This window comes from Hyperoodon ampullatus (assembly GCF_949752795.1).
Source record: "Hyperoodon ampullatus genome assembly, chromosome: 15".
Lineage (NCBI taxonomy): Eukaryota > Metazoa > Chordata > Mammalia > Artiodactyla > Ziphiidae > Hyperoodon > Hyperoodon ampullatus.
In genome coordinates, this window is record NC_136928.1 from 75,784,230 (window position 1) to 75,906,280 (window position 122,051).

The 122,051-nt window shown below is 37.5% G+C and overlaps 2 protein-coding genes across 2 annotated transcripts; one reads left to right on the forward strand and one right to left on the reverse strand.

The window, feature by feature from the left end:
- Window positions 1-18,925: 18,925 nt before the first annotated feature.
- Window positions 18,926-39,259, reverse strand: GEN1 (GEN1 Holliday junction 5' flap endonuclease; the record flags this gene model as incomplete). Its single annotated transcript, XM_079721253.1, has 13 exons — window positions 18,926-20,300; window positions 20,857-20,997; window positions 22,908-22,969; window positions 24,718-24,848; window positions 25,812-25,892; window positions 25,983-26,019; window positions 26,444-26,594; window positions 27,914-28,005; window positions 29,348-29,421; window positions 31,728-31,838; window positions 32,948-33,124; window positions 38,227-38,413; window positions 39,099-39,259. The coding sequence occupies 13 exons, from the start codon at window positions 39,257-39,259 to the stop codon at window positions 18,979-18,981; spliced, it is 2,727 nt and encodes a 908-aa protein (XP_079577379.1). The 3' UTR covers window positions 18,926-18,978.
- A 17,497-nt stretch (window positions 39,260-56,756) lies between these two features.
- On the forward strand, window positions 56,757-117,231 carry SMC6 (structural maintenance of chromosomes 6). Its single transcript, XM_079721521.1, has 26 exons — window positions 56,757-56,897; window positions 59,533-59,650; window positions 61,683-61,788; window positions 67,266-67,402; window positions 68,051-68,112; window positions 71,215-71,295; window positions 72,475-72,576; window positions 76,203-76,322; window positions 76,425-76,523; window positions 79,731-79,877; window positions 80,136-80,224; window positions 80,403-80,567; window positions 80,975-81,153; window positions 82,266-82,470; window positions 85,996-86,110; window positions 89,619-89,779; window positions 93,395-93,530; window positions 94,767-94,847; window positions 95,959-96,129; window positions 100,878-101,015; window positions 101,979-102,124; window positions 105,715-105,840; window positions 108,748-108,853; window positions 112,465-112,617; window positions 115,796-115,893; window positions 116,739-117,231. Exons 1-26 carry the CDS (start codon window positions 56,760-56,762, stop codon window positions 116,851-116,853), a joined length of 3,294 nt encoding a protein of 1,097 aa, XP_079577647.1. The 5' UTR covers window positions 56,757-56,759; the 3' UTR covers window positions 116,854-117,231.
- Window positions 117,232-122,051: the final 4,820 nt, after the last annotated feature.

Genomic DNA, 122,051 nt, shown 5'->3' on the forward strand with positions numbered 1-122,051 from the left:
AGTCCTCTTAAATGAAACCTGCTCTGGATTGCTTCCCCCTTTCCGGATGTACCCATTATCCACTCTCATCTACAGAGATACTGTGCCTTAAAACAAACAAACAAACACAAAGCCAAAGGATCTGGTCCAGGAGGAATTTGTATTTGAATGGACTCAGACCCTTTCTAAGCTCCTATACTGGGTCTGGGGAAAGGCTCTGCTTCTGAAGACCCAGAGGCAAAAGTCACAGACTTGCCCTCAAGGAACCAGGACTGTGCTACCCAGTGTGGTCTCCACTTGCCACATGTGGCCACATGTAGCACTTGAGATGTAAGCAAAGCTGAAATGAAATCTAAGTGTCATATACACACCAGATTTCAAATACTCAGTGTGATTTAAAAAATCCCGTTGATGATTTTTATATTACTACTTGTTGAAATGACATTTTGGATATATTGAGTTAAATCAAACATGTTATTAAAATTAATTTTACCTATTTATCTCCATTAAACAAAATATGGCTACTAGAAAATTAAAGATTATATATGTGACTGGCATTATATTTTCATTGCACAGCACTGGTGGACAAATGTCATATGAGGAGTAGGTCACGCTATAAAGTGTCATGAAAGACACTGGAAATGTGCCATGGAGGAGAGAGAAGGGGGAAATAATAAATTTCATCTGGACGTTCCAGGAAGGCTTCCTGAAAAAAGTGACATCAGAACTGGGTCTTAAAATGAGATTATAGGGGAAAGGCCTGGAGGCATCCACACCAGATCTAGGATGTGAATTTTTTATCCCAGCTGGCTGGAGGACTGAAACAGATTTTGTGGTGCTATAGTCCTCCTAAAGTTTCCAAATCTGGTTGCCCATCCAAAATACCTGGTGGTTTTAAAAGAGCGCAGGTTCCTGGGGTCACCACAAACCTTCTGAGCCAGAGTTCAAGGGTGTGAGGCCCAGACATCCATATTTCACAAAGCTCCATGGGTGCTCCCCCCGCAGCTTAAAGATTCCAGTCCGGGAAGCTGCATTTGGAAATGCCAGGTGCAAATGATCAACTTTGGGCCTCTGGGAGGCCAACTGTGGTGGGCCTCCCATAATCCATGGCTAGAGGCAGCCTTGGCATCTTCTGTTCTTGTTATATGTCATTCGGAGAGAAGCACCTGAAAAACAGAGCTCAAAAAAACAGCTCATGTCCCGGGTGGGTCTGCTGGTTTCCCCTCGTGGGAGCCAAAGTGGAGGTCTCTGTAGGCTTGTTCTCCTTCCTGTTACCACGTGAGGAACTTGTTGAGAGGCTCCTGCCTGCGCAGTGACCAGCCTCTGTCAGAGCAGTGATTTCAGAAAAAAAAACAACAACTCTGCAGGCTAATATTTGATCACTCTGGGCAATGTGTCATAAACTTTCAAAAGCTCTTTATAGCTGCAGCAGATCAAAAGAAGGAGATAGAATGAGAGTAAAGGAGAGAGAGACAGACAGACAGAAAGAGAGGAGAGAGAGAGAGAGAGAAATTCATTATCCTTATCGTGCTATGGTGAATGGATCTGTGCCCCAAACAACATTATTTTCCTTCTTTTCTTTCTTCAGCCTCTACATCTTTCTCTGATCTACAGCAGTGCTTCTCTAAGTGTGATCCAAAGACCACCTGGCTTGGAATCTATGGTGGTGGGGTCCAACAGCTTGTTCGTATAACAGACTCTTCAGACAAGTCCTAAGAAGGCTGAATTTGAGAACTGTTGGTCTGGAGGTTTGCAATCCCCAGGGTACTCACCTGGCACCTCTTCCAGTCTGTGCCATCCCAAGGTGTTTCCCTTGTCAATGCTGTCAGCCTTGTTTGTCCTGCCCTCTCTCATTTCCACCCAAGTGCAGCCTTGGGGACTACCTTTGAGCTATGCACAGTGTCACTTACTGTCACTCTTACTGGGCCAATAGAGCAATGGCCTCCTTCATGGGGTTTATCACCAAGCCAGCGTTGCTCTCACAAACTCACTTCCAGATCAGTTAATTCATGCAACTTGCAACACACATTTCCCAAGTACTGTATCTATTATGCACCAGAAACCCCACTACACTCTGGAGACACACAAGGAACCAGACGAGGTCCCCGGACCAGGGTGCTCTCTCTCTAGAACAGAGGTTCGCAGTGTGATAGACGTCAGAGATGGGCTTCAGGGTGTCAAATATAGCACACAATAATAATCATGTATGTTCCCATGTAAAGTTTACTGGTAGGTAAAAGTTTTCAAAAAGTTTTCAAGGTTTGGCGTAACTGAAAAAGGGCTAAAAGCTACTGGATGGATTGATAACAATGTTGAGTGCTTTCTAAAAAGAGAAGATGTCATCACTGCAACCTAGCAAAATGATGCCAAATCAGGATCATCAGTAACACGGTCATTAGCAGGTCATCTCTTTCCTCCAGAATGGGTGATACCAAGATGCAGAAAAGTTTCCTTAAGTACTGAGGTCAAAAGTGTCCCTGGGGTCTTCCCTGGTGGCGCAGTGGTTGAGAGGCCGCCTGCCGATGCAGGGGACACGGGTTCGTGCCCCAGTCTGGGAAGATCCCACATGCCGCGGAGCGGCTGACCCCATGAGCCATGGCCGCTGAGCCTGCGCGTCCGGAGCCTGTGCTCCGCAACGGGAGAGGCCACAACAGTGAGAGGCCTGCGTACCGCAAAAAAAAAAAAAAAAGTGTCCCTGGTCAAAAAAAAAAAAAAAAAAAGTCCCTGGTCGCACAACTAAATGCCACCGATGACAGTCTATTTTCCTGATAGTTAACGTGTGGGTGTATCTCATTTCTGAGGAGAATAGAGATTAGCCTGGATGGATGGCCAAGAAAAACGTTTTGGGAGAAATCGGTTGTGAATTGTACCTTAAGAGCAGCTGGGGCTGAGCCAGGGCTTTGCTGGGTAAGATTTGAAGCCACTGCACCAGCGTCATCTCCTACCCATGTTGTTCTGGGACCCACAGCTGCAGAGTCAGTGCGAGTATTCAGAAAAGAGCTCTCTTAGGAGCAGCCCAATCCACACCAGAACCTACCCTGGTGCTCAGGAATGGAGATCTCTGCTTCTGTAGCCATCCTTCCTGGAGAGGAACTGTCCCAAGAGCCTCTGCCATGGTATCTATCTGGAGAGAGCCGAGAGCATGCCTCAGACCCCACCCCACCCCCAGTCTGACCGGCAGCTCAGCACAATCCAGAGGCCTTTACAGGAACTGCAGCGGGGGAAGGGAAGGAGCATCCCCTCTCAGGATGGGAGACAGGATGGGGAGAGAAGGTGGGGAAGCTGCGGCTTGAGCTTTGAACCTGATCTCTCAACCTCAACAGGAAGACTCGGCATTAGCAACAACTGTCTTATGGCTCCCAATTTGGCACTTCTAAGGCCTCCTCTTTGAGGGTGGGGGATGGATTTTCCAAGGAGGAAGGGGACTTGCAGAACCTTCTGATTTGTAGCAGACAGTCTCAGAAAGGCTGGGGAGAGGCTGCAAGTAGGCGAGTGGTCCTTGTTTCCAGGGGAGGCCTTATTGGTCAAAAGACCACCCAGGTGGTGGTGGGTGAACACCAGGTAACCTTAGTCTAGACTTGACGTCCCAAGAAATCCACCAAATGATAGCATTCATCTCTTTGTCCTGTTGCTGTTTGCTCTGAATTCAGCACAGCAGCACATTTCACAGGCCAGTCACCCCACCAGGATACTGTCCGGGCTCCTCGGCACATCCCACCGCCTGCCATGGAAAGGAAGGCTCTGTACAGTCCTACCATCGCCTGGGTTCAGATCCCAATTCCAATAGTTACTCGTTGTGGAACCTTGAGTCAGTTATTTCTCTGAGCCAGGGCTCCCCTGTAACATGAGGATAATAATTAATTGTACCTCACTGGGTTGTAGTGGAGATTAAATAAGACAAAGCACCCAGCACGTGGAGGTGTCCATGTGATTTGTCTCTTTTATCTTTCACTTTTAACATAGCAAATACATAGCAGGTATTCTCATAAATCTGACACCAGCTACCTTGCATGAGTTGTTCTCGGAACCTCTGTTTCCTAGATGTTTTCTAGGATCCTTTCCAGCTGCAGAAAAAGTAAGGGTCTGAGATTCTGAGCTTGTTTCCAACAGGCTTTCTTTGAGGCAGAAGGCAGCTCTGTTCAGCAAATCCTAGGGGCCTGCAGAGGACGGCTCCAAACCAAGTTGTGCAGCTGTCGGGCTGCAGAGGCCTGCGTGAAAGACGAGTAGAAGAAGGAAAGGAAAAAGCTCAAGAGCCCAAGAAGAGCTGCAAAGGAAGACAGCTGCAAGTTTGTCCCGAGTAAATCAAATTGTGACGTTTATTGGGCTCTTCCCAGAATAACACCAGCAAGAAAACTGGAACGCAGAATACTCTTTTCCAAGAAGGATCTCAGCTAAGTAGCCTACCATAACCAGGCTTTGTGACTGGAGTCGGGCTGGCTTCATGAAAAGGTCATAGGTTTGGAGATACACAGACCTGAGTTTTAACTCTGTCGCCATTACTTCTTATCCGTGATTTGGGGCAGGTTATTTAACCTCTCTGAGCCTCGTTTTCCTTTTCCCTTCACAACAACAAAAAAGGTAAATAATAAAACTTGCAGGGAGGTTGTGGGGATTAGAAATTAAGAAAAGTACTCAATATATAGCTGGTATTCATAAATAGGAGCTTTATTTATAATATGAGTATGAGCGTAGCACCCAGGGCACATATCCTAGAAACCGCTGGGCCTGGAGCCATCATTTCTCAAGTTTGTACCTGGGACAGTGTAGAGAACTGAGGGTGGGGAAGGCAGGCAAGGCTGGGGGTGGGTGGGTAGAGGGGAGAAAGGAGATCAAAAGGCCTATAAATATCTGTCAAACTTTAAAATGCAAATCCCTTGTCTGTGGCCCTGTTGGGACCAAATCTTCCATTATCACCTTTCTGGGAAGAGCCTGAGAGAAAAAAATGTGAAGTATAGTTTTTCCCTTCATGAAGTGCTTTGGTTTGGTTTGGTGTGATTTTGTCACCAAGCCTGGATTTCATTTAACTCTGACCTGAGTAGACACTTAAGACACTAACTGCATATGGTTTTCTTTGTGGATAGACCATGAGTTCCTCAAGGGAACTGTCTAACCCTTACTATAGCCTCTGTAATTTGCATGGTACTTGGCATAGAGTACCTGCTTGTTGAATGAATAAGTGGATGGATGGATGGATGGATGGATGGATGTTAATTCTGGGCATAGTAAGTTATCTTCACCAGCTGCTGACCTAGTCCTCAGGGATCTCCCTATCTACACTTCACTGGGAGCCATGGTTGGAGGTGGAGGGGCATCCCCTCTGAGGGGGAATCTTCATGAGGGACAGCTGTGGCACTCTGAGAAATGCTTGGATGGTGTCTGCCAGTGGCCAGGGCTCTGTGCAGCCCCTACCTGGGCACACACAATGCTGCAGAGCAGCTTTTCCCTCCCATTTGTCCCCAAAATGTGGCTTCCTTATGTGAGTCCCTGTTGGTGATTTATTTCTGGAGAAAGTATGGAATTCCAGGTAAATCTTACAGAGGAGAACTTCAGGGGTAAGAGAGCCAATAATTATGTGACGCCGGGTGCCAGGTCCTGGTCCCCCACCACCATCCTAAGTCAGGAACATGGTACCTCACTCCCTTTCTTCCTTTCCTCTTCCCTTGCTGGCCTTGTTTTTCTCATGAAATAGTACTTGTACGTAATGGGTGACTGGGTTCTTTTTAAGATAAAAGAATCTAACAAATGTGTCCAGGCTAGAATGCCCTAAAACACATGTCATTTACGAGACTCTTCCTGGACCAACTCACCTGACTTCGTCTTATCCAAGAACCTGACAGCCTTCCTTCCCCAGCTCTAAACTTCATCTGCCATTCAAGCCTCCTATCAAGTCACTCACCACTAGGGAGCCTCTGAGGATCACCTAGGTCCTTGCTGACCACTCACTTCTGCATTCTGGTGCCTCTCCTATCACCTGGCACTTATCTGTAGAATCTGTTATTTCAAGAACAGAGAGTCTGGTATCACAACTAGGTTATAAACATCTTGAAGAGAAGGACCGAGTATTATTCCTGTGGGCTCTGCACCATGCCTCGCCAGGACTGAATCCATCTCAAGTTCAATCACAAATTGCAGCATTTGCATTTTCAGGTAAATATAAGCAGCACATCACTTATTTCACATGTAACCTTCCAGCTAAAAATGGCGGGTGGAGTGTGTCGATTGGATGAGGACCATTAGGGGAAAATTATAAGAAGATAAACTCTTGAAATAAAATGATGATATGATAAAAAAAAATTGCAGCATGTTGGTGGTCAAAGCTTGAGCTTTGGCTTCAGGAAGATTTGGGTTCAAAGGTTAACTTCATCCACTCATTCATTCAACAAGGATGTATTAAATGCGTGCTACATGTTAGACGCTGCTGCAAGCTCGGGGGATATAACAAAGAACAAGACAAAGTTTCTTCTCTTGTGTTGTTACTCTAATGACATGAGACAGACAAGATCTAATTATTTGTGAAGAAAATAGTGGGGTTGGAGTGGGGAGGTGAGGCCGCTACTCAGCTGGCGCGGTCACAGAAGTTCTAGCTGAATGGCGTGGAGGCGCTTACCATCCAGAGCTCTGCCAGAAGTTCAGGCAGAGGGAACAGCAGGTTCAGGACCTGGAATGTAGGATGAGCTTCATGGGTTTAAGAAGCTGGGATGAAGTGAGAGAGAGGCATGGACATATATACACTACCAAATGTAAACTAGATAGCTAGTGGGAAGCAGTCGCATAGCACAGGGAGATCAGCTCAGTGCTCTGTGACCACCTAGAGGGGTGGGATAGGGAGGGTGGGAGGGAGACGCAAGAGGGAAGAGATATGGGGATATATGCATATGTATAGCTGATTCACTTTGTTAAACAGCAGAAACTAACACACCATTGTAAAGCAATTATACTCCAATGAAGATGTTAAAATTAAAAAAAAAAGAAAGAAAGAAAACAAAAGAAAGCCAGTGCCTCTGGAGCCAGGTGAGCTAGGGGAGAGAGGCAGGAGATGAGGCTATAGGGGGCCAAGCAGGGGTCACCCACAGAGGACTTTACAGGCTCTGTAGAGGACTTTGGAATTTAGACTGAGAGGGATGGGAAGCTTTTGCAGGAGGGCTGTTAGAAAGTGATTTGCATTTTATTTATCTGGCTGATGTGTGCACCACGAAGGAAGGGAGTGAGTGCTTTGAAGCAAAGAGATCAATCAGAAGACGCTTTTAGGAGTTCCTGCAAGAGACGATGGTACCTGCCCTTTGGAGGCAGCAATACAGCTGGGAGGAGATGTTTGGACTAACAGTGTGACCACAGGCGAGTTGCTTTACTCCCTTAGATTGCTTTCAAGATTAATGACAAATGTGCTTAACTGATTTGATTCTTATGGGGCCTCTGGCCTATTTTAGGCACTGTGCAAAGATGATTCAAGTCAGAGATGAATGCTAAGAAGGAGATACTCTTAATTAATGCTCTACTGAGAACTTGCAGACAACCTCGTCTTGAGGATATCTGGCCCTAGTGGTTAGAGCTTTGAAGGAAGGGGACAAAAATTCTGGGATATTTGGTGTCCTGCCTGTCCCTCACATGATATTCTTTCCTCACACACAAAAATCCCCAACCTCCCCAAGTGTTAACTGTGATAATTATTTTTTAATTCTGAAAATTAAAGTAACTTTTGTGATCATGTCTTGAATGTTCACAATACAGCTTTTCTGGGATTCTGAACTACTCTTAGTGGCCAGTTGCCTATAAATAAGATTAGTAGAAGCCCTTGCACCTCTCTGATGGGCAGTTTCTTTAAAAGTGACACAGACTTGGGCTTCCCTGGTGGCGCAGTGGTTGAGAGTCCGCCTGCTGATGCAGGGGGCACGGGTTCGTGCCCCAGTCCGGGAAGATCCCACATGCCACGGAGCGGCTGGGCCCATGAGCCATGGCCGCTGAGCCTGTGCATCCGGAGCCTGTGCTCCGCAACGGGAGAGGCTACAACAGTGAGAGGCCCGCGTACCGCAAAACAAACAAACAAACAAAAAAAGTGACACAGACTTAGATAAATGTGGAGTATACAGAAGCCTTAATTTTTGCCAAAGAAACTTTGGAGTTAGACTAGCTCTGGATTCAAATCCTGGTCCTGCTGTTTAATAGATTTTGACCTCGGATAAATTCCTTAGCTTCTCTTAGCCTCATATATAAACAGGGGATAAAAGTGCCTGCCTTTCAGAGTTTCTGAGGGGCATATAGGAGGAATTTGAAGAATCAGTAAAGTGGGCGGGCATAATAGTAAACAAGCAATATATGTCATTTCTCTTTTTCCAAGATTCACTAATACTTTGCATCACTGTGTGAACCTCCTCACACTCTTTACTGCCCAGTATGTTTTGCCTCTCTTTTCTTCATATGTAAACTAGAGACAATTGCCTTCTCAAAAAAAATTATACAGGTTATAGTGGAACACATTTTAATGACCTCATTTGTGGACCATCAATGGATTTAGCATATCAAAATCAGTAATGCTAAATGTATACATTAATATATGTCTCTCAAAAGCCATCTGTCCTCAGTGTATAAATGAGGGCAAAGAGAGGCAGAAACATCATTCTCACTTACAAGAAGAGAAGCAAGCTGAAGGCTGGGGAGGTTTGCCCAAGGCAGCTAGTCTCCTTCAGAACTAGGACAATTACTCAGACCACTGCCTCCCAGGTTAAAGAGAGTGTCCTTTGGTCTGTTTCACAGGATGTCAACCTGGTTGTACTGAGTCCTTTGACACCTCCCGTAGAACTATCCCAGCTGTGAAGTCGTGGGGCCTTCACAGGGCCTGGATGAGAGACGTCTGCCTTTGGACACAACCCTGTAAAATAAGCCTTCTGGCATCTGGCATCCACAGAATCAGCATTCTCAGTTTAATAAAAATGTAAATGATTTAAGCCATAATAATGACTTTGGAGCAGTTACTGCAACCAGTATTGGTTTAAAACAAAACAAGACAAAAAGGCAAAGGATTTGTAGTCTATCTTCACGTGGATGGTGAATAAACCACTCATTCTCATTTGCAGAGTCAAAGGACAGCCCTTTTAGACGTTATTCACAGCTGAAAGGCAGGTATCTATTGAGTGGTAAATGAAGAGATTTAAGTTATGATGATGCAAACACTATAGAATTCATTCATTAGGTCTTTGATCAGAGAATTCTAAACATACGGGCACCTTTTGCCATTTGGGAGGTCAATATCTTCCTCTTCAGGTCTTGGCACAGAATAATGCTGAGGAAGCCCAGACACTTAATCCTCACCAAAGAAGTTCTGCTTTAGTGCTTACAAAAAGAATTCTTCCAAATATTAGCAAAATATTCAGTCATTCTGCCCACAGAAGGGTCAGCCTGCCTTGCTGATGACCCTCCCCTCCATTGCCAAACAGACAATTTATTGAATTTATCTGGTCTGGGGCCAAATAAGCTATTTATTCTGGCAATCATCTGCCAAGGTTCCACATTTTGGAGTATTTGGGCTGACTCTGCAGCATCTCAGGTTAAAGGCAATGTGGCAAGTCCTTGCAAGAGGCTAATGCGAGCTGTTAGCTGAGCCTGATAAAAGCTTTTCCTGGCTAAGAAGGTGATAAATGTTGCCACGTTAATCTGCAGATGAAAGGAGGCTGACTTCAGTAATATTATTTAAGCAGTTTTACCCTAAGTGCTACCAGCACAACAGGAACAGTCAGCAGGTGATTTAGCCCCCCACCTTCAGAAAACAAGGCATCTCACCATGGCATCTTAAAATGACTAAATGGGACCAGTGATCAAGGAACCATCCAAATGGATTTGATCTTTCTCCACAGTCAGTGGAAGAACTAAGACCCTGAATTCATTACCAGGCAATCAGCACCCATTCACTGAATGCCTTCTATGCCAGCCCCTCTGCTAAGTGCTACAGATTCAGAAATACAAGATGTTCACAGCCTGGTGCCCGAGACAAAAATGCAAATCAATCAACACAAAACTACTTATAGCTAATATCTTAGATATGTATAGGAACTAGTATAGATCCAGAAGAAGCTATATAAACCCTTCTTAGAGAAGACCATGTTTACACTGAGTCTTGATCAGTAAATAAGAATTAGTGAAGTAAAGAATCAAACTCTGTGCAACATTCTGGGGGCACAAAATATTGCAATATAGTCCTTACAGAGTTGTTGAGAGGATAAAAAATCTTGTAAGGAACCTTACTTTGCACATTCATAGCAGGTACTCAAGAAATGTTAGCTTTCCCCCTGCCCAGTGATGTATTTATTTATTTTTATAAATTTTATTTATTTATTTACTTATGTTTTGGCTGCGTTGGGTCTTTGTTGCTCCACGTAGGCCTTCTCTGCTCCACGCGGGCTTTCTCTAGTTGCAGTGAGCAGGGGCTACTCTTCTTGCGGAGCACAGGCTCTAGGCGCATGGGCTTCAGTAATTGTGGCACACGGGCTCAGTAGTTGTGGCTTGCGGGCTCTAGAGTGCAGGCTCAGTAGTTGTGGCACACGGGCTTAGCTGCCCCACGGCATGTGGGATCTTCCCGGACCAGGCATCGATCCTGTGTCCCCTGCATTGGCAGGCAGATTCTTAACCACTGCACCACCAGGGAAGTCCCTTGCCCAGTGATTTAAAATTCCTTGTCCTTGTTTTCCTTCCCTTCTATGCAGGTTGGGTGCACCTTTGGTACTTAATGTGTGTGAATTGATGAACTCACACATAAACTTTTTTTTTCTTTGTGAATAAAAGTGTTAGTTTCTGCTTTATAACAAAGTGAATCAGCTATGCATATACATATATCCCCATATCTCCTCCCTCTTGTGTCTCTCTCCCACCTTCCCTATCCCACCCCTCTAGGGGGTCATAAAGCACCGAGTTGATCTCCCTGTGCTATGTGGCTGCTTCCCACTAGCTATCTATTTTACATTTGGTAGTAATATAAGTCCATGCCACTCTCTCACTTTGTCCCAGCTTACCCTTCCCCCTCCCCGTGTCCTGAAGTCCATTCTCTATGTCTGCGTCTTTATTCCTATCCTGCCTCTAGGCTCTTCATAACCATTTATTTTTTAGATTCCATATATATGTGTTAGCATACGGTATTTATTTTTCTCTTTCTGACTTACATCACTCTGTATGACAGACTCTAGGTCCATCCACCTCACTACAAATAACTCAATTTTGTTTCTTTTTATGGTTGAGTAATATTCCATTGTATATATGTGCCACATCTTCTTTATCCATTCATCCGATGATGGACACTTAGGTTGCTTCCATATTTTGGCTATTGTAAATAGAGCTGCAATGAACATTGTGGTACATGACTCTTTTTGAATTATGGTTTTCTCAGGGTATATGCCCAGTAGTGGGATTCTGGGTCATATGGTAGTTCTATTTTTAGTTTTTTGAGGAATCTCCATATTGTTCTCCATAGTGGCTGTATCAATTTGCATTCCCACCAACAGTGCAAGAGGGTTCCATTTTCTCCACACCCTCTCCAGCGTTTATTGTTTGTAGATTTTTTGATGGTGGCCATTCTGACTGGTGTGAGGTGATATCTCATTGTAGTTTTGATTTGCATTTCTCTAATGATTAGTGATGTTGAGCATCCTTTCATGTGTTTGTTGGCAACGTGTATATCTTCTTTGGAGAAATGTCTATTTAGGTCTTCTGCCTATTTTTGGATTGGGTTGTTTGTTTTTTTGATATTGAGCTGCATGAGCTGCTTGTAAAATTTGGAGATTAATCCTTTGTCAGTTGCTTCATTTGCAAATATGTTCTCCCATTCTGAGGGTTGTCTTTTTGTCTTGTTTATGGTTTCCTTTGCTGTGCAAAAGCTTTTAAGTTTCATTAGGTCCCATTTGTTTAGTTTTGTTTTTATTTCCATTTCTCTAGGAGGTGGGTCAAAAAGGACACACATAAACTTTTATATGTGGTTTATACACTCAGAATACTTTAGCATCCTGGTCAGGTTCTTTGCTATATTTCTTTTTTCTCTTTGCCCTAAGATAGCCTAGCTTGCTTTCTGCTCCAGATCCCTCATTACTTCTCCTCAGTTCCTGGTGATTCCTTTGCCTGCATAGCAATTTGTTCTCTAGAGACTGGAGTTCCAAATAACTCCACAATTAAAAGGGATTTTTTCACCATTCCCTGAACATGCCAACTCTCATTCTTTAATCTTTGTCAAGGTTACTTCAAGTTATTCACTCATTCATTGAAATATCTTCTGCTGGTAATGCTGCTCCAATTCTGCCAATCATACTGCTGCCTATACGTCAAAGCCCAAATGCTTTTAGTTTGCTAAAAGAATCTTCCCTCCTCTGAAAGATTCCTGTAATATTGATTGCCTACTGCATTCATTTAACAATTCTGTGCTAGCCAATATAGTTTTTTCTTGGATGCAAATATGCCACACTGCCCTACCTTGCTCTAGCTTGTCAATTCCTTGAAAGTAAAAATTGGGCTTTACTCCACTTTGTCTTTCCTGGCAGCCCTTGGCATTTGATGTGTGTAATACTTATTCATTTGACTCTGAATAAATGTTTCTGGGTTGAATGAATGTACACTACCAAAATGACTTCACTTGCAACTAGGAACCAGTTACAGCAAGGCTTGGATCTACATCCCGGGTTAGGGGTGTCAAGCACCTCAGAGACTCTGTCATCTCTATTACCATACTCATCCCCGGTGATGTCAGAAATTGGTAAAATGGGCAGATCTATAGAGTAGGAGAGAAGCTTTGGCCAAAGATCTATATCAGAGTCATAAGCACATAAGCAGTTGAAGTCATGAGTATAGAAAACATCTAGAGAGAATAGAGCAGAGAGAGAACTGAAGGAACACAAGTATTTAATGAGCATGGATATTTAAGCCTATGAGGAGTTTAAAACAATAGCCAAGAATGTGGGAGATAAACCAAGAGGCAGTGTTGACATGGAAAACAAGAGAACATAAATTTTCAAGAAAGAGGGAAGCTCAATAGTCCCAAATTCTGCAGAAAGTTAAATTTAAGACTGTAAATTGTTTATTAGCTTTAGTAACATGAAGGTCAGTTGGTGATCTTGACAGGAAAATACAAGCAATGAACAAAAATACAGTACTTGATTTCAAGACTTACTGTAAAGCTACAGTAATCAAAACAGTGTGGTATTGGAGTGATGAAAGGCATACAGATCGATGGAAAGAATAGGTCAGCAATAGACCCACTCTTACATGGTCCATTGAATTTCAACAAAGGAGCCAAGGTAATTCAATGAGGGAAATGATGTCTTTTCAACAAATCATGGTGGCAGAACTGGATATCTGTATGGGAAAAAAATTTTCCTCAATGCTTACCTCACATTGTACACAAGAATTAACTTGAAATGAACCACAGACCCAAATATAAAAGGTAAACACCATTCAACTTGTAGGAGAAAACAAAAAAAATCTGGGACACTAGGTTAGATAAAGATCTCTTAAATAGGCCACTGGAAACAAAAATTAATAAAGTAGACATTAAAATTTTAAATATTTTGCTCTTTGAAAGACACAGTTAAAATGACAGACGCAGGGATACAATTTTTGCAAAACACATCTGTATCTAGAAAAAAATAGGGAACACTTATAATTGAATAACAAGAAGACAAACTACCCAATTTAAAAATTGGCAAAAAGAATTGAATTTCACAAAAGAAGATATATGAATGACCAATATGCACATGTTAATTAATCCACCAGTTATCAGGAAAAGACAAATATAGCCACAATGAGATGCCACTATACACTAATTAGAATGACTGAAGTGAAAATGATTGACAATATTAAGTTTTGGTGATAATGTAGCATAATTGAAACCCTTATGGTGGGAATGCAATGCTTCTTTGGAAGAGTTTGGTAGTATCTTAAAAAATTAAACATATGCTGATCATATGAACCTGCAATCTCACTCTTAGATATTTATCCAAAAGAAATGAAAATGTGTGTCCACCTAAAGACCTAATATCTGAATATTCATGGCTACACTATCCATAATAGCCAAAATGTGAAAACAACCTTATTTTTCCATCAACTGATGAAGGAATAAAAAATTATGGTATATTAATATTATGTCATACGGTTCTACAATGAAATGGAACAAGATATTAATATAGACAACATAGATAAGTCTTAAAAACATGCTAAGTAGAAAGTCAAATACAGACTATATACTATATGGTCCCATGTATATAAATTCTAGAAAAGGCAAACCATAGTGAGAAAAGAGTACCAGTTGTTGTCTGGGATCAAGGCTTGGGAGAGAGGCTTAATTGCAAAGGAACGTAAGGAAACTTAGGGGTGATGGAACTTTTCCATATCTTGATTGTGGTGGAAGTTACACAACTGTATACAATTACCAAAATTCATCAAACTTTACACTTAAAATGAGTGGATTTTACTGTATGTAAATTAAACTTCAAAAAAGAAAAAAAGTCAGTGAAAAAGGAATTGAGTCTTTAGGTTTATTTCTGAGAACATAAATTGACTGGGTGTGGGATCAGGTGAGCAGTTCAAAACAAAATTAATTACTCCAAAGTAAAATTTCATACTCATCCCCTTCAATGTAGAGTATTGGGTCTTTGTACAACTCTAACCTCAGAACTTAGAGCTGTACACACACCTACGAACTAATTAATGTCCAATTTATGTCAAAAGCATGATTCCTTGAAAAATTAAGAACTTACATTACATGGGCATTTAAAATTGAGATTACTAAAAATATGTGGTACTAGTTCAAAACTGGTCAAACTCTAAAATGTGATTTTACCATGGAAATAACACTCTTGGTAGCCATACTGTCAGCTTTTTCTAATGTCAGGTCTTCAAAGTACATTTATTATTTTCATATGTAAATTCATGTCATTTACAATTATGCTTAACTATTTAAGGGCAAATGGGAAAATTTTAAAAGAGGAAGCTTACAGCAAAGTCAAATATGAGTTTTAAAAGCATTCACGATTTAGTTCACATATCTGAATTTCAATAGTTTAGTTAGCTCTAGAGATTTAAAAATGTTTCAATTGTACATTTATCAACAGTTAAAATCAAACATGACATTCACATCTACTATATAGCTCTAGGCATCTGAGCAAAGATATACACATAGGGATATTGATGTCATTAAAGAGTGAGACATCATATTTACTGATATGGGAAATTTCTAAGATACATTAATATGTTGGTACAGAACACCTCTGGAAGGATCTACAAGAAATTAGAAACTGTGTTTGCCTCTAGATGCAAGAATTGGAGTCTGAGCATTAAAGATGGAAAGGAGATTGACTTTTTCACTCTCTGTATTTTTGTACTGTTTCACCTTTTTAATTAACCACACAGAAGTATTACCTTAAAAAGTAAATACAGTTGACCCTTGAACAACACAGGTTTGAACTGCGCAGATCCACTCTTAGGCGAAATTTTTTTCAATAAATAAATACTACAGTACTACATGATCTGTGGATGGTTGAGTCTGGGATGTGTAACTGCAATTACGGAGGACCGACTGTAAAGCTCTGTAAGGATTTTTGACTGTGCAGCGTGGGGGTAAGTGTTGGTGCCCCTAATCCTCCACATTGCTCAAAGGTATACACTTATATCAGTACAAATAATCACTATGTTTTAAAAAATGTATCAGTTCAATTAGAATAGGTGGGCTTCTTGAGAGCAGCGGACTGACTGCCTTTACTTAGTACTCTCCTTGCCCAGTAAGATTTTATATATATTAAGTTCTCTGCAGACAAGACACTTTTCTAAAACAATGTTACACTTGATTCAAAGTATTTTATATATTTTTAGAATTTTCAAAAAAACCCCAAGATCATAATTCAGAAAAGCACAAAACTTCAAATGTATTCCAAATTTGATCCTAATTTTACACCATGGCATAATGAAATAAATACTAGATAAATAAACACAATTCCATCTCCAGTCTTGGGAAAATAAATCTCTTCACTTTTCTGGACTTATTTTCAAATCTAGACAATAATGATGGCAGTGCATATATGACAGTGAGGTTAGACTATATACATTTTAGATATTAAAGAGTTTGGACAGGTAAAACTCTCCACAATTTCTTTTTGTTTTTAAAACCGCTTTATTGTGATATAATTCACATACCACAGAATTTATCAACTTAAATTGCAGAATCCAATGGTTTTAGTATATTCAAACTTTCACAATCATCACAATCAATTCTAGAACATCTTCATCATCACCCACTCCCCCCAAAACCCATCTTACAAGCAGTTATTTCCCTTCTCCTTCCTCAACCTCCCCTCCCTGCCAGCCTTTGGCAACCATGAGTCTACTTTGTGTTTCTATATATTATAGATTTGCCTGTTTGGAACACTTTATAAAACTGAATCATATAATATATGGTCTTTTGTGACTGGTCTCTTTCACATAGCATGTTTTCAAACTTCACATTGTAATATGTAACAGCACTTCATTTCTTTTTATTGCCAATATTTCGTTGTATTGAAATGCCACATTTTGTATATCCATTCATCAGTTGATGGGCATTTGAATTGTTTCCACTTTTAGACGATTGTGAATAATGCCACTATGGACATTTATTTACAAGTTTGTGTGGGTGTGTCTTCATTTCTCTTGGGTATACACCTGGGAGTGGATTTGCTGGATCATATGCTAACTATGTTTAACCATGTGAGAAACCAACAGTCTTTTTCCATAGTGGTTGACCCATTTTACATTCCTACCAACAGGTTATGAGGGTTCACATCCTCACCAAACACTTTGTCTTTTTGATTCTAGCCATTTTATTTGTTGTAAGGTGGCATTTCTTTGTGGTTTTGATTTGTATTTTTCTGATGACTAATTATGTTGAGAATGTTTTAATCCACTTGTTGGCCATTTGTATATCTTCTTTGAAGAAATATCTATTCAGATATTTTACCCACTTTTGTCTTTTTATTATTGAGTTGTAAGTGTTCTTTACATGAGTCCCTCTAGATATAAGCCCCTTTATTACATTTATGACTTGCAAATAGTTTCTCCCATTTTGTGGGCTGTCTCTTCATTTTCTTGATGATGTCCCCTGAAGCACAAATGTTTCTGGTTTTGATGAAGTTCAATTTATTTTTTCTTGTTGCCTGAGTTTTTGGTGTCATATCTAAGAAACTCTTGCCTAAGTCAAAGTCACAGATTTATGTCAATGTTTTCTTCTGAGTTTTATAGTTTTAGATCTGACATTTAGGTCTTTGACCCATTTTTGTATGTTTCTTTATATTGTATGAGGTGGAGATCAAACTTCATTCTTTTGCATGTGGATATCCAGTTGTACCAGTAGAATTTGCTCAAGGACTACTGTTTCCCGATTGAATTGTCCTGGAACTCTGGTTGAAAATCAACTGAACATAAACGTGAGGACATATTTCTGGACCTTCAGTTCTAATCCCACTGATCTGTATGTCTACCTTTATGCCATTCAACACATTCTTCATTACTGTAGCTTTGTGGTAAGTTTTGAAATCAGAATCAGAAAGGGCAAGTCCTGTCCTGCCATTTCTTTTTTTTTTAAGGATCGTTTTGCCTATTCTGTATCCCTTAATTTTCCGTATATATTTTAGAATCAGCTTATTGGTTTCTGCAAAGAAATTAGCCAGAATTGATGGGGATTGCATTGAATATGCAAATTAGTTTGGGGAGTATTGTCATCTTAATATTAAGTCTTCTGATCCACGAACATAGGATGTCTTTTCATTTATTTAGGTTTTCTTTCATTTCTTTCAATGATATGTTATAGTTTTCAGAGTAAAAATTTTGTACTTATATTGTTAAATTTATTCCAAAGTATTTTATTCTTTTTGTTGTTGTTGTAAAAAAAATTCCTTAATTTCATTTAGTATTATTCATTAGAAGGGTATAGAAATACAACTGATGTTTATATATTGATCCTGTATCCTGCAACCTTGCTGAACTCATTTATCAGTTCTAATAGCTTTTAGTGAATTCCTCAGAATTTCATAAACACAAGATCTTGTCATCTGCAAGTAGCAACGGTTTTACTTTTATCTTTCCAATCTGGTTCCCTCTAGACTTTTTGAATGCTAAATAAATAAATGAATAGCTTAATATTTGGAGGTACTGTAGTTGATATTGTATAGATGCATTGTTAAAACAAAAGGGGAAGAAAAAAGTGCTATCAAAGAAAAATTTTAACAGAAAAAGCGATGAATTGAGAGGCAAGAAATCTGGTTCCCATACCACTATTAATTACATGTATGATCCTGAGCAAGTTCCTAATCCTCTTCTGGTTATACATTCTATTTTCCAAATCTTTTTCCACTTGGCATACCTGTGGACTTCTGGGGATATGTAAGAAGTAGATTTCCTCAGTTTATTCAGCTACCACAACCATGATTTTCACTATATATATTGATCATCATCCTCCTTTTCCATTTTTTTTGTCCCTCACAAAAGAGAATAAGATTATTGAAACTGGAAGAGCAGCTGAAAGTATCTTCACATTGAAAGCAAATATAACTCTCAGAAAGGCACAACAGAAGATGTTGTGAGAATGCAGGCAATTATAAAGAGTTATCCCTTGGGAACAAGCTGGAATATCAAAAAATGCTTTAGGGGCTTGTGGAAGAAATGAGTTAAAATGAGCAAATGAATGGAGCATTTACTCTATCTAGTAGTATACAAATATTTTAAGGATATAACTTAAGAATAATCAATAAAGATTTTTTTAATGAAAAAAGTATGTTATAAAAATATACATTATCTGAAGTTTTCACTGCAGAGGATCGTCTTTTAAAACCAAAGTTTTAGGTAACATTTTTTATTACAGTTTTGATTAAAATGTCAAGTATCTCACAACATATAGAATCACATTAAATTTTTCTACTATACATTAACTAGATACCTTCCTTCTGCTTCTGCTAACGCCAACAGTACTAGAATACTAAGTTATACTTGAATATTTTAAATTTAATTTCAGGTGTTTTGGAACCTTAGTTTTAATCTCTGACTTAAAGGAAGAGGACTATCCAAACAGGTACCAGAGACGTCTTTTTCCTTACGACACTGTAGAAAACTCAGAGACCCTTTTGCTGCATCTTGGAAACAGGTTTCTTCATTTCCAGCTGTTTTATAAGGCTGGACACACTGTTCAGTTTCTTTAATATGTGCTTTAGGGTTACTCAATTTGTTGGCATCATTTTTTTTGAACTGGGCTGGGCTATGTTTCTGAGAGCTCTGCTTCATTTTTTGAGTTGTGGACTTAGCTTTCCCAGACTCTGGGATAATTTCTTCACCAGAGGAATGTTTGTCAAGGGAAACACTCTTCTTCATATCAGTTTTCCAAGTGGTTTGCACATCAACTTTCCTACTATAATCTAAAGCAGTATTTGGTGGTCCAATTCTAACATTGGAGGTCTTTACTATTGGGTTATTGACAGAATAAGGTATAGAAGTATTTGCTTTATAGTTTTCTTGAAACAGCTGGTTTCCTTTTAGGACTTTACAGTTTCTAGATTCATTTTGCAAATGAATTCCTAGAAGATCTTTTGAAAGATGTGGTAGACATTCAGAACTACTATTAGCAATACAGTGTTCTTGTACAGTAAGTAGGGACAATGTTTTCAGATCATTATCTGGTTGTACATTATTCTGAGGATATGATGATTTTATATGTATTCGTTCCTTTAAAGGTAAATCCTGAAGATGTAAATCAGTAATGCCAGAAAGTAGGTGCTCTTCAGGATCAGTCTTTTGAAGATCCCAATCGAACAGTTTATTAATGTTTGTAGTGCACCATTCTGATTCACATGACAATTGCTCTGTAATATTTTTAAAGCTATCAGGGATAGCCGTTTCAAGTTCTGATTTTACACCATGAGCAAAAGTGTTCCCTGGGATAGCTGAAGAATTACTAAAAGAAGTACCTTCCCAGTCAATGGTGCTCAAGTGCAGATCAGCAATTGCAGATATATTATGGGATGAGGTACTGGGTTGATTAGATTCTGCAATCAGAGACTTACTGATAGCTTTAATTTGCTGCACAGCCAAAGGTCTTAGAGAAGATATTAACTGTTCTTGTGTATTCAAACAGGGAGCATCTTCAGGTAAAAGCAAGGTATTCAATGACACAGAAGTAGATTCCTGGGGTAATGTAGAATCAGGGGAAATTTCCAAATTTAACTTGGAATTCTGCTTAGAAAAGATTTCACGTGTGGGTTTTAAAGTCATGTGTGATTGAAAAGTCATCATATCATCTGATTCTGGCAAATTGTTTCCTTTAGACTTAGTTTTCATGCCTGAAAGAAAAAAATATATATAATACAATTAAAATCTATTTTATTCTCCTAATATGGGTAAACAAATTAAAGAGCTCAGATCAAAAATCTTCTGTATGATCAATTTTTGCCTTTTTTGTCTCAGAGCATTCCTGAAAACTGTGTTATACATAATTATAACAAAATAATTATTAATAAAATATTATAAAATATTTTATTTTGGAAACAATGTTATAATTGAGTGGCATGTTATAAAATAATGTTGTAAGTTCCTCACTGAGTTCTGGGAAATAAAGAAAATGTATTTATAATCCAAAATATGTTATATATACTAGTTGCTCAGTAAGTGGTTAGTAATTACTAACAGTTAAGTTAGCAGACTCAGAGCAGAATGGTCTATTCTTGGCTTTTAGATTTTAAAACAAACTGTGTCGAGGCAAAGAAGAAAAAGTACAATCCTTACTCTTGATTTTACAGAAGTTTCAGCAAAATTTGGACAAGATAGATTGAAATAAGACGGGTCGCTCTTTTGTAATATTTATGTGCAGACTAAATAGTCATCAAATGTGACACTTACTTTTCTGTTTCTTGCCTTTAATTTGTGACTTTTGTTTTTGGTAAACAGCAACAATCTCAGGATAAGCTGCTTCAAACAATGATTCTTCTTCTATTGTTTGTAAAACCAATTCTCCAGGTTTATCTTCTATAGCGTAATGTTCTAAAGGATTAAAAATACAATAAAATGGCTTTAGTTACAGATTTGAAATATTACATTTTTCCAGGTAACTTCAGTTTACCAAGTCAACTAGGTCATTCACAAATGGATAATTCATGCAAATCTTGCTTTACAACAGCTCTATTCTAATAATCTGTTGATACTAGTACAGAAGTGATTTTATTCCACTTGGGAAGAGCTGAAAAGAGGTTCCTTTTAAATTAGAACTTTAAATTTCTCTTGCTTCAGAGATGGTAGGAGCAGCTTAGAGAATAGGAAACTTTATTTAGATAAGGCTAGTTTGTTTTAATTTCATATAATAAGTGTAAAATTTCAGATAAAGAATGGAAACAATTTCCTAAAACTTCCTAAAACACTGGCTTTCTTTAGTGGTAGCTTCTGAAAAGGACAGAATTGAAATGGTCATCAAAACTATCACTATTTTCCAGATTGTTGTTTCAAAGGTTATCAACCTCTTGAGGACACACCCGGGCTTACTGGACTCACAAGCACCTGATAAATGAAAATGAGAATGCTTATATGTAAACTTACAATAAGATATGTAAATAGTAGACTAGATTCTTGTATTTATCTTATATGAGGGCAAAACTCCATAAGAAGCCAAACTGTAATGAAATTATTAGTTGATGAGTTTAAAGCAGAAACAATGGAAACAAGTGAACTTAGAATATTTCTTAGTTAAAGCAGTGTGGGGTACATTTTTTCCCTTAAGGGATGACTCCTACAAGGATAAGTGAAAGTGGGCACCCAATCCTCAGTTCTTAACAAAGGAGATGCACTGCCAAACTGGGTTAATGCCATTGTCTTTCCTGAAAATCTACTACAGTTGGTGGAACTGTTCCTAAACAGTTTTCAAAATTCTTTAGCTATTTTCCTTTTATTGCTTAGAACGACTTATCTAATTCTTTATCATTTAATTCTTCAAAGTTACCTAAAACTTTCGTTTCATTTCATTTCATTTCAAATCTGTTCTCTCACTCATTCACATGTAATTATACAATCTAATTTCAAAGCCAAATAGAAATGAATTTGGTATTATTTTCCACTTTAAATGATCTGTGCTTTCCTTGCCTTCAGTTTTGGGGCTAATTCAGAGTTCACTGTATTTCTGCCTGTAGAAGAGAAGAGTAATTTGACCATTATAAATTCCCATGAAGGGCTTCCCTGGTGGCGCAGTGGTTAAGAATCCGCCTGCCAATGCAGGGGACACGGGTTCAATCCCTGGTCTGGGAAGGTTCCACATGCCGTGGAGCAACTAAGCCCGTGTGCCATGACTACTGAGGCTGCACTCTAGAGCCCGCGAGCCTCAACTACTGAAGCCCACACGCCTAGAGCCAGTGCTCCGCAACAAGAGAAGCCACCGCAATGAGAAGCCCGTGAACCACAACGAAGAGTAGCCCCTGCTCGACGCAACTAGAGAAAGCCTGCGCGCAGCAACAAAGACCCAACTCAGCCAAAAATAAAAAAATTAAAAATTCCCATGAAAACTAAACAGAGTAAAGAGAGGAGAGGAAGAGCACCCCAGGTGCTTTTCAGAAACCCTGATTTCTTTAGACCCAGCTATACAATGAAATCCAATGACTAGACCATTTGTAGCAGTATTTTCTTGAGAAATATAAATCAAAACTATTTCCATATTGTTTTCGTAAACATTAATTACAAAAGAAATATCAATTTAAGACATTGAAATAAAATTACTTAAGTTTTAAATATTTACTATTAGTCAACAGCTGTTTACATAGCACAGGTAAACTATGAAATTAATCCTTGGTGTATATGATATATTTTTGTCTTTACTTTTTATATACATACATATGTTTTACCTATGTATATGATATTTGCTAAACATACATGACCAGATGTTATAAATTTTGCTTAAAGTGTATACATACCAGGCTTTTCCCATTCTATTTCAAAGCAATGAACTCCATTTCTGATTCGGTTTTTAACAATTCTGAAAAAAAAAAAAACTCATATAATGAGGTTTAATTGCATGAGTTATTTGAAAACTTTCAATTTGTAGATTGAATAATTCAATTCCCATTAATTTTTATTGTTTTAATAATATTCTAAAAATGTTTTAAGAATTATTGTATGGTGATTCCTTTGATTTGTTTATTTAAAAGGTAGAGTTTATAATTGTTAGATCTTACCAGTAGATTTTTCCTCTCATTATTATTCAGTGTTCCTCTTTTCCATAATAATGATTTTTGTTTTAAAGTCCTTTTTGCTTCTGTTAATTTTGCTACATCACTTTGGTAAATATTTGCCTGGTTAAATCTTTTAAATCTCTTTATTTTCAAACTTAACATAGTCTTATTCTGCACATGCCCTATAAAGCAGAATATTGTTGAATTTTGTTTACTCATCTGATATAATGTCTTTTAATAATGAGTTTAATCCACTTACATTTATTATGATTACTGATATAGTTGGATTCATTCATACATCTTATTTTGTGTTTTTGATTACTAAAATTTTCTATGCTATTTCCACCTTTCACCTTCCTGTATTCTTTCGGTTTGATAGTTTTACTTTCTTATTTTATGTATTGGTTTTAAATATAGAGATTGTATTTCTAATGTTTTAGTGGTTACCCTTAACTGTTTACATGCATACTTTGGGAGTTTTAGTTTATTATCATCATCATATACTAACCATCAAGCATTATTAAGATATTTATATACAAATTTTTTCCATTCCGTTTATTAAATTAGCTAAACATGTTTTATCAGTTTCTATGCTGGCCACTGTTTGTTGTTACCCACATCTTCCCCCTGAGTTCATTTTTCTTTTGCTGAAGACATCCTTTAACAGTGCTTTTGATGAGGGTCTGTGAGTGGAAAACTCTTAGTCTTCATATGTCTGAAAATGCCTTGCCAACCAGTGAATAATTTTAATGATGTCTGGGTTGCCAATTATTTTTAGTCAAAGCTTAGAAATATTACTCCATCATCTTCTGGAATCTACTATTGCCATGAAAGATGTATGCTAGCAGACTGTCACTCCTTTGTAGCTTATCTTTTTTCTTTAATACTTTCCCCAAAACTTTTTTTTTTTTTTTTTTTTTTTTTTTGCGGTACGCGGGCCTCTCACTGTTGTGGCCTCTCCCGTTGCAGAGCACAGGCTCCGGACGCGCAGGCTCAGCGGCCATGGCTCACGGGCCCAGCCGCTCAGCGGCATGTGGGATCTTCCTGGACCGGGGCACGAACCCACGTCCCTTGCATCGGCAGGCGGACTCTCAACCACTGCGCCACCAGGGAAGCCCTCCCCAAAACTTTTTGTTTTGAAAATTTTCAAACCTTAAGAAAAGTTTCAAGAAGAGTACAATGAATAATCATATACCCTTCACTGAGAGCCACCAATTCTCAGTTTCAGTCCCTCCATTCACTTTACATTTCTCTCCCCTTTCTGGTTCACAGAAATAATTATCTAGTTAATCTATATCTTTTTATATTTATTTCTTTTAATAGTCTATTATTACTATATGTTTGAGGCAGAGAAGTGTGTCAAAGCATGAACTTACTATGTTATCTTGACTCTAAGTCCTGAATAAGCTTTTAATATTCCAGGTAGACCTTTTCTCCATTTTTATAAAACACAGAGATATATATCCCACTACTGAAGATATTAAGAAGAATATTTTAGATAAGATATTCCAATGAAAACACAGGGACTTATTCATACAATTCTTTATATTACCGAAGTGGCTGTAGTTGGTTAGGGTTCCTTCTACCGAGCTTTCTTTCTATCATGTCATAGTGGGTCAACAGTACCAACAATTTCTCACATGCATAGTGACTGGGCCACTCCATTTTTTCAAGAGTAAATCTCTGTAAATATAATAAAAATAAAACAAGATTTTGTTATCTCTTGGAGACAAACAGCACTCTCAGGGTGATATTATCTTTTCCTTAAGAGATAACATTAGTTAAAGTTGTATCAACAAGAATATTCCCAGAAAGAACAGTGAGCCTCCTAAGGAGGCAATATGGCACAATGATGTAAGCGTGAGGGTTCTGGGTTTGAAGGCCAGAATATTTCCTAGATTTGGCTAAATTACTTAACCTCTTTTAGCCTCAGGTTTTCCCTCTGTAAAATATAATCTGGCACACACATTATAAAGTTAGGGAAGATTACATGTTATGTGGTAAATATAACAGCAAATTTTAAATGTTCAATGAATGTTGGTTGCCATTATTACTACTGTTGTTGAGCTAAGCAACAAGTAGTTACAATTTATTGAGCCACTGTTTCTCTAGTTACTATACTAGGGGTTAATATAAATAATCTCATTTAATCTGCATAGTGACTTCACAAGATAAGTAATATTATTTCTATTTTGAGGAAAACACATATCCAGGGTCACATGGTAAGCAACGGACTGTCCAAATTTAAATTTAGGTCACTGGTTACAAATCCCAATGCATTTGTAAACTATACTGTCTTCCATAACAATATACTGTCTTCCATAACAATATACAACAACAATATATATCTTTACATTCTCTGGTTATTAGCATCTCTCCCCCAACATGTCCCTGAATACAGTACATCTGTACATGGTCTTTAAGGTGTCTTGTAAAGAACAGCATAATTGTGATTTGTCTTATGGGCTGCAAAGTATAGTTACTGTGTGGCAAAGGAATGAAGATTAGATATAAATGCTGAAAAACACATGCGCACTCAAGAGCCATCTATTTCAAACTCCTCTCAGATCAGTCAAAGTGATTACCCCTTCTTATCTTCCTAGTACCCAACTTCACACTGTAAAATAAGAGTTTATTTTCAGATACCTGAAACAATAATAAATCAGGTCTTTGGTACCTGATTGCCATCACCAGTTTATCCTTGTTCAAAAGGAATTCTTGAATAACCTAGCAAGAGAACAGAAAATAGCAATTGACATGTCAAACTTTTAAAAAAAGCTTCTGAGATAAACACATGGTTGAATTATTACTCATTACCTCATGGAATGGGAATCCCTCACAACTGCAAGCTTTTCTGAAAATAAGTTATATACATGTTATTAATACAATCAGGCAATTTTAGATATACTCTAAAATCATCCATTTAATCTCTTCTCAGTTAATGGAAAGTGTCCTTGTATAGTATCCTAGTCATCAAGCTTCTCAATGAAACATTATTAAATTACTATCTCCTAAGATAGCCTATTTTTTGAACAGAATCTAGAACAGGATTTTGTGAAATGTTATTAATCTACATGGGGGAAAGTTATGCGGAAATAATTAAACCACAGGTGTGTGATAGGCCACATCAGGAAACAATGAGCATAAAAAACTTCTTCTTTTTTTTTTTTTTTTAGTTTCTGCTTTATAACAAAGTGAATCAGTTATACATATACATCTGTTCCCATATCCCTTTCCTCTTGCGTCTCCCTCCCTCCCACCCTCCCTGAAAAACTTACTTCTTAATACTGTTTTCTACTGCATTTAGTTGTCTCTCATGTTCTGTTCGGTGCCACTCACAAGGACAACAGTATTCATAATCATGTGGCTCACAATATCGATCAGTTTTACATAATTTGCATCCATTACATTCATGATCCTTACGTGAACCTTCATGGAGACACAAAAAGTATGACTTTCACTGCTTTTCAGAATTACCTTCTATGTACATTTTTTTTTTTGCCCTTATCCAAATTTTCAAAAACAAATACTGCCTAGCACAATGCCTAGCCTATAGAAGGGTTTCAATACATTTAGGCCGAATAGAGTAATGAACACAATAATAATTCTTACGATAAAGTAGATCTTTAGCTATTACTATCACATGACACTATTTTTTTCTGTAAATTACCCTTCTGTCTGAAAGTGTTCATTTGTAATATGAAATTATACATTTATAATAATCTCAAATGGAAAACTGTGGTGTATGTGGTAGCTACATACAAGAAAAGAAGGACATTACTAGTAAAACATTATTTAGTTAATAGAATAATTCATGAAATGGTTTCTTTAATAAGAATATGAAAAGAATAGAGCAGTTAATTACCTCTGCTAGTGGCTAGCTCTCAGTTACTATATAGCTATTTTTAAACTATGCTTGGAACATAAATTCTGATTGTGGCCTGGGTGTGGGGTCCTAGTGCCCAGTAAAAGGAAAGCATGACTACCTTCAACACTTTTGAGAACACAAAGAACCTACATAACTGATATGACCTAAATCATCATTTATAAGGTACCAAAAAAACTACAGAATGGCATTTTATCTATAAAAACATTGATTTCTTCCATGGTTTCATCCATCATTTTAAAAGGCTAATGAAAACATATTAAGACAAATAGATAAAGCAGAATTTCTTTTAAAAGATGAGCTAACATGATCTCTTAATCTCTCCTGAGAGCAAAAGGTCTTTTTAACCCAGTACATGTCAGGGACATCATTTTTTTATCAAGACTAATGAACAGGGTCCAAGCTACTTAACAGTGAACATGTATTAGAAATTAGTTTTAAGTCACTATCTTCACACACAATAAAAATGCACTATAGGACAGTTAAGAATTCTTTAAATATATAAATATAAATCACTGATACATAAGCAAATGATTTTACTTCCATTTTTCCCTAAGATTTATCAGTACAATTTTTTTTCTTAAAATGGATTTCTATATTGAAAACATAATTTTAGGATCAAAGTAATCTGATAACATAGTTCGAAACTGCACATATCCTATATTTATCATTTACATCACGTTATTTCATTCAATAAGTATTTATTGAGTGCCTACTGTGTGTATGTGACACAACTCCTGACACTGAGGGTTCCCAATCTGGTAAGGAAGGTAGGTATGTAAAAAGTACTATAAGAACAGAGATGAAAACATAGGTATCAGACAATAATATTCTAGAGCTATCATTCCCTATGTCTGCTTACCTGGATGGGAACATACAGAGCAATGAGCCAGTTTGCTAACAACTGCTGGTTGTGAATTAGAGTAACAAATTTTTTCATTCCACTGATTAAACCTTTAAAAGAAAATGGTATTAAAAAGAAAAAATAAAGAATAAGGTCACCAAAATGCCATGTTCTCAAATATCAGGCTATTCTATTCCTTTCCACCTGCCTACTTATTTTTCCTTTGGTGGTGAAGTTGCTGTCCCAGTCTGGGGACATAAAAACATAAAAAAATTAAAAATAACTAGGGGGAAGTTTAGTCTAAATTAATAAAAATTGGAATGACAGATAATTATAACAAAGTGTAATCTCATTATTTTCAAGCGTGAAGGCAAACATTTTATAAAATGTTGCCAAAAGTACATATTTGCTGAAGCTGTCTCAATAAGAATGATTTGTAGTTAGCCAAGTGCCATATTTGCTTGCTTTTCTTTTTTTATTTTATTCTTCACAATTCCCAAATGATTCCTTAACTCACCCCCATGCCAAAGTATACCTTTGCTTTTCTGCTTTGGAAAACAGTAATCACTGATGTTAATAATGAGTTTATTAAAGTCTTAGATCTATCAGTAGCTTTACAGCTGAAAGAGAAGCACTAAAAGAAAGAGCATGGCTATTCGAAATCTTTCTCATGGTCACCCCTTCTTCATTTCTACCACTTAATGTTTCCTTTCATGTACTCACTATCTCATAACTACTGGAGGCAAGGACTATTTTAAGTCTCCCAGTGTCCTAGTTCCTTTCCTTTTTATTCATTTTATACTTTATCATCATAAATATTAATTTTTATAAAACATTGCCCTCATCAAGTAAATATAACTGACATGCTTTCAAAACCAAACAGCACAGTTTGTAAACTTTAATATACTCTGTATCCTAACTGTCTTGAATCCTCAGATTGTACAGTTAATTCATTAGAATTAACGTATTACTAAATTTGTGGCTATAGAACAAAGGGCAGTCAAGTAAAACTTTTGATCAAGTGTTATTAAATATTTGCAACATGTCAGGCATTTCATTTATAGAAAAATATAGTACCAAAGTATTTATATAAAAAGTAATTTAAAATATAAAATTAATTTAATGTTAATTTATCTTTGTTTGTTGATGAAATAGTCTAAAATAGCCTGTGGCAAATACCCATGGTTATAAATAAACGCATTTGACATCTTACTACTTGTGTTTGTAATGAGCTAATAATATTGAAAAAACCAAAATATGGCTTAGGACATATACTTTTCAGCTTCCTTTGGAAAACTTCTGAATAAATAAAATAACTGATTTTAAATAAAAATACAGATCATCTCAAAAATACAAAACCTTTTTTTGGAAAGCACAATACTTTTTGTATTCACTATTAAGTTCAACAAGAATAAAAGACTAATGTCACAAGAAAAAGTAATTTTTAGTTACCTCTGAAGTAAACTTTGCCCTTTCAAAATCTTTATAAGTTTTAATGCTTGCTCTTTTCCAACTCCAGGGACTCCCTTTCAGAAAGTGGGAAAAGAAGTTCAAACGTTAATCACTAGGGAATCGATAAATGAAGGGTGAGACGTCCATTCAATGTAAGATTGTGTAGCTCAAAGAATGAGGTAACTGTGTGCAAGACACATTGTTACGTGTAAAATGAAAATTGCAGAACAGCATACAGTATGATTTAGATTTGTAAGTTAAATAACAATTATATTGTTAACTTATGCAAACAAAAAAGTCAGAGTGTGATATACCAAACCACTGACTGTTTATTTTAGGAGAGGGAGGAACAGAATTTTAGAGGGCTTTCATTTTCTATGTTAATTATTTTGACAGTATTTTAATTTGACCTAACTTTATGTTATATTTGTAGTCAGGAAAAGGCATGTTCATTTGATTATATGAACATATAATATTTAAAGATCCAGACAACCAAAGAGAACAAAAGAGAATTCTAAGTTAACTCTTGAAATTAATAACTTAAAAAAATTAAAATAAGCATTAAGTTTCCTACACAAAAAATATATAAATAAATGTATATTCACATGACAATTTCTGGTTTAAATGGAGTCTTCCAGTTCCTATAAAGGTTTATTAATATGTCTTTGTAAGCAAGGCTGTTCTTTAGCCGATATGCATCAGGAGAGACACACCAGTGTTAAAATACTTCTAAACTGGTTAGTAAATAGCCAATGCCCATGTACCCTGAGTGCCTGCCAGCAAAGGGGTCTCCCCCTTAAAATGAATTCCCTTTCCAATCCACCTACACTCAGAATTCAGCTAAAAGGGTAACATATAGCACAATAGAGGGTATCCAGAAGCATTTTCCATCTCTACAACCTATGTCTTTAGTAAAACAGTTGCTGGATATTTTGTATGTCACCCTTCATGTGTTAGCGTTTAGTTATATATTAAATTTTTTAGGCAAATCATGATAGTAGAGACTTAAAGATCATTAAGTACAATGATATAAATAGATAGCAGTTTTGGCTGCAAGGAAACAAAAAATCAAAATAGGTAAGGCTAGTGTATAATACCATTGCAGATAAAATTGGTTTCTGTGAGTTCAAGTTTGCAAATTTTTTCTTATATTCAACACTGAGCTGTTTTTAGACTTTAATTATGATACAATTACATATGGGAAACAAATCTATTTCAGAATGAGAACTATAATAATTATTTTCTGTGTTGTTTAACAGTTCTTTTCCTCCTGTTTTCTTTTCTTACTAGTTAAAAAAAATTGTTGACTTCTCTATTTGGTCACTGGTGACACAGATTAGAAATTAGAGTTAATAATTTTACTATCCTACTATTTTTTCCTCTCCAAAGCTCTAGTGAAAAAAAATTATATGTCATCCTTCTTTAGACTTCTCTTGGGGATAGAGTCTATAGTATAATGAGGGGTTTAGTAAGGATACAAAGATGATCAGCAGGAACATAATAATGGGACTATATAAAAATAGTAGGAGCTACAGTACAAGTCATTTTATAGTTTTAAACATCATATTTATGAATGTGGTTATCATTGTAATTCTTTTTTTTTTTTTTTGTGGTACGCGGGCCTCTCACTGTTGTGGCCTCTCCCATTGCGGAGCACAGGCTCCAGACACGCAGGCTCAGTGGCCATGGCTCATGGGCCTAGCCGCTCCGCGGCATGTGGGATCTTCCCGGACCGGGGCACGAACCTGTGTCCCCTATATCGGCAGGTGGACTCTCAACCACTGTGCCACCAGGGAATCCCATCATTGTAATTCTTAATTCATCCCTCACCTATTATACCTGTTACAGAGAACTATATTGTGTATCTTAAGATATAAAATAAAAGGTTTTCATGAGCAAAACTCAATGCAATGCTAAGAGGCATGGAAGGGTGAATGGCTTAACCCAATAATCATGTTGCCTAGCAACAGTAACAATAACACTGAGCATGTGCACAAAAAGAAAGCTAAAATGGAGATGCAAAACTCAGACAACAGTGATAGAAACTAATATTGGCATGAGACAAGGAAAGAGTAATTCCTACATTTCTCTAAAAAGATAGTCAAACATGAATGTGAATCTCTCAGAGGTATGGTTTACTGAGATTTAAGCTGTGGTACTAGTTATGATTCTATTCTCATTTATAACATTAAGTATAATGATGAGCAAGCTGTTTAATGCCACTTGAGATGCTGATTATCTTAGTTACTGAATAGTTTATTACACCTATATTCCAAATTAGGTTCTTAATTATATGATATTGTATTCATATTTATGCATCATGTAAGGTATCAAAAAACCCCATTATGAAGAGTAAATAAATATGACAATTTCAGCAGACCTTTGGAAGATAATCACAGCCAAGTAGTATTGCTAGCCCAACCAGAGCATTTCTATCCAAACCTAGTTTACTCTCGATGGTTGACATTGTATAACAGTCAACATGTGGGTCCTAGAAGAAAGAACAGATTCAGTTTCATCTTCAAAAAAATAAACAAAAACAACATTATAAAAAATAATTTGTCAAAGCTGTCTCTAAATGTTTATTCCTAAAAGTTTAAAATTATCCTGATCACCAGAATCTTCATAAAATCTAACACTTCAATATCTGGAAATAAAGTCATAGTTTCAAAAATGGGTTTAAAAAATTAACTATAGTAGTCATTTTTTCCTCTTTATTGTTTTTTGGTGTCTACAAAAGTAGATTTTCATCTTGTACAATTAAGCACTGTAAAATGTATATTATAGAAATTGTATATTATTGTAATTACATCATCAGAAGTTAACTATCATTAACAGCATCAGGCATATTCTTCTAAGAAACATGTTCTTTGACACATGCATACAAATATTTATTACTCTATTTTTAAGTAAAAATAGGATTATATAAAAATACTATTTTGCAATATTTCTTGCCCACTAATATAACTGGATATCTTTAATATCAATAATACATACCTTTTTAATGATTGCTTACATTAGATGTACCCTAAGGCAGTGTTTCTCAATGGGGATACTGGGAGCATTTTCAGAAAGATAACAGAATTTTTTGGCAAGAGGTTTAGTCTCTCTGGCTCTAATCCACCAAAGGTCCATAGTCTCCCTTGCCCAACCTTGAATAATTACAACCAAAATGTCCCATGTATTACCTCCCTCCATGAGAACCGTGGCTGTATTTAGCCATTCTCTATCAATGGGCATTTGGGTGCTTGCCAAATTTTTGTAATTAGTGACAATGCTGCAGTTAACATCCTTGTATATCTCTCCTTGCATATTTGTAGGTGTTTTTGAGGCTTACTAAAAGTGCAAATTCTGGGTCAAGGCAATACATATTGTATGCAATTTTATAATATATAGTTGAAACTGATTTAGAATTAAACCTTGTGAAACAAGTCAAGCCCTTAGGAGACAAATCCACATTTCAAAGAGAATGAACTATGTGGCACTGATATTTTTAGTAACAGTAAACATTTTACTTAGCGACTGCTAAGTGCCAAGAATTAATCCCTTTAAAAAAAGTAGTGTGTAAAACAAATGCTGAAAAAGAGAAAGAAAAAATACCTTGGAATTCATAGTGAAATTTCTATAAACAGTTTGGGCCCCATAAAGGAAAGCATCTCCATCATTGGTGAGGCAGCCATCTACATAACCACTGGCATTGAGGTAAGCACACATGGCTTCAGCTTCCCCAGCAGCTTGGACCCAGGGAATTCCTAAGCATTCTAGCATATCAAGACACTGAAAAGAAAAAGTCGGTGCAACAAATCTAAGAACATTTTTTTTTTTTTTGTGGTACGCGGGCCTCTCACTGTTGTGGCCTCTCCCATTGCAGAGCTCCGGACGCGCAGGCTCAGCGGCCATGGCCCATGGGCCCAGCCGCTCCACGGCATGTGGGACCCTCCTGGACAGGCACGAACCCACGTCCCCTGCATCCGCAGGCGGACTCTCAACCATTGTGCCACCAGGGAAGCCCTAAGAACATTTTTATTGCTGCTTTTTTCAGTGTTTAACTTACTTCTATATCACAAATATTAATAGTAGTTATTTAGGTATTTTAAAAGTTATTACATTTAAGAAACAACTGGAAACTTGAGCACTGAATACTTAATGGCAAAGTATTAGTATTAAACTGTTAGATGCAATAATAAAAATTATATTGTGGTTACGTTTTTATTTTTTAAGAGCCCCTATCTTTTTAGAGAAAGGTATTGAAATACTAAAACAATATTATGTCTGGGATTTGCTTCAAAATAACGTGGGACCTCCTAGAGAAATGGAAATAAAAACAAAACTAAATAAATGGGACCTAATGAAACTTAAAAGCTTTTGCAGAGCAAAGGAAACCAAAAACAAGATGAAAAGACAACCCTCAGAATCGGAGAAAATATTTGCAAATGAAGCAACTGACAAAGGATTAATCTCCAAAATTTGCAAGCAGCTCATGAAAAAAACAAATAATCCAATCCAAAAATGGGCAGAAGACCTAAATAGACATTTCTCCAAAGAAGATATACACGTTGCCAACAAACACATGAAAGGATGCTTAACATCACTAATCATTAGAGAAATGCAAATCAAAACTATAATGAGGTATCACCTCACACCAGTCAGAATGGCCATCATCAAAAAATCTACAAACAATAAATGCTGGAGAGGGTGTGGAGAAAAGGGAACCCTCGTGCACTGTTGGTGGGAATGTAAACTGATACAGCCAATATGGAGAACAGTATGGAGGTTCCTTAAAGAACAGAACTACCATATGACCCAGCAATCCCGCTACTGGGCATATACCCTGAGAAAACCATAATTCAAAAAGAGTCATGTACCACAATGTTCATTGCAGCTCTATTTACAATAGCCAGGACATGGAAGCAACCTAAGTGTCCAATGACAGATGAATGGATAAAGATGTGGCACATATACACAATGGAATATTACTCAGCCATAAAAAGTAACAAAATTGAGTTATTTGTAGTGAGGTGGCTGGACCTAGAGTCTGTCATACAGAGTGAAGTAAGTCAGAAAGAGAAAAACAAACACTGTATGCTAACACATATATATGGAATCTAAAAAAAAGAAATGGTTCTGAAGAACCTAGGGGCAGGACAGGAATAAAGACGCAGACGTAGAGGATGGAGTTGAGGACACGGGGAGGGGGAAGGGTAAGCTGGTACGAAGTGAGAGAGTGTCATGGACATGTATACACTACCAAATGTAAAATAGATAGCTAGTGGGAAGCAGCCGCATAACACAGGGAGATCAGCTCAGTGGTTTGTGACCACCTAGAGGGGTGGGATAGGGAGGGTGGGAGGGAGATGGGTGGGATAGGGAGGGTGGGAGGGAGACGCAAGAGGGAGGAGATATGGGGATATATGTATATGTAGAGCTGATTCACTTTGTTATAAAGCAGAAACTAACACACCACTGTAAAGCAATTATACTCCAATACAGATGTTAAAAAAAAAATGGGAGTAGAGGAATGGGTGGGAGTACAGATGAAACAAAACTGGTCAAGAGTTGATAATTGTTAAAGATTGGTGATGGGCTACTTTTTTTTTTTTTTTTTAAATTAATTAATTAATTTTTTTGTGGTACGCGGGCCTCTCACTGTTGTGGCCTCTCCCGTTGCGGAGCACAGGCTCCGGACGCGCAGGCCCGGCGGCCATGGCTCACGGGCCTAGCCGCTCTGCGGCATGTGGGATCTTCCCGGACCGGGGCATGAACCCATGTCCTCTGCATCGGCAGGTGGACTTTCAACAACTGCGCCACCAGGGAAGCCCTGGGCTACTTTTATATTCATTTAAAATTTTCTGTAAGGAAAAGCTAAAAATTTTAGTGTCAATTAAAAAGTAATCCATATTTGATTAAAAAATTAATTCAAAAAGTACTTTTAAAAGTAGTGACTATGCAATTTTCATTGTCTTGTTCAATGCTATTATCTCAAGAGTCTGGAAATATCGTGACATAATAATAATTAATCACATTAACATTTACATCTGTAAAACTACAGCAATTCTTCTCACATGATGATCAGCCCAATATGAGCTCTTCCAAAGAAGGCGCTACTACACAATTTTGGCTTGAGACCTTAAAGTGCACTTCTTATCACCTCCCCTGTATGATGAAACTCTCACATTATGGGGAACCACACAGGGGTCCATTGCTGGTGTGCTCCTAGTAAGTCAAATGTCTGTACAGGATGTTTTTATCAATTTGCGGTTTTCTTGGGGTTATGAATTTAACCCAGCTGAGTAGCTTATAGTTTAGCTTTACAGCCTAGTGCATTCTTTCTTGTCGTATGTGACACTCTCATTCTATCACTGAGGAATACTGGATATGGTGAGGAAAAGAGGCTATTTACCTAGTTTCTAGAGACAGAAAAATTATCATCTCTTTTGCTTTAACTGATTGTTTGCATGCTATATGATGTAATAAAAACCTCTGCCAGATGTTGCCCAAGGTGGACAAGGTTCAGAAGGACAAAGTACTATGTCAAAAAAAAAGGTGCTTTTCAGAACTCTGGCTGGGTGACTTTAGAGACAGTTTTGTTATAGGTGCTGCTTTACTGCAACACCATAGTTGTTTCTAATTTACCCATACATAAGAAGTATCCTTTCATAAAAAACAACAAGAGTTTAAAAGTCATTTCAGATTCTGTTCCAACTCTTTTCAAAAACCAGCACAGAATTTGTGATGAGGTTGGTTGCAATTTTCTCTCCCCTAAGTCTCTAACACGTGGGGTGGAGGTTGTGTTGGAGGACTAATGTGTGCTTTTCATGCTTGTAACTAAAAATGGCAGTAGATTAGGAGAACATAAGGCTTAGTAACTGAGTGTACAGAAATATGATAATGATTAATGGGCAGGCAACATTGAACCAATACAAAATGCCTAAGAACACCAGAATTAGGGAAATAAAGAAATAGGAATAGAGTAATTTTCTCAAAAGGACATAAACACCTTTTTGCTTTATACTGGGTATTTAATGCCTTAAGTATGTAAACCATAGATATTTCCAGGAACTGATTACACAAGAAATAATTAGAATTCAGTACAGATATTTTTTTCAATTACTGATAGTCATTAAGGTAGAATAGTCACTAACTGAAAATTATTATTTTTAATCACATAAAAATAGAAAATAGAATTTCTGGAGAAAAATGCTTATTAATTTATGCAATACCTTTTAAAAGAAATTAAAATTTTAAACAACATTAAAAAGAAAAACAGGGATAGGAACTCAAAGCAAATATGATAAAAGGTTTATTCCTCAGTATATAAAGAATATGAACAAAAGAAAAAGTAAAACTTCAAAAGGTAAGTGGGGAAAGGATATGATGGTCATTACCCAGAGAGGGACTAAAACTAAGTTAAATGTTTAACCTCACCATTAAAAGAACAATACATATTAAATATGTATTATATGTATTTATACATATTATATAAACAAAGAAATGTCTTCGATTTTCCACACTAAATAGTACAAAGATAAACCTCCTAATATCCAATAATCTTGTGGGTGCAATGAAATTGCCTATCTCATATCTGTACTGGTAGAAAGTAATTGGCAAGTGTTATAAAATCACTCCTAAACTTTGGTCTATCAATCCTACTTTGGGTAATTTTACCTTAAAATCACAAGAAAAAGCTATGTTTACAAAAAATGTTCATCATAATTTCCTGTATAATAGAGAAGAACTAAAAAAGCAAACAATATACAATACAATATAAAATCATGGGGAATGATTTCATACCTTCATACATGTTGTACCATCATTAAAGTAATGATTTTGAATAGAATATGGCAACAGGGAAACATGGGTATGTTAAGTGAAAACTCCAGATAAAAATTATTTGTGCATGATTACTGCAAGTTTTAAAAACATACACCCTTAAAAAAGAGACAGGGGACTTCCCTGGTGGCGCAGTGGTTAACAATCCTCCTGCCAATGCAGGGGACACGGGTTTGAGCCCTGGTTGGGGAAGATCTCACATGCCACAGAGCAACTAAGCCCGTGCGCCACAACTACTGAGCCTGTGCTCTAGAGCCCGCGAGCCACAACTACTGAAGCCCGTGTGCCTAGAACTCATGCTCCACAAGAGAAGCCACTGCAATGAGAAGCCCACACACTGCAAGGAAGAGTAGTCCCAGCTTGCAGCAACTAGAGAAAGCCCCCGCGCAGCAACGAAGACCCAACGCAGCCAAAAATAAATAAATAAATTTATAAAAAAATAAATAAAATAAAAAGAGACAAGATAATAATAGCTTCCTATCATTTTACTTACTTTATCATATTATAGATTTTTCTTTTTAAATTTTTATAAAAATATATATTTTATAACGTATAAATATATTAAAATATAACTGAGTACTTTTTAAAATTACAAAGCCCTAAAGGAAGCCAAATACGTATTCTGTCTATGAACTCTCATTAATCCTGAATGAGTAAAGTATGAATGAATGAGACCTCTATTCTGGGAATTCTTTAAGTGCTGAAGATGTAATAAAATGTATGTCCTGACTATGTACCAGTTGTTTTAGATATATTTTCTCTAATTTTTACCATATCCCTGTAAAGTATTACTATCCTATTTTACAGAGTAGGAAACGAGGCAGACAGGTTAAAAATCTTGCCCACTGTCTCAGAGTTTCTAATGTCCAGTCAGAATCTGAATGCAGGTGAGTTTCACTCCAAAACTTAAACTCCCTTCTCTATTCACACTGTCCTTCTAGTCACAGTAAAGTTAATAAGTATTAAGGATGCTGAACGAAAAACTTTATCAGAGTAAAATATACTCTATAATTCAAATCAGAATTATTAGATCATATCTGAATGCTCACCTCCTTTAAGACTGATTTAAAATGGGATCTCCCTGTTTTCTGAGACCATGTTTTTCCCGAAGGTCCATACCGAATCTGATTCCTCTTACTTATGACATCAGCTTTCAGCTTTGGGGGTTCCCCTTCCATAACGAACACCAGTTTTACATCCATTAGTGTTAAATATGAGATACGAAAAAATAGGTTCCTGAAATATAAAAATTAATAATACATGAATCATCATATATTGATAGCAGAAGTCAACATAGCAGTATGACATAATGGCAAGAACATTAGTATCAAAAATGTTATATGCAATAACATTTTATTTGTTAAGATTTTATTTTACATAGACTGGACTGAGAGACCACTGTGTGTCTTTTAGCAAAGGAGATTTATGATTATTCTAATTGCTATGTGGAAGATGGTTTGGAGGAGGAGGCCAAGAGAGGAGGGAGGGAAACTAGCGAAGATTTCATCTCAGCAGGGCAGATAAGAGACGTTGGCATCCACTGAGGCAGTGCTTCTGGAGGTCGAGAGAAGTTTGTGAACGCAGGGTATATTCTGGAAGTAGAACTGGCAAGACTTCTGATGGACTGGATGTGTGGAGGACAAAACACGGGGAGAATGGCTCCCAAATGTCTGGCTTTTAGTCATCGAAGCATCCTTGCGGATATGTTAAATAGGCAGCCAAGTATATGAGTCTGAAGCTCAAAGGGTACGAGGTACAAATGTGTGTTATCAATATGGAGATGGCAGATCGAGACACGTTAATACATTTTAAAATCTCAAAAGGTAGAACAGCAACAACAAAAGAAATGAAGTGGAAACAAAACCAAGACATCCACTGCTTATGCAATCATCTATTTATATTCTGAGCACGTTTACTCTACCTGAGGTGGGGCTTCATGACTGTCCCAATCATTTTTTTGACTGTCTGTGCTTCACATACCCAGAGACTCAGATCAACCGCAATGGTTTTCCCAACAAGACTGTGCAAGTGGACGTGTTGTTTAACAGGCTCCAGAATCTGCCACAAGTCATTCACTCCCATCCTGGTGATTATCTGCAGCACACTTTTCAAAAGATTGTTAAAAGACAAAGAAGCTCAGAACAGAAATTCAAACAGTGTATTCTGAGCTAGTGTGGGGTGATTCATAAATAATAGAGTATTCTTATTTCTTCCATTGGTCAGCTCTTCCGAATGAATCAAGAACACCTGAAACGTTAAAAATGGTGGTAATACACTTAGTGGCTTCAAAAATACTGACACAACTAACAGATGAAAAGTTATTAACAGATTATAGCATGCTGAATTTGTCCTTAAAATCCACTCATGTCACCAAATATGTTTCTCTATAGTACTGAAAAATAGTTATTTTTAAACTTAATGTAACCAATGCCAATGGCTGCCTTGTCCCTCCTCATTCTTTCCTCTTTTCCACGCAGTCTTTAGCAGTGGCTGAGAATAAAATTTTTCACATGGTCACATTAACATTGTATGAAATTTGGAAAATAAAAGGAAAAATTACTCCCATCTCAAAAGGTGGTAATTGGCTTCTCCCACCTAATAAGAGCTAACAAATGCAGAGACGGGTACAAAATCCACAGATGTGGCAATGCATATTTGTCTTCTTGAGAATTCACTCCTTGATTTACATACCTAAAGAGAGAATAGGACTAGTCCTCTATCATAATCAGGAAAAACAAAAAGACAAAAGCAAGGAAGAATGCAAACGGACAAACAAACAAAAAAACACAAAAGATTAATGAAGGAAAACTGATGGAAAAGTGGGGGGGTGGAGATAGAAAAGGAAGAGTTGAAGGAATACATAATTTTTTTTTTTTTTAAGGAGCATTGGCTTTTTAAATTGCAAGGTCATGCATGTTCATTGTGGGAAAATAAAAAATCTTTTAAAAGAAAAATATTTTAAAATCACCTATAGTTCCACTATCCAAAGAAAACTGATGTTAAACTCTTTTCTATGTACATACATTTTAAAAACAAAATTGGCTTAAACCCTGCTATTGTAACCTGCTTTGGTATTTTCTATACGCCAGTTTTTCCTTATTAAACATCTATAGCTGTTTTTCTTTTCCTTTGTTATTATTTGATAAAAAATATTATGTAGCATTTGCATTGAAGATTCAGTCTATGTAAAAGTCTGACTATGTATCATCTGAATAATGACCTTAATTCACTCTATAAACACAAGGTAGGATACAAGACATATTAAGACAAAAAGCTATGACCACAATGTAAAGCCATTCTAAATAAAATGTAACTGTATTGTCTATTCCTTTAACAGGGTCCATAGTAAAAGCAAATGTTCTCAAATTGTACATGGCTACAAAGAAAATAAATGTTGGAAATGTGGCTATCTGTCATTTTCTCTGAGCTTTTCTGAATCTTAATTTTAAACGTGGTCAGTGTAACCCTAAGTAGTATTTTGTGCACTCCTTTGTATGAAGAGCTGCACAAATATTTGCTGATACGTCACTTTAGAAGGAAAATTATAGATTTAAATACAGAGAAGAATTAGGTAGTAATGGTGATTCCAGTGCTAATATAGTCTATTGCACATCAAGAAGGCCCAAAGATAGAACGTGGGTGGCACTGTGACATGGATTCAGAGTCAAGGTTTTATCTCTTTGTTAGTGAAAAGTTGTAGTAAATTCTGGAAAAAGAGCGGGGGCACATGTATTCCCTAAGGCATTATTATGAAGGGAAACAAGCCTTTTAAAGTGTTAACCACTAGGACTTCTCTTGTGGCGCAGTGGTTAAGACTCCACCTGCCAATGCAGGGGACATGGGTTCGAGCCCTGGTCCGGGAAGATTCCACTTGCCGCGGAGCAACTAAGCCCGTGCTCCGCAACGAGAGAAGCCACCGCAGTGGGAAGCATGTGCACAGCAATGAAGAGTAGCCCCTGCTTGCTGCAACTAGAGAAAGCCTGCGTGCAGGAGCGAAGACCAGCGTCGCCAAAAATAAGTAAATAAATAAATTTAAAAGAAAAGAAAAAAATAAAGTATTAACCACCACAACATGTAAAATTCAGAAATAGAAAGTTTGAGGGGGAAGTTCTTATTGATAATTGTGCTTCCCTTTTATTTGTGACTCACGCTGGATACTGGAATGTGTTGCTACTGAAGGAAATTAAGCAACTTCTCTCTGGAGGAACGTTATCATAACTGATCCTAGTTCATTTAAATTTGACCCTGACGCTAGCTGTCAAATTTTTAAATGCAGGTATCTCCTGATTTAGCAATAGCTCTCCTAGGAATCTACTTTAAGATATGCTCTTAAGTGTTTACACATTTATATTCATTGTAACATTGTTTATAATAGACACTGGGAAGAACCAAATGAGCACAGCAGACATATCTTTAAGCAAATTATGGTATATTCAAACAATGGAATAGATGATGCAGCAAATAAAAATGGATACTTCTACCTGAACTGATGAAATAGTCTCCAAGTTTCGAAATGAAAACAGGTACAAAATAGGTTATTTATTAGGGATGACTTAAGTTGAGAGATGTGAAAAATTACTGTGTTGTTTTTTTTGCATGTTTATTTTTTAAAATAACTATATGCTTGCATTACTTTTCAAATTAAAAAAAAAGCTAAAAAATGTGGCCCTATCTATAAAGGGTTGGGCAAATAAACTAGAAATCTTTAGATGGTTCATGTCTTGCCTAAATATTAAGTAATGAAATATGGACACAGTTCACGGGTCAATTAAAAAGCAATGCTCTACATATTTATGAGTACCTGAATATCAAATACGACTTCAGTATGTCTTTTTAAGGATAAGAGATTCACTTTTTCTGGTTTCCTCCAGAATGCCTAGGAATGAGTTATGTGGTCTTGGGCAAGGCGCATCTTTTCTCTGGCCCTTCCATCTCTAAAGTTCAATCCTTCCTACCATGTCTCTAATGTTTCATTACATAAGCTGACTACACATATATAAATGAATAGTAAGAATAAAGACTGTTGTATGGTGCAGTGTTATCATGGCACACACAAACACATATTTATGTACAGGACTGTGATGTACCTTGTATTCCTTCTGAGGGTGATGGAAAAAAAATTGGAGAAACACTAATGAGGTAGACTCAATCTTAAAAACTGTAGTCCTCTATTTCAAGCACATTTGGAACATTTTTAAGGATCTTAACGGAATATATTATTCACTGGGGCAGCCATGCCTGGAAAAATAAAAATAAACCCAGAACTGATTCTATTAATATTTTAAGATTCCCAGATTGGATTGGATCCCTTAAGCAAGACAAAGAGGGCTGTTAACTAATCCCATAAGTAATGTCTTTAATATAATATGATCATTACATTTAAAACTTATTCATGTTATTTTAATTTCTTTTGTCAGAAATAAACCTGGTTTAAAGAATGAGCATCCCAGGACTTCCCTGGTGATGCAGTGGTAAAGAATCCACCTGCCAATGCAGGGGACACAGGTTTGAGCTCTGGTCCGGGAAGATCCCACATGCCGCAGAGCAACTAAGCCCGTGTGCCACAACTACTGAGCCTGCGCTCTAAAGCCCGCAAGCCACAACTACTGAGCCCATGTGCCACAACTACTGAAGCCCGCACACTTAGAGCCCGTGCTCCACAACAAGAGAAGCCACTGTAATGAGAAGCCCACGCACCACAAAGAATAGTCCCTGCTCACTGCAACTAGAGAAAGCCCGTGCGCAGCAACAAAGACCCAATGCAGACATACATACATACATACATACATACATAAATAAATAAAAAGAATGAGCATCTGTGGTTATGTTACAGAACAACTAGCACTGGCAGCTGAACAGATATGTACCTAGGACATCTATTTTGGCTATTCCTTTATTATAATATGAGCAAAGACTACAAAGCTGTAACAATGGCTACTTAAACACAACTAGTATGAAAAACGCAGGCAAAAAGAAAAAAGGTCTGTAACAAAATTATCATTTAGGTCCCAGAAAGTAAAAATTAAGTTACTATCTCTGAGCTAAGGTTTTCTCTTCTCCACTTTCCTTAGTTACATGACATTTTCTAGGAAGAAAAAGTCTCTTTCATTGCCAGTCTTCCTGGTCACCACATTTTTTTCTTCCAGTTTTAATGAGATACAACTGACATACAGCACTGCTTAAGGTTCAGTTGTACAACATGATTTAACTTAAGTACATCATGAAATGATTACAGTAAGTTTACCACATCCATCATCCCATAAAGATACAAAATTAAAAAATGGTTTCCTTGTGTTGAGAACTCGGGATTTGCTCTCCTAACAATTTTCACATATAACATACAGCAATGTTAATGATATTAATCATGCTGTACACGACACCCTTAGTACTTATTTATTTTATAACTGGAAGTTTGTACCTCTGACCACCTTCATCCAATTCCTTTTTAAACTACTTTGGTACCTTGACCTAGAGTCCCAATATATCTACTGAAATGCATTTGAAAAAGGTTAAAAATCTCTCGTGTCCCCCAAGCATACTCCTATAAAGTAGTAATGCTCTGCTGTTTCTTTCATAACCATGAAATAATTGCTGCTATCGTGAAACGTGCTTTTTTCCACTTTTTTTTCTGAATGATAGGACCCAAGGGGACAATTTTTAGGAGCTAGCCTCTCTCTCTAACATACCTCAATGAGTCTTTTTTTTTTTCTTTCTCTTAGTAACTTACCGTTAATGAATTTCCATTAGACCTTCTTGAATAACTGCAAGACTTTATATAGCCTTCACCACTTTTAACTAAAAAATAATAGATTAGAACTATGCCAAGCAACACTATTTAAAGGATTGGTGGCAGGCATAAGAACTAGAAAGTTAACAGAAAGACTCCCAGGAAGATTATTTTTAGAGTCAGAGAGCTGAGTCTCCTTTGAATACTCTATAATGAAGAAACTTCTCTTCACTTTCCCTCTTTAATATTTATCCCTCATCATCTGACAACTTCTCCGAATTCTTGATAAGAACATCTAATCTCCTACTTTATCTTTACATGGATGCATAATATGCATCTAATTCTTGATTCCATCATCTCTCCTCAAAACTGTTCTATCCCTAGTCATTGCCAAATATCCAGTTGCTTAGGCCAAAAACCTAGCAGTCATTCTTGATTGTTCTCTTTACTTCACTCTCTAACAGCAACTTGATCAACAAGTCCCCTGTCTCCGAAACACATCCTAAATCCCCGTTTCTAAAGATACTCTTCTAGTGCCTGAAGTCGGCTAACTGGCCTCTCTGCTTCCACTTTTTACTACCTGCCACCCACGCAATCATCCTCCCCATAGAAGTCACAATGATCTTATTTAAAAACCTAAAACATATTTAAAAATCTTCGTCTCTTTGGTAATGGTTAGTGAATTTCCTTAAGGGTGACATAACTTCTCTTTGTTACCAGTTAATTTACTTCATTTGTGGTGCTATCTTATAGCCAGTTGTAAAATGCAAAAAATATTAATGTAAAATTACAAAGCATTCTAAGTGTAATACATTCTTTTAAAATACTATTTTAGGATTATCTTCAATAGATCTACAACCTAAGGTCTTTGTGCTCCTTTTGAAAATCACTTGTAAAACCAGAATATTAAACGAATACCTCAATAGTTCTGAAAGGGTAAAATTATGTGAAATATCTTATGAAAAATTACACCATGTGTGTGTTTGGTTTTTTTGGCTGTGCCGTGTGGCTTGTGGGATCTCAGTTCTCCACTCAAGGACTGAACCTGGGCCACAGTGGTGAAAGCCCAGAATCCTAACTACTAGGCCACCAGGGAACTCCCCATGTTTTAAGAATGCACTTAATCTAAAATGTCTATTTCCACGATCTATTATTTCCCATTCCTTGTCACTTTCTCTGCACTAGCCCTTCCTTTGAAGTGATATTAAGTAGCAATGGTAAGACTGTAAAAGCATTTAAAGTTCCAAAAGGGGACCGAATGCAACAACTTTTAAGATATTCAAGTACAACTACACTCAAAGATAGAACAGATGGTTCTTGCATGAGGTCATGAGCAACCTGAAAAGGTTGCTTGAAAATAGCTCAGCATTAAGTAAAATTTAAAAATGCTACACATAGCAAACTCACCCCAAACTGTGTATAATTTTATCTTCCATTTTTATTTTAATAGGGTGAAATTTGAAATTTTTTATGATGTAAGATTTGATGAGTCTCTACTCCTATCTTTCTTAATGTAATGATTTCATTGACATCAATCTGCTCATGCAATCAATGTATATTACATATATTTTAAAAAGTCTCCTAATATAGTTCTCAAGAACTAATGTGATGCAAGAATACTTATGTGAATCAACGAAGTTAGAACAACCCATAGCAAATAACTTTATAGCCTACTAGTGGCTTCAATTTATATGCTTTAGTGAAAGAGCATTGGACTTGGGATAGAAAACCTAAAATTTTGATCTTGGATATACACTGACTAGCTGTACAACCCTGGGAGGACATTTAACCCATCTACAAAATGAGAGGTATTAAACCAAATGAATTACAAGATTCTGATATCTTTTGAATCTCATCACCAATTCTGATAGCTTGGTATTAAAAACAAATCACTCTATTTCAGATATTATTTTTTGGTAGAAAGAACATGAATTTCTAGTTTAAAAAAAGAGCTTAAGAATCCCCTTCAAGTTAAAACAGAACCAAATCCTTTGATGTAACCATATGGTACCCATAAATCAATTTATGCTCCTAAAACTTCCTTAAAAGCTAATAAGCTTTATTGTTTAATTATAAAACTGAATGAGGTGAGAAAAGCACAGAACCTTGTTAATTCCACTAATGAATCAAATTTAAAGAACATAAAAGAGGTCAATGGTTTGATATGCAAAAATATACATTTTATTAAACTAACAGCTTTCCAGTTTTATTTCAGTTTTAAGCAGAAACATTAGAAACAATTTTTTTTAACAATAAAGCAGGAACTACTTTAAATTTCCCAATTCCCATGCAGATGACTCTATTTCATATAAAGTTTGGTAAACTGTATAATGCTTATTTCAGTTCAGGATTGTATTGTATAGGACTTAGCACATAATTTCACTAATTAATGCTGTGTTTATTATTTCTTCAGTTTTATTTTCATATGAATTTAGCTTAAACTTTGAATAATAATATAACCCAGGCTTAAATTACTTGTTATTAATAAATATTTATTAAATGCCTACTATTTACCAGAATTCTTCTTGGTGCTGGAGATAAAATATTGAAAGATCAAGCCCTGCATTTAAGGACCGTGGTTAGGTGAGATTAGAGATAAGGGAATTATAACAATGTGACAAGTACAGGCACAGAAGTAAGGCTAGAGAACTATAAGAGTAAACAGAGCTAAAGAAGGTATCCTACCTAGTGCAGGGCAGCTCCGGACGAGCAGGCTCAGCGGCCATGGCTCCAGGGGCCCAGCCGCTCCGCGGCAAGTGGGATCTTCCCGGACCGGGGCACAAACCCGTGTCCCCTGCATCGGCAGGCGGACTCTCGACCACTGCGCCACCAGGGAAGCCAAGGAAGACTTCTTAAAGGAAGTGACATATAAGCAGAGACCTCCCAACTGTGCTTCCCATCTTTTACCCACAAGGACCACCTGGGTCAGATGTCGTAGTGTTTTCACCTATTTTGACTATGTCATATGTGTATCATGGCAAAGGCCAGGATAGGAACATATACTTGATTATCTTTAGAAGTAAAAGGGTAGGAATCTCCTTACTGGAGACCAGAAGTTTGACATCAATTTCTTCGGGGGTGTTCTGGGTTAGCAGTAAATACCCCGTTTTTCCATCTAGAAAGGAAGATTTTGGGGTATAGAAAGTATATTGCGTAGCTACATCAGCATGCCACGTGAAGAGCTGTGTAAAGACAGAGGCGGTAGCTTAATGTCGGGTTGAGAAGGCGCTGAAAGCTAAGCCAAGGAACTTAAACTTCTTTAGTTCCGATGTTTATTGAGAGGGTTTACAATGTAGGCACGCGCCAGCGGAAAGAAAGATTGTAAATAAACAACCACAATGCCTTAAGATAACTGCTATAATGGAAGTATTTCCAAAACACAAAGTTAACACCAAAAAAGAGGAACACCCAAGTGTGCCCACGGGGATCAGGGAAGGCTCGCCCAGGATGGCCTTGAACCAGGCATGGGAGTGTACCCCACGGTGCCCGGGGGAAGGACATTCGGGACCCAGCGGCCTCGGCACGGCCGCCAGAGCGCGGAGCCGCGGCGGACAGCTCCCACGCGCCGGGGCGAACCGCAGGGACGGGGAGACTCCGAGCTCGGAAAGCAGGGCTGAATCCGGCCGGGAGCTTCGGATCGCTGTCCTCCTGGACCCAAAGGGAGCCTCTGACGGTGTTTTGGGAGGAGGGGCGGGTGCGACAGGGACGCGAACACAGAGCTCGCCCCCAACCCAGACTGCAAAGGAGCCAGCGGAAGGACCCGGGCGGTGCCGTCTCTCCACCGTTCTGCGGGACTTACCGGGACAACCCTTCCTCCTTGGTTTTGAAAGACGCCCTTCCGTGATTTACCAGTTTGGCCTGAATCCTAACTACTACTGTCTACAAGTTTCTAAATTTTCTCTTCTCAAAAAATAAGAAAAAGAAAAGGAAAGACTTTCTCTTTCCTTCCCCAAGCAAAGTCGACCGTTTGGCGCTTAGCACCCTGCCCCGGAAAGCTCCTGGGGAGCATTTGAATTCGGCGTCTTCTCGCCCACGGCCCCGCCTCTTCCGGGAAGTGACTGTCCCCTTTCCGCGACCGCGGCCGTACGCTCGGCTCCCAGCCCGTCGCTGTATGCATGGGTGGAACTGAAGTCGGGAGACTCCGAGTTTTTTTCACGCTCACTTAGGCAAATCACCCGCCCCGCCCGCCGCGTCCCGCTATCGCCGAGCTCCGAGCTTCTACAAGCTTTCTCCGTCCGCCCAGAGGCACTTCCGGCCCCTCCTCTTAGACTCCAGTGGCGCGAAAACCCCGAACCGCGCACGCGCGGGCGGAGTCCCCGCGGGAGGGGGGGCGGGGCGCAGGCGCGGAGTGTCCCGCGGTGGGCGCCGGGGCGGCCGCGCTGCTGCCTTCTCCCGCTGTGGGCGCGCGGAACGCCGCGGGCCAACGGTGGCCGGCCGACGCCGAGACGTCCCTAGGGTGCTTTAGCGTCCTGTTGCGCCGCGGCCGCCCCGCCGATCGGGTTCCTTCGGGAGACTTGGACTTGTTCGAGGTAGGGTGAGGGAGCGCGCCGTCGCTCTCCGTTGCTGCGGGTCCATGCCCCTTCACCGCACTCGTAGCTGGCGCCCCCAGCCCACCTGGTGGCAGTCGGGTCAGCGGAGCTGCGGCAGTGTCCAGGGGGCCCGGGCGGCCCGGCCCACGGCCGGCGGGGATCTTCGCGCCCTCTCCGCAGGCGGCACAGGTCCCCTTAGCCGCGGGAAACTTGCCTGTGTGTCCGCTGGGCTCCGCCCTCGAGCGGTTCTGGCGGCGAGGCTTGCCAATCCCGGCTCGGGCTGCGGGACCCGGCGCCCGGCCCCAATGGCCCTTTAGGCTTTGACGAGGGGCTTGGGGGTTATAAGGGTCGGGGGGTGAGGTTGGGCTCGGGAATCGGGCTTTTATCACCCGTTTGATGGTACCTCGCAAGTAGCAACTTAAGTATGTTTAAGAGATGTATGTAAATATTACTTAAATTGGATTTGTTGCTAAATGCCAGTTTCATGAGAACGCAAACTCTTCTGTACCTGGAAGAATTAAATTGTGATGTTTGGAGGTTTTATGATGTTATTTCTTTTCCCTGATTATCTCGTGGAGATGAGCTGGAGAAGAATCACTATTGGGAATTGCGGAACACAGGACTCAAGGGTAGAGAAAGGGCTTGAGAGGATCCTGGGATAATTCCTAGAAAGAGCAACTATTTGCTGTTTAAACCCTGAAGACAGAACTTATGTGAGTGCTTACTACTCTGTATATTTCATGAGGAGACGATTACAAGCGAGTGTTTTAAAGACAAGCTACTCTGGAATGTATATTCAAAAGAAAAAAAGTCCAAATTCGCTGACGGCTTTTAGACGGCTGCTGTGTAGTCTTTTTAAATGTTCACTGGCACATGCACTTGCTTGCAGGGAGTTCCATGGATACATGAGTGGAGAGGGACCATATTGAAACTACCTAGATTTACTTTATCTCGTTCTTTTACTGTGTGAAATATGCAGAGTAATAATTTCCTATGAGAATGTGTATTTACAGTTGTGTTGTTGTTTTTTTTTTCCTTGAATGGCTGTAAGTACAAAGAAGTTTGGAGATTACTAGAATATTGCTTAAAAAACATGTTTTTGTGCAAGACAGAACCAGTATTGTGTGACCTCCGACAAGTGGATACCACCTCTGCAAATTTCAGTTCGTATTCTGTAGTTGGAGAAAAATAACATGGTCCCTAACTCACAGGATTCTTAAACATGTGAGGGTGGGGGGATAGAGAGAGAGAGTTAGAGTTTTATCTCTGTACCTGTCTATAATTAGTATGAAGTATTTAGAATTGAGCCTGGCAAAAAGTCAGCACAAATGGCATATTAAAGTGGTTACAGTGAAAAACCAGTTTCATTCCCCAAAATTTATTTTACTGAGTATATTTTACTGAGTGCCTGGATGTAGAATTTTGTGTAAAACCTGCCTAAATTTTGACTGTCATTTTTAGACCTAAGTTAGGAAAATTAATCAAAGCCGTACTTGGCTTACTTTCAGGAATTAATAAATAACTCAAAATTTTACCACAATAGTATGCATTATATTTAAGGCATAATTAAATGTCACAGTTTTTTATATACACACACACACACACACACACACAAGTCCAGATGACTGAGGGTCAAGGGTAGATACTTACAGTAATGTTAGTGTTTTGGATTCACTAGTTAATGAGATACATGTTTCTCACTAAACATAGTTTCCCTGGTGACCAAATTCAGAATACTTCCTGTGGCTTTCTTAGCACTACTCCCAAATCTGCCTCTACTGCAGAGTATATTTTACTGCCTAGTGGCCTCTCTATCTCAGGAGCACTTCAAACTCAGTGTTTTCAAACAACATAAATGTATTATTTATCCTCCTTCCTTTCCAAACCTGCTCAGTCTACTGATAATGGCATTTAGTATTAAGAGTAAAGGTTGTTTCTGAAAATTAAACACAAGGTAAAATTTTATAAAGCAAGCCCAGGTTTTAATTGGCTTGAAGAGTAACATGAGAGGGACATATCACATTAGAATCCTTTATGTAGTTTTATACATTAACAAAGGATGGACAAGAAGATGAACAGATTAATATCCAATTTCACTGCCTATAAATAGTCAAACTTGGTTAAACTCAGTTCATACCACGAGGAACCTGGACGTTAAAGAGGTTTGACTTTGGGTTTTGACAACCTGGGTTTGGATCTAGGCTCTGCTAAGTTATAGCTACATAAGTCTGGGTATCTTTTAATTGAGCCTCAATATCCCCTTTTGTAAAATAAGGACAATACTTAGAAGGATGTTGAGGATTAAAGGAAAGGTTTGTACCTCTTAATCCCCTTCACTTATTTCATTCCCGACCTCTCCCTCTGGCAACTATCCATTTGTTCTCTGAATCTGTGAGTCTGTTTTCATTTTGTTTTGTTTCTTTTGTTTTTTAGATTCCACATATAAGTGAGATCATATGGGTATTTGTCTTCCTCTGTCTGACTTATTTCATTTAGCATAATACCCTTTAGATTCACCCATGTTGTTGCAAATGGCAAGATTTCATTTTTAATGGTTGTGTAATATTCCATTGTGTGTGTATGTGTGTATCACACCTTTATCCATTTATCTGTTGATGGACACTTAGGTTCCTTCCATATCTTGCCTATTGTAAATAATGCTGCGGTGAACATTGGTGTGCATGCCACTGCTTTTGTTCAAAAAATTTTTTGTTCAAAAAATCCCTTATCCTTTAAGGACTGGTCTCTTTTGCCCCTGTTCTTACTCTCTCCGTTTTGTTTGTCTTCTGTATTGAGGTCACAGGGATTTTTTAAAACACAAGTCTGAGTGTTCACATTTTATTATCTGAAGTGCTGTGCTTAGTACTTCCTAGTTTTGCTCATCTGGAATTGTTTGATGGATGGCCTAATGAGTTTTTTCACTTACTTATATTATTGATTATCTATTGCATCTCACATTACTTCATGGTATATTCCAAGTAGTGTGCTTAGTTAATTCAGTACATTAAAAATGAGGTGGTATAATGCAGAATGAATTTGTCTGTGGTGGTGGGAGAAGTGGAATTGGGAATGAGGTAAATAGTCCATGGCAGATTCAGAAGCAGCAGCAGTTTGCCTTTTTTTAAACCACTGTTTTCTATTAATAATTCCAGTTCTGTTATGACTGTTCTCACTGCTGTTAGCCCCTACTTTGATATGAATGGGAAGTGTGAATTACTACATACTTACAATAAAATTGAAAATTTAGAAATTTATAGTCCTTTGTTAAAATGCTTTTGGTCTCTATCAAATTTCCTATGTACATGCTTGCTGTAATTAACCCTTGGCGATTGATTTTTCTTCTTGAACTTTTTTTTTATTGAGAATCTGCATATTTGTTACTATCCCTGCTCTGATGGAGTTTGCTGTCTGCGAGGGGGAAATGATATGTCCCTTAATTTTAATTTTTTTATTGTAAATAAACAAATATTAAAGACCATGAAGAGCTTTATGGATATATTGAAAATCCCAGAGGAGCTTTTTTTTCTATTTTTATATATTGCAAGATATTAAAAGTATTTTTCTTTGCATCTGTTTATATGTCTCTTTAGCCTATTAGAGACAATTTTACTATTGTAACCTAAAACTAACTCTCAGGACATTCATGTGTGTTTTTAAAAATCCATTATCATTAAATTACAAAGTGATTCCTATTTTAAAGGGTAGGATCCTTCAGTGTCTGTTAGATGCAAGTTACCATGGCAACCTAACAGCAAACTGCAAATCCCAGGCTAAGCACAGCAAATAAAAAAACATCATTGTCATGTAGCACACTGTCTTCTGTCTTGTATAGAATCTCACATTCATTTTGAGGAGCTAATCACATTTACCTTCGTGCCCCTTGCTCCCCCCAATTTTACTTGAAAAACTACCATTTTCTAATGGTAAAATACTAAAATCAGTCAGCTGATGTGTCTGCTAACTGCAAGATCGTGTATTAAGCATTAATAAAAACAGTGTCTAAAAGGGCATTTAATGTTGGGAAAACCAAAAAGTAATGCATCTTCTTTGCTCTTCTATAATAAATAAATTACTGTAATTGAGAAAGGAATAGAGGTATGGGTGGGAAAGAAGGAAGTGTTGCGAAAATAATAGCCTGGTGGTATTCTAGGGAACTTAAATTAGCAACAGGCTGAAAGTAATATACATTAGTTCTTGCTATTAAATAATTTGATAATTGATTTTCAAGTTCTGACTTGTGTAAGAGATTCAAAATAAACATTAAATTATTTGTAAAAAAGATGGTGGATATTATGTAATTGTGACTGTAACACTAGTACTGTCTCAAAAGGCATTTGTTAAATGTCCTTCTTTGGATGTTAACTAATACACCTTTTAAGTGGTATTTGATTTATCATGATAAATTAGGTTCCTTATTGCCTTCAGAATAGGATAAAGTCCCAAGTTTTTTAATGTTGTTTACAACAGTTCTTCTCAGACTTTAATGTGCTTGTGAGTCACCTGAGACCTTGTTAAAATGAAGCTTCAGATTCAGTTGGTTTAAATTGAGGCCTGAGATTCTGGATATCTAATATGTTCCTCGGAGATGTAGATGGCTGCTTGATGGTCCTTGGACCACATTTTGAATATCAAGTCTACCAGTCATTCTATGGCTGGCTTCTTCTCTGCTGCCCTAACTTTATTACTGGTAGCTATGCCTTGTCATTTATGGCACTGTGTCATGGACATGCTTATAGTATCCCCTCCAGTAGCAGTTTGCCAAGTGTGGTCCAGGGATCCATGAGACTCTTTCAAAGGGTCTACAAGATCAAAATTGTTTTCATAATTATTGTAAGATGTTATTTCCCTGCTTCATTTTCATTCACTTGTGACTGTACAGTGGAGTTTTCCAGAGGTTACAGACATGTGATGATGCCGTCGCTCTGACGACTGATAGACTGTGTACTTGTGTGTTGCTTGTTTTAAAAGTTTTTCCATTTTAATTTATAATATGGTAAATATTGATAGATTTAAACAAAACCTCTTTGAGGTCCTTGGTACTTTTTAAGACACCACAACCTTTGAGAACTGCTGCCCTATGGTTTTTTTAGGCCATGGACACAAAGACTCACATCTAAAACTTTACCAGAGCTCTTTCCATAGCTTACGGTGGCTGTTCGGCTAGGGTGGGAGTTTCAGCCCCCCACGTGGACACTGCGGTGGGGTGGCCTCCTCACCTTTCTGGGCAGTGGTAAAAGGCCTCCCCGGACACCATCCAAGGGGGAATGGGAGTAAGGAGCATCCTGTTACCCCCTGTTGGGGGTGGACATCTAAGTTCTCCACCTGATGCCATCATCATGGCTCCCTACTTGACCTACACAGTCTTCTCTGAAACTAGCTTCCCCAGGGTGGAAGTCCAGGCTACCCGCTTGGCCTTTGCTGGTGTTGGGGGGGAAGAGGAAGGGCCGACAGTTCTTTTAGTGATATTTGACTGGAGTAGAGTGATGATTGTCTAAAAGTTTCCTGTCTTGTTAGGCTCCCCTTTTCCTGCTCCTTTGCGGTACGAGGGCCTCTCACTGCTGTGGCCTCTCCCGCTGCAGAGCACAGGCTCTGGAGGCGCAGGCTCAGTGGCCATGGCTCACGGGCCCAGCTGCTCCGCGGCATGTGGGATCTTCCCGGACCGGGGCACGAACCCGTGTCCCCTGCATCGCCAAGCGGACTCTCAACCACTGCGCCACCAGGGAAGCCCTCATTAGGCATTTTTGTTTTTACCCTGCACCTGTTGGTGTTTTCCCTGTTGCTGGCTTCTCCAAGTCTGGGATAGTTGAGGCAAAACAAAAACTCAGGGAACCACCACGATGTCATTCCTTGGGTCACATGGTTCCTAGCCAATCTGCCTCCTTCTTCAGAGTCATCTTATGTTTGTTTTATAGTATATAATTTTCAAGGATTTTAGCTTTACTAAGCAAGGGGAATAGGGAAAATTACATCTATTCCATCTTCCTGGAAGTGGAAGTCTCTGATTGCTTTTATTAACTTGCACTTTGAGATAAAGAATTAGAAACTGAACTCCAGCCCCACTGCATATCTCTTATATTTGGTTGTATAAAAATATATGAATAAACATGAAAATATTTTCATTAAAGAAAAACTAGGTTTGAAAAACGCAAATAACTACTATTGGAAGAAAAAAGTTTAAATTTAATTAAATAGAATTGATGTGAAAGGAGTCATGACCACAGTTGAGGATTTTACAAAACAAGGTAATTTTGTGTAGTAAATTTGAAGCTTTAAATTATCAGTGTTCTGGAAAATAAAATTATAGCAAACTTGTTCTAGGAAGATATAATGAACCTGTAATAACCAGTGTACAAAAAAGAAATTGAAATGATTTCATAAAATAGTCTCCAATATCTAATAGCTTTAAGCTTAGTTCTTTCTCACTTTCAAAAAACATTTCAATGTCATGCCAGAGTGGTGATTTCAGAGCATTAAAAAGATGGGGAGGGCTTCCCTGGTGGCGCAGTGGTTAAGAATCTGCCCGCCAATGCAGAGGACACGGATTCGAGCCCTGGCCCGGGAAGGTCCCACATGCCGCGGAGCAACTAAGCCCGTGTGCCACAACTACTAAGCCTGTGCTCTAGAGCCCACGAGCCACAACTACTGAGCCTGCGCTCTAGAGCCCACAAGCCATAACTACTGAGCCCGCATGCCACAACTACTGAAGCCTGCACACCTAGAGCACATGCTCCGCACCAAGAGAATCCACCACAATGAGAAGCCCGCGCATCACAACGAAGAGTAGCCCCTGATCACCCGCGCGCAGCAATGAAGACGCAACGCAGCCAAAAATAAATAAATAAAAATAAATATATTTTTTAAAAAAAGATAGGGAAACTACCCAGTTCACTTAATGAAGCATGCATTGTCACAATAAAACCTGTCAAATATAGTTCCCAAAGCAGTTCCAACACAGTACGTATAGATATTTGATGTTTCTGCAAAATCGGTTCTGTCAGTGTAACTTAAGAAAGCGGTGGATAAAAATTAAACATGTACGAATGTGTCTTGCCCACCCTCCTTCTCTCGCATCCCTGCTCTAGGGTGCCTGTTCTCCGTCTACTTCATGCCGTCTCTGTAACACCGCTCCACTAGCCCCCCAGCCTCCCCACACACACACACTTCAGCTTGGCTGTCTTGCCCTGCAGGTACATCAGCAAGTGGAGCTTTCCTCTCTTCTACTGAGAACCGACTTGAATCTTTCAATCCAAATGCATGAGAGAGAAAATCTCATTTAATCCACTGCTGCCGTGTACCTGGTACAAACAGGGCTGCTGTAGTATAGCACTAGGGGCACCTAAATGGGTTGAGAGCAGAGCTATTTTTCATATTCTTACATCTTAGAAATTTTTTATTCCCTATGCTGTGGATTTTTCTTTCCAGTTATTCAGCAAACAGTTATTGGGTACCTATCATTTTAGATCTCTCAGTGAATTTTTAAGAGAAAAATGAAAGCAACATTTGGAGTAGTCAACCATTTAATTTCAATCAAAGACCATCAGCTTTGACTTGAGGTGCAGCATTTATATGTTTAGAAAATCTTGATGATGTTCATTTTCTAGGTATAAATTTTATAGTATATCAGTAAAAAAAAAAAACAAAAAACAGACAATCAGCATGGGCTGTTTCTTTGGAGAAGAGTTAAGGGACACTCTTGATGCTAGGCAACACTGCTCCAAGTATGCTTCTTTGGGAAAATAATTAAAATTAGTTTTATGTGGTTCACTATTTATAACTTCTAAAAATTGGATGATTGCTCTGGAATCATTTCAGAGGCATTATGCCATCTCTATCAATAGATCCACAGTTTCACAAATAAGATCTTTTACCTTTTGTGAGCTTAGGAGTTAAAACACTTAGGTAGGCCCATATGAGTAAAAACCTTGGTCATGAATCATTCTGAAGTAAAATCAACTAGTGTAGCATATGCAGATTTTTTTTTTTTAACAAAAATTTATTATCTTATACTTCTGTAGGTTAGAAGTCTGACATGTCTGCCTGGACGAAAATCAAGGGAGCAGTAGGACTGCATTCCTTTCTGGAGGTTCTTGACTTATCTGTGTCCTTGCCTTTCCAGCCTCTAGTGACCACCTGCGTTTTTTGGCTCACGGCCCCCTCCCTCCATGCAGATGATAGTTCTACTTTTCCTAAGTAAAAATGAATGGATATAGTACTAAAGCTTAAGCTTTGTCTGTCTTATTTTGTTAAGTTTTTTAATGTATATGGAACAATCTTATGGATGCTATACATGATTTTCTTCATTGTCACTAATATTTGTTTAGACCTGATGGCCAAAAGAAAGGAAGGAAATTTCTTCTCTCCTGGAAATGCCAAAAGACCAAGACATGAAGAGCTGGATGATTTTGATAAAGATGGTGACGAAGATGAATGTACAGTTTCTTTCACTAATGGTACCTCTCCTTTGGTGAGTGCAAAATTACAATATTATGTCTTTTGATTTGCATGTTTCTCATGTCTGGTTTATATGTCATATTCTTAATTCAGTATCAGGAGCTGGGTCTCTGCAGAGGAAAAGTAATATGAATTTAAAAAGCTGAGATAAAATCATCTCACTAATTTTGAAGTTTATGTTAATGATTAGAAAAAACTACTAGAGAAAACAGTGAAACAAGGAGCTGGTTCTTTGGAAAGATCAATAAAATTGACAAACCTCTACTAAGATTGACAAAGGGGAGAAAAGAGAGAAGGCACAAATTACTGGTATCAGGAATGAAACAGAGGATATGACCACAGACTCTGCAAACATCAGAAGGATAATAAGGGAATACTGTTAACAACTCTACACACATAGATTCACAGCTTAGATAGAGTGGACCAGTTCCTCGAAAAGCACAAACTACCACAATTCATTCAATATGAAATAGATCATTTTAATCACTCTGTAACTATAAAGGAAATTTAATTCATCATTTAAAAACTCCCAAAAAAGATATCTTCAGTTCCAGGTTTGATTGGAGAATTGTACCAAATGTTCAGGTTCAGGTTCAGGTTCAGGTTAGCATTCAGGAACAATTCTTAGACTTAACATCAAATGTACAAGCCATTAAATGAAAAATTGATAAATTGGACCTCATCAAAATTAAAAACTTTTCTTCTGCAAAAGACCCTGTTATAAGGATGGAAAGTCAAGCCAGGAGAATATTTGCAAATCACATATCCAACAAAGTTCTAATATCTTGTTTGTATAAAGAACTCTCAAAATTCAGCAGTTAAAAGCAAATAATCCAATTTGAGAATGGGCAGAAGACATAAAGAGACATTTCACGGAAGAAGAGGATATACAGATGCAAATAAGCACATGACATGATGTTCAGCATAATTTGTCATCAGGGAGATGCAAGTTAAGACCACGACGAGATATCACCGCACACCCACCAGAATGGCCAGAAGTTTTTCAAAAGTGACAACACCATATGCTGGCAAAGATGCAGAGATGCTGGATCATTCAGTGGTGGGAATGTAAAATGATATAGTCACTCTGGGAAATAGTTGGGTAGTTTCTCTAAGAAACTTCACATGCAACTCTATCATATAACCCAGCATCTGTCACAGAGAAAAGAAGATTGATCTTCACACAAAAATCTGTACATGAATATTCCTAGCAGCTGCATTCGTAATAGCCAAAACCTGACAATCCAGATGTCACACAGTGAGTGAGTAGTTAAACCTGCTGAGGTACATCTATACCCTGAGATACTACTTAGCAATAGAAAGCAGTGAAGTACTGATACAGGCAAAAATGGATAATTATGCTGAGTGAAAGAAAAGCCAGTCTCAAAAGCTTACATTCTGTGTGATTCCACTAATATAACATCTTGAAATGACAGTGTTTCAGAAATTGGAGAACAGATAATTGGGCCAGGGGTTAAGGAGGGGGTGGATTGGGTGGGATGTGGATGGGGCTCTAAAAGTACAACATGAAGGATACTTGTGATGGAAATCTTCTGTATTGTCACTGGATCAATATGAGTATGCTGATTGTGATATTGTACTGTAGTTTTCGAGATGTGACCTTGGGCAGAAACTGGGTAAAGGATTCACAGGATCTCTGTATTATTTCTTACAACTGCATCTGTCTTCAATTAGATCAAAATAAAATGTATTTTTAAAAAGTCTTCAACCACGATTTCCAGTATTCTGCTCATACAAGGATGTAAATGTTTTCTGCTTTTTAATAAGCTGGTGTCTAGCAGAAGAGAGCCAGGGATTTTTTAAATAAATGACTAAAAAGGCTGGAGACGTTAAGTGTTCTTTAAAATAATTTGGAAGGTTTGGTAAAATATGTTTGATTTATTTTCATATTTTTAACTATGAGGTCTGACCACTGTGTGCCGAACATTTATAAACCTTCTCTAATTTAATTATGACATATATTCGCAATATGAGAATTATAATTACATATCCTCCCCGTAGTGGGGGACATTTAGCAGTGTCTGAATATATTTTCGGTTGTCACAACTAGGGTGGGGGGAGAGTGCTACTGGCATCTGGTGGGTAGCAGCTAGGGATGCTGTTAAACATCCCACAATGCACAGGACAGCCTCTCTCCAACAAAAAATGATCTGACTCAAATGTTGGTATTGTCCGTATTAAGAAACCTTGATACACTTATTAGATCCTATAAGGACTTCAGAATGAGTGGTTAATCATATAAGGTCTCCATTTAATATCATTTACTCATTGATTAAAGTTAACATTTAAAATTATACTTTCTGGGCTTCCCTGGTGGCGCAGTGGTTGAGAGTCCACCCGCCGATGCAGGGGACATGGGTTCGTGCCCCGGTCCGGGAAGATCCCACATGCCGCGGAGCGGCTGGGCCTAGTGAGCCATGGCCGCTGAGCCTGCGCGTCCGGAGCCTGTGCTCTGCAATGGGAGAGGCCACAACAGTGAGCGGCCCGCGTACCACACACACACAAAAACATTATACTTTCTTTAACTTTTTTCATTGGTAGCACTGCTAATCTTTCTCTTCTAGCAAATGATTAGTTGATAGTAGTGAGTGAATTTGATTGTTTTCTCTCGTTTTTTAAATTAATAGACAGCAGCAGAAGTTGGAATAATTGAGAGTATTCAGCTCAGAAACTTCATGTGTCATTCGATGCTTGGACCCTTTAAATTTGGTTCTAATGTCAACTTCGTTGTTGGCAATAATGGAAGTAAGTGCTTTGCCTCCTTCTTATTCGACTTTGAACAGTACGTTGAGATCAGAATGCATTAACTTTTTAAAATAGGTGACTACTAGTGCTGATAAATCTCAGTTTTAGACCTCTGATTTGTGGTCATGAATGTTTTCAGGATTGCCTGTCAGTCTGCCCTTGAAGAAGTGAGTTAACTTTAGGCTCATTATGCAACAGGGATAAACATTTCCTGCTTATTCTTCTGAATAATCTATGTACCTTGGAATTCATACCACAGAAGAGCAGGCAAGCTATCCTCATTGCAACTGAGGCAGGCCTGTGTCTTATATCTATTAAATGTTGTAAGAGCGTGCATAAAGTGCCTTGGGAATCCAAACTTGAAAGAAACTAATCCTTCTGGTTGTGGCCAATGAAAGCTTTAAGAAGAGGTGGTATTTGTGGTGGTACTTGAATAAAAATGAAAGATGCCTTAGATCTTATTGGGGAAGAAGAAGCTGAGATGTTCCGGGCAGAGATTCCTCATCACCAAAGGTTGGGAGGGGTAGAAGCAGATGTGTACGGAGGGAGGTGAACAGTCTCATAGGGTTTTGGGTTTTATCATATCATACATGGTAGGGAGGGGCGGAAGCATACACTGGAGAATCAGTTGTAGGTGATGTTGTGGAGGATATTGACTGCCATGATACATATTTGGGGATTTCGTTCGCAAGTCCGTGGGGAGGCAGTTAAAGTTTTATTAGAGTATAGAGGTGACATGGTGAAGATTTGTGAAACAAACTGGCCACATTGTAGAGAGTAGAAGGGGGAAGACGTAGGAGTTAGACCAGTTAGGTAGCTTTTGTAGTAGACCCCCGCCGGATGTGAGGTGTTGACTGCTTGGCTGAGCCAGTACAGAGGGAGAGGAGCTTGCCAGGGTCCACGACTGGTGGCCGTGCTAGGACATGAAACTAGTACAGGTAGCTCCACAGTCTGTTTAGTTGTTGCTCTTTGTTTTCCCTACTCTGTTCGGTCAAGAGGAAAGTATTTTCAGAAGGAGGGAACAGACAAAGGAACCAGAGCTACGGGGAAGTCAAACAGGACAAGAAGTAAAGACAGACTGGTGGGTTGGTTCTGGGTTAGATCTTCACTCCTGAAACAGCGAAGTTATTAATATAATGCAAGTGGTGGAGGCAGTGAATTTGGAAATGAAGAAAAAGGAGAGAGTTAGGATAGGGACTTGAAAGGCATTCCAGGAACTAAAATTGGGCTAACCAGTGTGTACTTTGGTTAATTTGGAGTATATTGTGGAAGATGATGAGCTGATAAGAGTTGATTAATTTGGTTGATTGTGGAGTTGAGAAAATGGTTACCATAATTGTTAAAGATTTTGGAATTTTAGCTTGTGATATTTTATGTCTGTTAGGGTAAAAAGAAGTATGCTCTTCAAAGAGCTAACAAATGAATAATATTCAAATTAGGAATAATAATTGTCAAAATATTATATAAAAACATTGTCTATGTGACTGATCATTTTTTCATATTTAAGCTCATTCATTCAATAAATATGTGAGTGCCCATTATGGGCTAATATTGGAGATAAAGCAGTGAATAAAAAACAACAGTCCTGTCCCTCTGGAGCTTGCATTCAAGGTTAAAAATAGTTTCTGGCTTCTGAGAATTTATGGAAAAAGTAAATTTTAATTAAATTAGGATGTAAGGAGAATTAGATGAGTTAAATGTACATGGGTAATTAGAAAGATAAGTTCATTTAATAGGCTGATGGGCCAAGATGACACAATGAGAGTTTTAGGTTGGAAAGGTATCAACCATTTTTTCCATTTCCTTATTAGTGGCAAAGATTAGATTCCTGAAATGTACTGATTTTTTTCTAATAGCAGCAGCTAAATATTTCATGATATGTACAACTTTTTGTTTGTTTTTGGCACTGGAAGAAAATTATGATTGAAGTACAATGCTTTATTTCAGTAATTTTTTTACATCAAATTGTAGGTGTCAGACTTCTCTTTTCTCCTTCTAATGAATGTGATTTCTTCAACACCTCTTTCTTTAGGTGGGAAGAGTGCAGTACTCACAGCTCTCATAGTTGGTCTTGGTGGAAAAGCAGTTGCTACTAACCGAGGATCTTCCTTGAAAGGTTTTGTGAAAGATGGACAGAAGTAAGTGTGTTTTCTACGTGTATTTTTCAGTTCTTTAATAAGAAGCAGCTTCTTTAGAATCCCAATTCATGTAGACATGGTAGGAAATGAATTGGCTTCCCGGAACTGGAGCAGCGATATCATATCTTTTCATTCCTTTCTCTTGCCCCCTGTTGCCAGCATAGCCCACTGTTGCCTGTTCACCTCTCCCGACAGGATGCTTGTGTCAGTTAGTGCCATGTGCCTGCCCACTAACACTCGTTTCTGTTACCTTTCTGGAAGAACGAGCAGTGATAAATCTGCCTACTTCTGTTTAAAGGAATATTTATAAATATGGGATTTTGCTGGCTCTTGACCCAAACCCAGCTTCAGCAAGTCCACGTCGGTATGATGTGGGCTAAAGCAGAGTTAGTGACCAGCCCAGGTGTCCCTAAACACAATTTCTGCCTCCAGCTCTAAGAATTTCAAAAAAGTATTCCATCTGTCTCTCACTGTATATCCTTTACTCAGGGCGTTCACCAGTGAGCTTGACTTGAGGACCACAGTCTCAAGTCTCTTTGGGGTCCATCTTGACCCTTGGTGAATGGTCATATAACAGCCCTCTGTGGCTTTACATTTGTATTTCTTTCTGTTATAGTTTGCCATCACCTAACTATATATTAATTGCTCAGTTCGCATCATCATAGACTTGTGACCTTTTGCCCATTAGGAAACTCTCTTCAGGCTGATCTCCTTATTCTTTTTAATTCTGCCTCAGAAACCTCTGAGGGATCCTCGTCTCTCCCGACAGCTGCACGTCCCAGACTCCATCATACCAGCTCCCAGAGACACGCTGCTCCCGCTGCCCATTCCTCTTTCACACGCCCAGTGCACAGAACTTCTGGAACTTTGATAATTAACAGTGATACCTTTTTTTTTTTTTTTCCCTTCATGTAACAGACTTTCCTCCTGCTCAGTGTTGTATCCACTTAACTTACCCCATTGTCCATTTTATTTCTAAAAAATAGAACGCGGACGGGATGTGAGTCAGGATTACGGGTTTTTTATGTATCTGTCAGAAACCTTGGGAATCTTAAGCCTAAGCCAGGGTTCCAAGTTGACTCAGGAGAAGGGAAGAAAAGATACAGAAAAAATCATTTTCTGTGCTGTATGGCCTTGAAAAAGAACTGTTTAGTAACAATTCTCCAGCTTATTTTCTGTCTCTCCTTACCTTACTTGGGCGCCAGCCCAGCAAGGTCTTCTCTCCCACAGTCTCCAAACAAAATTATGGCTGAAGTCAAAAATTAGTTATTTTAACACTTTTAAGGTACTGGTCTCAACTCTGCTTCAATTCATTATACTGAACTCTACATTTCTTAGTTGTCCAAATAGTTACCTAGTCTGCCTAGCTAGATAACACATTGATCTTTCAAATAGAAGCCTCAGGAAGAAATTTTTTTTCCTGCACCATTAAGTGTTTTATGTCTCAGTTAAAGATTCTAAATGTTTTTTCCAGATGGGAAGTAGCTGGATCAAAGCAGAAACTTCTTTCTGAGATGTGTCCTTGGAATAGCATTAAAAAAAGAAAGAAAGATAAAGGCTAGCTTACACAAATCACCAACTTTGAAGGACACAGCTGCCTGTAGACAGGAACATTAAAATATTTTAAACAGTTAATAACAGTTCAAAGCTTTAACCTGAGCTCAGCCTCCTTTTTACTGACCTCGTCTAAAAAAATAGCTAAAATGAGCTTTTCCAAACCCATTACTATTCCTCTTGTCCTCCCCTTCCTCAGTTAAAACATTTGGTATCTATAAAATTTCTTTTCTTTTACAGTCTGATTCTGTCATCACTTTTTTACAGAATCAGCTCATCGAGCTTTTCGGTTCTATGCTGCATCTAAAATCTGTGAGGCTATCCCGTTTTTCCTGAGGAATGTCTCTCAGTCTGGCAGGGGTTTGAGGTCGTCCTCAGGACTGTGTCCCTCCCGCACATCTGAAACAGTACACTCTCCATTTGTGACGCCTGGGCTCGGGGCTACCTTTGTAGAGGGTTTCAACTCCTCGCTTAGAGATGCTTGCCGAATATGGTTAGGAGAAGCCAGACGACTGTGCCTGGAGGCTCTTTCCTTGGCGCTCCAGCCTCTGATTATCCACTGAGGCTTTGCAGTGAGTGGTACAGGGACCGTGATGGAATTCTCCCTTGACCAAGGTCTCAGACCCCTAGCTATTCAGGTTCGTCAACAGGTTCAGTTTACTGTTCCCTCCCTCGACCTTCCTAATCCTAGTCCTGGTGGCACTGGGCTCTTTGCCGCAGGCCTGGTTTTCACCTCAGCTGCGGTGTTGGGCGTGGGTTATGGGGGGACAAAAGCTCCTGCTCCTGCTGTACGTTCCTGACTTATTGGTCAAGGTTACAGAACTTACTGCAGATGAGCTGGCCACCCAGAGAAGGAACAGATGCATCCTGCTTTTACATGACTTTTCCCCTGTTCCTTGCTCCTCGTGCCCATCAGTGCCTGATGCTACCAGTCACCTCTGTGCAGATAGGTTCTCCTGGAGCCAAGAAAGCAGCCACATCCTTATGGTGGCGCTGCTTGTGTGTGTTGTCATTCTGAAGGAACTCTCGGTGACAGTCTCTCTTCTCACTAAAGGGTCTCTTTAATTACACACACTGGGCTCTATGGCTGTTGACCCCAATTCAGCAGCAGTCACATTAGTAGGTGGGGAGACAGCAGTTAGTCTCAGCTCGGTTATCCCTGTCTCCTTGTATAGGTTTTTTGAGCAGTTGTTGTGAGGGTTTTTTTTGGTAAACTTTAATTTTTTATTGTATTTATTTATTTATTTTGGGGGGTATGCGGGCCTCTCACTGCTGTGGCCTCTCCCGTTGCGGAGCACAGGCTCCGGACTCGCAGGCTCAGTGGCCATGGCTCACGGGCCTAGCTTCTCCGCGGCATGTGGGATCTTCCCGGATCGGGGCACGAACCCGTGTCCCCTGCATCGCCAGGCGGACTCTCAACCACTGCGCCACCAGGGAAGCCCTTTAATTTTTTAAATAACTTGCCTCTCTTATATTTACTAAATTCATATGGCAGTAGGATACCAGTGCCTCCAAAGCTCTCACAATACTAAAGATAGCTTTCAAATGCAAGGAGTAGCTAGGAAGGAAAATAACAAAGTAGATGTTTGCTAATCAAGGGAGATGTCACTTTATTTTTAAAATGTTTTCATGAGGTACATTCACTTAATACTAGGTAATCATACTAGTTAATGCAATAAATATTGTTTGCTCCATGTTGTAGGCCAGCTACCCTTCCCCTATCATATACTTTAGTTAATAGTTTTCAACCTTGGCTGTTCATTAGAATCAACCCAGAGAGCTTTCAAAAATCTCATTGATTACAACTTTTCAGGAGCATATCTGTCTTAATTAGGTATTTCTGATTAAAAACACACACTCCCCCAAACCACTCAGGGTAGCTTTAGAAGAGGAGATTTATCATAAAGATGCAGGGATATATATGTCTTGGAAACTTCAGTGAGGCAGCGTAATTGGATCTCATGAGTGACCAGGACTGAGAGACTCAGAACCAAAGATCTTCGGTCTCTAGGTCTTTCTTTCCTGTGTCTCTGGCTTTCCTTGTGTCTTTGTCTCCAGGCCCCTGTCTCCCTCCCTTCCTTAGCCGGGTGTGTGCTGCAGCTCTTCCGCCACGCCGCCTCCCTGCCTCTCCTCAGTGGCTGCCCTCTGTGCTGTGCCCTCCTCTCACCCTCTCCTGTGACAGGCATGGAGGTGGGTGAGTGTGTTTCCCTCTCACTGCCTCTGGAGCGTGTGTGCTCTTTCTTATTCTTCAGGGCTTTGGTACTCTGTGTCTTCGTGGGCAGGCGTTTACGTCTTACTGTCTTGGTGTGCGGGGCTGCGCGTGGAAGGAAGTGCTCTCGAGTTCTCTGATTCACAGCCGGTATCTGTGATTATGTGTCTCTGCCAGTCTGTCCAGGTGGTTTCCCGAGAGCTTATCTGCTCTGTGCTCCTGCTTCTCTCTGTCATCTCTGCAGGCTTTATACTTGTTCATCAGAATATAATGCCCCTAATTGGTTTCTCTAGTCCCAGAGGCCTCAGAACTTTGTATCTCCAAGGAATCACCACCTTTCCATCTGATGTGTCTTGATTTGAGTTTGTTTTAAAAACTTGTGGTTTTGAAATAATTTTAGATTTACATAAGTATTGCAAAGATAGTACAGTTTCCTTACAGCCTTTACCCAGTTTCCCTTAATGTTGACACCTTAAACAACTAAGGTACTTTTATCAGAGCTACGCGGTTAACACCGGTACAATATTATTCACTAAACTACAGACCTTACTTGGATTTTACTAGTTTTTCTTAATTTGAATTTTTAAAGAAGGGAACGTGGCACAGTTAGCATTCACTTTCTATATTTAGCCCAATCTGTGGAGGGAGGGATGGGGCTGATAATGGTTGCTAATCCATCTTTCTATGAGGGCACTTGCACAGAAGTACAGGGGCGCAAGAGCTGAGCACCCTTCAGGGTGTCTACCAAGTGTAAGTTTACAGTGAAATTCATCTTGAGTATTTTTACCTACATTTCCTGCAAATAGGAACAATTTTGGGGTATGATTACTCCAAACTGATGAAAACAAGTTTATTCTGTTAAATATATCATTTAATCACCAATTAAAGCAATTTTGCGTTAAAGGACTTTAGCATTTTGGGCAGATATTTATATTAACCGGAGAAAGTATTATCTGGTTTTATGTTTAAGGAAATTATAAGTACGTATTTATTAATGCCCTTCATTAATTTTTTTAAAATTTTTCTACAAAGTCTTATTTGAACAGAGGTTAGAGTAGAAAAATAAAGATGGATTCTCCCCCCCCCCCCCGTAATATGTTAAAATATACATGGCTATAAATGCTTCAGACGTCTTTAAAACTTTAAAAATGTTTATTTTGTAATACCAATAAAACTTTAAGAAGCTTTGAGATTTAGTTTACATCTCTTGATATCAAATACTAAGCTTTTTTTTTTATTGCCAAGTAATAGAAGAATTGAAGTTGTTTCCCTTGATCCTAATTTTCTTAGAAAATATATAACTTCACTTTAATTCTTACTGCATTTTTCTTAGAGGCCTGCTGTCAGGATGATGCTTTATCATATAATTTAGCATAGTCAGGCAGTGTAATATTGATTATACATAGCGGTTGGGAAAATGTGTAACTTATCTACATTATGTGAAACAACCAAAACTTAAATGGATTTTGTGCAAATGTATTTCTGTTGTGGATAAAATAGTCAATTATTTTTTATAAAGTTTCTCTTCTTCTCAACTTCGTTGCTTGGTATCTTTAACATTATTCTGTAGTAGCCTGTCAGCCATCAACTGCTTGTATAAAGCTGCTTTTCAAATGAATTAGCCAAATTTCTTGGAGGTTTTTAAAATTATGGTTACCTAGTGTTGTAATTGCCCTGTACCGTCATGTGACTTAGCTTAACCTTATTGCTTTAGCTCAGCAGATATCTCAATAACATTAAGGAACAGAGGGGATGATGCCTATAGAGCCAGTGTGTACGGTGACTCTATAATTGTGCAACAGCACATCAGCATGGATGGAAGTCGATCTTATAAACTGAAAAGTGAAACAGGTTTGCTATGAATTTCTCTTTATTTCATATAAAGTATTAGTAAACATCCAGTTAAAAAGAGTTAAGTGATTGTGCTGGTATCATTGAGAGGACACTTCTCATCTCTTGAAACTGCTTTCTTGCAAGAGGATTGGTTGGTTGCATATATGTATACACACACGTATATATCCGTACATAGTTGTTTTACCACAGGGCATTCTACAGCAAAAGCATGATTAGCAGAATTTGGGTCTGTTTGAAACAAGCTGTGATAAGTCATTTTGATCTCACTTGCAGACTTCCTTTCACCCCCATAGTTTCTATCACATGTGGAAAGAGAAAGTTAGCTAAAGGTAGAAAAAGACATAAAGGAAGAGGAGGTGGGTGTGGAGAGTTACTAAAGAGACAGATGAGAAGGAAAAGGAATTGTTTAGCTACAGGAAGAAGAGAAGCACCTGCCACTGCATTTGTGTGCTTCTGCCTCCTGCATACTTGTGTCATAACAAGTGTGTCACCCCAGTTCATTCAAATGTGTGTATGTGCAGTGGTACCTTTCTTGATGACATCAGGAAAACTAGTTAACATTTATGTTTATAAATAATTGCTCATTTTAAAAAACATACTATTGCCCTAGAAACAGTCTGGTCATTTTGTGTTTCTCGTAACTAGGTGCCGTGGTTTCCACTAGGAAAGAAGAACTGATTGGAATTCTCGATCATTTTAACATACAGGTAATTGCTAAGTTTGCGTTTCAGATTAATAAATACAACTGGTTACTTTTTTGTGTGGTTTCATTTGTGGTGTGGAAAGAATTTAAATGGCCTCATATAAGTAAATTGACCACAGGACAAATATATTTAACTATGGTTAGTGAAGTTCCTTAAGGCTTCCTAATTCAACAAGAACCTTCAATATATAATATAACGTCTTTAATTTGACAGAACACACAAGAATATCTTGTCTATACTAGTATGTGCCAAAAATTATGTTAATAAAATTTATGTTATAAAGTTTCTTTGCTTTCTGCTTTCCAAGTCAGAATAGCATCATAGTTTCCTAAACTCAGTTGCTAAATTTTTGTAGAAAGGAAGTTTACTCTAGCCATATAAAGAAAGCGTCTCTCTATGTATTTTGGAGTTATTTCATCATACCTATAGGAGACAAGACTTGAGTCCATTCTGCTAAGATACTTTGACTGAATAATTGGAAATGGGGCTCATAGAGTCCTATAACATTAGCACTGGAATTGTCTTTGGAGGTCATCTAATCTGGACCCTTTATTTTGTAGGTGAGAAACTGGGAGCCAGCAAAAGTAAACTTGTACTTACAGTTGTCTAGGCACGGGTACTGGTTGAGCCTGCCTTGGGATCCAGACATCCCTTTTCATTCTAATGCTCTATCCAGTATCACCCTACCTTATTCCAGGATTACGAACACCAAGGGTAGTCACCAAGGAAAAAGAATAATTATGAGTATGGGTCTCTTTCCCAGTTTGGTTTAGAACAAGTTGTCCAGAAAAACTTTCTGTAATGGTACAAATATTCTGTATTATGGTGTCCGATGGGGTGGCCACTAGCTCCTTGAGCACCTGAAATGTGTGACTGAGAAATCAAATGTTTTATTGTATTTTACTTAAGTGTCAAATGCTGCATGTGGCTAGTAGCTTGCATACTGGGCAGCACAGGTTCAGAAAAATAATTAGTAAAATCTGGAGAAAAGCAGATACAGCAAATAAATTTGAGACTAGAACACAGGTCAATTTGTTAAGCAAAATCAGGAAAACCAAAAGTTAGAGCGTATGGACTCACAGGTGTTGGGAAAGTCTCGAAGGGCATCCAGTGTAGTATCACACTGCATGCTTACCCTGTGCACAGTCTCCACCAGATGTTCCTTCAGCGGGTACTTGAGTGGGTAGTAGTGGGGAAATGACCTCTGCCTGAGGCTGCTGATTCCGTCTGTAGGTGGCTATATTTATTAGAAAGTTGTTGTTAATGGGAAAAGAATAAAGTCAGTTTCTCTAAGCTCCCACTTCCTTGGGGAATATAAAATACGTTTCTTTTCTTTTGAAATATTTAAAGATTGTTATAACTCCATTAGTCCTCTTCTTGTACAATTCAGTTAACTAAAGGTTCAAGTTCATTGATCAAAATACGAAAGGTCTAGAGCTATACTTACTGAGTAACCACTAACCACGTGTGATGGATATTGAGCCCTCAAAATGTGGGTAGTCCAAATGGAGATGTGCTCTAGTATAAAGTACACACTGGAGGTTGAAGACTTAATGCAAAGGAATAACTCAGTTTTCCTACTGATTACATGTTAAAATGATAATATTTTAGATATATTAGATTAAAAATATACTAAAATTAATTTCACCTGTCTCTTTCTAGCTTTTTCATGTAGCTACTAGAAAACTTAATTATATGTGTGGTTTGCATTATATTTCCATTGGACAGTGCTGGCCTAGAATTACCAGGAGGAAGGAGAGTGTTTAATGTCTTTAAGTACCTAATTATATTTGTCCCCTGTGCCTCTTCTTACTTTTTCTCTGAAGTTTACCTGTGTGTGCTTGCCTTTTGCTTACTCCAGGGTCTTGATGGGTAAAGCTGCCAGATTTTTAAATAATCTCTGGAGTAGTATAGAAACTAGGAACCCCATTTCAGAGGATGTAGAAAAAAGAATATGAACTTTGGTGAAGCTGTTAATCCAAAGCTGGTGATAAAATGTCTGTCATTAAAGCTAGTGCATTATGTCTTAGTTTTCAGAAGTCAGATACTGTGTGAAATTAAGATACCACACAGACCTTGTTAAAAAAAATACGTGGCAGTCAGCGTCTGGTCTACCTATATAATGAGAAAAAGGTGATATGTAGAGGTTTCTTTATAACTGCATAAATGTTTTTTATCATCTTAGAAGATGAGACCCCAAATCTTGCTTAACAGGAAGGTTTTCACCAGTGGTATGCTAAATAAAGTACAATCAGTATTTTACAGATGGTAAAATGAAGGAGTTAAGCATTTTTTTCCTTTATAGTGGTTCTTCATGTTCTATACCTTATAAACAAGATTATTTTCTAACATATAAATTACTTTGTTATTAACACCAAAGATATAAATGAGAAATGAACTTGAATCTTTTTGAAACAAGTTGAATTAAAAAAAATTTTTTTTTCAACTCCACTTTGAACTGTTACTATATTGTTATTTTAACTGTACTTTAATTTGTTAGCCAGAGGTAGTTTAATTCAAGTAATGGCTTATTTACAATGACTTCTCCTTCAAAAGATAGAAATGATCCCAGTATTTCCATTTGTTTTACAATATCCTCATGAAGAAATGACAGGATATAGGAAATCTGAAGAACTGCTGTACAAAAAATAAACAATACTTGTCATTATAGTTCTGATTAGAAGTAACTGAGTTGGACTTCTTGTCTTTAGTTGGAGGAAATAACTAACTTGCCTGCGGCTACATAGGAGGTTCAGACAGAGCCAAATAAGAACCCGAGTCAGCTGACTGTCATGCTAGAGCTCTTCCAGCTCTGTGGTCTGATGGTTAACCAGTAGCATAGGAGTGGTACTCTACAAAACCAGTGAAAGGAATGAAAGCTTTCTAAAAAAACACACTTCTTTAGAAAGTTCTTGTGCTTGTGCCCTCATGTAATGGCAGAATATTTAATTTTGGCTGTAGTATTGATATTTATTTTAATATAATGAAATTTTGAAATATTTTCTCTCTCTTAGGTCACTTGTAATGGATATTTTAGTTCATTTCTCTTTAAGGAATTAAAATGAAACATTTAAAGATAATCGTTTGTTTGTTTGTTTGTTTCAGGTAGATAATCCAGTTTCTGTCTTAACGCAAGAGATGAGCAAGCAGTTCTTGCAGTCTAAAAATGAGGGAGACAAATACAAAGTAAGATGCACCGAAGTGAACATAAACCTAACCGAAAAGAATACATTTATAGATTAAGCATCTATACTGAACATTAATCACATAGTAAATATCGAGGATTTTTTTAAGTCACCATTTAGAGTAATATTGTAGGACTAATTTAGGAACTTGTTAAGTAAGATGGAAGTATAATTTTCTTGGTAAATCCTTGCTTTAACTTCTTTGCTTTTAATTCTGAAAGAGAATGAATTCTAAAATTTATCTTTATGGAAATACAAGGGAATGATTGCCCAAACATACATAATAACTTTTAAACATTAGATTATTTTAAACTTTTTTTAAAATTAATTAATTAATTTATTTATTTTTGGCTGCGTTGGGTCTTTGTTGCTGCACGTGGGCTTTCTCTAGTTGCGGCGAGTGAGGGGCTACTCTTTGTTGTGGTGCGTGGGCTTCTCATTGCAGTGGCTTCTCTTGTTGCAGAGCACGGGCTCTAGGCTCGTGGGCTTCAGTAGTTCTGGCACGCGGGCTCAGTACTTGTGGCGTGCGGGCTTAGTTGCTCTGCGGCATGTGGGATCTTCCCGGACCAGGGCTCGAACCCATGTTCCCTGCATTGGCAGGCGGATTCTTAACCACTGCGCCACCAGGGAAGCCCCTATTTAAAACTTTTTAAAAAGCCAACAAAATATATGACTACTACTACAGCTTACAGTGTGACTTTTAAATGGGTTTTCGTATTCCCTATGCTAAAAATTATGATGCATTAAGATCAAGGATACTGGGACATCCCTGGTGGCACAGTGGTTAAGAATCCGCCTGCCAATGCAGGGGATATGGGTTCGAGCCCTGGTCCAGGAAGATCCCACATGCCGCGGAGCAACTAAGCCCGTGCGCCACAACTACTGAGCCCGCGTTCCAGAACTACTGAAGTCCGTGTGCCTAGAGCCCATGCTCTGCAACAAGAGAAGCCACCATAATGAGAAACCTGCACACTGCAACGAAGAGTAGCCCCCGCTTTCCACAATTAGAGAAAGCCCGTGTGCAGCAACGGAGACCCAATGTATTTACTTGCTTAAGTATGTTTTTAATGTCTTTTTACATAATTGGTCTAAAAGTTTTTAGAGACCAAATTCTTCTTTTTTTCATAGTCCCGTGGAAGTTTACCAACTCCTAATTGTGTTTTTCTTGTTGTTGATATAGTTCTTTATGAAAGCAACCCAACTGGAACAAATGAAGGAAGATTATTCATACATCATGGAAACCAAAGAAAGAACAAAGGAGCAGATAAATCAAGGAGAAGAGGTTTGTAAACACTTAATGCAATTATTTTAGAGATCAGTCAAATTCCTATAGTACTTATCGGGTAAATGGTATTGTAAAATTATATACCTACATATCTATATATGTATATCTATATAAAACTAGTAACATTTTTATAGTACTCTATCAACTATAACAAGTGTGGTTTTTTACATTCAGGGTATTTATTAGCCTTTACTTTTTTGTTTTATAATAATGGGTATGTCCATGTCTTAATTCTTCTATGAGGCTATAAAGTAGAGGACAGGGCAGTATCTAACATACTTATCCCTTAGTTCCACAATAAGATATCACTGATTCCCACTCGGAAGTAGTTTAAAAGCCATATTTCTTTTGATGGGAAAATAAGCACAAGCCTCAAGTTGGTATTAAACATAATATGCATTTATCATTATATACGATAGATAACTCTTTCATTACACTGGTAAAATGTTAACATTCTTTAAGCACTGATAGCTTGGTAGCAGCTGTCACATCAGTATTCACCAGCTTGGCAGCCATGTGAATGTGCTTGAATTTGAAATCACACAAGCCAATGTGACTTTTTTACTTAGGTTTGTTTTTACATCTGCTATAGTTTGTTCTTGTACTTTCTTCTTCTAATTCTTGAAGAGCAAACCTTTGTTTGATAATCAGAGATCTCAGAGTTATAAGGCCTATGTTTCAGCTGTTCATCCAGTACACTGAGTCCCACCAATTTTTGTATGATTCTGTATCCTTTTCTTTTGTCCCTTAGTCAGTTTTATACAGTCAGTTGCTTTCAGCAACTTTTTAGCATGTTCTTTTGAGATAGAAGTGTATTAATGATTGACCTAAGTCAACTTTATTAGATGTTACACTGACTTTTTTTTTTTTTTGCGGTACGTGGGCCTCTCACTGTTGTGGCCTCTCCCGTTGCGGAGCACAGGCTCCGGACGCGCAGGCTCAGCGGCCATGGCTCACGGGCCTAGCCGTTCCACGGTATGTGGGATCTTCCCGGACCGGGGCACAAACCCGTGTCCCCTGCATCGGCAGGCGGACTCTCAACCACTGCGCCACCAGGGAAGCCCATACACTGACCTTTTTTACTTCAAGTCTTTGAGGCATACATATTTAAAATGGGGTTTATAGTTATATGGTTCATTAAGTGAAAACTGAAAAAGCAAAGATGAGTGTATTTATTTTTATTCCCCATATTATTTCTTCAAACCTGGGGTATGTGATAGTGTGCAAGGATGTACTATAAACCACAGAATTGATAATGGAGTATCAGTGTTATTGGAGTGTCAGTGTTATTATTGGGGAAAGGAAATATTGTATATTCAAGCAAATGTACATAGTATATACTAATATCTATTATTCTAAAAACAATAAATCAGGACTTTGAAGAAATTTGTTTGCTTCAAACAGCTTGGTGTTTAAATACCCACTTTCTTCATGGTATACTTTGTCGTAAGTGATTGAAGATACTTTGTTTATGAAGTTTAAGAAGCACATCCCTATATCATGTATCAGAGTTGCTTATGCATAATATGCACTTCATAGGAAATTTTTTCCTAATTAATTAAAGGCACTATATTCTCAAAATAAGCTCTGGATTTGAATAGTTTAATCTTTAAGAAGTAGAATGTGGCCTAACACAACATTGTAAATCAACAATACTTCAATAAAGATTTTAAAAACAAACAAACAAACAAACAAAAAAACCCCAAGCCAACAAAAAAGGCTACAGTGGGAGATACAAATGAACAAGTCAAAAAAAGAAATAGAATGTGAAGATTAGAAACTGGAAGTCATTCAGCCATCAAATATTAAGTTCCTACCATATGCCTGCTAGCATTGTGCTTTGGCCGTGACCATATAATGGCAAATACATACCAGGATTCTTGGGGTCATACACCTAACTATTCAGCAGAAAGCAGATGGTAGATAATTGACTATGGTGAGCACTACTAAAGGAGTTAAAGATTAGTTTGTGCAAAAGCACTTAATAGGATACTGGCAACAGGGTTTAGGGACAAGGCAGGGGCAGTGGGAGAGGTATAGTTGTTAAGTAAGTAATGTCTAAGGTAAGAACTGAAGGGTGAATAATACCAGGCAAAGGATGGTGAGAGTGAGGAAGTGTGTTCCAAGAAATAAGCATGAATGGAGTCTTGGGCAAGAGATCATGTGGTGGTTTTAAACAGCTGAAAGAATTCTACATTGTCTAAAGTGGAGAACACAAGCGTGAGAGTTAAGAGGCCAGATTGTGGAAGACCTTGTAAAACTTAAGGGCAGTACAACATATGGAAGTGGATGGCTTGATTAAATGTATATTTTCAGTAGATCACTCTACTGCAGAAGAGAGTGAACTGCTGTAAGGAAAGAATAAACAGAGAGATCAATAAGGAAGGTATTACCGTTGTTCAAACAGATGATGATGATGTAAGTTAGGGTAGTGGCAGTGGTAGTGTAGAGAAGAGCTTTGAAATGGTTTGGGCCAATGTTCTATGGACATGTAGGGTAGTGGTGAAAACAGAAGCCAGATTTGTGGGGCTGAAAACCAGAGAGAGAATTGAAGAGCTAGAGATAATTTTCATGAAACTTGGATGGAAAGGGAAGACGGCTTTTAGAGGAAGAGGTGGTATCCAGGGGTGGATATTGGTGGTTTTGTTTGTAAATTGGAAAGATAAGTAAGTAAAGTTTTAAATGTGATCATGGAAAGGAGTCAGTGAGGAGGATTAAGTGGAAAAAAGATGGGATGAAAAATCAACTAATTTAGACCTCTTGAGAAGGCAGAAGGGGGGTGAGTAGGATCTAAGTAAGAGATAGGGACTGGACTTAAGTATAATGAAGCCACCTCTTCTGTTTTAGCAGGAGGAAAAGACTGCTTTAGGTTTATATATAAGGTTGTTGAACACTGGAGACGGTTTCTTTCTGATAGCTTCTGAATTCTGTGAAATAGGCATCAGGGAGAAGGAGTAAGGGATTAGGGTGGCAGTTATCATGAGGTTTGAAGAGAGTGATGATGGATTGAAATACTCCTGAAGAATGGGAAAGTGACTTGGATAGGGAAACACACTAAGATCCATAGTGAAGACCTTAGTTGAACGTGGAAACCACGAATGAAGAGGAGAGGCTGTCTACCCAGGTGTGCAGCTTTAGAAGCTGTTCATACATCACTATAGTTTTTGCTTTATTAATTAATTATTAACAGAAAGCTTGGATAAGAAAAAATGTAACATTTGATTTTTAGAAATAAATTCCTTTTAAGCCTTCCATTATCACTGGAATGGATCCTGGGTATACTTCGCCCAGGAGAACAGTCCAGTCTGTCTATCAGGTAGGGAACTGATAGAAACTGAGTTTCGTCTATACTTGTGTGGTCTTGAAACTTTTATTACTTTGCTCTTCTTCATTTGAAGAGTATCTGGTCATTTTTATAGTGCAGAAATTAACAAAATGATTGTACTTAGTAAATGTATACCAAAGAACCAAAAATATTTTTTATTTTTGCTTTAATTAAAGAAGTCATTTCCTAGCACATCTTTTTCAGTACTTGTTTATGCAGTATTCAAACGAAATACATTTGCAGAAAGTCTTGTCTCTTCAATGTTGTTAAGAAATATATTCTTTTTTCTTTTTTTAAGCGACTTACTGAACTAAAGCGCCAGTGTTTGGAGAAAGAAGAACGTTTTCAAAGTATTGCTGGCTTAAGTACAATGAAGACCAATCTGGAATACTTGAAACATGAAATGGCTTGGGCAGTGGTAATTTTCACTTAATTACCTATTCACACATATTTGTAATATACAGAATATACTTGGTTGTAGTTAGTCTTATATGTGACTTGCTATATAATTTCTTTTTAGGTCAATGAAATTGAAAAACAACTGAATGCTATCAGAGATAACATTAAAATTGGAGAAGATCGTGCTGCTAGACTTGAGAGGAAAATGGAAGAACAGCAGGTAATTATATTTTTTTTATACAAAGGTATAAGTTGGTTGAGGGGTAAATAAAGGGAGTAATTTTCTGTTGAGGGTTTCCACATGGACCTTTGTACCACAGAGCAGACCTGCTCTTTATATTTACCTTGCCATTCTCTTGTTAACAGCTTTATTGAGATATGATTCATATACCATACAATCCACCCATTTAAAATTTACAGTTCAGTGGTTTTTTTGTATATTCACAGGGTTGTACAGCCACCACTGTGGAATTTCTCTGCCATCGTGCTGGAAGTAGACCTCCTAGCCATTTATTTCTTTATAGGAGCCCTGGTGTACTCAGTGTGACTGACTTACATCTTAGTATTTTGTTCTACTTAGCTTATGAGCTTCTGGCTCCCAGGCTTAGTTGTAGTACAGGGTGTAATCTTTCCCACCTTACTTTTTCCTGTCTACCCCTAAGATAATAAGCAGGTTGGTCTTTTTCCTTTTAAGGGTTATAACATTAATCCATGAAAGGTAATAGATGAATGTGTAAAAGTAACAGAAATGATGAAGACAGTACATTTACTTAGTGATCTCTGGGCTGAATTTCTTATTCCCTCTTCAGGTAGTAAATGGAAATTCAACCCCACCCACCTCTCTCACCTTAGATTTTCATATCTGAGAGAATATTCTGAAATTTTCATTCAATTCTTCTCAGCTTCATTTCTTAGCTTGTCATAGGGGAAGACCTTGTTGCTTTCCTCTTTAGATATTCCCCAATCTAAAAGTGAAATCCAGTCTTAGTAATAAACACTCATTTTTTTTTTCAAGTGGGGAAAGGAAAATCTTGAGGTTGGATGATATTTAGTTCTGTGGCTATTTGCTCTACTTAAGTATTTGGCCATGCTATGTAGTAAATGGTAAATTTCTGGACGGTTTGGACTATCTTATATTTATATCCTTCCTACCATGTCTTACATAAAACCTTTCACATAGTATATGCTTGTTTATTGATTATAGAATAACTATTGAAGGGAAGGTTTCTGAAGAAATAGTGTCTAAAGCAGACTTCAAACTTGTATTAACCTAATTTAAACTGAAGATAGATGAATTATATTTAGTTTGTATAACACCTAGACCAACTTCAATTTTTATAAAAAACATAGATATTATACTACTGATGTCTTAATAACAGAACTACACTACCATTCTATATAATGTTTCCTAAATAGCCTACATATTGACAATTCCCTAATCTGTATCTCCTAATCAAACTTTTATCCTGAGCCCTTGGTTCAAATATTTGTCTTCCCATCTTTACCTACATGTTCCAGACACTTCAAACTTAGCATTTCTAGTTGAATAGCTGTGACAGAGACTTTATAGCCCACAAAGCCTGAAGTATACACTATCGGGCTCTTTCTAGAAAAAATCTGCTGATCTCTGATCCAAATAGTTCTCATATTTGTCCCTTCTAATCCATTCCTATTTTCAGTGCGACATTTTGGTCCCTAATTATTTTTGTCCCAGAACATTACATTAACTTCTGACTGACATCATTTCCTTTCATTTTTCCCTTTCCCTTGCCTTCCATGTGCTTCCAAAGTGATTGTACATATAGATTTACGTATGGTTTCGTTATAGATTTACGTATAGTTCCGTATCTTGTTTCCCTGTCACTTAGAGGATTCAGTTGTAAAAGCTGATCATGGAATTCAAAGCCCTCCTACCCCTTCATCTCATCTCCCACCACTACCCTCTCAATTCAAGCTCCAGAAATAATTTTAATTCCTAAAATGGTTTTGATGCCTTTCCACATGCTTTTCCAACTCCCCGTAACACCTTTCCCCAGCTTTTTTCCTGGTACATTTTGATCAATCTTCCAAATTTCAGCTCACATGCTTCTTTGAAGGCATTCCTAACTTTTTCTGACAGACCTATGAATTCTTCCTCGTGCTTTCACAATTACAAATATACATATCCTACTTAAGCATTATTGCATCCAAACTGCCTGATCTATTTGCATGTTTGTTTCTCTGCTAAATTGTGTCCGTCTCCCTTTAATTGTGTTACTTGAAGACAGTTGTTACTATATCTTTGTATCCCCAGAATATAGCACATTTATTGGAAAGCTAAATGTGGAATTAAAATATATGTTAGCATTTCAAATTATTCGAGAAAGGCAAATCAAAACTACAGTGAGGTATCACCTCACACCAGTCAGAATGGCCATCCTCAAAAAGTCTACAAATAATAGATGCTGGAGAAGGTGTGGAGAAAAGGGAACCCTCCTGCACTATTGGTGGGAATGTAAATTGGTGCAGCCACTATGGAGAACAGTATGGAGGTTCCTTAAAAAACTAAAAGTAGAGTTACCATACGACCCAGCAATCCCACTCCTAGGCATATATCCAAAAAAGATGAAAACTAATTAAAAAAGATACATGCACCTCAGTGTTCATAGCAGCACTATTTATAATAGCCAAGACATGGAAGCAGCCTAAGTGTCTATCAACAGATGAATGGATAAAGAATATGTGGTACACACACACACACACACACACACACACACACGCACGCACACTGGAATATTACTCTGCCATAAAAAATAATGAGATACTGCCATTTGCAGCAACATCAGTGGACCTAGAGATTATCGTACTAAGTGAAGTAAGTCAGACAGAGAAAGACAAATATTACATGATATCACTTATATGTGGAATCTAAAAAGTGATACAAATGAACTTATTAACAAAACAGAAACAGCCTCACAGACATAGAAGGCAAATTTATGGTTACCAAAGGGGCAAGGGGTGAAGGGTAAATTAGGAGTATGGGATTAATGTATACATACCACTATATATAAAATAAACAACAAGGGCTTACTGTATAGTACAGGGAACCTATATTCAATATCTTGTACTAACCTATAATGGAAAAGAATCTGAAAAAGAATAGATAGATAGATAGATATGTACCTATCTATATATATCTATGTATATGTATAACTGAATCACTTTGGTATACACCTGAAACTAACATAATATTGTAAATCAACAATATTTCCATTAAAAAAATACCTATTTAACACTTTATATAATTATGTTTGTTTACCTAATTAATGTCTCAAGTTAGAGCAAAATTAAGTTTATTTGAAATGTGAACCATATATAATTATTTTTTTATTTTTTCTGTTTATTGGAGAAAAATAAAATATACTCCAACAATGTTATTTTCTTAAAGGTCAAACTTAATGAAGCAGAAAAAAAATACAAGGATATTCAAGATAAACTAGAAAAGATTAGTCAAGAGACAAATGCACGAGCACCAGAATGTATGGCATTGAAAGCAGATCTTACTTCTAAGAAAAGGGCCTATAATGAAGCTGAGGTGAGAGAAATTTTCCAATATTAAAAATTGCATATCAACTATAAATACTGTTCATTTATTTTTAAAAGTAGAGGTTTTTGTAATTGTGTTGCTTTCAGACTTTAAAAAATGTAATGATTTCATATGGCCATATATGTATGTTGTTTTAAAAATATATTTCTGCATATATTCAACCTCTGATTTGACGATTTGGCAAAAGTGGTTTTGAATGGGGTGTTTGTTTTTTCATTTTACCAAAGTATGTCTAATTTTTTTTAGGTTTTATACAACCATTCCCTAAACGAGTATAGAGCATTAAAGAAAGATGATGAGCAGCTCTGCAAAAGAATTGAAGAACTGAGAAAAAGGTAAGATAGTTACTTTACAATTTTCATAGTTATCTCATTTTGTAATAACGTAATCCAGGTGAAATAGAATATTTTATTTTCTGTATTATTGCTAAAGGAATTTTATCACATTGCTTTATGTTTTTTCAATGTTAGGTTTTTCATTGAACATTTTCCACTTTGTATTATTTACCATTAGTGCTGATCAGTCTTTGGAACCTGAACGGTTGGAAAGGCAAAAAAAAATATCTTGCTTAAAAGAAAAAGTAAAGGTCTTACAGGATCAAGAAAGTTCAGTCAATCAAGAGATCGAACAGTTTCAGCAAGCCATAGAAAAGGACAAAGAAGAACATACCAGAATTAAGTAAGTGTCCACATTCTTATACTTTTTTCAGTTATTTGAAAATCATCTAGTTTTCCTCTTTATATGAAAAGAGAATACATGTTTTTTTTGTTGTTGTTGTTCTTCCTCATAATAAGGGATCTTTTAAAATCACTTTCCTAATAAGACTTCTTAAACTTGTAGAATTGGACAGTTTCTGGGATTTCTAGTCCTCGTCACGATTGCATTTTTTTTTTTTTTCCATGCTAAGTTTTGAGGTCTTCTGACTTTTTTCCTGGTAGCACAGTTGTTTTCAAATGAAGAAATCCGCTTTTAGTTTTTAGGGCAGCTGTGTCATTCACTGGTATGCAGGTATTAGGGGAAAAGACTGAGTATTTCTATTTAACTGTATCACATATCTGTTTTGTTTTTCCACTTGTATTTTGTAGGAGAGAAGAGTTAGATGTGAAGAATACACTGAACTATAATCAGAGGCAACTGAAAGAATTGAAAGATAGTAAAACTGATCGACTGAAAAGATTTGGCCCTCATGTTCCAGCTCTTCTGGAAGCCATAGATGATGCTTACAGACGGGGGCATTTTACCTACAAACCTGTAGGCCCTTTAGGTATTTGTCACCAATTAGTCAGTATATAATAAAAATTAGAAGTACATTTTTATTTTCTGGAAGGAGTCTGTTGAATATAATTTTAAAACGCTGTTATCGAAGAACCGTCTAGTTATATGTAGACTTTGTACATATTTTAAGAAACAATGATAAAATCACTTTAAACTTTGTAACTTTCCTTTTGTATATTTTAAGCATAAAAAAGCCAAAAGAAAGAGAACTTAGGAAAAGGAAAAGTAATTATAGAGTTGAATAATCTGCTTTTGGTTTTTTTTTGAATGAATAAATCAATGAACTAATTTGCATGTAATTGATTAGTAGGAAAACTCAATGATATCAAGATATAGTTAAAAGGCCTATCACCTGAGTTTTGTGTAAAACTTGATAAAATGACTTGTCTTTTTAAGTTTCTATTTAGGTTTGGACAATATTACTTCTAAGTCCTCTTTCAACTATAAGCCTGAGGTTATTTAGTTATCCTCATATATACATGAGGAAAAAAAATCAATTCAGTTCTGAGGAGTTATCTCTCGTTCTGTACATCATTAGGTGAAAATGATGCTATAAATATAAATATACTTTTTTAGTAAAGTACTGTATAAGTACAGTATTATGTACTGTATTAAGTATTGTAGTAATGTCTCTTCATTTAAATGATATGTACCTCTATACGAGGATCCATTTCAATAGATGAGGTATTTTTTTTCCCTCTCTAAATCTAAAATTTCAATATTAATCAGTTTTACAGAAAATAGTGAACAGTCTATAACCCTTTTGGCTTGATTTTCAAAACACCATTCAGAGGCTGGAATAGTATTTTATATATATATATATATATATATATATATATATATATATATATATACACACATAGGAGAAATACTGTTGATTTACATTAGAGCGAGACAGCTTTTCACAGGATTTGGTGGGTTTTGTCCCCAGTGTATCCAGTGGGATGGGGTATTTCCCATTTGCTTAAAATAAGATCTATAATATCATTTAAATTGCTTCATATGAAAATATTTTAAAGTCATTTATGAACTATTATAAAGATAGTTACATTAATATTTCAAGTATTTATGGGCTTTTTAATAATTTTCTCTCACTTTTAGGAGCTTGCATTCACCTTCGGGACCCTGAGCTTGCTTTGGCTATTGAATCTTGCTTAAAAGGACTTCTGCAAGCCTATTGTTGTCATAATCATGCTGATGAAAGAGTGCTTCAGGCACTGATGAAAAGGTTTTACTCACCAGGGACCTCACGGCCACAGATAATAGTTTCTGAGTTTCGGAATGAGGTGTATGATGTAAGACACAGGTAAGGCATCAGTAATTAAATACTGTTTCTGGTTTTACTTAGTTACGTGCAAGCTCAGAAAGAGTTAAAACATTTTTAATGTTAACCATATCTACACTACTGATTTGTAAAATTGCATCAAGCCAGGTCTTTAATTTGAATCTTAGGCATTGGAGATACATAGATAAATGAGAGATACTCCCTGCCTTTGAGGTCCTTACATGAGATCTGTTTTGGGAGACATACTGGGAAGTAGATGTTGTGTGGCTTAGAAATTGTACTGAAGAGGGAAATGGTGCAGACCTGGCCACATTAATAGGGAGGGTGTACGGAAGAACTTTGGCACTCATTACTCACAGTTCAAGTCTAGGTGGTTTACAGATTCCATAAAGAGCTGTGATTGTTTTCTTTAATGACCCTAACAAACCTCAAGGGCACCATACCCAAACTGCCTTCTTTGTTAGCCGCTGGCTCGCTAATCACTTTACTTTTAAAGATATATGTGTATGTGTGTGTGTGTATTCCTACATATATATAGTCCTCTCTATATATCCCTGTATATATATTCCTATGTATATATATTCCTATATATATATATTCCTATATATTTATATTCCTATTAACAGATTGTTTTAAAATTTATCTCTCCCACTCCACCTTTTCTTATAAATCCAATTTCTGCTTTTTTCAATTGCCTTATATTTGGAAACATTAAAAATGCCCTTCATTTTAAGCATGTTTTTTCTGTGTTTAATTTGATTGTGGTATTTTTCCTTTTACTTGGTTTTAGAAATCACGTTTTTATTAAAGCTTTCTTCTAAGCTTAATTAAGATCATCAAATCATTTTGTCCTATAATTCCTCTTACCAGTGAGGCTCCCCGTGCTCACCTAGAATTTGATGTGTGGTTTTTCCTTTGTCCCTCTCGTCCTCTTTAGGCTTTCTACATTATGTTGTTTAGTGAGCCTATTCCATACTTGTCCTTTCCTTGTCTCATCACTGACATATTATTGCTACTATTCCTTCCTACTTTTAGTTTTCCTCGACTGATTTTACAGCATCTCTCAGCGGGCAACTAATTGTGATATAAACTAAATATGAAGTGCATCCCAGGGAAGCAGAGCGAAAGGAAGGGGTGGTTGTGACTGGGTGCTTTAGAGCAAGCTGGTGGGAGCAGCCCTGTCTAGCAGTGGCATGTGCCTGCTCCAAAATACTTGCTCCTTCCTACCATAGAAACCTGTGCTTTCAGTGGACTGGCCAGAGCCTATGTTTCACCACAATCCCCTCCCACATCCCCTCCCTCTTAGACTCGGGCTCCCTATCCCCTTTCCCCTCACTCCCTGCATTGTTTCATTGACACTGCTTGATGTTTCTAGGGCGCCCACCCCCTGTTCTTTCCTATCTTTGTTTTTACTTCCACTTGAACTCTGTCCTAAGGTTACTATCCTATTTCTCTGCCTCTTTTTAACAGGAAAAACTTCTCAGAAGAGTTGTTTGTGTCACTAATTTCTCTCTTCCCCTTCTTTCTTGAACCTACTCCAGTCAAGTTTTTATAGCTTCATCACGTACCAGAGCAGCTCTGGTCCAGGCGCCAGTAAGCCTTGCGTGGCTTGGTCCTGTCGACCTTCCTTCCTACCCGCTGACTTGACCTACCAGCAGTATTTGATTCAGTTGATCGTTTAATTCTTCCTGAAACACTTTTTTTTACTTGGTCCCTAGGATGTCACTCCTCTTGTTTTCCCAAATCTCTAGGTATTCTTTTCTAATGTCTTCTGCTTATTTCTCCTCACTTGGGAACCTCCAGTATCAGTGTTCCAGACCTCTTCTCCATGTGCACCTACTCCCAGCACTTACTTCCTGGGTGAACTCATCCAGTTTCATGGCTTTAAATATAGTCCATACACTGATGATCACCACATTATGTTTCTAGCTGGGCTCTTTCCTCTGAACTCCAGAATATAATACATTCAATTTATATTTTCCACTTTCATGTCCAAAAGACATTTGAAACTTAACATATCTAAAAGCCAAACTCCTGAGATCCACCCTAAAAACTGCTCTTCCTATAGTCATCCCCATCTCCATTTTTCAGTTGCTCAAGCCAAAACCTCAGTCATCCTTGACTTCTTTCTGCCATCCCACATCCTACTGGCTATACTTTATAAATGTATCCAGGATCTAAACACTTCTGCAGTGCCACCCTGGTTCACGCCATTATCATATCTCAAGTGAGTTTTGCTTCTGGTTCCCTTCCATCCACACTCTCAATATCACAGTCAAAGTAAAGTCAGACCATGTCATTCCTCTGCTCAAGTCGTCCTGTACGTTCTCATCCTCTTTAGGCCTAACTGCGACCTCTCGGGCCCACATGACCCGTCCTCTTGCCATCTCTCCTGTCCTTGTGTCCAGTAGCACTCCCAGCACTGCTCATCCACCACAGCACACTGGCCTCCCGGCTTCTCCAACAGCCCTCTTAGGGCCTTTGCAAATGCTGCTCCCTGGGCACAAAATGCTCTTCTTCAGTATGCTAATGTAACTCCCATTTCCTCAGGTGTCTGCCTGTTGACACCTTAGTAAGGCTCTTCCTGACTGTTTCTCTGTGAAAAAGCACAGTATATCACTTTTTCTTGATTTTTCTGGCTCCCTTCAGTAGAAGGTAAGCTCCATGGGGAGAAGGATATAGTCTGTTTTGTTAACTGCTATCTCCTTATCCTCTAAACAGCATCTTGCACATAGTAGGTGCTCGGTAAATACATGTTGAATTAATGAATGAATAAGTGGAAAACATATATATACAAAGATATTTCTTTGTTTTGGAATTTTAGAACTAAGAAAGCAGTAAGAATGCCATTGCCTTTTCCCAGTGTGTTTTAATTAAATGACTTTTAAGACTTTTAAATGACTTTTATAAGATTTAAGAAAACTGTAATGATTAAGTATAACAGGCAATAGGACATAATGATTGAGAATCTGGGTTCTAGAGCTGAGCTGCCTGGTTTAAATCCTAGCCTGACCTCTTACCTCTATGACATTGGGGAACTTATTAAATTCTCTGCAGCTCATTTGGGGAAAAAAAAAATAGAGCGGATAATATTATCTATCTCATATAGTTGTTTTGAGGAGTAAATGAGCTAATATAGGTTTCCACAGGGATATCCCTCTGTGGGTATAAAAATCTGTGGATGCTCAAGCCCCATACTTGGTCCTCTGAAGCCACAGTCCGCATCTGCTGATTCTGACAACCACGGATACTGCAGTGCATACTGTATTCATTGAAAAAGAATCCACATATAAGTGGACCTATGCAGTTCAAACTCGTGTTGTTCACGGGTCAACTGTATTTATAATATGCTTAGAACAGTGCCCAGCACATAGTAATATATAAATGTTTGCTAATAAAATAAAATAAACCTAATACAGATGTTTTCAAACGTTATCACATATTTTCCATGTCTTGTTACTATCCATCATCTCATCACCCATTTAAAAAATATACATATATAATTACCATTTGGTAAGTTAATCCTTATATATTTTTGTCTCCTAGAGCTGCTTATCATCCAGAGTTCCCAACGGTTCTGACAGCTTTAGAAATAGATAATGCAGTTGTCACAAATAGCCTAATTGACATGAGAAGCATAGAGACAGTGCTGCTGATCAAAGTAAGACCAGATGCTTGCTGTATTTTATATTATTCTGAATTTCCTAAACTGAGGTTGGTTATATAAATTCCTATTCTGCTTAAGTACTTGATATTTTATGAATTCTTTTTCTTAGAAAAACTTTGAGTTCTGTAAAATAAATCAGTGTTTATTCTTCATCAGCATACATATTTCTATTGATATGTACTTGTTAGATTAGATCACCAATATTGTGTTTCATCTATTGGCATAAATTTGCTGAGAAGGGACAAGGGAATTCAAAACAAATCTGTAATTAATACAAACAGAGTCTCTTTTTCTCATTAATGGAACCTGAGAGGCAATGACATCAGTCATCCAAATGTGTATATGTGAATTGCAAGTTCATATTGTAATTATTTGTGGGCTTGGCCCTCTCATATTTTAGACAGATACTTGAAAGAAAATAATGAAGTCCTCTTGTAAAGGTCTGTTCCAAGGAAGGTTGATTAGGCCTCAGTTAAGCCTAATCCTCTTTTTACTTCCTCTAGGAAGTAAAATACTAAATATTTCCAGGCTTTCCCTACATAATTCAGTGTACTAATCTTTTATTGGAATTTGCTGTTCACTCATCTTTTCTAGGGTGTAAAAGACATTTAGAAAAAATAAGATTTCATTTTTCTATGAAAAATAATATTTCAAAGGTAAATATTTTCATGTGAAAAAGTACTTAAAATCTTTAACTTTAGTGGATAGCAATATCAGAATTTAAAAATAAAATCTATCAGGGAGATTGGTTCAAGATGGCGGAGTAGAAGGACGTGTGCTCACTCCCTCTTGTGAGAGCACCGGAATTACAACTAACTGCCGAGCAATCATCGACAGGAAGACACTGGAACTTACCAGTATCTGGTACCTTCCAAAAAAGATACCCCACATCCAAAAACAAAGGAGAAGCCACAATGAGATGGTAGGAGGGGCGCAATCACAATAAAATCAAATCCCATAACGGCTGGGTTGGTGACTCACAAACTGGAGAACACTTATATCACAGAAGTCCACCCGCTGGAGTGAAGGTTCTGAGCCCCATGTCAGGCTTCCCAACCTGGGGTTCTGGCAATGGGAGGAGGAATTCCTAGAGAACCAGACTTTGAAGGCTAGCAGGATTTGATTGCAGGACTTCGACAAGACTGGGGGAAACAGAGACTCCACTCTTAGAGGGCACGCACAAAGTAGTGTGCGCATCGGGACCCCGGGGAAGGAGCAGTGACTCCATAGGAGACTGAACCAGACCTACCTGCTAGTGTGGGAGGCTCTCCTGCAGAGGTGGGGGGTGGCTGTGGCTCACCGTGGGGACAAGGACACTGGCAGCAGAAGTTCTGGGAAGTACTCCTTGGCGTGAGCCCTCCCAGAGTCAGCCATTAGCCCCACCAAAGAGCTGGGAAGACTCCAGTGCTGGGTCACCACAGGGCAAACAACCAACGGGTGGTGGGGGGGTAGGGAACCCAGCCCCACCCATCAGCAGAAAACGGGATTAAAGTTTTACTGAGCTCTGCCCACCAGAGCAACACCCAGTTCTACCCACCACCAGTCCCTCCCATCAGGAAACCTGCACAAGCCTCTTAGATAGCCTCATCCACCAAAGGGCAGACAGCAGAAGCAAGAAGAACTACAGTTCTGCAGCCTGTGGAAGGAAAACCATGTTCTTGGATTGGAAGAATCAATATTGTGAAAATGACTATACTATCCAAAGCAATCTACAGATTCAGTGCAATCCCTATCAAATTAGCAGTGGCATTTTTTACAGAACTAGAACAAAAACTCTTAACATTTGTATGGAGACACAAAAGACCCCGAATAGCCAAAGCAATCTCAAGGGAAAAGAAACGGAGCTGGAAGAATCAGACTCCCTTACTTCAGACTATACTACAAAGCTATAGTCATCAAGACAATATGGTACTGGTACAAAAACAGAAATATAGATCAATGGAACAGGATAGGAAGCCCAGAGATAAACCCATGCACCTATGGTCAACTAATCTATGACAAAGGAGGCAAGGATATACAATGGAGAAAAGACAGTCTCTTCAATTAGTGGTGCTGGGAAAACTGGACAGCTACATGTAAAAGAATGAAATTAGAACACTCCATAACACCATACACAAAAATAAACTCAAAATGGTTTAGAGACCTAAATGTAAGACTGCACGCTGTAAAACTCTTAGAGGAAAACATAGGACGAACACTCTTTGACATAAATCACAGCAAGATATATTTTTATCCACCTCCTAGAGTAATGGAAATAAAAATAAACAAATGGGACCTAATGAAACTTAAAAGCTTTTGCACAGCAAAGGAAACTACAAACAAGACGAAAAGACAACCCTCAGAATGGGAGATAATATTTGCAAATGAATCAACGGATAAAGGATTAATCTCCAAAATACATAAACAGCTCATGCAGCTCAATATTAAAAAAAAAAAATCAAAAAATGGGCAGAAGACCTAAACACACATTTCTGCAAAGAAGACATACAGATGGCCAAGACGCACATGAAAAGCTGCTCAACATCACTAAATATTAGAGAAATGCAAAGCAAAACTACAATGAGGTATCACCTCACACCAGTTAGAATAGGCATCATCAGAAGATGTACAAACAGCAAATGCTGGAGAGGGTGTGGAGAAAATGGAACCCTCTTGCACTCTTGGTGGGAATGTAAATTGATACAGCCACTATGGAGAACAGTATGGAGGTTCCTTGAAAGACTAAAAATAGAATTACTGGATTACCCAGCAATCCCACTACTGGGCATATACCCAGAGAAAACCATGATTCAAAAAGACACATGCCCTCCATTGTTCATTGCAGCACTATTTACACCAGCCAGGTCATGGAAGCAACCTAAATGCCCATTGACAGATGAATGGATAAAGAAGATGTGGTACATATATACAGTGGGATATTACTCAGCCATAGAAAGGAACGAAATTGGGTCATTTGTAGAGATGTAGATTGATCTAGAGACTGTCATACAGAGTGAAGTAAGTCAGAAAGAGAAAAACAAATATGGTATATTAACGCATATATGTGGAACCTAGAAAAATGGTACAGATGAACCGATTTGCAGGGCAGAAATAAGAGACACAGATGTAGAGAACAAAGGTATGGACACCAAGGTGGGAGAGTGGTGGTGGGGGGTTGTGTGATGAATTGAGAGATTGGGATTGACATGTATACACTGATATGTATAAAATGGATGACTAATAAAAACGTGCTGTATAAAAAATAAATAAAATTCAAAAAAATATATATCAGTTTGTCATAAAACATTATTTCTTATGTTTTTAAGACTCTTAATAGTTTAATTCTTTGAATCTTGAAAGTTGTTTTTTAAATTATTTTATTTTTCTCATGGAATTATTTCATTTGAATGTTTAAATAAAAATACTTGAATCTTAAAGTGATAATAGGTAATATTTTGAAATTATATACAACAGAAATGCTTCGGCATATTTTTAAAATGTATTTTCCCCTCTATTTTTTTAGAATAATTCTGTAGCTCGTGCAGTAATGCAGTCCCAAAAGCCACCCAAGAATTGTAGAGAAGCTTTTACTGCTGATGGTGATCAAGTTTTTGCAGGGCGTTATTATTCATCTGAATATAGAAGACCTAAGTTTCTCAGCAGAGATGTGGATTCTGAAATAAGGTTAGTGTCCAGTGTAGCTTTACTGTATTATTCCCACTAGTTCTTTGGGGTTCATTTCTTTTCATATTACTCTATTAGTAGTTATGTCAGTGAAGAATTGTGAGTAATCTGTTTGGTCTTAAAAGATCATTTAGCTGGATGTAGAATTCTATTTATTTATTTATTTTTTTGCTTTATAACAAATTTAATCAGTTATACATATACATATGTTCCCATATCCCCTCCCTTGGATGTAGAATTCTAGATTGATGGTTATTTTCCATCATGACTTTGATGACAGTATTCTGGGCTTGATGAGCTGGTCTGCACATTGATTATTACCTGTCTGCAAGGAGGTAAGGAACTTAACTCAGAATGTAAATCAGCTACATCACTATACCATTGTTTAGTTTTGCTGATTTTTCTCAGTGAGAGTACAAGTGTGCTGGGTATACATTCTGGCTCAAGGTCCTTGCTGTGTCTCTGCCTGTTACTTTGAGTCGCACTGTTCTAGAAGAAAAATCAGTTGGCACCGTTAAATCAAATGCTTAGGGAGACAGAGCTGCTAGAGGAGACGCAGTGAGAAGCCAAACCAAAAACTAAAGGTACTTAATAAGATTCAGACACGTGCAAAAAGAATTTTTGGTACGAGAAAAGCATGATTTTCCCAACTGAACTGTCAGTTGATGAATTGATAGGGTGGAGCTGAATTAATGACCTAGAAGACCTCAAGCAGAAGAACATAGAACTTAGGTAAAAGCACTATCTAAGAAAACTGAGTAAAAGTGAAAGTATTCTAAATGGCTTTTATATATAGGGGGAAATGAGGTTTTTTTAAAATAGATATCTGATTTTCAAATTATATTAGTTATTTTTGTATGATTATGAGAGCAGCATGAAGCAAAATAACCATAGTGGATATTGGGAAATTTAGTAAAATTTCTTTTTTAGCAACAGAAAACTGTTGAATGACCTGCAACTTGTTATTACAGCACTCAACACACATTTTAAATTGACACTGAATCTTTGTGATAGGATAGATGAAAATTCATCAATGTTTGAACGTACCTGTATAAAATTGACCTGTAAAGTGATAAATTGTTGTCCGCTGTGCCATGACACTTAAATCAGGCCCTTCTAATTCTTAACTGGGTAAGACTAAATTATATAGTACTCAAGCAAACATGAATGCAAATGTATAAACAATATCGTGGTAGTGTTACGGTGTGTAATTCATGCTTTTTCTTTCAACAAAAAATGCCTTGTGCATTTGTGTTCCACATCTTTAAAAAAAGTATGACATTCTTGGAAAAGGTAGTAAGTGTATCAGCAGCAAATCAGGATCCCTGATTCTAGCATTTTAGTAGTAATGGTTTAAGACTTATTTATGAAGTTAATAATTGGCTTCATTTTTAGCTAAAATATTTGCATCAATGTGTAGTGGACAGAGCTTTTGTTCTAAAAGCCAGGTGAACATTGGTTTTTTAAAAATTGTTTCTCACCTTGATAAACTTTATTGATTGAAAATATACTAAGTTATCATGATACTTAAATGATATTTGTGTCATCTGTTTTGACCTGAACCAATATGATAGTTGTCTGATATTTGGAAATTTTAAAAAATTCACTGGTGTTTTTTAAATACGGAAAATATAAATTGGAAAACAAAAGTAGCTCATAATTCCATCTCTCCACAGTCCCTGTTGACATTTTTTAAATGATTAAAAGTAATATAGGCATATAGTGAGAAAATTCAAACAGTACAGAAATGAATGCAATGAAAAGTGAAGCCCTTTGCCCCCACTTAGGTATAATGTTTTCAAGGTTCATCCATTTGTGCTGTGTATAAGTACGCATATGGTTTCTGTGTCTTGCTTTTTGTCTCTCAATATTATATCTTGGAGATTGTTCCATATCAGGACACTTAGAGCTGCCCCTTGGTATGGCTGTTCCATAATCTGCCTGACCAGTTCCTGTTGATGGACATACGTGTTACCTGAAGTTTTCTCCTACTATAGCAGTGCTGCAATGAGAATGCACATGTGTATCTTGGCATACTTCTGAAAGTATATGCATAGATTAAATTCTAAATGGTGAAAATGCTGAGTCAAAGGATATGTGAATTTTAAAATTTTTTAATAGCTGTTGCCAAATGACTGTCATTGTTTTATTAACATACAATTTATGGCCTGATTTTAAATATTTAATAACATTAAACAATTACTAATATTTTTAATACTTAATAATATTAAATGGGCCTAAATAAATAAATAAATATTTAAATTTTATTTGATTATTATATAAGTTGATCATTTAATAGCAATTGCTATTTATTTATTAAAATATTTATTAATATTTATTAAAATAAGTATTTAAATTTTATTTTGTTATTATATAAGTTGATCATTTAATAGCAATTGCCAAATGACTACAGAACAATTGATTCCCTAATCCCCTCTCACACTATGAGTATATGAAGTATGCTTTTCTGTACCCTCATTAACTCAGCACTGGCAGGTTCCTGTTGATGAAAGATGGCTCTGAAAAAGTTTTTGCATCTGGCTCCATTTTTACCAGAAATACCACACTTTCTCTCCCCTTTTTCTCATTTTATCATTTGTTTATCATTCATTCAGCTAACGTCATTGGTTTTTGTTTTTAATTTTGAGAATTCCACAAGGTAGCACAGTTCTAATAGTTCATCAAATTTAAGATGTTCTATTATTTTATATACCAGTAAAAAAGAAAAGTATTGATAGTTGAACCATTGACTGGAAGATGATTTCAGAATTCAGAGATGTTAAAATGTGGAAAAATGTGCATCTTAGTGAAATCTGGCATACGCTCTTTATCAGAGAAAAGTTGTTCTTAATTGCACAGGTGGTTCTCTTCTACCAGGCACAGAGTTTTAGAAGACAGAGTCAGTGAGACAGGAAAAGATCACTTCTGAAGACAGTTGCCTCTGCTGGCATAGAGACCCTCTATGGCTTTGGCATCTGCCGACCTTATCCTCCACCTCTTTTCATTGTCCTCCTCTCCTTCCCTTTCACTCCCCACACATTCATAGCATTTATTCACCACAGAAAATGTTGAGCTGACCTTCAGTTTTACTGACCTTCAGTTTTATTTGTTTTTCACCTCTTTGTGCCTTCGTGTATTTCTTTCCATCTTCTCTAGATGGTCCATCTGGTGAAAACTTAAGAGAACACAAGTCAGTTGTCACTTCTCCCAGACTTACTCTTAGGTTCCCGTGGTATTGTGGACATATAGTGCAGTGTCCTGTTCACATTTCAATGTTATGGTTTATTTCCTGATGTTTTGCCTTTTTGTTTGATTCCTTTATGCCTTAATTTTTTTTTCTACCTCTGCCTATCACTGTGCACAATGCCTACCACAGATAAAATCATAAATACTTACCAATGAAGTAAGTAAAATTTAATTCCAGTTTAGAAGATGTTTTTTGAAACCTCTGTATTTTCATGTTATGAATTACTTGGTAGGGATACAGAACTGGTTTAACTGCATAGGTTTTGCAAAAAAGCTATTAAAAATAGGGCTTTCTTTGTAAAGATCTAAATATTTGTAATATTCAGAAGTAAATTTAAAGTATTTTTGTACCCTCTCTTCTCTATTAAGTGACTTGGAGAATGAGGTTGAAAATAAGAAAGCCCAGATATCAAATCTTCAGCAACATTTGTCTGCCCTTGAAAAGGATATTAAGCAGAATGAAGAACTTCTTAGACGGTGCCAACTACATTATAAAGAGTTAAAGGTAAAAAACATCATTTCTTTTCTCAACTTAAACACTTCCAAGTTATTTTTAAGGTCTTAACATTCACTTAGTTAGACGAATAGTTCTCAACTATTTTGGCCTCAAGCCCCTTTACAATCTTAAAAGAGCTTTTGCTTGTTTGGGTTTTATCTATCAGTATTCATACTATTAAAACTTAAAGCAAAATTTAAGAATGTTTATTAATTCATTTAAAAATAATAAGTACATTATGTGTTAACGTAAATAACATTTTTATGAAAAATAACTATTTTCCAAAACCAAAAAGATATAGTAAAAAGATTGAGGTTTTTTATATTTTTTTAAATCGCTAACATCTGGCTTAATAAAATTCACCTGAACTGTCATATCAGCTTCTATAATCAGTCTGTTGCAATATTACACATCATAGCTATAAACCTCCTGTACACCTGTAAGAAATAGATAGTAAAATTGGTCTTAAAAAAAATAATGCCGGGCTTCCCTGGTGGCGCAGGCATTAAGAATCTGCCTGCCAATGCAGGGGACACGGGTTCGAGCCCTGGTCCGGGAAGATCCCACGTGCCAGAGAGCAGCTAAGCCTGTGCGCCACAACTACTGAGCCTGCTCTCTAGAGCCCGCGAACCCCAGCTACTGACCCCGCATGCCACAACTACTGAAGCCTGCGCACCTAGAGCCCGTGCTCTGCAACAGGAGAAGCCACCACAATGAGAAGCCTGAGCACAGCAACAAAGACCCAACACAGCCAAAAATAAATAAAATAAAATAAATTTTTTTTAAAAAAAGGCTTTTAAATAAATAAATAATAATGCCTTAGTGTTTTTATGAAAATAGTGTTGACTTCATGGACCCTCTGAAAGAGTCTCAGAGACACCTAGGAGATAGTGGGATTGGACTTTAAGAACCACTGGAGTAATCTTTCCATAACTTGAGACTGGATGTTTCAGGAAAGTACTTTCTCTGTGGACTCAACACTGTCATCATTTTAAATGCTAAGGTGGAGTACTTATATCTGCTTTGCATGAGAGTGGATTAGCAATAATGGTGATCAAGGCAGACTTTATACATACATTTCTTTGGTTCATTTAATACTAATGTGTCTCTTTCATTAACTATGGAATCCTTCTGTAACATAAAGCAGAGTAGAACTTTGTTGATTAATACATCCTTCCCCAGGGTTTTTGTTTTTATTTTTCATTTATTTCTAATTACTAAAATCTAAATACTGTTTTTCAAAAGATGAGAATAAGAAGAAGTATTTCTGAAATTCGGGAACTTGAGAATATAGAAGAACACCAGTCTGTAGATATTGCAACCTTGGTAAGATTCTTTTCCTCAATTTAAATGTAATGTTAAAGGACAAATCTGTCATTTAAGTTAAGAGTATCTACTCTCAGCTTTATAAAAAAATCCTTTTTTGAGGCTACTTTTTATGATTGCTATATCCATTTACAAATAAGGTAGAAACTACCTGGTGTATGGCCTTCAAGTTCCTTAATATTTTGTATATGTAACTTGCATGCATTGTAATTGGTTTTGTCTTCTTCTGTTGATACATAAAATAAAACTTTATCAGAGTTTATTATGTAAATAGTGCCCTTTCAAACCAAACTACCTAGCATAGTTTTTTTCAGAATTAATCAGTATCAATATTAGTGATATCTTTTAGTCAGTTGAAGTTGGTCTCTTTGCATTATTTTCTCTTTTCCAAGTTAATGGTTTTAACTTACCACATATTTGTTAGTCTATTTTAATTTCTCTTAGACATCTTTTTATGACATTCAGCTTAGCTCTCTGGGTTACCATAAGTAGTGAATTAGATAGATTGCAGAGTCTTGTTAAAATGAATCAGTTTTTACCAATTGTCTACTCTCTACCAGGCATCATGTTAAATGCTGAGGGACACAACAGTGAACAAAACAGATCAAGTCCCTGCACCGATAGAGCTTTACTCTAATAAGAATTTGTCTTCATTTTTTATTAGTAATCCGGTTTTCCACTTAGTGTTTTTCTGCTTTCATTACTTTTATTGATAGACTAAATTTCTTAAAGGTATGGACTGTGTCTTGTTTATTTTTGTCTACTCAGCATCTAACACATTGTCTGGCATAAGATATATATTTATATACATTATATTTTGAAAGAAAAAGTGAGTAGATAGAATAAAAGTTACCCCTTTTGATTATGACCTCAAGCACAATGTAGTTTGTCTTCTAAATGTAATCCTTTTCTATTTTTGAACCTATTTCTTCTACCTCCTAATTTACCATTAAGAGTATGAAAATATCATAACTTGTTCTTTGTATTTGTCTTTAATCTGATTTACTTGTAGCGTATAGTTTCTCCTCTTCTAGAATTGTTTGTACTGTTTTTCCATTTGATTACTTAAAAGTGTTTTAATTAATTCTATATGCTCTGTAAATGTTGCCAGGAAGATGAAGCTCAAGAAAATAAAATGAAAATGAAAATGGTTGAGAAAAACATGGAACAACAAAAAGAGAATATGGAACATTTTAAAAGTCTGAAAATAGAAGCGGAAAACAAGTATGATGCAATTAAACAGAAAATTAATCAGCTATCAGAGCTAGCAGATCCACTTAAGGTATGTATTATTGTTACTCTACTATATATATTTTTTATGTTTCAGTTTTATATACGCGGTATACCAGCTAGATATTACCTCAACAGAATTTATGGCTAAATGTAAATGTAACTGTATAAAACCGGGCTGTAAACCAACTTTTCATCATTAGATCAATTAGAATTAAACACTCTGCTCACGCCTTTAAAGAGAATAAATTGCCAAATTTCTGACCCCCCAGAAGATTACAGCTTTTGTTACCTTTTCATTTTGTGAGATTTTTTCTTCTTTTAGAACTAGAGGCCGGACATCTTATCTGTCTATACTGTTTCTGTGCTTATCTGTTCTCTTGTCCCACTTTTCCCCAATAGCTGAAGAATTAGTTGATATAAAATCCAGCTTGAAATAAAATGCTACCCAATTCCCATTTATCAACATATCTGCATTATATTCCAACTAGAATTCAATCGGCTTTTTTTGTTTTTAAAGCACATACTTTTTGGAACCAAATTAGGGAAATAAAGTTATTTAACAATTAAATTCTGTAAATTTCATCATGTTTAATAGCTTTGTTGTCAAGTAGCTTATTATCATTCTCATTTTTATGAATAGCTCAATTATTCTCGAAACCTCAAATTTTATTTATAAGACATTAAGAAGAATTAATAATATGTTTTAAGAGGAGAAAGGTTTATTGATGATATAACCCCCTTTTTTTGCAGGAAAACTACCCCTTTGAATCAAAATGTATTTAGATATTTTAAAATTTTTAAAGAATTTGTATGCATATGAACTTTACTGTAATTGTCTCCATTGACAATTTTAGAAAACATAATTTATTAAAGGAAGTTAGAGGAGGAGCTGAGCAGAAACAACTTTTCTCTGTTTGCGGTGGCCTCTCTATAGCTGCTTTCCATAGAGCTGTGATTCCTGCCTGCTGTTGTAATGCAAGGTGGTTTACTTTTTTTCTGTTTGAGATAAGAATAAAAAATGGGAAAATAGAGTGATAAATTACTGATTAAGAAGAATAAAAAATTTTAATAATAAAGTTGTGAGGAAGGAAAAAAGTATTAAGGATACTATTGGAAAGACAAATAGTAGTTACTACAGGAAATTAGAATTAAAACACAAAAAGTCCAAGATAAAAAAGAAGACAAAATTAGTTTTTAAAAGAAAATAGAATAAGAAGAAATAAAATAAGTATGAAAACTGTCAGGAATAGGAGAGAGAGAATTCAAAACTCAGAAATTAGAGCAGTGAAGTTAAAACAAAGATGAGGTAATAGAAAATTTTAAATGGGTGAAGGATTGAGCAGGGAAACTTAAAATCAAAATGATAAAGTATGCTAAAACAATATAGGAAAAGAAATAATTAGCACCCAAATTGTCCCAGATAGCTTAAAATTAAAAACAAACAATGAAGGATAAGCTGTGTTCTGTTCTTTTAGGGATGTGTAGGCTAACGCAACTCCTGGAATTGGGAGTGCATAGATAAGTTCAAGAGCAGAAAATATGGGCAGAAGGCAGTAAGAATTCTTGGTCTTAAGTTCTTTGCCTTGGTTGCAAATAAGTGAAAGCTAGATGAATCCTTCAGTAAACCTGCATGCAGTCAGCCAGTGGCCAAGAGGGTTTTCCTTTGCAATATCACATCCCAATAGCCATTCCAATAGGTAACAACAGGACCAAGAATATTTGGCTAACAAAAGAATTCAATTCCTCAGAAACTGTCTTTGTGATATATTGGCAGCTTCTAAATATAATCTGTTTGCTCTCAGGATGTTTGTTCATGTTGTGTCAGAGGAGTGGTGAGGAGTGGAATACTCTGTTCAAATATGTAGTCATTGAAATCTTCGCATAAGATTTCAACATTTTTCTCCCTTTGCACAGTTTATTTTGATTTACACTGCAAACTTAATGCTTTGGTCACAAATTAAATTTTTTGTACATGGAGCATGACCTACATCAAAAATGATGGTCTGCACTTTGGAGTAGGAGTGCCTCTCAGTTTCTGATAGCGATAATGAGGGTTTATTTGGATTGAGGCTGACTATGCTTTTGAAAATTCCAAGGTCTAATGATCTATAGCTTTTTAAAACCTCATAATTGATGTAGAGTTATATGAAGCAAGCGGCTATAATACATACTGTAGCAATTTATCCAATGTTGTCGGGTAACTAAAATTGGTTATTTAGGCATCAAAGAGAATACAATTTTTCAATGATTCTGTCCCTTCTAGCATCTCAGCCTGTCTTTTTAAAGGCTGAACTTTCTAGGGCTACATCAGAATTAATATTAGATCTAATCCAACCTAGTCCTCACCCCAAAACCAGGATGAGTGTCACTAACTGGCTTTTAATATCTCTAAGTCTCCGTTTCACCATGAACAAAATGAAATTAAAAGAAATACTCTCGTGGTTCCTTTTTAGTTTTAAATTTGATGGTACCTATGATATAAATTTATTAAATACATAAGGACAAGTCAAAAGCCATGGTAAACGTGGAGAAAAGAACATTAAATTCTTTTCATCCTATTTTATAAGTCAAGTCTTTCCCTTTCTAAAGTTGCTAGGAGAAAAGATTAAGCAGCACAAATCTGCCCTGATATAATTGACCCCTTTGGCTCTAGAAAGCTGATTTGGTTCCCTAAAGCAAATGTGGACATATTTATTTTGAAAGTTTCTACCAAAAATGATTCGAAAATTTAGTGTTCAACCATTCTGTTTCATAAGGTATTGCAATTTCTAACTGTAGTATCTCCTACTATGTAAATTGCACCCATTTTCTTTTATTCTCCTCAAAGTAAAGGAACAGAGTATCTCCCTACTCCATATAACAATGTTTTTATTTTTAATAGAACTCTGCTGTAAAAGCTGTATATTATTAAGTGTCCACCTTGGGTGATAGTTATTTTTAGCAGTACGAACAAGATGCAGTAAATTGTAGCCTTAGGTCAGCAAATAGCCTAAATCTATTCTTTTATATGAGGTAAATACTTGAAATGTTTAGATACTTCACATGTTCTTTTTCTTTTCGGGATATCTCCAAATATTCTGCCTTCCTTGGTGCTGTTGTTTTGGTTTGTGTTAGTTTCTTTTTCCTTATAACTGTGATTCCTGAGGCTGAACATGACCATCATAGTGTGTACGTCCAGTACTAGGCTCAAAAACCAAACGGACTAAAATTTAATTCGGTGGTTATTAAATCAAGAGCCATTTAAAAAATTGAGATTCAGGGATTCTCAGCCTACTAAAACAGAATCTCCAAAGGTGGAGTTTGGAAATCTGTATATTTTTTAAAACATCCAAATTGATGATAAAGAAGTCAATCTGTATATCAGTATTTGAGAAAGCTGCCGCAATTGCCGGCTATGTATATATATATACCATCTTCTAAATAAAATCTTTTCACTAGGCTATGCCTCCTTTAAAGAAATTTGTTTACTGCATGTACTCAAATAGAAGGCAGATTCCCATAACAAGGGAAAAATCCAGTAACAAAGGAAAATATATTTTAGTCGCCATTCATATATGAAATTATTAGGCAAAATAATCAAAATGTGTACTTGACATTAGGTCTACTAATTTAATTATACATGAACACAAAATCACAGGTACAAAGTGATATATTTAACATTTAGAAATACTTCTTTGTTTCCATTTACATTTCATGAATTAATTTTTTTAACCTTTCTCATGTGTCTTCAGCGTTGGCATCTTTACGGTGATTAGAGCTATATTTTGAGTAATTAGAAGAGTTGAGTGATGGATTTTTCCAGAGCTCTTGATCTTCTCTTTCATCTATATTATTTTAAATATAGCACTTTTAATAAATCATCTTTTGGGCTTCCCTGGTGGCGCAGTGGTTGAGAGTCCGCCTCCCGCTGCAGGGGACGCGGGTTCGTGCCCTGGCCGGGAGGATCCCACATGCCGCGGAGTGGCTGGGCCCGTGAACCGTGGCCGCTGAGCCTGCGCATCCGGAGCCTGTGCTCCGCAACGGGAGAGGCCACAACAGTGAGAGGCCCACGTACCGCAAAAAAAAAAAAAAAAAAAGCACTTGATATTTCGTCTTAAAAGTAATGGTTAGCTGTTATTCATTCTTGTTTGTATTTCTTCTCTTTATTTCTTTCTTTTGGGATTAGCCAAGTAATTTTTAGTGTTCCTTTTAAAAATTTCCTCTACTAGTTTGTTTAGCTACAATTTTTGTTTTTTTGTTTTTTTCCCAGTGGTTGCTGTGCGTTACAATATGCATCTTTACCTTATAGTTTACTACTGTTTCCCTTTAAAGTGATCTTTGGATAGCTTCTTTACAATTATATTTTGTTCTCAAAATTATGAGGTTACACCTCCAGAAATGATGACCAAATAAGTCAGTGTTAAATTTCTTCACATCTTTTCCTCCTCCACCCCAATTCACCTTTTTTTAAAACCAGGTTTCCCCTGTCAGGTACCTCTGTAATATACAACACTTGCATTGTTTTAAGTCTTTTCAGGCTAACATAGCTTCCCAGGAAACCGCCTTGTTTACCAAAATAAAGTTGAGATCACCATAAGGTATGGAGACTTCATACAAGAACTTTAATATGATAATGTGACTTCTCAATTTGGGAAACTCCTCACTTCTCTTCAGAAACATATGGATATGAACTTAATAACACTTGCCTCTTAAAGCAGCATAATCCTGTCCACTTTATTGAGTTGTCAATTAGTTTATGCCTATGCTGATAATTTTTTAAAGTAATCTTTATAGATTATTTTGGTTTTATTTAAACAGGATGAATTAAACCTTGCTGATTCCGAAGTGGATAACCAAAAACGAGGGAAACGGCATTATGAAGACAAGCAAAAAGAACACTTGGATACTTTAAATAAAAAGAAACGAGAATTAGATATGAAAGAAAAAGAACTAGAGGTTATCCATCATTTTTTTTAATGTTTTGTTTACACCCTTAGTCATGATTATTAAAGTGTGTTTTCCTAATGTCATGTTTTCCAAACATAGACATGTTGTCTGATGACTGTTTTGTATGACGTAACCGCTGTTTCAGTGAATCAACAGAGGAGAAGACTGAGGGACTCTCAGAGTGTGGGGACTTCTTAGATCAACATGAAGAGGACTTTAGGCAGCACTGCAACAGCCCCATGTAGTGTCACTGAGTGATTTGGAAAATGGCTCTCCCTCCGCTGAAATAATTCCTTAAATGCCCAGCTTGGCAAGTGCATACAGCTTCATGTCAGAAAAATGTTCCCCTGCCTCTGAGTAACTTGGGTGTGAGCTGGGTTGCAGTTCAGCTCCCACTTACTAGATAACCTTTGTTGACAACTGAAAGCAGCAGCCCTGTTTTTAGAGGAGAGTAAGTTGAGGGCAACCGTGGTTTAACCTAAAAGAGATGAATTCCAGCTTTGCTTTTACATGTCTTAGGAAAATGATTTAAACTCTGTAATTCATTTCCCTACTTGTTTAAAACTTACTGTACTACAAATGTCGTGAATATAAATACTATGTTTAATACGTTACAAACACGAGGGTCTTTGTGTTTTCAGTACTACTTGATGTTCAGAATCCATGTCTGACCTCAGCACCCTGGGTGCCAAACCTTTCATAACTGCTACTTGAAATTTGTTTCACCAGGCAATTATGGAGCTCTTACAAATTATTAAAGTTGTGTACACCAATGCAATTTTCTCTTAAAGATTATGACAACTCTGGACCGTATTCTCAATATAAAGCTTAGAACAATAGTGATATTAAACGTAATTAAAATACATTTCTTAAACATAAGTTCAGAATTCTATTTTGCATACTTTGGCACAAGTAGTACAGTGAATTGTTATATCAAAGAAGAGTTTTAAAGTTAAACATCTGTTATCTTAGGAGAAAATGTCACAAGCAAGACAAATCTGCCCAGAGCGGATAGAAGTAAAAAAATCTGCATCAATTCTAGACAAAGAAATTAATAGATTAAGACAAAAGATACAGGCAGAACATGCTAGTCATGGAGATCGAGAGGAAATAATGAGGTAAGTGATTGCTCGCTTTTCTACTTTATGATATTATCCATAGATATATAATAGTGAGAAAAAATAACATTTATATGTAAATCTTAAATTTGGGTAAAGTGTTGCTACGGCGTATAGTTATAGCTGAACTAGCCTTTCATACATGTATTATTAATAATAAACTTTTTTCCTTCGGAATTATTACAGAACTCATTACAGAATGACATTTTAACATAGTTGCCATTTTTATACCTGTAAGATTCATATAGACATGAGGATATTCAGCTTCAGAAGTAATCAAAGAAATGCAAAGCAAAACAATTAGAAGCCATTTTCATATATATCAAGATGAAAAGAACACATTTCATGTCAGTGAGATTTCAGTGAAATGGACATTTTTATATTACTTGTGAAAATGGAAGCTCTAGTTTAGTTAGAGCACGGGTTCTGAAGCAAGAGTACCTCAGTTTGAAATGCAATTCTGTTACCTACTAAACTGACTTTGGAAAGTTATCTAATTGCTCTGAACCTCAAATTTCTCATCTATAAAATGGGTATAATTATAGTACTTACCTTATAGAGTTGTTATGAAGATTAAATGAGGTAACCCATAATAAACAATGTATAGGATACATAATATGTTAGATGTTATTGTTATTAGTCCTTCTGAAAAGTTTTAAGGTAGTTTATGTTAAACGCCTTTAAAAATTTCAATTTGGCCAAGTAATTTTGTTGTTATAATCCAAAATGAAAAAAACAATTTGTACTTGGATGTTTATTGCAGCAGTAGTATTTTTTTTTTAGTTGAGATATGGTTGATTTATAATATTATATTTCAGGTGTACAACATGGTGATTCAGAATATTTATAGATTGTAGTCCCTTTATAGTTATTATAAAATATTGGCTATATTCCCTGTGCTGTACAATATATTCCTGTAACTTATTTATTTTATACATAGTAGTTTGTATAACACTAAAAAATTAGGAATCTTGTGTAACTGGATGATAATGATTGAATTACAGTAGAAAATTATAGCTATTAAACTTTATGAAGAATTTTTCATATTAAAAAAGGCAGGGAACAGGAGTGATCTCAATTCTGTTTTCACAAACTGGGGAAAAAGGGGAAGAAACAAAAATAGTAACAGAAGTTTTTCTTTAAAATTGGTAATACCTTACATGTTTTAAAAATATAATGTGAAAGGGCAGACAATGAATTTTTCACGTTTATTAAATTAATTTATTAAATATGCTTTCAGTGTTTCTGTATGCAAAGTCAAGATGATATGAGTATGTGTTTTTATCCTTGCAGATACAAAAAGTAGTACACTAAACTGTTTTAGGTTGCTTTCTTTGATTTAATGATATATTTTATAGATCTTTCCATATCAGTACATAGGCATTTTCTCATTGTGTTTTTATATTTCACAGTATTTAGTCATCTCCTACTGATGGATAGTTGAGTTTTAACTTGATTTTTTGCTATTATAAATGGTGGTACACAACAAATAATTTTATACATGCATTATTTTGTATGAATTCGGGTTTTTGGTTTTTGTTTTTTTAATAGGATAAACTCCATTTTGGCGGAGTCCCCTTTCTAGGGATTGTACTCTTTTTTCACTCCTATCAGCAATGAGTGCTTGTTTCCCCACAGCCTAAACAATGTGTGATTATCTTAGATTCTTTTTGCTGATAGATATATTTCCTAAAAATATATATATACACCTCAGTGTAATTTTAATTTGCATTTCACTTCTATTAAATGTGGTTAACATCTTTTCATGTCTTAAGGACCGTTTATTTATATTTCTTTTCCTGTGATTTTGTTTGTTTGTTTGTTTTGGCGGTACGCAGGCCTCTCACTGTTGTGGCCTCTCCCGTTGCAGAGCACAGGCTCCGGACGCGCAGGCCTAGCGTCCATGGCTCACGGGCCTAGCTGCTCCGTGGCATGTGGGATCTTCCTGGACCGGGGCACGAACCCGCGTCCCCTGCATTGGCAGGCGGACTCTCAACCACTGAGCCACCAGGGAAGCCCATCTGTGAATATTTTTGATGTGAGGAATGTATTTTATCTTTTTCCAAATGGCTGTTTAGCCATTTGAAAAGTTATTGGTCCTCTAATTGTTTCCTTTAGAATGGCCATAGGAGTAATATTTTTTGTATTTTTGCAAGTTCAAAACTATTTGTCTCTAGCTTTTGAGTTTGAAAGAGTTTAGCCTAGTGTAAAATCCTCATTCTCCTGAGTACCTGTGTTTGATGATGCTCATCTGCTAAGTTCTATAACTTATCCAGAATGTCAAATTCTGTGATCCTTTCCTTGGTATACACAGTGCTTTTTTTTAAAAATATATCGATTTAAGTCTTACTTCTTAAAAGTTTTCTGGTATTTTACTTTTAAGTATTTTCTGTTGTCTAGTGTTCTTTTTTAGAGGTCTTCAGTTATACATATGTTGCATGTACTTTTTCTTCTCTAGTTATTTTGTCTAACCATTTTATCTGGGGTTTTTTTTCTGTTTTGTTTGTTTTTCTCATTTCTCATCTGTCTGTTGATGTTTTCTGTGTTGTCTGTTTGTTTCTATGCATCATCTCATTTTGTCTCATGTCTTTGTTTTTTTTTTTCTTTTTGTCTACACTCCCTTGCCCCACCTTGGGTTCTGCAAGTTCATGCTTCTCCTCCTCTTGTCTGTTTGTAACCCGTTGTTGTTTACCTGTCGGTTAGCTTTGAATTCTTTGATTTATCTTTTCCTTCAGTTCTTTCATTTTTGCTTTGAGGTATTCCTTCCCGGTAGCACTTGTGTCTTGTTTTGTTTTCTTTTGTTTTAATTTATCTTGTTCTATTACAGTTTTAATCTGCTTTGTGACAACATTGTTGTAATAAGTTTTCTTTGTCTGTAGAGAGAGTTTTGCTGCTCTTTCCCAGTGCTTTTTCCCCCCCATAAATATCTTTGTATGTGTGCTTTGTTTGTGCTTTTTTTGTTATTCGTTATTTAATTGGTTGGATTTTCTGGGACTGGACATTTGAAGGAGGATGGGACGGATCACTGAGAGCCTTGGCCAGGGTTCGCCCTTCATCCTTTGTCAGGATCTTTCTCTCCCTCACTACAGCAATGAGCTGTTGCCTCCACAGTAGCACTCTAAGAAGCCATGTCTTCCTGGCCTCTTTGACCTTGTCTTGTTCAGGCTGGGGCTGGGGGGATCCTAATGCCCAGCCTGTGTTCTTCTGTTCCTGCACTGGCATCTGTCACTAAGGGGAACATTTCTTGCCTTCTGGTGTGATTCCTTCCTTGCTAGAAGATCTGTATTTGCTGGTATTCTCTTACGATCTGCCACTCTGGGCCCCACTTGGGCACTGTCTTCACTCACTTTCTCTGCCTTCTCTAGGGCTTGCACTTTGTTTCTGCCCAGCCCTGCTAGCAGCTCTGCCCAGTGAGGGCAGCACGCTCGCATTCTGGCAGTGTATTTGTCTGGAGATTTATGAAACCTGCTACTGCTGGGCTCTCTAAGCACTCCCTGTGCTCCCAGTTCTTCCTATTAAATATATTTGAGATTTTACTTTATGTTTCATTGAATGGCATTTATTTACTTAACATTTTTTTCATAAAATAGGCAATATCAAGAGGCAAGAGAAACCTATCTTGATCTGGATAACAAAGTAAGGACTTTAAAAAGGTTTATTAAATTACTGGAAGAAATAATGACCCATAGATATAAAACATATCAACAATTTAGAAGGTAAGTGCATTAAAAAATATTACCACATATTGTACATTTTTGTTTTTTCTTTGTTTTCACATTCTCCCTTATAAATAATAAAATAAAATTAAAAGAACTTGCATGATTTATTCAGAAAAGAAATGGTGGTAGTGCTTGGGATCCTGGATTTGAAGGGACTTTTATAGTGAGCTTTTTAAACTTAAACTGCATTAGATATGCTTTACTGGGTAACTCATAGATGGCTGTTCAGTCTGTGCTTAAATGGGTCATTTGGAAGCTCATTGGTTCTGTAAACAGACTGTTTCACTCTTGGACATTGCATGTTCTTAAGGCATACGAGTTTTGATGGGACATGTTAAGGCAGTTTCTCAGTTGATTACCATGATCTACTAGAATGGTGTAGCTCCATGGATGCAGAATCTATGTTTTGTTTGCTGTTGTATCCCCAGTACCTACTACTGTGCCTGAAATATAGTAGAAACTTGATATATATTGGTTGAATGAATGAATACAGGATCAGCAAAACTGGATGTCATTAATATACCCAGAAATGTGCAGACTGACAGAGATAAGTTAACCTCAGCTAAAATCACAAGCAACAGAAATAAAGGACAGTTTATAGGGTAGGGTTGCCCTCTGATATACTTGGATCCAAGGCAGCCCTAGTCTTTCCACCTAACCTCTATTTTCCCCATGACATTCCCTCAGTAACATGCGTTTTAACTGTACTTATACCAAAAACTATAATCTTAGGACTATAGAAATTTTTTTAAAATTTAGCTCTAGTACGTATGGGGAAATTCAAATAAAGCTGTAATGAGAAACAGGCTTTGCATGTTTGACCATATTCCTTAACTAAACTATAGCTTAGTTCTTGAAATGTGTATTTCAGTTTTATATGCATGTTATTAGGACTTGACTTAAAGAGTTTTTAATTTTATCCTCTTGAAGCTGCCCTGCAGTTTTGTTAGGTGGGACCAGAGTAGGCTTTGGTGAAGGACTGATTTTTTTCCAACCTGTGAAGCTGCGTTCTTCTGGGTCCTCTATTGATATGTTGTGAGGTTATTCCACTCGTGCCTTTGGGAATATGAACTATTCCTGGCTCTGGGTGACCTCGGGGGTTGTTTCTGCTTCTGTTGGGTGTTTCTCTCACCAGCCTCGGGCAGTATCCTCACACTGACACTGATGAGGAGGCTACTCAGCCTGAGGCTCTCCCACCCGCCTCTGTGGTCCTCTAGAACTCTCTCTGTGCTGCCCTCTTTCCCACACTCTGCTTCGTGAACCGGAGGTACCTTGGCCACCGCAGACTCCTAAACAGGAAGACTTCTGGACTCTGCTTGGGTTTCCACTCCCCTTTTCTCTCAACATAAAAGTAATTTGGGGCATTCACAGGGCTCAATTTGTTTGTTTCCCATCTTTCAGAGATTGTTTTGACTGGAACTGTCTGCGATGTCTGATGTCCAGAGTCCAAAAACTCTTGTTTCATAGATTTTGTCCAGTTTCCTAGTTGTTTCACGCAGAAGAATAAATCTAATGCCTATTACTGTGTCTTTTCCAGAAGCAGTAGGGTTCGTTTTCATATTGTTATTCAGAAAATTTTAGAATATTTTCTGTAAAGGTATTGGTCTTACTTATTTTATTATCTTGATATGTTTCTTCACCACTGACATGTTTTATATTGTTTATCCAATCTTGGGAGGACAATAAAAATGGTCAAATTTTTAAAATTGTTTATCTCTTTACACTGGAGAACCTTGCCATTTTATGAGGACAGTCTCTTTTAGTCATCCCATGAGTGGAAGCAATTGAAGAATACATATCAGTATTGAAAGAAAGAAAAATTAACAGAAAATTCTGAAAACCAGCTAGCAATAGTTGTATTAGCAAAAGAAAACTCAGACTACCAGTATTTTCTAATGTGGAGATTTAATACAGTTTAGGAAGGGAATTGGGAGGGAAAAGAATAAAGCGATAGTTATTCTGAAGAAAGGAGCCTTAGACTCATTAAGGAGCAAAGATGTTAAGAAAAATAGCCAGTCACCTGTCACCTAGATCTTATTTTCTAAATACCATTCCCCAACAAAAGGAATCAAGGCTCCTTTGAGAAATGGCTGATGATACCAGAGCAGAGCAGGGAAGGTATAGATGGGCCTCTTGCTATGCCGGAACGTAAGGAAGTGCCCCCCAGAAACGTGGAGTCATGATAAAAGGACGTAGGCAGCTTGGAGGGGCTCCATTGGCAAAATCTGGGACAATTTGAAGACCAAAATAAATAAGGACAGTGGATGATAACCCAATGAATAAAATCAGAATCTGTGACTGCATCCTTATAAATAGAAAGGTGGTAAGTAAATAAATGAGGAAGAAGGGAAAGCTCTTCCTTACAGCAGAATGCCATATGACGAATAAGTGAAGTTCACGTTGTGCTAGACAGTGCATAAGGTCTTACAGATACAACATGATTAAGAGATTGCCTTTGCCCTTTTTGCTACTGTAAAGTTAGGAGGAGACAGGCAAATGAATAGGCAGTTTACCATTATCTTAACACTACTAGAGTTTAATCCTCTCAAGGACAAGATTCATGTCTTCTGTATTAGGGTGATATATAAATTAGTTGAATGATTGATACATTCATATGGACTGACTGTCATATAATGGGTTTCATTGTATGTGGGATGACATCTTTATTCATTTTATAGATGTTTGTTTATTATAAAAGGAAATGAAGTGGTAAAAATGTGGAGACATGAACGAAATATAAAGACACAGGCAAAAATCATCTAAAATTTTACCTATTAAATGGGCACCAGTGTTAACATCTTGGCATATTTTCATCTGGCCTTACATGCTGGTGTAAAGATCATGCTGAATATACAGTTCTGTATCTCTGTAATCTTTTTAATATGCCCAATTTCTTTTTTCAAGGTGTTTGACTTTACGATGCAAATTGTACTTTGACAACTTACTATCTCAGCGGGCCTATTGTGGAAAAATGAATTTTGACCACAAGAATGAAACTCTTACTATATCTGTAAGTATCTTAACTCTTTGCATGTTAGTCATTAGGAGAATTAGCTGCTTCGTTTCTTTTGATGATATTTTGATCTGTTGTCATTGGAAAACAAAATAACTTACTTTGAAGTTAAAGATAGTCCTTGCCAAAGTGTTGAAAATTAAATTGATTTTACTGACTAAAGCCATTACTTTAGCTTTTTTTTTTTTTTTTTTTTTTTCCCAGACAGCCACATTATTCTCTTATGGTGATAATTAGGAATTTTATTTTCAGTGATAAATATTTACCTTCTCTTTTCACTCCACTGGTTCCTTTTTAAAATTCATATAGCATTTTAAATTACCTGGGACATTATAGAAAGTCTGTATTCTCTGGCCCCACTATAGGAAGCCAGAAAAGAATTTCTCAAAGAATGTTCAACCGCATGTAATTGTCTTTGTGCTACTTATTTTGGAAGGTATCCCTAGATCTAGCCTCTTTTGTATAAAGGAAGCCACCACTTTCAAATTGTGGAGTCTGTGTGTCTGGATTCTATCATAGTCACATGCATTAAAGGAGGAGTGTGGGATATAGCATTAAAAATAGTGTAGTCAGGGGCTTCCCTGGTGGCGCAGTAGTTGAGAGTCCACCTGCCGATGCAGGGGACATGGGTTCGTGCCCCGGTCCGGGAAGATCCCACATGCCGCGGAGCGGCTAGGCCCATGAGCCATGGCCGCTGAGCCTGCGCGTCTGGAGCCTGTGCTCTGCAACGGGAGAGGCCACAACAGTGAGGGGCTCGCGTACCGTAAAAAAAAAAAAAAAATAGTGTAGTCAGGAGGTCAAAAGCAACTACTCACTCTAAATAATTGGGGCAAACTTTTCAAATATTTGCATACTATTCTTAGTAGCCATAAATTTTATACTTCCATTTTTTTTTTTTTTTTTTTTTTTTTTTTTTTTTGTTGCTGTACGTGGGCCTCTCACTGTTGTGGCGTCTCCCGTTGCGGAGCACAGGCTCCGGACGCGCAGGCTCAGCGGCCATGGCCCACGGGCCCAGCCGCTCCGCGGCATGCGGGATCCTCCCAGACCGGGGCACGAACGCACGCCCCCTGCATCGGCAGGCGGACTCTCAACCACTGCGCCACCAGGGAAGCCCTATACTTCCATTTTAATACTTAGAATAAGTAATAATTTGCCATACAGATATGCAACTAAGAACCCATCTAAAAATTTTTAAGAATAATAATAATTGAGAAAAAGAATGACCATACATTTAAAAATGGTTAAAAGTCATTAATTTGCCAAGTGGTGAATAAGCACATGAAAAAGTGCTCAGTATCGCTAGTCATCAGAGAAATACAAGTTTATACAATAATAAGTTACTATCCCACTCCTATTATTGTGACTAAAATGAACAAGACTGATAATACCTTGTGTGGGTGAGGTTGTGGACTTAGAACCCTTATACCTTGCTAGTGGGAGTATAATTTGGTAGAACTAATTTAGAAACCTGTCTTGCAGGGTCTATTAAAGCAATTCCACTTTTCAGAACTCTTCAAAAACCAGTAAAATTTATCTACAGTAATTAAAGTCAAACTAGTGGTTACCTTTTAGGGGTTGGTAGTTGATGGGAGAGGACACAGGGAATCTGCTGAGATGCTAGAAATGTCCTGTCTTGATCTGAGCAGTGGTTCCCCAGGTGTGTGTGCATATGTGTACGTATATGTCAGAATTATTTGAGCTAAACACTTAAGCTTTGTGTTCTTTACTGTATATAAATTATACTCTAGTAAAAGTGAAAAAAAAGAAGAACATATTAGGTGTTTGGATGATTTATCCCCAGAGCCATAGCTGTTCAAGACAACTGAAACTAGATTTTCTGACATTATCATCCCTGTTATTCAACAGAATATTATTGCTTTAAGAACCTTCAAGTGTTCTAGTCTTCATTTTACAAATAAGAAAACTGAGGCAGAAGTCCCATGATAGGTTTACTAATAGGCCAGGGATAAAATTTAGATCTCCGTAATTTATCTGGGGCTTCATTCATTAGAATGATACAAGATGCAGTTTGGGAGCCAAAGACTGCATCCTGTTTCTTAGTTCTTACTGTTCTGTTGGTGTGTGTGTGTGTGTGTGTGTGTGTGTGTGTGTGTGTGTGTGTTTGGTTTTGTTTGGCTTTTTACTGCTTATGTTAATGTTGCTTTTGTGTTTGGATTTTCATAGAGAATTCAGACTTCAGATGATAAATATAAAATTTTAGTGTATGTTTAAATTCAGAATTTTTTATAACCCTTAGAAGATTAAAATATAAGTGAATGCTCGCTTGAGAACCAAATAATTTTTCAAATAGTGTTTTGGAAAATACGTGAAGCTGTGTATCTGTTAAAACACATATGATAAAACTGGTTGGTGCTCTGTGTTTTCAACTTGAGTGCATATATGTATATCTGGAATTCTCTTAAAATGAAATCAAGTTCCTTCAAATGTTACTTATACTGTCTTCTTAGGAAATTATATGAAAATCTTATCTCACTAATTACTTTTATATTGTTCCCATGAACACTTACTAAGAGAAATTTTTAAAAGAGAGTTATTTATTTCAATTGATTGCTGCTGTTATTCTTTGGCCAGTGTGAGCCTCTTTAAGTTGGTCCTGTGTCCTTTTGACATTCAGTAATTACTCTGAAAGCAGTTTAACCACTAGAGGTCACTAGAATTCAAGTAACAAAAGATTAACTTGGCACTTAACATGTTTGACAAAAAGAAATAAAGAAAACAATCCCACTTACAATAGCATCAAAAACAATAAGATACTTAGGAAATTTAACCAAGGAAGTGAAAGATCTATACACTGAAAACTATTAAGACGTTGATGAAAGAAATTGAAGAAGACACAAATAAATGGAAAGATAACCCTTGTACATGAATCAGAAGAATTAATATTGTTAAAATGTCCATACTATCCAAAGCTATCTATAGATTCAGTGCAATCCCTATCGAGATTCCAAAGGCATTGTTCACAAAAAGAAAAACCAATCCTAAAATTTGTATGGAACCACAAAAGACCCCTAATAGCTAAAGCAATCTTGAGAAAAAAGAACAAGCTGGAGGCATCACATTTCCTGATTTGAAGCTATGTTGCAAAGCTATAGCGATCAAAACAGTATGCTATTGGCATAAAAATAGACACAATAGACCAATGGAACAGAATAGAGAGCCCAGAAATAAACCCAGGCATATATGGCCAACTAATATTTGACAAAAGAACCAAGAATATACAATGGGGAAAGGATAGTCTCTGATAAATCGTGTTGGGAAAACTGGATAACTACATGCAAAAAATGAAACTGGACTAACGTTGGTACTTTTATTATTAAGCCTTTGGACTTTTGGTATGTTAGATCTGGTTATGGCAAGAAAATGTTTTCAGTTTGATTCTCTCACAATAAAACAGAAACCACCGTTACACAGCTCACTGTTTTACTCTAAAATATTTTGAATAGAATAGATGTCATTTCTAAGTCACTAAATGATTTTTTTTAATCTTTTTTACTATAAACTCATCCTTTCTAATGGTAGCCAATCTTTTTTGTAAAGAAATTAATCTGTTTTTTTCCTATACTTTGTTTTTTGTCAACTCTTTCAAGGTTCAGCCTGGAGAGGGAAACAAAACCGCTTTCAATGACATGAGGGCCTTATCTGGCGGTGAACGTTCTTTTTCCACAGTTTGCTTCATCCTGTCTCTGTGGTCCATTGCTGAATCTCCTTTCAGATGCCTGGATGAGTTTGATGTCTACATGGTAGTGTTGACTTTTAAATTCTCTAATTTTTTGGTTGTTTGAAATGTATATTTTCAAAGGAAGCAATTCATTCTTTAGTTTTACCCATAACAGAAAAGATCCTGCTCTGACAGTTTTGTCTGTGATAAGTGATAGAGGAGAACCAAAGAATTCCAGTTCTCTCCCTTGCTAACATACCACACTGGCAGGGACCCTGGATTTGCAGCCTTTTCCCCAGTTTGCTTCCATCTTCCGTTTTTACACATAATTATAAGCAGTTCCCCACATGTGCTTTCCCTGACTCTCGCCACTGTTCTCTCCCTTCCTGCACAGCCACACTTTTCAAAACAGCAGTGTGTGTAACATGAGGGAGTGAGAACACTGGACTCCGAGGTTAAAAAACCGAAGATTGAGACCTACCTCTGTCACCAGTTACCCAGCTGACTTTGGGCAAGATATCTATCCTCTTTGGGCCTCAGTTTCTTCATCTATAAAATAGGTTATTAACCTTTCCTACCTCGTAGGGTTAGAGCGAGGCTCCAGTGAGGTCCTATCTGTAATGTGCTCACTGTGGTGCAGGCGCATAGTAGGGCCTCCCAAATCAGCTGTTAATCATTCTCTTTACTGCTTCATGCCTCCTTCTTTACTAAATCCACCGTAATCTGGGTTTAGATGACAATACTCCAGCAAAACTTGTTTAGGGAAAATCATAAGAACTTTAATTCGGTGAAGTATATGGCACCACAGACTGACCTTCCATCTCTTAAACTCTGTGTCTTCTTACCTCCTCTTTGTTCTCCGTGTGCCAGTCTGCCTCCCCTAATTCGGGCGCCCTTAAAAGTTTGAGGTCTTCTTTGTTTTCCATAGTGGTGTTAATTTTCCTGGATATCATGTTCTACCTACCCCCGGCCCCCCCCGCAACAGACACACACAGTCCCACAGGCTGCTGTCTACGTTTGGGTCCCTCCCAAAGCTAAGCCTCTCATTCTGACATCTCTCTTGTTCTCTGGACCCGTGTGCTTGACTGCCTGGGAGACCTCCTCTAGTGAACAACCCACATCTCAAACTCAGCGTGTCTGAGTCTGAATTTTTCTACTCCAAGCCTTCCTTTTCCTGAATTCTTTTCCTTGATTAGTTGCAAATTGCCATTTCCAACCCAACACCTAACTGCAAAACCAGTGATTTATCTGTGATTCTTCTTCCTTCGTTGCACATGACGTCGGACCTCTGTCTGACCTCTGACGTCTTCCTCTTCTCAAGTATCTCCCTGGCCCCTGCCTCTGCTCCTTCCTGTTGCCTCTCCTGTCCTCGCCTCGCGCCTGATGTCATCACTTCCTGTCCACACTCTCAGACTTTAATCCGGCCCCTTCTCAGTTCCTCCTTCACTGTCTTGCCAGGTTTATATTTCTAAAATAAATCTAATTGTAGTCACTCACTTGCTGGAAAATCCTTGGTTTAATTCCGAAGGGTGACTTTGAAACCCTTCATGATACAGTAGCCGCTGACTTTTTCAGCTGGACTAAGCTGTTTGTGATTTTCCAGACTCTGCGCCTCTGCCCGTTGTGCTCTTCTTCGTTGTATGTCACACTCCGACTCATCTTTCAGGACTCGGTTCAGATGTCCCCTTTATGTAGCCTCCATGACCACCCCCCTGCCAGGCAGGATTAGGGACTTCTCAGAGCTCCCTCAGCACCACCTGACATCAACTCGTGCAATTATATCATTTTTATATTTTATAGTATCTCCTATTATATATTATACACATTATTATATATATTTATATATTTTGCGTTCTATTGCAATCCCCTATTTTCATGTCTGAATCACCCACCAAATTTTCAATTTTGAGGTTATCAACTCTGTCTTAATCATATTTCTAACTCCTAATGCCTAGCCCATAATTAGGATTTAGAAAATGCTTATTTACGAATCAGAATTCATATTTGTAAGTGCTATATAATCCTTCAGTGGTTTTTTTTTTCCTATGCTGTCACTGCTGAAGATTAGTTAGAAATTCCTCTGAGATTTGGCTTCAAAGCTGATTCACAAATCATAGAAGATGATTGCTCTTTCCATATAAGGTTTTTGTCCAAAATGCTATTATTTAGACTTATCACCCATCTTATAAGTCAAATTTAATTCTGAACAATTTCTTCCTCTTTCAGAAACTTACAGGTTCTTAGTCAGAATGACATTTTGCCTCATTGAAATTATTCAGAAAAATGTACCCAAGTTCTGAGAACCAATCCAGTGGAAATGAATAAATATTTCTTGGTGCATTGGCAGCTTTGTTATTAAATGATGGGCTTCCCCAAGGCATTGTTTTGAAAGGACAGTTTTCACTTTGGGCAAGCTCCGGTCACTTCTGTTAACGTTAAGTTAGATTACTTTAGGGATATGCCTGATGGAAGAATTTATAGAGTAAGAGCCACTGAGCAGTGTAGCTGGGACGCAGGGCCCCGTCTGTCTCCAGGGCCCAGGTTCTAAACCGCCACGCCGTACAGTACGGCCACATGTGGTTTCATTTGTCTGTGTTTTCAAATTTCAGGAGTTTTCAAGGGAGGAGAGAGGTACTTTGATTTTTGTTTTTTCTGTTATTTAACTCAGAAAATGTAAGCACACAGTTTAATTCCTGTAGTCAAAACCTGTTATAACCAAGCATTTTTTCCCTATACGTGGATGTGCTGTTTAACTTATTTTAAAGATTCAGCTGAGAAATTAGTCTGTAAATTCAAATTGATTCACATTGTACAAATTGTAGAAGGTGATGGGGACAGAGTTTTTAGAACACCTTAATCACTGAGGGAAAACTTGAGAGACTTAGTAAGTTTGAATCTGGTCACCTTTGACACTGTTCTCCTGAGTAATTAAATATTACTGTAGAAATTAGATTCACTCTGCAACATCTAGTTGTATCTTTTGACTATTTTCTGATTATTTTAATTGTTAAGTATATTTGAGGCAAGGGGCTATACTTTGACTATAGAAATTCCTGGAAGATACATGTTATTCAGTTATTTTCCCCTAATAATTTTAGATACTGTCTTTCACAGTATGTATGAATTGCTTGGCATCATAGATAAGATAATGGATGATCCTTGGATAAAAATCCAGGGGTTCGTAGCAACCAGTAGAATGCTCCTTTCACAGGAACATGATTGACACAGCAGCAACTCTGACTTCTGCCTCTGTTCTCCAGGATATGGTTAACCGGAGAATTGCGATGGATATGATACTCAAAATGGCAGATTCCCAGCGCTTCAGACAGTTTATCCTGCTTACCCCTCAAAGCATGAGGTAACTTTTTAAAACTCTTCTATGAATTATATATATATAGCAAGTATATAAAAGGGGGTGAGAAATCTTTTATATTCTTAATTTAAAAATGCAAATGCATAAATGACCAGTCAAAAGAAAAATTAAGCCCTAAACTAGTTCCAGAGATCAAACGTAGTTTTCCCGTATTAGATATTTAAAATTTTGTTTGTGTTATCTCCCATTAACAGAGGCAATTTAATTGAATATGATTATTGACTTGTTAATATTTCTGTTTTGAATCTGCTCTTCTGTGGTTATCATGACCCAACTAACATAAAGTAATTTTAGTAATTCTGCTTAGACTGAAGAAGCAATTCAGGATTTCCCTAGTCTTGATTCTTTTCCTGGTGACTTAAAAGTAGCATGGAGAATGCTACTTCCTAAATGGAGAATGCTACTCTGCTGTCAATCAGGATTTATTAGGTACCTCCATAGTGTCAGGCTCTGTGTCACTTAAAAGTTGATATTCTTTCTCTAAAGTGGTCACTCGATCGTATGGGGACTCAAGTTTATGACTGGAAATATTCAGGTGACTCCTTCCTGACTAGACAAGAAGAATAAGAGTTAGAGATAGTTGATACATAAATCTCCTTCATTTTCTTTTTCCTCCAAACTGAAAACCCATGGCATTTAGCAGGAAGTTAATTTTTAAAAATGAAAATTTATTTCCCTATTGCAAGTTATATTTCTCCTAGAATTCCAGATATCAGACATACCACCCATTAGCAGCCATTTAGACTTATATTTTCATGAGGTAGTATTAGAATTTTTTTTAATGAAAAAATTTTCTTGGAAATTGGAATAATTAATTTTGCTTCCTCTAGTTCACTTCCACCAAGTAAACTGATTAGAATTCTTCGAATGTCTGATCCTGAAAGAGGACAAACTACGTTGCCTTTCCGACCTGTGTCTCAAGGAGAAGAAGAAGACCGGGGTTGATTTACTGTGGCTGACTGTGCCACACCCTCATGTTGAAAGACGTGTAAGGAGAGACGCCCAGGACTATGGGAAATGAAATGAAACTGAGACATTCTGCGGTGAAGGAGACTCACTCATGTATCTGACACAATAAGCCTAGAAGACCGGCCACAGCCCGCAATTTAAAATTATAATTACTTTGCTTTGAGAAAATCAGCTTCATAGTACTGGTTTTAAATCTTTTTAAGTTTGTTTGTTTTTCATTTTAACCATCTACTTTTATAGATTCTTTTTCAGAAGTTTAAAATTTTGTACATATGTACATGTACATATCTGTTTAGTTTGGGTTCATTTCTATAGTATTTTGTAAGAATTAAAATAAACATTTGATCACCCGGTTATATTTAGTTTTGCTTTTCCAGAATATTACATTATTCTCATTGCCGGGGGTGGGGCAGCGCCCAGGCGGGCTGTGAACAGGGACCAGTTTACAATAGATTCATTGTCTGTTTTGCGCTTATTAATGAGGAGGGACCTACCCAGGACTGTAGGAACTTTGGTCACAATCCCTGCACAGGTGATTTTTAACCCTAGAGATACAATTGCAGATTTGGACGGTAGTTTTAATTATTGTGTTTCATCACATTTAAGATGCTCTCTATTAAGGCACGTTCTCGGAGCTTTACTAAAGCACCGCCAGTCCTGACACGGTGCCTTTCTCTGAGTCCCTTAACCATCATCCACCCTACTAAGTGTCCAGCCTGTGTCGGAACTGGGTTATGACCCACTGGTGCACCCTGAGCTGCAGCCTGATTGCTTGCTTGCTTTAAAGTCCCGCAGTTTGCAGTCCAAAGCGTCTCAAGCTCTGGCTCAGACGAGAGAGGACGCAGGCCAGAGGGACTGTGCAGACCAAGCTGAGGAGAGGGCTGGGGAAATTGGGGCAGAGGACAGCTCCCCCTGGAGCAGAGAAGTAGCTGGGAGCCAAAGGCCCACCTGCTGATAGGGAGCTGATGTCAGTTATAAGACACACCCTGATTTTAGAGTTGTTAAAAAGTGTGCTTCTTAGAATGATAAAATATGGCCTGTTGTAAGCAATGGTATTTATGAACTGTTTTTTAAAGAAAACATGAGTAGAACTCCTGCGTGCATTCTCTATGTTTGATACTAGGATTAGTGCAAACCTTTTTAAAAAGACGTGGATACCAACAAGAAGAATTCCCTATATTGCTAGCAATAAATATTTGTGAAATTGAGAGGAAGTATTTTAAGAAAAAGACAGTATTTTAAAAGCAGCGACACTTCTGTAGTTTCTGAGAAAAAACTGGATTTTGTTTTTGGTGAGGGGAGAGAGTCTGATTTAATCTTAAGTTGAGATCCATTGGTAAATGAGAAGTCCAGAAACTGTGCTTTTCTAATCTAAGAATTTACAGAGAGAGAAAACGTGTGCCGCATGTTTTAAACACCGTCCACTAACAAAACAAAGTCTGATTTTTTTAAAGGTACATTTATAATTCATTTGTATCAAAACTATTTTAACATACATGTGCTTTTTCAAATAAAAAAATGAAGTAGCATATACCAAATGCATAAACTTTTATTCGCTAAATGATTTCAGTGTCTGAATTTTTGTGGTAGTTTTTTAATGTTGTGCTTCTTAATACAGAATGGGAAGTAGAATCCTCAGGTATCCAGGCATCTCTTGTTGAGTTGAAGATTATTCATTGCTTTGGCCTCACAAAGTTTGGGTTTTAACTATCATAAGTGAAAATATTTTCAATTAATATTCTAATTAATGGTAATATTAATTAGAATAAAAAGAAATTGCTTTTTTGAAATATGTGTAACTTCTAAAAATAAAACTTTAAATTTACCTGTAGTTAAAGTCATCCTTTTGTGAATTGGGGAAGATATTATAATTGACAGAATCAACCTCTTCATGAATAGTGACTTGAATACTTCATAGAGATGACTCTTCCACCCCTGGTTTTATCAGCAGGGCAGGTATGACTGAATTGAGTCATGAAGTCCTGGGAAACAAAGAAGAAATGCTTCCTTAGGCTTTTAAATCCTACCTTCTCATAACTTTGGGTTAGACATGATTAAAATCGTTCTCAAAAATAACAAATGTGGGGCTTCCCTGGTGGCTCAGTGGTTGAGAGTCTGCCTGCCGATGCAGGGGACACGGGTTCGTGCCCCGGTCTGGGAAGATCCCACATGCCGCAGAGCGGCTGGGCCAGTGAGCCATGGCCGCTGAGCCTGCGCATCCGGAGCCTGTGCTCTGCTACGGGAGAGGCCACAACAGTGAGAGGCCCGCGTACCGCAAAAAAACCCACAAACAAACAAAAAAAGGCACCAGGGAGTGGGAGGAAGGGAGAAGGGAAAATTTGGAAAATACTTCAGAAGAATGCAATGCCTGAATCTGTAGTGTTGATGATCAGTATGAGTAACAATATTACTTAAATGTTGGTTTATTAAAACTAATCACATTTGTCTTTTTTTTTTTTTTTTTTTTGCGGTACGCGGGCCTCTCACTGTTGTGGCCTCTCCCGTAGCAGAGCACAGGCTCCGGATGCGCCGGCTCAGCGGCCATGGCTCACTGGCCCAGCCGCTCTGCGGCATGTGGGATCTTCCCAGACCGGGGCACGAACCCGTGTCCCCTGCATCGGCAGGCAGACTCTCAACCACTGAGCCACCAGGAAAGCCCCCTGGTGCCTTTCTGCATGTCTTCAAAGTGTCTGGGCTATTGATATATGGAGACCAAAATGCTTCAATTCTGCATAAGAAACTATTGCCTGGGACTCACAAACTGGATCAGAATTGTTGCTGACTATGATGAAAACCAAGTGATCCAGAGTGTCTGATTAAAAGTTTCCCTGAATGCGAATTAGACGTGGTAAAAATTAGTACAAATTATGTCCTGAGTCAATAATTTTCTGGTTAGATTTTTGACTTGTTTATTCATCTGCTTAGAGGCCTATACTTCGCATAACTCAGATTTTCAGAAGAATTGGTTTGAAACCTAGAGTTCTAAAAGTTTAAACAGTTATTGATATTTCATAACTTGAACTAAATGCCTGTGGACTTGAAGGTATATCAAAATATTTTTTGATATATCTTTGAAGAGTTTTGTTCTTTAAAGAGTGAATTTAAATTAGTTGTTTCTTTGAGTCAGCAAATGAAATTTTTCTTAATTTTATATAATATTGATACCTAGCCTATTTCATTTTGACTATGACATCTGGATAGAATCCATAGATACTAAAGCGGCCTGAGAATACTCACTAATCATCAAGCTTAAGGGGCTTTTGCTGCCTAAGTTTTCTTCAGTTTAAGGATATAGAGATTAATTCATTAACATGAGTTAGTTCCTGCCATGTGCTAGGGACTATTTTAAGCACTGGGAATCCGACTGTAATACGAAATCTGCCCTCATGGAGCTTAAAGTCTAGTTAGAGAAACATAATACCATGTATTATATCAGATTATGGTAATTGCTATGAATAATAATAAAGCAGGATAAGGAGTTAAGTGTGGAAGGGAGTGGTATTTTGGATGAAGTGTTCAGGAAAGACTGCAGAAGGTAATGTTTAAGCAGAGGCCTGACACAAGCGAGAGAAGAGCCATGGAAAGATATAGGGTTGACAGTTCCAGGCAGAGGAAGTGAGTGCAAAGGCCTTAAGGTGAGAATGAACTTCACGCCCAAAAATCTCAAGACCAGAGCTTAGTGAGCATAGGGAATGAGGTTCAGAGGCAAGGAAGTAAGATGGTTTCAGGTCCTAGGCAGCTTTTCAGACCCGGTCTGGTAAGCATTTTCAAAGGATCCCTCTGGCTGCTGTGTGAATAGGTTAGGATTAGAGCTGGGCACACATGGAAAGAGCAAGCAATCTGGAGGCTTTGGCAGTGATCCAGGTCAGAGGTCATGGGGACTTGGACCAGAGTGATGGAGATAGAAGTGCTCAGATTCGAAGTCCAGAGGCAGTGAGACTTGCTGATGAGAATACAGTTGACCCTTGAACAACACAGAGGTTAGGGGCAGTCAAAAATCCGAGTTTAATTTATAGTTGGCCCTCCGTACACGCGGTTCCTCCTGTCTCCCTTGCATATCTGTGGATGGGGCAGCACTGTAATATTTACTATTGAAAAAAATCCGCCTATAAGTGCACCCGCACAGTGTGAATCTGTACTGTGCAGGGGTCAGCTGTACTGTGGAGTTGTGAGAGGAATCAAGGATCATTGGCCTGGGGTCTGGGGCCTGAAAAACCTCAGGAGTGGTGGTGTCATTCACAGAGCTGGGGAAGGTGCCGGGCAGCTGTGGAGGAGAGCGATGGACGGCTGGTGGGGAGACGCACAGCAGCTCTGATCCGAGCAGGCGGCGTTTGAGACAACCACGTAGTTAATCGGGTATTTGATGGCTAACTTTACGTTGGTAAATGTAAGAACCTGGGAAACAATAACATAAGCTAAGAGTCTAGAGATCTATATTTCGCCTGCAAAATGCTGGGAAGAACCCAAATTGCATGCCCAAAATATTTGGGAAACTGAATTGCTTACACAAAAGGACCTAAGGGAACAGTGTGTCATTTTATTTAGAAGCTCTAGTTGACTGTCATTTTCTCACTAAACCCCTACACATCTGGTGCGGTAAGGCTCTCTGAAGACGTCTATTTAAGCGTGTGTTTTACTTCCTGACATGGTTTCCAACGGTGTGGAGGAAATCAGCATCTGGCCTCTTTAAGAGAGTGGTTCATGTTATTCATCTAGAGACCGTGATCCTGAATGAGGGAACTACAGGGAAAAGGAAGCCTTAAAGCAATATGATTCTCTTTTAAAAACAGTTTAGAGTTATTTAAGAAATAAAAAAGAGGAAATATGGAAACTTAGGTCTTCTAAACGCAGAAAGAGTTCAGGCTAAAATAAAAGTAAGACATTTGGGGGCATTTTCCTTTCAGAACAGCAGCAGGAGTTAAAGAGCCAATTAACATGGTAACCAGAATAGTAGTTGAGTATAAGCTGGAACTGATAGAACCCAGGCCCACTTGAATGATGAGAGGATGCCCACAGTTGGTCCTCTCTGAAGGGGCCACAGGCTGGGAGGGACACTGAGGTTCTGGAGGATGCCCGTTGCTGAGGGTGTGTGTGTGTGTGTGTCTAAACAGAACTCAGTTACAGAAGTTGTGTTAAACACACCCTTCAGTTCATGGCTCACCTTCATCTCTGGT

Excerpts from the sequence above, each read along its gene's own strand:
- SMC6 (XM_079721521.1), top strand. The coding sequence starts at position 56,760 with ATGGCCAAAAGAAAGGAAGGAAATTTCTTCTCTCCTGGAAATGCCAAA. Across the intron at positions 80,568-80,974 it reads GAAGAACATACCAGAATTAA|GAGAGAAGAGTTAGATGTGA; the intron begins GTAAGTGTCCAC and ends TGTATTTTGTAG. Across the intron at positions 115,894-116,738 it reads CTTACCCCTCAAAGCATGAG|TTCACTTCCACCAAGTAAAC; the intron begins GTAACTTTTTAA and ends TGCTTCCTCTAG.